This window comes from Pseudophryne corroboree, chromosome 1, assembly GCF_028390025.1.
Source record: "Pseudophryne corroboree isolate aPseCor3 chromosome 1, aPseCor3.hap2, whole genome shotgun sequence".
In the NCBI taxonomy this organism is placed as follows: Eukaryota; Metazoa; Chordata; class Amphibia; order Anura; family Myobatrachidae; genus Pseudophryne; species Pseudophryne corroboree.
Genome location: NC_086444.1, coordinates 465,327,966 through 465,472,144, shown reverse-complemented (window position 1 = coordinate 465,472,144; position 144,179 = coordinate 465,327,966). Strand labels below are relative to the sequence as shown.

The 144,179-nt window shown below is 46.2% G+C and overlaps 1 protein-coding gene and 1 long non-coding RNA gene across 4 annotated transcripts; one reads left to right on the top strand and one right to left on the bottom strand.

Annotated features, from left to right (window-relative positions):
* Positions 1-37,801: 37,801 nt before the first annotated feature.
* On the top strand, positions 37,802-126,306 carry NXNL2 (nucleoredoxin like 2). Of its 3 annotated transcripts, XM_063913707.1 has the most exons (5): positions 37,802-37,900; positions 43,668-43,950; positions 102,676-102,893; positions 103,247-103,747; positions 125,931-126,306. In XM_063913707.1, the coding sequence occupies exons 4-5, from the start codon at positions 103,449-103,451 to the stop codon at positions 126,100-126,102; spliced, it is 471 nt and encodes a 156-aa protein (XP_063769777.1). In that variant the 5' UTR covers positions 37,802-37,900; positions 43,668-43,950; positions 102,676-102,893; positions 103,247-103,448; the 3' UTR covers positions 126,103-126,306. The 3 variants fall into 3 exon arrangements, with proteins under 3 accessions (XP_063769777.1, XP_063769775.1, XP_063769776.1); XM_063913705.1 differs by lacking the exons at positions 37,802-37,900; positions 43,668-43,950; positions 102,676-102,893 and adding an exon at positions 103,058-103,146; XM_063913706.1 differs by lacking the exons at positions 37,802-37,900; positions 43,668-43,950; positions 102,676-102,893 and having other exon boundaries at positions 103,187-103,747.
* On the bottom strand, positions 45,927-103,036 carry LOC134893720 (uncharacterized). Its single transcript, XR_010171709.1, has 3 exons — positions 102,950-103,036; positions 102,325-102,377; positions 45,927-47,532 (listed from the first exon to the last, which is right to left on the bottom strand). It is a non-coding gene; the product is annotated as an uncharacterized LOC134893720 (long non-coding RNA).
* Positions 126,307-144,179: the final 17,873 nt, after the last annotated feature.

Sequence of the window (144,179 nt, the reverse complement as noted above, 5' to 3'; positions counted from 1 at the left end):
GCAAATTTATAGTTTGCAGGAGGGCGCCGAACACCCTAGCACCGGCCCTGAATGAGCCAACAGTCTTTGATTATCTAACTATTCTTTCTAAATTCTAATCAGTCTCATATAGATCAGCCTGTCTACTGCACAGGCATGCAGATTAACACATGACCCATACAAACTCATTTTTTGGGTGTTGATAAAGTTTCATTGTTGTATACTTCAATAACAGTACTGTTCAACAAGCAAATGCCTGAATATGGACAAACAGCAATGGGAGGTTTTTGGTTGGTTTGCTTTTCCAGGTTTGTCATGTCATGCCATGTTTGCGAGTGCAACAAAGGCGTTGTGTGAGCATTTGTTTGTATGCTTAAAAAAAAAAATCCTTGAAATACCAAAAGTAATGTGTGTAATAATGGAACAATATTGTTGTTTGTGTTGTGTCTTTAAAACATGCTTACTTTAACAAGCTCATAATTTTGAATGGTGCGACGTTTGTGTCCCTTAAACACCATGGAACAACACACATAGGTCCTGATGTACTCTGCATGGGGAAGAGCGTAAAAAAGACCTGCGCAGCCTCCGAGGAACCTGGACAACCAGTTTCCTGGACCTGGTTTCTTCAAGGCTGATGTCTGAGTCTCAGGAATACCACGACACACAAAACAACACTACACCATAGTACACCAGCCATTTCTGAGTGTGGGATTTGTAAAATGGGCCTAGGGTCCTTTTATAGGCCTCCTAATTCAGGTGTGATTGATATTGAAGTTGCCACTCATGTAAACACGCCAGGAAAAAGCAGGTCTATTTTTTTTGCTGCTTTTTTTTGCGATTCGCAAAAAAATACGACCGCAATTGAGCATCCCCGGCCATACATCCAAATACGAATGATTAGTAAATTACCGTGTGGTATGAACAAAAAAAATAGTCCCCAAACAGCACATGATGCAAAGAAAAAAAGAGGCGCACCAAGGTCGCTGTGTGACTAAGCTAAGCGACACAAGTGGCCGACACAAACACCTGGCCCATCTAGGAGTGGCACTGCAGTGTCAGACAGGATGGCACTTCAAAAAAATTGTCCCCAAACAGCACATGATGCAAAGAAAAAAAGAGGCGCAATGAGGTAGCTGTGTGACTAAGCTAAGCGACCCAAGTGGCCGACACAAACACCTGGCCCATCTAGGAGTGGCACTGCAGTGTCAGACAGGATGGCACTTCAAAAAAAATAGTCCCCAAACAGCACATGATGCAAAGAAAAAAAAGAGGCGCACCAAGGTCGCTGTGTGACTAAGCTAAGCGACACAAGTGGCCGACACAAACACCTGGCCCATCTAGGAGTGGCACTGCAGTGTCAGGCAGGATGGCACTTCAAAAAAATTGTCCCCAAACAGCACATGATGCAAAGAAAAATGAAAGAAAAAAGAGGTGCAAGATGGAATTGTCCTTGGGCCCTCCCACCCACCCTTATGTTGTATAAACAGGACATGCACACTTTAACGAACCCATCATTTCAGCGACAGGGTCTGCCACACGACTGTGACTGAAATGACTGGTTGGTTTGGGCCCCCACCAAAAAAGAAGCAATCAATCTCTCCTTGCACAAACTGGCTCTACAGAGGCAAGCTGTCCACCTCACCATCATCCTCCGATTCCTCACCCCTTTCACTGTGTACATCCCCCTCCTCACAGATTATTAATTCGTCCCCACTGGAATCCACCATCTCAGATCCCTGTGTACTTTCTGGAGGCAATTGCTGATGAATGTCTCCACGGAGGAATTGATTATAATTCATTTTGATGAACATCATCTTCTCCACATTTTCTGGAAGTAACCTCGTACGCCGATTGCTGACAAGGTGAGCGGCTGCACTAAACACTCTTTCGGAGTACACACTGGAGGGAGGGCAAATTAGGTAGAATAAAGCCAGTTTGTGCAAGGGCCTCCAAATTGCCTCTTTTTCCTGCCAGTATACGTACGGACTGTCTGACGTGCCTACTTGGATGCAGTTACTCATATAATCCTCCACCATTCTTTCAATGGTGACAGAATCATATGCAGTGACAGTAGACGACATGTCAGTAATCGTTGCCAGTTCCTTCAGTCCGGACCAGATGTCAGCACTCGCTCCAGACTGCCCTGCATCACCGCCAGCGGGTGGGCTCGGAATTCTTAGCCTTTTCCTCGCACCCCCAGTTGCGGGAGAATGTGAAGGAGGAGCTGTTGACGGGTCACGTTCCGCTTGACTTGACAATTTTCTCACCAGCAGGTCTTTGAACCTCTGCAGACTTGTGTCTGCCGGAAAGAGAGATACAACGTAGTTTTTAAATCTAGGATCGAGCACGGTGGCCAAAATGTAGTGCTCTGATTTCAACAGATTGACCACCAGTGAATCCTGGTTAAGCGAATTAAGGGCTCCATCCACAAGTCCCACATGCCTAGCGGAATCGCTCTGTTTTAGCTCCTCCTTCAATGTCTCCAGCTTCTTCTGCAAAAGCCTGATGAGGGGAATGACCTGACTCAGGCTGGCAGTGTCTGACTTCACGTGTGGCAAGTTCAAAGGGTTGCAGAACCTTGCACAACGTTGAAATCATTCTCCACTGCGCTTGAGTCAGGTGCATTCCCCCTCCTTTGCCTATATCGTGGGCAGATGTATAGGCTTGAATGGCCTTTTGCTGCTCCTCCATCCTCTGAAGCATATAGAGGGTTGAATTCCACCTCGTTACCACCTCTTGCTTCAAATGATGGCAGGACAGGTTCAGGACTGTTTGGTGGTGCTCCAGTCTTCGGCACGCGGTGGCTGAATGCCGAAAGTGGCCCGCAATTCTTCGGGCCACCGACAGCATCTCTTGCACGCCCCTGTCATTTTTTAAATAATTCTGCACCACCAAATTCAATGTATGTGCAAAACATGGGACGTGCTGGAATTTGCCCAGATGTAATGCACGCACAATATTGGTGGTGTTGTCCGATGTCACAAATCCCCAGGAGAGTCCAATTGGGGTAAGCCATTCTGCGATGATGTTCCTCAGTTTCCGTAAGAGGTTGTCAGCTGTGTGCCTCTTATGGAAAGCGGTGATACAAAGCGTAGCCTGCCTAGGAACGAGTTGGCGTTTGCGAGATGCTGCTACTGGTGCCGCCGCTGCTGTTCTTGCTGCGGGAGGCAATACATCTACCCAGTGGGCTTTCACAGTCATATAGTCCTGAGTCTGCCCTGCTCCACTTGTCCACATGTCCGTGGTTAAGTGGACATTGGGTACAACTGCATTTTTTAGGACACTGGTGACTCTTATTCTAACGTCTGTGTACATTTTCGGTATCGCCTGCCTATAGAAATGGAACCTAGATGGTATTTGGTACCGGGGACACAGTACCTCAATCAAGTCTCTAGTTGCCTTTGAATTAACGGTGGATACCGGAACCACGTTTCTCACCACCCAGGCTGACAAGACCTGAGTTATCCACTTTGCAGCAGGATGACTGCTGTGATATTTCATCTTCCTCGCAAAGGACTGTTGGACAGTCAATTGCTTACTGTAAGTAGTACAAGTGGTCTTCCGACTTCCCCTCTGGGATGACGATCGACTCCCAGCAGCAACAACAGCAGTGCCAGCAGCAGTAGGCGTTACACTCAAGGATGCATCGGAGGTATCCCAGGCAGGAGAGGACTCGTCAGACTTGCCAGTGACATGGCCTGCAGGACTATTGGCTTACCTGTGTAAGGTGGAAATTGACACTGAGGGAGTTGGTGGTGTGGTTTGCAGGAGCTTGGTTACAAGAGGAAGGGATTTAGTGGTCAGTGGACTGCTTCTGCTGTCATCCAAAGTTTTTGAACTTGTCACTGACTTCTGATGAATGCGGACCAGGTGACGTATAAGGGAGGATGTTCCTAGGTGATTAACGTCCTTACCCCTACTTATTACAGCTTGACAAAGACAACACACGGCTTGATACCTGTTGTCCGCATTTGTGTTGAAATAATTCCACACCGAAGAGGTGATTTTTTTTGTATTTTGACCAGGCATATCAATGGCCATATTCGTCCCACGGACAATAGGTGTCTCCCCGGGTGCCTGACTTAAACAAACCACCTCACCATCAGAATCCTCCTTGTCAATTTCCTCCCCAGCGCCAGCAACACCCATATCCTCATCCTGGTGTACTTCAACAGTGACATCTTCAATTTGACTATCAGGAACTGGACTGCGGGTGCTCCTTCCAGCACTTGCAGGGGGCGTGCAAATGGTGGAAGGCGCAAGCTCTTCCCGTCCAGTGTTGGGAAGGTCAGGCATCGCAACCGACACAATTGGACTCTCCTTGGGGATTTGAGATTTAGAAGAACGCACAGTTCTTTGCTGTGCTTTTGCCAGCTTAAGTCTTTTCATTTTTCTAGCGAGAGGATGAGTGCTTCCATCCTCATGTGAATCTGAACCACTAGCCATGAACATAGGCCAGGGCCTCAGCCATTCCTTGCCACTCCGTGTCGTAAATGGCATATTGGCAAGTTTACGCTTCTCATCAGACGCTTTCAATTTTGATTTTTGGGTCATTTTACTGAACTTTTGTTTTTTGGATTTTACATGCTCTCTACTATGACATTGGGCATCGGCCTTGGCAGACGACGTTGATGGCATTTCATCGTCTCAGCCATGACTAGTGGCAGCAGCTTCAGCACGAGGTGGAAGTGGATCTTGATCTTTCCCTATTTTAACCTCCACATTTTTGTTCTCCATTTTTTAATGTGTGGAATTATATGCCAGTATCAATAGCAATGGCCTACTACTATATATACTGCGCACAACTGAAATACACCACAGGTATGGATGGATAGTATACTTGACGACACATAGGTAGGTAGAGCAGTGGCCTTCCGTACCGTACTGCTATATATACTGGTGGTCACTGTCAGCAAACTGCAAAACTAAAATGCACCACAGGTATAGAATCTAGATGGATAGTATACTTGACGACACAGAGGTAGGTAGAGCAGTGGCCTTCCGTACCGTACTGCTATATATACTGGTGGTCACTGTCAGCAAAACTCAGCACTGTACTCCTCCTATATAATACTGCTGGTCCCCAGTCCCCACAATAAAGCAGTGTGAGCACAGATATATGCAGCACACTGAGCACAGATATGGAGTGTTTTTCAGGCAGACAACGTATACTGGTGGTCACTGGTCAGCAAAACTCTGCACTGTACTCCTCCTATATAATATACTGGTGGTCCCCAGTCCCCACAATAAAGCAGTGTGAGCACAGATATATGCAGCACACTGAGCACAGATATGGAGTGTTTTTCAGGCAGACAACGTATACTGGTGGTCACTGTCAGCAAAACTCTGCACTGTACTCCTCCTATATAATACTGCTGATCCCTAGTCCCCACAATAAAGCAGCATGAGCACAGATATATGCAGCACACTGAGCACAGATATGGAGTGTTTTTCAGGCAGACAACGTATACTGGTGGTCACTGTCAGCAAAACTCAGCACTGTACTCCTCCTATATAATACAGCTGCTTCCCAGTCCCCACAATAAAGCAGTGTGAGCACAGATTTATGCGGCACACTGAGCACAGATATGGAGTGTTTTTCAGGCAGACAACTTATACTGGTGGTCACTGTCAGCAAAACTCTGCACTGTACTCCTCCTATATAATACAGCTGCTCCCCAGTCCCCACAATTAAGCAGTGTGAGCACAGATATATGCAGCACACTGAGCACAGATATGGAGTGTTTTTCAGGCAGACAACGTATACTGGTGGACACTGTCAGCAAAACTCTGCACTGTACTCCTCCTATATAATACAGCTGCTCCCCAGTCCCCACAATTAAGCAGTGTGAGCACAGATATATGCAGCACACTGAGCACAGATATGGAGTGTTTTTCAGGCAGACAACGTATACTGGTGGTCACTGTCATCAAAACTCTGCACTGTACTCCTCCTATATAATACAGCTGCTTCCCAGTCCCCACAATAAAGCAGTGTGAGCACAGATTTATGCAGCACACTGAGCACAGATATGGAGTGTTTTTCAGGCAGACAACGTATAATACTGGTGGTCACTGTCAGCAAAACTCTGCACTGTACTCCTCCTATATAATACAGCTGCTCCCCAGTCCCCACAATTAAGCAGTGTGAGCACAGATATATGCAGCACACTGAGCACAGATATGGAGTGTTTTTCAGGCAGACAACGTATACTGGTGGTCACTGTCAGCAAAACTCTGCACTGTACTCCTCCTATATAATACAGCTGCTCCCCAGTCCCCACAATTAAGCAGTGTGAGCACAGATATATGCAGCACACTGAGCACAGATATGGAGTGTTTTTCAGGCAGACAACGTATACTGGTGGTCACTGTCAGCAAAACTCTGCACTGTACTCCTCCTATATAATACAGCTGCTTCCCAGTCCCCACAATTAAGCAGTGTGAGCACAGATATATGCAGCACACTGAGCACAGATATGGAGTGTTTTTCAGGCAGACAACGTATACTGGTGGTCACTGTCAGCAAAACTCTGCACTGTACTCCTCCTATATAATACAGCTGCTCCCCAGTCCCCACAATTAAGCAATAAGCACAAATATTTGCATCAACATTAATAAACGGAGAGGACGCCAGCCACGTCCTCTCCCTAACATTTCCAATGCAAGAGTGAAAATGGCGGCGACGCGCGGCTGCTTATATAGAATCCGAATCTTGCGAGAATCCGACAGCGGGATGATGACGTTCGGGCGCGCTCGGGTTAACCGAGCCATACGGGAGAATCCGAGTATGCCTCGGACCCGTGTAAAATGGGTGAAGTTCGGGGGGGTTCGGTTTCCGAGGAACCGAACCCACTCATCACTAATTTTTAGGCATGTTTTTTGTAAGGTTATTGGTGCGAGTTTTCACCTTGCACCCTATTACATTGGGCAAGTTGTATGTTGAAAATAGAAAAACATCTGGGTGGAGTTTTTCCATTGCATGTTGGGGTATTGCGAGAAACATGCATATTCTCGCATCCTGTTACATTGTGCAAGTTCTGCAAAATGTGCGAGTTTAGCACTAATTAGGCACATTTACAGAACTTGCATGCTACTCTATTTAGCCCAAGGTGTTTTATACTGTATGTCATTAATATAATGGGGCTTATTCTGAGTTGGGAGTGATGCAAATAAATGGAGTAAGGGCCTAATTCAGACCTGATCGCTGTGCTGCAAATTTGCAGAGGTCTGCGATCAGATAGTCGCTGCCCAGACAGAGTGAAAATCCGCCCTGTGCAAGTGTGCGAATGCATGTCTACGCTGTGCGAAAACTTTACCAGACAGTGGACATCTGCAAATCCATTCACAACTCTACATCGAATGCTTTTTCCAGTCTGTGCTGCCTGTGCGCAGCCCAGAACTTACTCCTACAGTGCAATAGAATCAGGCTGTTCGGGTCCAGAGCTGACGTCACATACTCTCCCAGAAAACGCTTGGGCACACCTTCTTTTTTCCTGACACTCCCAGAAAACAGGCAGTTACCACCCCCAAAGTCCGCTTTCTGTCAATCACCTCACGTACGCCTAGCGATTGAAATTTTTGAACCATTCTGTCGCTGTTTGGCATCGCGCCTTCACTTTGCGGTGCATACACATGTGCAGTCATTCGATAATTGGCCACTGTGTGCAGCGATCAGGTCTGAATTCGACCCTAACTTTGCACTTGAACAAAGCATGTTGCAATGCAAAGGGAGCCAATACATTTGATCTTGTATGCAGGGTAAATAGTGACTGCATTTGCATGTAGCCCACAAATACAGGGCAGCTTTATTTTTACACTGCAATTTAGATTTGAGCTAAAAAAAAACGTGGTTTTCCTAAAGTGCAAAGTTACTCCTTTTTTTGCTTTGCTCTCAACTCTAAATCAGCCGAAGTACATACCTTTTACCAGCGGCCGGGATTACAGCTGTCATGATCACAACAGTAGGATCTCAGCCACCAGTATGGCGGCAGCAGGGCGAGCGCTGGAAATCTCCTTTCGGGCTTGATGCACTCGCCACGCAAAAAAAATCTGAGTTACTGCCGGCTATTGGGGCTAGTCGAAAATCCCTGGGGATCAACTAGCCACAGTAATTTACAGCAGCTAATTGTATTCCACACAAAATGTATATTGGGGTAATTCTGAGTTGATCGCAGCAGGAACTTTGTTAGCAGTTGGGCAAAACCATGGGGGTCATTCCGAGTTGTTCGCTCGGTAAATTTCTTCGCATCGCAGCGATTTTCCGCTTAGTGCGCATGCGCAATGTTCGCACTGCGACTGCACCAAGTAAATTTGCTATGCAGTTAGGAATTTTACTCACGGTTTTTTCTTCGTTCTGGTGATCGTAATGTGATTGACAGGAAGTGGGTGTTTCTGGGCGGAAACAGGCCGTTTTATGGGCGTGTGGGAAAAAACGCTACAGTTTCTGGGAAAAACGCGGGAGTGGCTGGAGAAACGGAGGAGTGTCTGGGCGAACGCTGGGTGTGTTTGTGACGTCAAACCAGGAACGACAAGCACTGAACTGATCGCACTGGCAGAGTAAGTCTCGAGCTACTCAGAAACTGCACAGAGATGTCTTATCGCAATATTGCGAATCTTTCGTTCGCAATTTTAAGAAGCTAAGATTCACTCCCAGTAGGCGGCGGCTTAGCGTGTGTAAAGCTGCTAAAAGCAGCTTGCGAGCGAACAACTCGGAATGAGGGCCCAAGTGCACTGCAGGGGAGGCAGATATAACATGTGCAGAGAGAGTTAGATTTGGGTGTGGTGTGTTCAATCTGCAATCTAAATTGCAGTGTAAAAATAAAGCAGCCAGTATTTACCCTGCGCAGAAACAAAATAACCCACCCAAATCTAACTCTCTCTGCACATGTTATATCTGCCTCCCCTGCAGTGGTTTTGCCCAACTGCTAACAAAGATCCTGCTGCGTTCAACTCAGAATTACCCCCATTGTCAATGTAATACAGTTTTCCTATATGTTCCCTTTATAACTAATGTGCTTTGATAATAATAAAAGACAAGAAAAGAAGAATAGCCGATACTGACAATCTACATCTGCACAGAAACTGGAGTAAATAAAACTCAATAAAGGAACCCTGCCAATAAACGTTATTTACAACATATGTTGTTTACATACAGTGATTCAGATAACAGGGTATGTGTTCTGCTTGACAGTATGTAACATCTACCACATGAGAGATTTTGATCCCTTTGTTCCTTACTGCTTATGCTCTACTAGAAAGGTAACTTGACCAGAAAAATAGTATGACAGCTCCCACTTACATTATTGTAATATACAGAGAGCTGAAGACAGTTTAGAAATTGTTACATATGTTTACTAATCTCTTATAAGGAAATATTATTTTCTACTTAATATAAACTCCAGGGGGTAGATTTACTAATACTTCTAACAATGAAAAGTGAAGATGTTGCCCATAGTCGCCAAACAGGTTCTGGCTGTCATTTCTCTATTGCATTCATTCTATAAATAATGACATAATCTGATTCAGTGGCGTAACTAGGGGTCCGCAGCCACTGCGATCGCTTGGAGGCGCACAGGGCTGTGCGGCGCCCTAGCCGCCACCACTGATTCTGTTTTGGGAAGGAGGGACACGGAGGGCACAGCACGTGCCTCTCCTGTGTGTACCTCCTGGGGCTCCGGCGACAGCGGCGTGTCTGTTAAATGAAGTGCCCATTCGTGAGCTCTGATTGGCTCACGAACCGGCACTTCATTTTGATAGACAAGCCGCTGCCGACAGGGACGCAGGAAGGACACACAGGAGAGGCACGTGCTGTGCCCTCCGTGTCCCTCCTTCCCGAAACAGCACAGAGGCGGGAGAGCCCGGGGGTGGGGTGGGGGGGGGGGGGGATGTACCTGTCCACTGGGGGAGCATATTTGGCACTGGCGGGGGGCATACTTGGCACTGGGGAAACATATTTGGCACTTGGGGGAGCATATTTGGCACTGGGGGGGGCATATTTGGCACTGGGGGAACATATTTGGCACTTGGGGGGGCATGTTTGGCACTGGGGGAGCATATTTGGCACTGGGGGGGCATGTTTAGCACTGGGGGGCATATTTGGCACTGGGGGAGCATATTTGGCACTTGGGGGGGCATATTTGGACCTGGGGTAGCATCTTTGGCCCTGGGGGAGCATATTTGGCACTGGAGGGGGGGGGGAGAGCATATTTGGCACTGGGGGCATATGTGTACCTGGCACTTTGGGGGAATATCTGGCACTGGGGGCATATGTGGCACTACTGGGAGCACAGCCCTAGCAACAAGCATTACCCCCTGGTTACAAGCACAAGACCCAGCTCATGAAATCCCTGGCAACAAGCATTACCCCCTAGCAACGAGCATGACACCCAGTGCATGAAACCCCTGGCAGCGAATATTACCACCTGGCAACAAGCTTGAAACCCAGCACATGATACCTCTGGCAACAAGCATAACACCTACCACATGAAACCCCTGGCAACGAGCATGACACCCTGAGCATGGAAACCCCTGGCACCGTGCATGGAACCAAGAGCATGAAACCTCTGGCAACAAGCAGGTAATTTAAAAGTAATTAGAAGCCTTACTGTAGGACTTAATGTGTAATGGGCATTGCTGTGTGTGGCATAATGTATCACGGACATTGCGGTGTGTGTCATAATGTGTCACAGGCATTACAGTGTGTGGCATACTATATCACGGGCATTGTGGTATGTGGTATAATGACTCAGGGGCATTGCAGTGTGTGGCATAATGTATAACGGGCATTGCGGTGTGTGGCATAGGGTATAACGGGCATTGCGGTATGTGTCACAGGCATTATAGTGTGTGGTATACTATATCACAGGCATTGTGGTTTGTGGTATAATGTCTCAGGGTCATTGCAGTGTGTGGCATAATGTATCACGGACATTGCAGTGTGTGGCATAATGTATCACGGACATTGCGGTGTGTGTCATAATGTGTCACAGGCATTGTATGTGCTATAATGTATCAGGGGCATTGCAGTGTGTAGCATAATGAATAACGGGCATTGCGATACCTGTCATAATGTGTCACAGGCATTACGGTGTGTGGAATTATGTGTCGGTAGCATATTGTGTCAATGGCATTATTGTGTGTGGCATAATGTCTAAGGGCCATTGCAGTATGTTGCATAATGTATACTGGGCATTACTATATGGAGGAAAAATGACAAATAATGTAAGGGGCATGAATCAGGATTATTTTTTTTCCTGTGGTGGCCAACGTCTGGGCGTGCAGGTTGCAAAACTGGGGTATAAGGTAGTCTTTTCCTGCAAAACCACGCCCCTTTATGCAAAGCCACGCCCCTTTTCTTCATCGCTTTACTAGTGCCAATTATGGGGGGGGAGCGGCAGAGAATTTTTTGGCTTGTGGGAGAAAAATTTCTAGTTACGCGACTAATCTGATTGGTTGCTATGGGCTATATGTCACCAGAGGGAGGAGCCACGACCGAACAGGGAACCCTAAAAGTACGTTCGCCACCGGGTTACTAAAGGTAATAGTTGGTGGCGTGGATAGTAGAAGAACTATCCAGCTGGCCTGGCTCCTCCCCCTGGTGACATGGCTCCTCCCCCTGATGTCATAGGTCCCTTAGGCCACCTGGATCTAGCATCTACCCACCGCTATCCACAACCCCGCAGTGGCCGGCTGTGACCTCTTCCGTGCAGGCCCCGCCCCCCGTATTTCCGGACTCACGCATGCACTGTCCGGATTTACAGGGAGCTGCTTTAAAAACCGGGAGGGCAGGCAAGGTAAGCGGGGCAGCGGGAGGCTCACTTAAAAATCGTGAGCCTCCCGCTAAATGCACCTACACTGACACTAAACAGGGGTCCATAAACACACATACACTGAAACTATACTACACACACATACGCTGACACTATACAGGGGTCCATACACACACCTACACTGACACTATACAGGGGTACACACACACACACACACACACACACACACACACACACACACTATACAGGGGTCCATACACACACATACACTGACACTATACAGGGGTCCATACACACATATATATTGACACTACACAGGGGGCATTACACACACACATACACTGACACTATACAGGGGCCCTTACACACACATACACTGACACTATACAGGGGTCCTTACACACACATACACTCACAATATACAGGGGTCCTTTATATATGATCATGCATGGGGGGGGGCACATCCAAAGTAATAATGCACTGTTGGGCTGAATAGACTGTCAGCACATGAGAGAATGACTCTCTTACCGGCATTAGCAGCAGGGCTTATCCACAGCACTGGTCCTTCTGCTCTGCCTCCATTGCTGTGATACCAGCCTGACAGGATCCGCATCTTGGCTACGGGCACATAGCTTGGTTGTCACAGGTGCTGGCAAGGGGGGTGCACACTGATCATGTGTGACGGCGAGGGTGTGTGTGCACGCATATCATGCGTGCCGGCAGGGGAGGTGGTGCACACTGAACATGTGTGCTGGCAAGGGGGGGAGGGTTGTGCGTGATGATCATGTGTGCCGGCAGGGGTGTGTGTGTGCACTGATCATGTATGCCAGCGGAGGGGGGGGAGAGGGGTGTGTGCGCTGATCATGTGTGCCGCGGGGGGGTGTTTGTGAAGATCATTTGTGCCCGCAAGGGGGGAGGGGGTGCACGATGATCATCATGTGTGCCGGCAGGAAGGGGGTGTTGCACTGTTATCATGTGCCCTGTGCAGGGCTGGGACGACAAGGGAGTGAGGCCGGGTGTGCTGACAGGGACGGTGTGGAGGCAAGAAGGAGGGGGCACTGGTAGCAGGGGGATGAGGCTATTATTAGGGAGGGATAGGGCTGCAGAGGAGTATGTGATTAGGCATTCCCCTGCTCTAAATGCCAAGGGCAAATGCAGGGGACGCCGTCCATGTCTGGTTCTGGCGGCGACTCCAGCGGCATGATGGGGTAGCGTAGCACTTGTCACAGCTGGCAAGGTTTGAGGATCCGGCAGCTGAGACTTGCCCAAGGAGGTAGTTGTCTGTGGGTGAACAAGACGAGGGGGTTGGATATAGTTCCTTCTCATAGGACAAAGGGCAATGAAGAGCGTAGGCGGGGCTAAGAGTCAGTGGATTGCAGCTCTTGTGGACAGGGATGAGGTAGAGAACTATGGCTGGTGAACGATGACTTAAAGACGTAGTTGTAGACAAGGAACTGCGGGTTGTGGCTTGAAAGACGAGGTTGTAAATGAAGAACTGTCGAACTGTGAATGGTGATTAAAGGCGTGGCTGGAGACAAAGAACTGTGGACTATGATTTGAAAGACGAGGCTGTAGACAATGAACTGTGGAACTGTGAATGGTAGTTGGAGACGTGGCTGGAGACAAGGAACGGTGGACTGTGATTTGAAAGACGAGGCTGGAGATAATGAGCTGCGGACTGTGGATGGTGGTTTCAGAAACGTGGCTGGAGACAAGGATCTGCGGACTGTGGCTAGAAAGACGAGGCAGGGGGCCTGAGGCCGATCGTACCCAGAGAGTCTTACTGGACCGGGTTTTCCAGGAGCGTTTCCACAGGCAACAGTGGGTTAGGAACGGCAGGGCTGCAGCAGCAACTGAGAACCGGCTAAGCAGGATTAGGAGTAACCAGAATACAGCAAGAATCCTGGGAGCACAGGGCTAAAGCACCTACAACAGGGTTGTAACTTGAAGCACTGGCGTCCCTGTCCTAAACCAGCCCCCTTTTATAGGAAGAAGTTTCCCGGGATTGGCTGGAAGGAACAGGAAGCAAGGACTATGCCTCAAACTTGGTCTCCAACATGGCGGCACCCAGTAATGCAGACCTTTTACATACCCACACAGCTCACTGCCCCTGGTCTCCTAGCAACAGCTCAGCAAGAGGGACCCGCTGCAGTGGCGTCCCGCTGCCACGAGCGGACCCCCTCACCGCCGCTACCCTTGGACCCGGAGCAACAGCCCACCTCCGCCGCTGCCCAGCCGCCTGTGAAAGCCAGCGTGCCGGTAAGACCCCGGATGCTGACAATACCCCCCCCCCCCCTTTGCGGGTGGACTCCGGACACCTATAAGGTTTAGCTGGAAATTTGGCATGAAATGTCCGAAGAAGTCTTGGAGCATGGACATCCTCTGCTTCTACCCAAGACCTTTCCTCCGGTCCATATCCTTTCCAATCAAGAAAGTACTGGAGGCGACCATATCGTCTGCGGGTGTCGAGGATCTTGTGAATTTCAAACTCGTCTCCTTGTGCTGATTGGATCTTGGGTGATTTAGGCAAGGCAGCTCTGAATCGATTAAGTACCAATGGTTTTAAGAGAGAAATATGAAAAGCATTAGGGATTCTTAAATGTGGAGGCAACTTCACCTTGTAAGCCACAGGATTTAATACTTTTTCGACTGGGTAGGGCCCAATAAATCTGGGAGCAAACTTTTTAGTAGGGACCTTCAACCTTAGGTTATGTGTGGAAACCCAAACCCGATCTCCCACCTTAAGACTTGGTACAGCTCTTTGCTTAAGATCTGCATATGTCTTATACCTCTTGGATGTCTTAAGCAAGGCCTTGTGAACTTGTCTCCAGGTTTTGGTAAATTGTTGAAGTGCTGATTCTGCAGCAGGTACCTCGAGTGTAGGTAGAAGTTGGAAGTCTTGAACTTTTGGATGATAACCATAATAATGAAAAATGGAGAAGATTTTGTGGCAGAATGATGAAGATTGTTATGGGCAAACTCTGCAAATGGGAGGAAGTCCAGCCAGTTGTCCTGAGAGGAGGACATGAATAAACGCAGAAATGTCTCCAGGTCCTGGTTCACTCTCTCTCTGTTTGACCATCCATTTGGGGATGATATCCTGAGAAGTTCAATTTTATACCGAGAGCAGAACATAGGGGCCTCCAAAACTTGGCCACAAACTGAGGACCTCTATCAGACACGATCTCCTGCGGTAGACCATGGAGTCGGAAGATCTCTGCTATGAATAATTTTGCCAACTGGGATGCCGATGGAAGACCAGCCAGAGGAATGAAGTGTGCCATTTTAGAGAACTGGTCAACTATGACCCACACAGTATTTCGTCCGCCAGATGCAGGTAAATCGGTAATAAAGTCCATAGAAATATGCGTCCATGGTCTTTGCGGCACAGGTAACAGATGAAGTAGCCTGGCTGGAGTACCTTTGGGACTTTTATGCTGGGCACACTTCGGACAAGCAGCCACGAATTCCTGAACGTCAGTCCAGTAGGAGCGCTGAATGAATTTCAACGTTTTATGACCACCCGCATGGCCCATGAAGAGGGAGGAGTGAGCCCATGTAAGGAGTTTCTTGCGTAAATTTGGTGAAATAAATATTTCTCCCAGAGGAGGAAGTGGAGAGGTATTAGTTGCTGAGAAAGAGGTGGTCTCCAAGATGAAGTGTTCCTTTGAATGGTCAGAGGGCTCTTCAGAACTTAGGGAAGCGGATAATGCATCTGCCTTTTTGTTGAGGGAACCTGGTTGGTAACTAAGTTTAAAGATGAAACGAGTAAAGAAGAGTGCCCATCTTGCTTGGCGTGGGTTCAGACATCGAGCTGACTGTAGATACAGGAGGTTTTTGTAATCTGTGGTTACCGAGATTGGATGCTGGGCTCCCTCCAACAAATACCTCCACTCCTCAAAGGCTAACTTGATTGCCAGTAACTCTTGTTCCCCAATAGCGTAATTTTGTTCAGCAGTAGAAATCTTTGCGAGAAGAATGCACAGGGATGGACCTTCTTGTCCTCGAAGAGCTGGGACAATACTGCTCCTACTCCGACAGTGGAGGCATCAACCTCCACCAGGAACGGACGTCTTAGATCGGGTTGTCGAAGGACAGGAGCGGTCATGAAGGCCTCCTTTAAAGATGAAAAGGCTCCCAAAGCTTCTGGAGACCACTTGGCAAGATCTGCTCTTTTCCTAGTTAATGCGGTTATGGGGACTATGACAGAGGAATAATTCTGAATGAATCTTCGGTAGAAGTTAGCGAATCCCAGGAAACGTTGAACCCCCTTAAGGGTAGCTGGAAGCGACCAATCCTGGATCGTCTGGACTTTAGCGGGGTCCATCTGTAACTTCTGCCCCGAGAGGATGTAGCTGAGGAATGGAATCGTGGGTACTTCGAAGGTGCACTTCTCTAACTTACAGAATAATTGATTCCTTCGTAAATGAGTTAGAATCTCTTTGCTTGATCTCGATGGGTCTTGAGATACCTAGAAAAGATGAGGATGTCATCCAAATACACCACCAAGCAGTCATAGAGGAGATCTCTGAAAATTTTGTTAACGAATTCTTGAAAGACAGCTGGGGCGTTACACAGGCCGAAAGGCATCACCAGATATTCGTAATGCCCATCGCGGGTATTAAATGCCGTCTTCCATTCATCACCTGGGCGAATACATATAAGATTGTAGGCCCCTCGTAGGTCCAATTTGGAGAACACCGTAGCTCCTTTAACGCGGTCGAACAGTTCTGGAATTAGGGGCAACGGATATCTGTTCTTAATTGTAATGTCGTTGAGCCCTCTATAGTCAATACAGGGCCTTAGACCCCCATCCTTCTTTTTGACAAAGAAAAACCCCACTCCGGCCAGAGAGGTGGAAGACCTGATGAACCCTTTATCCAAATTTTCCCGGATATACTCCATCATGGCCTGTGTCTCAGGGAGTGAGAGAGGGTAGATTCGGCCTCGGGGAGGAGTCTTGCCTGGTACCAGATCAATGGGACAGTCCCAAGTGCGATGCGGGGGTCAGGTGTCCGCCCCATGCTTACTGAAAACATCTTGAAAGGCCTGGTATTCCACAGGAAGGCTGGAAGGGCTGGAAGCACAGAGGGGTCTTACTGAGGGCAAACAGTTCCGGAAGCAGTTTCGTCCCCAAGAGAGAACGTCCATGGTTTGCCAGTCTATGTGGGGATTGTGTTTTATTAACCATGGAAATCCTAGGATCAGTTTGTGAGAGGCTTTAGGAATTACTAGAAAGGAGATGTTTTCCGAATGAAGAATTCCGACCTTCATCTTGAGAGGAATAGTACGAAAAGATATAATTCCTCAGGAATATGACTTCAATCCACCGCAGTAATTGAAATGGTACAATCCAAGTGGACCATTTGTATTCCAGATTGTTTAACCAGAGCTGAAGTAATGAAGCTTTCGGCGGCTCCGGAATCAAGCAGTGCAGGGATGAGAAGAGAAGAATAAGGGAGCTCCAGGTGAGTTAACAAGACAGACTCTTTCTTGGCAAGTAATTCCGAGAATTCTCCTAGCTTGACCTCTCCGGCACAGGCTAGGAGCGGGCTTTTCCCGGACGCTGACTGCAAGATTTCACAAAATGATCAGAGGCTCCAAAATAAAGGCATAAGTTCCCTTGTCGCCGTCTCTGACGTTCCTCGTTGGAGAGACGGGAACGATTGATTTGCATAGGTTCTTCGGTAGTTTGTGATGATGGTGTTGGCGGAAGAGCGACTTGAGGCTTGGGACGATCTGACCGTGATCTCTCCATACAGTGCTCTCTGTACCACAGGTCTAATTTATTGCATAAAGAAATTAACTTATCCAACTTATCAGGTACATCCTGAGTCGCGAGGTCATCTTTGATTTTTTCGGAGAGACCGCTCCAGAAAGCTGCGATGAGAGCCTCCTCACTCCAGTTCAGTTCTGAGGAGAGAGTACGAAACTGAATCACGTACTGACTGACCGTACGCGTGCCCTGACGCAGGATCTCCAATGAGGCGGCAGAAGTCCTGCCTGGCTCGTCGAAGATTCTTCGAAAGGTGGCCACGAATTCTGAATAGTTAGACAGGATGGGATCCGTCCTCTCCCACAAAGGTGACGCCCATTCCAACGCTTGCCCAGTAAGCAAAGAAATTATGTAGGCTACCTTGGTTCGTGCGGATGGGAAGTTGGCCGACTGTAGTTCAAACTGGATTTCGCACTGGTTATGAAACCCGCGGCATTGTTTTGGATTCCCATTGAACTTACTGGGAGAAGGTAAATGCAACAGTGGAAGTGGTACTGGTACAGGAGGAAGCGGAACCGGGGGTGTTAATGTGGGAGCAGCTGTAAAAACTTGAGAGGCCGTCATGGCAACACAGAGAGAGTCGAGACGTTCGGATATATTCTGCATGAACTGCACTATTTGAGATTGGGTGGCCTCCTGCTTACTCAAGCGAGACCAGATATCTGCAGTTGAATCACCTACTGAGGACTGATCACCCGTCGAATCCATTGGGCCAGTGCTTACTGTCACGGCTGGCAAGGTTTGAGGATCCGGCAGCTGAGACTTGCCCAAGGAGGTAGTTGTCTGTGGGTGAATAAGACGAGGGGGTTGGATATAGTTCCTTCTCATAGGACAAAGGGCAATGAAGAGCGTAGGCGGGGCTAAGAGTCAGTGGATTGTAGCTCTTGTGGACAGGGCTGAGGTAGAGAACTATGGCTGGTGAACGATGACTTAAAGACGTAGTTGTAGACAAGGAACTGCGGGTTGTGGCTTGAAAGACGAGGTTGTAAATGAAGAACTGTCGAACTGTGAATGGTGATTAAAGGCGTGGCTGGAGACAAAGAACTGTGGACTATGATTTGAAAGACGAGGCTGTAGACAATGAACTGTGGAACTGTGAATGGTAGTTGGAGACGTGGCTGGAGACAAGGAACGGTGGACTGTGGTTTGAAAGACGAAGCTGGAGATAATGAGCTGTGGACTGTGGATGGTTGTTTCAGAAACGTGGCTGGAGACAAGGATCTGCGGACTGTGGCTAGAAAGACGAGGCAGGAGGCCCGAGGCCGACCGTACCCAGAGAGTCTTACTGGACCGGTTTTCCAGGAGCGTTTCCACAGGCAGCAGCGGGCTAGGAACGGCAGGGCTGCAGCAGCAATTGAGAACCGGCTAAGCAGGATTAGGAGTAACCAGAATACGGCAAGAACCTGGGAGCACAGAGCTAAAGCACCTACAACAGGGTTGTAACTTGAAGCACTGGCGTCCCTGTCCTAAACCCTGTCCCAACCCCCCTTTTATAGGAAGAAGTTTCCCGGGATTGGCTGGAAGGAACAGGAAGCAAGGACTATGCCTCAAACTTGGTCTCCAACATGGCGGCGCCTAGTAATGCAGACCTTTTACATACCCACACAGCTCACTGCCCCTGGTCTCCTAGCAACAGATCAGCAAGAGGGACCCGCTGCAGTGGCGTCCCGCCGCCACGAGCGGACCCCCTCACCGCCGCTACCACTGCCCTTGGACCCGGCGCAACAGCCCACCTCCGCCGCTGCCCAGCCGCCTGTGAAGCCAGCCCTGTGGCCCCAGCGTGCCGGTAAGACCCCGGACGCTGACAGCACTGACCATATGGACCGGACCAAGTGACGAGGTAGCGCGGGGAAAGGGGTCTTCTATGGTGGTACAAGTGTTAAGTGTTCTCCACTTAATTTACGGGTAGCCAGACTCTGGAACACGTGATTTAAAACATTGTTAGGTACTGCTGCTCAGTTATTTGTGCTCCTGATCATTGGGGCCCCCCTGAAAGTTGGGGCCTGGTACAGGTGTCCCCTTTGTCCCAACCCTGTCACCGGGCCTGACTAAGGGGCCCACTGCAACCCAGGCCAGCAATAAGTTATCCCCTGCCACCCACTCCCACCCCCACAGACCATTATTAGCAAGGTCAGATGAATGTTCCAGTGCAGCCTTCGACACGCGCATGATATGGCTCTTACCCTTGACTGCAGATCTTTTCTGGCTCTTTGCCACTGACTGGTTTGCCACCCCTGCACTACACAGCTCTTCTGAAGCCGCGGCCGCACTGACAAATTTATAATAAAGTATCTTTGGGATAATTTACACCAGGCCTAATTTTTTTTTTATTAATAACAATATTTTTTTTAAAAAAACCTCCATTTACGATGGCGCCATTACTTATGGGCCAGTGCTCTGGACTTGCCCCCCAGGCTAAAAGTTGCCAGCCAGCCCCTGACCCCAACCCCACCAAAAGTAATATATTCCCAACATAGGCATAGGCAAACTAGGCAAATGCCTAGGGCATTTGATATTCCTAGGGGCAAAGCAGGTTCTGCTGATTAAAATGAAATGCGGCATGCCTATATTCTGTGTTTGGCTGCGGCTGTATCTGCATATGAAATGCTATGTTACAGTGTATTCCTGGAAATCACTGTAACGTAGCATTTCATATGCATATACAGTCACAGTTGCACAGAGAATATAGGCATGCCTCATATTATTTTATTCAGCAGAAGCTGCTTGTACATCCTAGCCACATAGTAATGCAAATAAGATGTATTTTCATCAAAAAAGGTGCCCGATGTTAGCAGAGCTGCCAGCTGACTTGCGCCAGGCATCTCCAGCTGCATGGCGTATTAAGGCAAGATGTATGAGGACACATCTGTATTCAAGCAGAGGCAGAGGTGACAGTGTTAGTGGCCATGTGAGTGCTGTGTGAGTGTGGGTTGGTTGTGCAGTAGTGTTCGGCATATGTGTAAGGGGCATTATGTTTGTCATGAGTATAAATGCATTAATAATGTGGGGCATATGAGAAGGGATATTATAGTATGTGTGTCATGTGTATAAGGGCATTAATAATATGTGGCATATGTGTAAGGGACATTATGTGTGTCATCGTGTGTATAAGGGCATTAATAATGTGCAGTGTATGTGTAAGGGACATTATGTGTGTCATTATGTGTATATTTGGGCATTAATAATGTATGGCATAAAGTATGTGTAAGGGACATTAAGTGTAGAAGGGTATTAACAAAGGTTAGCATAATGTGTAAGGCGCATTATGTTTATAAAGACATTAATAATGTGTGTATATGTGTAAGGGGCATAACTGTGTGGTATTATGTGTATTAAGGTATTACTAATGTGTGGCATTATGTGTATAAGGTGCTCTACTGTGTGGCGTAATGTATAGAAAGTACACTACTGTGTGGTCTACTGTGAATAAAGAACAATATGGTGTGGTGTAATGTGAATAACAAGCAATATGGTGCAAGGTAATGTGAATAAGAAGTAATTCAGTGTGATGTATTGTAAATAAGGGGCACTAATGTGAGGTGTAATTGTGATGTGCACAGGACATTTTTCGGGTTTTGTGTTTTGGTTTTGGATTCGGTTCCGCGGCCGTGTATTGGATTCGGACGCGTTTTGGCAAAACCTCCCTGAATTTTTTTTGTCTGATTCGGGTGTGTTTTGGATTCGGGTGTTTTTTTACAAAAACCCCTCAAAAACAGCTTAAATCATAGAATTTGGGGGTCATTTTGATCCCATAGTATTATTAACCTCAATAACCATAATTACCACTAATTTTCAGTCTATTCTGAACACCTCACACCTCACAATATTATTTTTAGTCCTAAAATTTGCACCGAGGTCGCTGGATGACTAAGCTAAGCGACCCAAGTGGCCGACACAAACACCTGGCCCATCTAGGAGTGGCACTGCAGTGTCAGACAGGATGGCACTTCAAAAAAATAGTCCCCAAACAGCACATGATGCAAAGAAAAAAAGAGGTGCACCAAGGTCGCTGGATGGTTAAGCTAAGCGACACAAGTGGCCGACACAAACACCTGGCCCATCTAGGAGTGGGACTGCAGTGTCAGGCAGGATGGCACTTCAAAAAAATAGTCCCCAAACAGCACATGATGCAAAGAAAAATGAAAGAAAAAAGAGGTGCAAGATGGAATTGTCCTTGGGCCCTCCCACCCACCCTTATGTTGTATAAACAGGACATGCACACTTTAACAAACCCATCATTTCAGCGACAGGGTCTGCCACACAACTGTGACTGAAATGACTGGTTGGTTTGGGCCCCCACCAAAAAAGAAGCAATCAATCTCTCCTTGCACAAACTGGCTCTACAGAGGCAAGATGTCCACCTCCTCCTAATCGTCCAATTCCTCGCCCCTTTCACTGTGTACATCCCCCTTCTCACAGATTATTAATTCGTCCCCACTGGAATCCACCATCTCAGGTCCCTGTGTACTTTCTGGAGGCAATTGCTGGTGAATGTCTCCACGGAGGAATTGATTATAATTAATTTTGATGAACATCATCTTCTCCACACTTTCTGGAAGTAACCTCGTACGCCGATTGCTGACAAGGTGAGCGGCTGCACTAAACACTCTTTCGGAGTACACACTGGAGGGTGGGCAACTTAGGTAAAATAAAGCCAGTTTCTGCAAGGGCCTCCAAATTGCCTCTTTTTCCTGCCAGTATACGTACGGACTGTCTGACGTGCCTACTTGGATGCGGTCACTCATATAATTCTCCACCATTCTTTCAATGGTGACAGAATCATATGCAGTGACAGTAGACGACATGTCAGTAATCGTTGGCAGGTCCTTCAGTCCGGACCAGATGTCAGCACTCGCTCCAGACTGCCCTGCATCACCGCCAGCGGGTGCGCTCGGAATTCTTAGCCTTTTCTTCGCACCCCCAGTTGCAGGAGAATGTGAAGGAGGAGATGTTGACGGGTCACGTTCCGCTTGACTTGACAATTTTCTCACCAGCAAATCTTTGAACCTTTGCAGACTTGTGTCTGCCGGAAAGAGAGATACAACGTAGGTTTTAAATCTTGGATCGAGCACGGTGGCCAAAATGTAGTGCTCTGATTTCAACAGATTGACCACCCGTGAATCCTGGTTAAGCGAATTAAGGGCTCCATCCACAAGTCCCACATGCCTAGCGGAATCGCTCTGTTTTAGCTCCTCCTTCAATGTCTCCAGCTTCTTTTGCAAAAGCCTGATGAGGGGAATGACCTGACTCAGGCTGGCAGTGTCTGAACTGACTTCACGTGTGGCAAGTTCAAAGGGTTGCAGAACCTTGCACAACGTTGAAATCATTCTCCACTGCGCTTGAGTCAGGTGCATTCCCCCTCCTTTGCCTATATCGTAGGCAGATGTATAGGCTTGAATGGCCTTTTGCTGCTCCTCCATCCTCTGAAGCATATAGAGGGTTGAATTCCACCTCGTTACCACCTCTTGCTTCAGATGATGGCAGGGCAGGTTCAGGACTGTTTGCTGGTGCTCCAGTCTTCGGCACGCGGTGGGCCACCGACAGCATCTCTTGCACGCCCCTGTCATTTTTTAAATAATTCTGCACCACCAAATTCAATGTATGTGCAAAACATGGGACGTGCTGGAATTTGCCCAGATGTAATGCATGCACAATATTGCTGGCGTTGTCCGATGTCACAAATCCCCAGGAGAGTCCATTTGGGGTAAGCTATTCTGCGATGATGTTCCTCAGTTTCCGTAAGAGGTTGTCAGCTGTGTGCCTCTTCTGGAAAGCGGTGATACAAAGCGTAGCCTGCCTAGGAACGAGTTGGCGTTTGCGAGATGCTGCTACTGGTGCCGCCGCTGCTGTTCTTGCTGCGGGAGGCAATACATCTACCCAGTGGGCTGTCACAGTCATATAGTCCTGAGTCTGCCCTGCTCCACTTTTCCACATGTCCGTGGTTAAGTGGACATTGGGTACAACTGCATTTTTTAGGACACTGGTGACTCTTTTTCTGAGGTCTGTGTACATTTTCGGTATCGCCTGCCTAGAGAAATGGAACCTAGATGGTATTTGGTACCGGGGACACAGTACCTCAATCAAGTCTGTAGTTGCCTGTGAATTAACGGTGGATAACAGAAACACGTTTCTCACCGCCCAGGCTGCCAAGGTCTGAGTTATACGCTTTTCAGCAGGATGACTGCTGTGATATTTCATCTTCCTCGCAAAGGACTGTTGGACAGTCAATTGCTTACTGGAAGTAGTACAAGTGGTCTTCCGACTTCCCCTCTGGGATGACGATCGACTCCCAGCAGCAACAACAGCAGCGCCAGCAGCAGTAGGCGTTACACTGACGGATGCATCGGAGGAATCCCAGGCAGGAGAGGACTCATCAGACTTGACAGTGACATGGCCTGCAGGACTATTGGCTTTCCTGTGTAAGGAGGAAATTGACACTGAGGGAGTTGGTGGTGTGGTTTGCAGGAGCTTGGTTACAAGAGGAAGGGATTTAGTGGTCAGTGGACTGCTTCCGCTGTCATCTAAAGTTTTTGAACTTGTCACTGACTTATGATGAATGCGCTGCAGGTGACGTATAAGGGAGGATGTTCCGAGGTGGTTAACGTCCTTACCCCTACTTATTACAGCTTGACAAAGGCAACACACGGCTTGACACCTGTTGTCCGCATTTGTGTTAAAATAATTCCACACCGAAGAGGTGATTTTTTTTGTAATTTGATCAGGCATGTCAATGGCCATATTCGTCCCATGGACAACAGGTGTCTCCCCGGGTGCCTGACTTAAACAAACCACCTCACCATCAGAATCCTCCTTGTCAATTTCCTCCTCAGCGCCAGCAACACTCATATCCTCATCCTGGTGTACTTCAACAGTGACATCTTCAATTTGACTATCAGGAACTGGACTGCGGGTGCTCCTTCCAGCACTTGCAGGGGGCGTGCAAATGATGGAAGGCGCCACCTCTTCCCGTCCAGTGTTGGGAAGGTCAGGCATCGCAGCCGACACAATTGGACTCTCCTTGGGGATTTGTGATTTAGAAGAACGCACAGTTCTTTGCTGTGCTTTTTCCAGCTTGAGTCTTTTCATTTTTCTAGCGAGAGGATGAGTGCTTCCATCCTCATGTGAAGCTGAACCACTAGCCATGAACATAGGCCAGGGCCTCAGCCGTTCCTTGCCACTCCGTGTCGTAAATGGCATATTGGCAAGTTTACGCTTCTCATCAGACGCTTTCAATTTTGATTTTTGGGTCATTTTACTGAACTTTTGTTTTTTGGATTTTACATGCTCTCTACTATGACATTGGGCATCGGCCTTGGCAGACGACGTTGATGGCATTTCATCGTCTCGGCCATGACTACTGGCAGCAGCTTCAGCACGAGGTGGAAGTGGATCTTGATCTTTCCCTATTTTAACCTCCACATTTTTGTTCTCCATTTTTTAATGTGTGGAATTATATGCCAGTATCAATAGCAATGGCCTACTACTATATATACTGCGCACAACTGAAATGCACCACAGGTATGGATGGATAATATACTTGATGACACAGAGGTAGGTAGAGCAGTGGCCTTCCGTACTGTACTGCTATATATACTGGTGGTCACTGTCAGCAAACTGCAAAACTAAAATGCACCACAGGTATAGAATCTAGATGGATAGTATACTTGACGACACAGAGGTAGGTAGAGCAGTGGCCTACTGTACCGTACTGCTATATATTATATACTGGTTGTCAGCAAACTGTGCAAAACTGAAATGCACCACAGGTATGGATGGATAGTATACTTGACGACACAGAGGTAGGTAGAGCAGTGGCCTACTGTTCCGTACTGCTATATATACTGGTGGTCACTGTCAGCAAACTGCAAAACTAAAATGCACCACAGGTATAGAATCTAGATGGATAGTATACTTGACGACACAGAGGTAGGTAGAGCAGTGGCCTATGTACCGTACTGCTATATATTATATACTGGTGGTCAGCAAACTGTGCAAAACTGAAATGCACCACAGGTATGGATGGATAGTATACTTGACGACACAGAGGTAGGTAGAGCAGTGGCCTACTGTTCCGTACTGCTATATATTATATACTGGTGGTCAGCAAACTGTGCAAAACTGAAATGCACCACAGGTATGGATGGATAGTATACTTGACGATACAGAGGTAGGTAGAGCAGTGGCCTTCTGTACCGTACTCCTATATATTATATACTGGTGGTCAGCAAAATTATGCACTGTACTCCTACTATATAATACAATGCAGCACAGATATGGAGCGTTTTTCAGGCAGAGAACGTATAATACTGGTGGTCACTGGTCAGCAAGACTCTCCACTGTACTCCTTCTATATAATACTGCTGGTCCCCAGTCCCCACAATAAAGCAGTGTGAGCACAGATATATGCAGCACACTGAGCACAGATATGGAGCGTTTTTCAGGCAGACAATGTATACTGGTGGTCACTGGTCAGCAAAACTCTGCACTGTACTCCTCCTATATAATACTGCTGGTCCCCAGTCCCCACAATAAAGCAGTGTGAGCACAGATATATGCAGCACACTGAGCACAGATATAAAGCGTTTTTCAGGCAGACAACGTATAATACTGGTGGTCACTGGTCAGCAAAACTCTGCACTGTACTCCTCCTATATAATACTGCTGGTCCCCAGTCCCCACAATAAAGCAGTGTGAGCACAGATATATGCAGCACACTGAGCACAGATATGGAGCGTTTTTCAGGCAGACAACGTATAATACTGGTGGTCACTGGTCAGCAAAACTCTGCACTGTACTCCTCCTATAATACTGCTGGTCCCCAGAATAAAGATATTTGCACTGCAGCCCCCTGAAACAAAGTGAGAGGACGCCAGCCACGTCCTCTCACTATCATTTCCAATGCACGAGTGAAAAATGGCGGCGACACGCGGCTCCTTTTATATAGAATCCGAATCTCGCGAGAATTAGACAGCGGGATGATGACGTTCGGGCGCGCTCGGGTTAACCGAGCCATACGGGAGAATCCGAGTATGCCTGGGACCCGTGTAAAATGGGTGAAGTTGGGGGGGGGGGGGGTCGGATTCCGAGGAACCGAACCCGCTCATCACTAATATTTATAAGGTAAAGTGGTACTATTGTGTGATGTAACATTAATTAGGGACAGTATTGCATGCTAAAGTGTGAATAAAGTTGCACTACTGTGTGGAGTAATTTGAATTGGGGGTACTATTGTGTGGTCATGCCCCTTCCCAGCAAGAACTCATACTTTTTTGGGCTGTGCACCGAATGTTTGCACTGTTCCTAATAAAAATATGGGGGATAGGAATACCAAAATGAGGACTGCTATGGGTGAGGGGTGATGGTGCTGGGAAAAGGGTGCAGGCTCAGAGGAGGAGCTAGTGGCGGTGCTAGGAGGCACCAGCCCAAATCTTGCCTAGGGCATCATATTGGTTAGGACCAGCTCTGCCTGTTCCTTATCTTAGGGAGGCAGGGCTGACCATGTGTGTGTGCTGGACTGATAGAGGAGTCCTGCCACCTATCAGCGCTGATGATCACAGCTACATACTGCCTCTAATTAATCGACAGCTGTACATTTATTCTTAGTCACTGCTGTCTGTGAATTAAAGGCTGCCCACAACCGGTGTAACTGGCACTGTCACAGTCTGCCTGACCGAGTGCCAAACTGAGGAAAGCACAAGGGGCGGGGGCCCTGTCACAGACAGAGCAGAGGCCACTGTGTTCCTGCCCCCACCAAGGTACATGTCCCCTGTTCTCCACACCACACAGGATATTGTGCTTATATCCCTGTCACCCTCTACCTCTCCCTGTCATCCTCTGTCTCCCTCTCTCACCCTCTGTCTCCCCTTGCCTTCCGTCATCACTCTCTGGCTCCGCCTGCCTTATGTTGTCGTCACCCTCTGCCTCTCTCTGTCACCTACTGCCGTGTGGCATATTGTACACTTGTGTTGGGGAGGGGGGTGTGCAAATTTTTTTTTTGCACAAGTTCCACTGATTCTTCTGACTTCTATTTTCAAAGGTGGCATTTGTACTTCGCATTTCTGTTAATTGCAATGGCAATGCAGGCAAGTGCTATATACTGTATGAAGAGAGATACAAGTGAATTATCATAAAAAGACAAACCCTTTTTGGATGTCTGTGTAGATGAGAACCTAAGGGCTAATGCTGGGTTGGATGGCATTTGCACCTAAATTGCATGCGCAAAATGCTTCTCTAAAAAGAGACACTTTTTACTTAGCTTGCATAGTAAAGCTGAGTATGCCCCTGTACAATCGTTGGGCCGATATTTTGATTTCTGACCCGATCACACCTGACCTGTACGCAACTTCCATCATGTTTTTTCAGAAAAGAAACAGGTCGCATCAGAATCAGAATCAGAATCAGCTTTATTGGCCAGGTGTACTCATGTACACTAGGAATTCTTTGTGGTACAATGCATCGCTAAGCAGCAACATGAAGGAGGAAAAACGTAGCATACATTACAAACATTACACATATGAGTTCATACTGCACATTGCAACTGTACAGTAGACATATTATACATTTAAGACTAAAAACTAAGGCTGCTTGGCAGAACAGCACCGAGGCAGCCATCCGCGGCGCCAACTAGAACTCACACAATGCACATAATACAGAAGATTTAAGTATTACATCAAAAGATAAAACACACAGACAAAGACACAGAAAGCATAATGCATGATTGGTGTAGGCATTTTGGGTAATAACCTCCAGGGGTTGTGTATTCCACCCTCACAAGGCACCAGGTGCGGCAGCCATCTTAGGTGCACTGCGTAGGATTACCCAGGGTGGAATAGTCCACCCCTAGAAGAGAACACAAAATGGGGAGATTGCAGAGTCCTTAAGTTCAGAGTAGAGTTCCAATAAAAACATCAGGTCCACGCATTTTTCATCCCATCCACAAGCGCACCAGATAAGGCAGCGATGTTGGGCGCACTACAAAGGTTACACAGTGGGAGATGAGCCATACAGGGGCCAAATGCATGTATGGGTGAACTGACACGTGTGTAGGAGTATGCTATACCCTGCATGGAAAGATCCAAATGGAGCACACCCCGCCCACGGAGGAACCATCCGAAGCAGCCATGTGGGGCGCACTGCACAGGTTACTGCTGGCAGGGTGTGCAACCAATGGAGGTACTCATTACGGGAATAGCACACAGTGGGGTGGAAGTACCGTGTAAGAAGAAAGAGAAGAGAAAGACACATTTGCAGGAAAACTGTACTAACATTATTTTGTGAAAAAGATAAATGTCCTGGTCTCATGAGAGCAGTGCGGGTGGGTGTGAGAATGTGGGGTGCACACTAATGTCCAATGGAACTGACCCAGCATAGTCTGGTCCTGATGCGCATGTCCCTCAATTCCCTGCTCAGCTTGAGGGGTAGACCCGGGGGCAGTCATGATGTTCTTGGACAGAGAAGTAGTAGGCATTGGTCCTGGTGTTCTCATGGCAGAGGTGAGGAGAGGCCACATAATGTTCCAGATTTCTTTGTTGATGCTGTTCATTGTTTGTTCATCTGTTTTTTTAACTGTTCATTTTCACAATGCTTAGGGGCCCTACTCATTTGACGATGCGCCGCCGAGGTGCCCGACGGCCGAAACGGCCGACGAGCGACCCGGCGGCGGGGGGGCAGTGATGGGGGGAGTGAAGTTTCTTCACTCCCCCCGTCACGCGGCTGCATTGAAGTGCAGGCAAATATGGACGAGATCGTCCATATTGGCCTGCATGCACAGCCGACGGGAGACCAGCGATGAACGAGCGCGGGGCCGCGCATCGTTCATCGCTGGAGTCTCCACACTGAAAGATATGAACGAGTTCTCGTTCATTTATGAACGAGATCATTCATATCTTTCAGAAAATCGACCAGTGTGTACTGTGTAGGGCCTATCAGAGAAAGGAACGCTTTGAGTATTGGAACGCACAGCTGACATGCACAGCTGTGCATGGTTGAAGTTACAGATATACTATGGGAAATTGACCCAACTACAGCTGAGGCAAATGTCCCACTAATCAAAGGTGTTACATTACACAGTGTTTGACTAAACAAACACCAGCCCAGTCAGCCTTAATTAAATATGCGGCACTGACCAAGCTTTGAAACACAGGTATTTTAAATTACAAACAAAAGCATAAATCACAAAACTGTCTAACAAATGATTTGAACATACATTTGGAATAGAGATGATTTGCATAGGTGCAGATAGCAATAGGCAGATTACATGGTGAGATTTGAACATACATTTGGAATAGAAATGATTTGCATAGGTGCAGATAGCAATAGCATCTTGGAGATCCGTTCTAATGTGCAGCTTAATTTTCATCAGATTTGGTGCTGCGATGTTGGACCAAAAGAGAAGTGTGTACATGCTGCCTAGTGTTCCGCCTGACCATTCTGCCAATGCTGCTGCCTTTGTGTCCTTTTATCCAATATTTTAGAGAGATGGTGGACGTGGCTGGGACTTCCGATCTTAAATGAAATCGAAAGTAAAATCTAAGTGTGAATGTACAGGTGTGTGGCATTTTGGGGGGAACATTTAATATATGGAGCCCGGAGGGAGGAGGCAGACAACGGCACAGCAGTGCCGGGAATGTGGCAGCATTGGAGAGAGCAGCAGCGTAAAACAACCCCTGGCAAAGAGCAGGTATAGTGCCAATTTTAAGGGGTATTATCACTAAGTGAGGCATTGTGCAAATGGCTTTACTGTTTGAGGCATAATATGGTGCAAGGGGCATTACTGTGTGGGGCATAATATGGTGCAAGGGCATTACTGTGTGGGGCATAATATGATGCTAGGGGCTTTACTGTTTGTGGCATAATATGTTGTAAGGGGCACTATTGTGTTGGTGAAAGGTAGTAATCTGGCCTTGATTCCACAAAAAAAAGAGCAGAAACAGATAATGAAAAATAAGAATTTACTTACCGATAATTCTATTTCTCATAGTCCGTAGTGGATGCTGGGGACTCCGTAAGGACCATGGGGAATAGCGGCTCCGCAGGAGACTGGGCACATCTAAAGAAAGCTTTAGGACTAACTGGTGTGCACTGGCTCCTCCCCCTATGACCCTCCTCCAAGCCTCAGTTAGGATACTGTGCCCGGACGAGCGTACACAATAAGGAAGGATTTTGAATCCCGGGTAAGACTCATACCAGCCACACCAATCACACCGTATAACTTGTGATCTGAACCCAGTTAACAGTATGATAACAGAGGAGCCTCTGAAAAGATGGCTCCCAACAATAATGGCCCTCATTCCGAGTTGTTCGCTCGCAAGGCGATTTTAGCAGTATTGCACACGCTAAGCCGCCGCCTACTGGGAGTGAATCTTAGCTTCTTAAAATTGCGAACGATGTATTCGCAATATTGCGATTACACACCTCGTAGCAGTTTCAGAGTAGCTTCAGACTTACTCGGCATCTGCGATCAGTTCAGTGCTTGTCGTTCCTGGTTTGACGTCACAAACACACCCAGCGTTCGCCCAGACACTCCTCCGTTTCTCCAGCCACTCCCGCGTTTTTTCCGGAAACGGTAGCGTTTTTATCCACACGCCCATAAAACGCCGTGTTTCCGCCCAGTAACACCCATTTCCTGTCAATCACACTACGATCGCCGGAGCGAAGAAAAAGCCGTGAGTAAAAATCCTATCTTCATAGCAAATTTACTTGGCGCAGTCGCAGTGCGGACATTGCGCATGCGCACTAAGCGGAAAATCGCTGCGATGCGATGAAATTTACCGAGCGAACAACTCGGAATGAGGGCCAATAACCCGATTTTTGTAACAATAACTATGTACAAGTATTGCAGACAATCCGCACTTGGGATGGGCGCCCAGCATCCACTACGGACTATGAGAAATAGAATTATCGGTAAGTAAATTCTTATTTTCTCTAACGTCCTAAGTGGATGCTGGGGACTCCGTAAGGACCATGGGGATTATACCAAAGCTCCCAAACGGGCGGGAGAGTGCGGATGACTCTGCAGCACCGAATGAGAGAACTCCAGGTCCTCCTCAGCCAGGGTATCAAATTTGTAGAATTTAGCAAACGTGTTTGCCCCTGACCAAGTAGCTGCTCGGCAAAGTTGTAAAGCCGAGACCCCTCGGGCAGCCGCCCAAGATGAGCCCACTTTCCTTGTGGAACGGGCTTTTACAGATTTTAGCTGTGGCAGGCCTGCCACAGAATGTGCAAGCTGAATTGTACTACAAATCCAACGAGCAATAGTCTGCTTAGAAGCAGGAGCACCCAGCTTGTTGGGTGCATACAGGATAAACAGCGAGTCAGATTTCCTGACTCCAGCCGTCCTGGAATATTTTCAGGGCCCTGACAACATCCAGCAACTTGGATTCCTCCAAGTCCCTAGTAGCCGCAGGCACCACAATAGGTTGGTTCAGGTGAAAACGCTGGAACCACCTTAGGGAGAAACTGAGGACGAGTCCTCAATTCCGCCCTGTCCGAATGGAAAATCAGATAAGGGCTTTTTAGGATAAAGCCGCCAATTCTGACACGCGCCTGGCCCAGGCCAGGGCCAACAGCATGACCACTTTCCATGTGAGATATTTTAACTCCACAGATTTAAGTGGTTCAAACCAATGTGACTTTTGGAACCCAAACTACATTGAGATCCCAAATTGCCACTGGAGGCACAAAAGGAGGCTGTATATGCAGTACCCCTTTTTCAAACGTCTAAACTTCAGGGACTGAAGCTAGTTCTTTTTTGGAAGAAAATTGACAGGGCCGAAATCTGAACCTTAATGGACCCCAATTTCAGGCCCATAGACACTCCTGTTTGCAGGAAATGTAGGAATCGACCCAGTTGAATTTCCTCCGTCGGGCCTTACTGGCCTCGCACTACGCAACATATTTTCGCCAATTGCGGTGATAATGTTTTTGCGGTTACATCCTTCCTGGCTTTAGATCAGGATATGGATGACTTCATCCGGAATGCCTTTTTTCCTTCAGGATCCGGTGTTCAACCGGCATGCCGTCAAACGCAGCCACGGTAAGTCTTGGAACAGACAGGGTCCTTGCTGGAGCAGGTCCCTTCTTAGAGGTAGAGGCCACGGATCCTCCGTGAGCATCTCTTGAAGTTCCGGTTACCAAGTCCTTCTTGGCCAATCCGGAGCCACGAATATAGTGCTTTCTCCTCTCCATCTTATCAATCTCAGTACCTTGGGTATGAGAGGCAGAGGAGGGAACACATACACTGACTGGTACACCCACGGTGTTACCAGAGCGTCTACAACTATTGCCTGAGGGTCTCTTGACCTGGCGCAATACCTGTCGAGTTTTTTAATCATGTGGACGACTTCTGGGTGAAGTCCCCACTCTCCCGGGTGGAGGTCGTGCTGAGGAAGTCTGCTTCCCAGTTGTCCACTCCCGGAATGAATACTGTTGACAGTGCTATCACATGATTTTCCGCCCAGCGAAAAATCCCTGCAGCTTCTGCCATTGCCCTCCTGCTTCTTGTGCCACCCTGTCTGTTTACGTGGGTGACTGCCATGATGTTGTCCGACTGGATCAACACCGGCTGACCTTGAAGCAGAGGTCTTGCTAAGCTTAGAGGATTGTAAATGGCCCTTAGCTTCAGGATATTTATGTGAAGTGATGTATCCAGGCTTGACCCTAAGCCCTGGATATTCCTTCCCTGTGTGACTGCTCCCCAGCCTCGCAGGCTGGCATCCGTGGTCACCAGGACCCAGTCCTCAATGCCGAATCTGCGGCCCTCTAGAAGATGAGCACTCTGCAACCACCACAGGATGGATACCCTTGTCCTTGGTGACAGGGTTATCCGCTGACGCATCTGAAAATGCGACCCGGACCATTTGTCCAGTAGGTTCCACTGGAAAGTTCTTGCGTGGAATCTAGCGAATGGGATTGCTTCGTAGGAAGCCACCATTTTTACCCAGAACCCTTGTGCATTGATGCACTGAGCCTTGGTTCGGTTTTAGGAGGTTCCTGACTAGCTCGGATAACTCCCTGGCTTTCTCTTCCGGGAGAAACACCTTTTTTCTGGACTGTGTCCAGGAACATCCCTAGGAAACAGAAGACAAGTCGTCGGAACCAGCTGCGATTTTGGAATATTGAGAATCCAATCGTGCTGCCGCAACACTACCTGAGATAGTGCTACACCGACTTCCAACTGTTCCCTGGATCTTACCCTTATCAGGGAATCGTCCAAGTAAGGGATAACTAAAATTTCCTTCCTTCGAAGGGATATCATTTCGGCCATTACCTTGGTAAAGACCCGGGGTGCCGTGGACCATCCCTACGGCAGCGTCTGAACTGATAGTGACAGTTCTGTACCATAACCTGAGGTACCCTTGGTGAGAAGGGTACATTTTGACATGAAGGTAAGCATCCTTGATGTCCCGAGACATCATGTAGTCCCCTTCTTCCAGGTTCGCAATCACTGCTCTGAGTGACTCAATCTTGAATTTGAACCTCTGTATGTAAGTGTTCAAAGATTTTAGATTTTAGATTTAGATTTAGAATCGGTCTCACCGAGCCGTCTGGCTTCGGTACCACAATAGTGTGGAATAATACCCCGTTCCCTGTTGCAGGAGGGGTACCTTGATTATCACCTGCTGGGAATACAGCTTGTGAATGGCTTCCAAAACTGCCTCCCTGTCAGAGGGAGACGTCGGTAAAGCCGACTTTTGGAAACGGCGAGGGGGGACGTCTCGAATTCCAATATGTACCCTTGAGATATTACCTGAAGGATCCAGGGGTCTACTTGCGAGTGAGCCCACTGCGCACTGAAATTCATTGAGAACGGGCCCCCACCGTGCCTGAGCTTGTAAGGCCCTAGCGTCATACTGAGGGCTTGGCAGAGGCGGGAAAGGGTTTCTGTTCCTGGGAACTGGCTATCTCTTCAGCCTTTTTCCTCTCCCTCTGTCACGAGCAGAAAAGAGGAACCTTTTGTCCGCTTGCCAACAAAGGACTGCGCCTGATAATACGGCGTCTTATTTTGAGAGGCGACCTGGGGTACAAACGTGGATTTCCCAGTTGTTGCCGTGGCCACCAGGTCTAAAAGACCGACCCCAAATGTCCCTTTTCAAAGGCAATACTTCCAAATGCCGTTTGGAATCCGCATCACCTGACCATTTTACTGGTAGAATTGGACAACGTACTTATACTTGATGCCAGTCGGCAATTATTCCGCTGTGCATCATGCATATATAGAAATGCATCTTTTAAATGCTCTATAGGCAATAATATACTATCCTTATCTAGGATATCAATATTTCCAGTCAGGGAATCCGACCATGCCAACCCAGCACTGCACCTCCAGGCTGAGGCGATTGCTGGTCGCAGTATAACACCAGTATGTGTGTAAATACCTTTTTGGATACCCTCCTGCTTTCTATCAGCAGGATCCTTAAGGGCGGCCATCTCATGAGAGGGTAGAGCCCTTGTTCTTACAAGCGTGTGAGCGCCTTATCCCCCCTAGGGGGTGTTTCCCAACGCACCCTAACCTCTGGCGGGAAAGGGTATGCAGCCAATACTTTTTAAGAAATTATCAATTGTTATCGGGGGGAAACCCACGCATCATCACACACCTCATTTTATTTCTCAGATTCAGGAAAACTACAGGTAGTTTTTCCCTCACCGAACATAATACCCCTTTTTGGTGGTACTCGTATTATCAGAAATGTATAAAAACATTTGCCATTGTCTCAATCATGTAACGTGTGGCCCTACTGGAAATCACGGTTGTCTCTTCACCGTCGACACAGGAGTCAGTATCCGTGTCGGCGTCTGTATCCTTTAGAGCCCCTGACGGCCTATGAGACGTCTGGACAGGCACAAGCTGAGTAGCCGGCTGTCTCATGTCAACCACTGTTTTTTTATATAGAGCTGACACTGTCACGTAATTTTCAACAGTACATCCACTCAGGTGTCGACCCCCTAGGGGGTGACATCACTGTTACAGACACTCTGCTCCGTCTCCACATCATTTTTCTCCTCATACATGTCGACACAAACGTACCGACACACAGCACACACACAGGGAATGCTCTGATAGAGGACAGGACCCCACTAGCCCTTTGGGGAGACAGAGGGAGAGTATGCCAGCACACACCAGAGCGCTATATATATACAGGGATAACCTTATATAAGTGTTTTTCCCCTTATAGCTGCTGTATGTTTTAATACTGCGCCTAAATAGTGCCCCCCTCTCTTTTTTTAACCCTTTCTGTAGTGCAGGGAAGAGTCAGGGAGCTTCCCTCCAACTGAGCTGTGAGGGAAAATGGCGCCAGTGTGCTGAGGAGATAGGCTCCGCCCCCTTTTCGGCGGCCTTATCTCCCGTTTTTTTGTATATTCTGGCAGGGGTTAAATGCATCCATATAGCCCAGGAGCTATATGTGATGCATTTTTTTTGCCATGTAAGGTATTTCTGTTTTATTGCGTCTCAGGGCGCCCCCCCCAGCGCCCTGCACCCTCAGTGACCGGAGTGTGAAGTGTGCTGAGAGCAATGGCGCACAGCTGCAGTGCTGTGCGCTACCTTATTTGAAGACAGGAACGTCTTCTGCCGCCACTTTCTCCGGACCTCTTTGCTCTTCTGGCTCTGTAAGGGGGCCGGCGGCGCGGCTCCGGGACCCATCCAGGCTGAACCTGTGATCGTCCCTCTGGAGCTAATGTCCAGTAGCCAAGAAGCCCCATCCACTCTGCACGCAGGTGAGTTCGCTTCTTCTCCCCTTAGTCCCTCGATGCAGTGAGCCTGTTGCCAGCAGGTCTCACTGAAAATAACAAACCTAAACTAAAACTTTCACTAAGAAGCTCAGGAGAGCCCCTAGTGTGCACCCTTCTCGTCGGGCACAGAAATCTAACTGAGGCTTGGAGGAGGGTCATAGGGGGAGGAGCCAGTGCACACCAGTTAGTCCTAAAGCTTTCTTTAGATGTGCCCAGTCTCCTGCGGAGCCGCTATTCCCCATGGTCCTTACGGAGTCCCCAGCATCCACTTAGGACGTTAGAGAAATAGGGATTATATAAAGCATGTAATGGTTTAGAGAGCTGCTCTCATATCTTCTACATGGATGATTGGAAAAAAAATAAAACTAGTAGATCTGCAAAATGCTCTGATTCTGTAAATGATCAAAGTACAACAAATAAGTAACAATACACTTACCTGTCTCCGGGAACTGTCGCCGCATTTGCCGCTCCTAATGCTGCCCACATCTCACCCCTTTCCTTATCTCTACTTAATCTGTTACATTATCTTAATATCTTAAAACTGATAATAGCTCAAGCTCCTTATAATGCTGCCGACCCTCCAGTGTCTCAGGTAACAGAGTAAGCAGTAGTGTATTATCTTTGCTATGTCATCTGTGTGTCATAATAGAACTATTATGATGTCATAGCAAAGACATTGACCATTTGCGTTTTCAGGGATAAGCAGGAGCAGAATTGCCTAACTCCCAACTTTGCAGTCCGCAAATGGGGTGACATTTCAACAAAGGTGGACCATATTTTGCAGTTTGAAGACGGCTTACTTTTCCCACATGTCTGAATGTTGTGAGGTACAGAACAGCCATTGTAAGGCCTGGGTAGGAGCTGGCAATGATGCTCTAACCTACCCGGTCCTCAACTCCGCTCTCAAAAGACCAGAGGGGACCTGATGATGCACTGTCCAGTACATGCACTGGCCCTAATCTGTCCTCCACTCTTCTCAAAATTGTGGGAGGAGGCAACATGACATTGCTATTTCCCTTACGCTCAGTTCCAACAGCAGCTTTCACCACAGGGGCCAAGTTAAGTAAATCTACATACCCTAACCCTCACCCTTAATCCTAATACCATAACACAAATACGTTAACCCTCACCCTTAAGCGCCTTGAGTCTTACTGGAGAAAGTGTGCTATAGAATTAAATTTATTATTATTAATCCTAACCGCAACCACTAATACTCTGACCTTAATTGTAAAACTCTAACATTAATGCCATAACCCTTAAACTTAATCCGAACCCTGACCCTAATACTCTAACCAAACCATTAACCCAAACCCCTAATCCAACTCTAACCCTTAACCCTAATAACCACACCCTAAAAGGGCAGACTAGATGTGTGATTCCCCAATATCATAAGGTAACACTGCGCTGTGTCCCTACCATAGCCTATGACCCACAGCTGCAGAGGAACCATAGCTTTGAGGGTTTCAAGCCCCACAATCCCTTGGGGCAAGGGGAGGCAGTGGTTGCCATGGCAGCTTGGATGCCATGAAGAAGGCTGGTCCTGGCTTATGGACAGAGCAGGACAGTGTGGAGTCGTGTGTCTGATGTAGTAAAGTTGCACAGCGTGAGCCTGTGAGCCAATTAATATACTGAGCCCCCTCATGAGGTACATTGATAAGGATTGGAGCTGTAGGGAACTGTGTGGCAAATCTGTAATGTTAGCCCAGGCTGCTGTGACCTGACTGTCAGCGGGAGGAGGGATCTGTTGAGGTGCTGAGAGACAGCTGGCTGCCATTTACTGATAACTCACAGCAGACACAAATACATACCTCCCAACATTTAAGTACCTGAAAGAAGGACATCTTGGCCCGCAGGAGGGACCCAAAAAACGAGACAGCTGGACAGTATGCAAATATGCCATGCTAATTAGAAAGTCTGAGGGAAAGAAGTTGTACTGTATGTAGGTGCGCAGAGCACTGCCGCGAGACTGGGATGTTAGAGGAGTCATCCTGAGAAGCACAGAGCTGAGTAACTGCAGGCTGATGACGTTAATGTGAGACAATATTTCTTTATACACCGACACCTGCTTCTAGTATCAAGCATTAGTAACAGCGCTGCAACAAACGTCACACGTACACATAGAGACCTCAATTAAGCAACTTAAGTTGCCACCATTAAAATGATTTCTATATGTGTCACCTTGGACCTTGCTCATTTAGTTTAACAAACTTTATATTATTTAAAATTGTATTTGAGTGCAGTTTATTGAATATGTTTCTGTTATGTACCAAATTACATTAATGCATGCCTTATAGATAGGAGTGTAGGATTACTACAAAATAATTGGAAACAGTGAGAAGATTTATAGTAGTCTAGTCATTGTAGAAAGTCTATTTGTAAATTAATGTGAATCTCTGGTATTCAAATATTGCCATATAAGAATACTGTGGGCCAAAGGTAATAGAGTGAAGAGTTTCAGAAAGTGAGAGATTTGGTAAGGTCTTGCAGTTTTTTTTTAAAGTGGCAATCATTTACACAGCAAGCTCAACCTGGTTTTGCAGTGTATATCATTGCCACTTTAAAAAAAACTGCAAAACCTTAGCAAATCTCTCATTTTCTGAAACTCTCACTCTATTACATTTGCCCCTGTGTATTTTTGCTGATGCCATCTGTTAAGAATATCTAACAAAGAAAATGACAAATAAACCATTTTAACCAAGGCAAAGTTGCCCACTTAAAGTTAATTCCAGGGATCAGTACATACTAAAAAAAAGTATTATTTTCCAAGAGTCTATGTACTGTGTTTTGAGAAGTGGGAACCCTTGTCCCTCTGCTGCGGTCTCTCCATCATCACCCCACAACCAAGTAACAACAGACCTGTGAGTAGATCCTTCACACAGAACATCCATATTTCTGGGAGTATCTCAGATGGGCCACATGGTTCTTATCTGCCGTCATATTCTATGTTTCTATGTGTCCAGCTTAGCCAAAATAGTATATCTGGAGACAACAGTGATTTATGTCCCTTGTTGTTGTTGGTTGAAAAACTCAAGTGACCAGGTTCTGGGATACAATGGGGGAGATTCAATTGTTTGAAAAGTTGGGTGTCTGTTTTTTTCCTATCTCATAGACAGGAAAAAAACAGACACCCAACCAACTTTTCAAACATTTGAATTCCCCCCACTGTGTTAAATATGGAGAATGACACAGGGCATTTAAAACAAAACCCAACAAGATACACACACAACAATGAAACCATGCAAGTCAGTAACAAGTTATATTCAGTTGCAATAGAAGCAAGGACAAATTAGAATACCCAGCTCTTATCTCAGATGTTTTAAGATCTGTCCCAGATGAAGGTCATTGATTAAGTAGTTTAAATAATGAAGTCCAGTCAATCTCCAGGGTCCAGTCTTGTAACGTTGTCACAAGTTAAAAGCAGAAGCGGGTTTGTGGAAGGCTAGAGGGGCTAATTCAGACTGGATCACTGCAGCGGCCGCGATCGCAGTCTTAATCAATATGTGGAGTGCGCACACGCACCCCAGGATCCCAGTGAGATGCTAAAAGCATCTCTGGGCTGTGATCGCCTCTGCCTGATTGACAGGCAGATGCGGTCGCGGGGCGGGAGGGGGCGTGCCAACGGTGTTAGGACGCCGTTAGTGGGGTGCGGTCTAGACAACAGAGGCATGTCCGGACCATTGGGGGGGATAGGCCACGGCTGCTGCGTGACATCACAGTGCGCAGGAGCTGCGCTGGCAGGGAGCTACTTGCCAGGTACAAAGCATCGCTGCCATGCGATGCTTTTGTACTTATGCAGGGGGGTAGGGCCTGACATACAGAGTGGACTAGCCCTGTGCTGGGCATCCCCCTGCATGTCTGAGAAAATGATCATAGATCAGTGTCCCGCGAGCAGGGGGGGCAGTAGGGGGAGCCTTTGATCACCCGCTGCTCTGCACAGCATCCATTCAGTGAGGACAAGTGAGTCGGAAGCTGCCCAGCTACTCCGGTAGTGCTGGACACGCCCCCAAAATGCCGAAAATGAGTCTGTGCGCGTGACCACGCCCATCCAGCTGATGCCACGCCCCTCACATACAAGCGCACGCCCCTTTTTGGGCCATGTGAGGCTGCGCCCTGCGAAGGTCCCCCTGCCAAGAGGGGGGATGTATGTGTCGTGGATGTCCCTCACAGTCACTTCCAGCCATCGCACCGCTGCTAGGATCTCGCAAGGTGATATCATCATTTCGCGAGTCAATCTCTGCAGCTGGCTCTGGATGGCCTCCTCAGAATCAGCGAGCTCTGGGAGGTGGGCAGGGACTGGGAGGGGCAGGCATGCAGCTGGCTGGGCGTGGCCCATGGTTTTAAGAAGTGGTGCAGCTCAACTGTAAGAATCAGCAGCAGGGCTGTCACCTCGTCGGTAGCTAGTTTGTTAGGCTGCGACACTGTGAGTTGAGAACTGTGAGTGACAGACAGCACTGTGGCTTATAAATTCTATATAAATATTCTATAATACATGCATCCATACATTACCACTAGTGTTAGTATTATATATATACATGCTGTGGCCACACCCACTCTGGGGGGGGGGCCCGGGAAGTTGTTGTACCGGGGCCCAGGATTTCTCTTGGCAGCCCAGTGTTCACATAAGATAATTTGTCTTAGACTTCACAAGTTTCCCCTTTCACCCACTTATGAACACAATGGCCCTCATTCCGAGTTGTTCGCTCGCTAGCTGCTTTTAGCAGCATTGCACACGCTAAGCCACCGCCCTCTGGGAGTGTATCTTAGCATAGCAGAATTGCGAACGAAAGATTAGCAGATTTGCAAATAGAAAATTCTTAGCAGTTTCTGAGTAGCTCCAGACTTACTCAGCCATTGCGATCAGTTCAGTCAGTTTCGTTCCTGGTTTGACGTCACAAACACACCCAGCGTTCGCCCAGACACTCCCCCGTTTCTTCAGACACTCCCACGTTTTTCCCAGAAACGCCAGCATTTTTTAGCACACTCCCATAAAACGGCCAGTTTCCGCCCAGAAACACCCACTTCCTGTCAATCACACTCCGATCACCAGAACGATTAAAAATCCTTGTTATGCCGTGAGTAAAATACCTAACTTTTGAGTAAAATAACTAAGCGCATGCACTCTGCGAACCTTGCGCATGCGCAGTAAGCGACTAATCGCAATATAGCGAAACTCGGCAACGAGCGAACAACTCGGAATGAGGGCCAATACCCCAGCTTACTAGACAGTTTCCATCTGAGATCCTGATAATAGGAACATATTTTTATTATAATCAGCCAGCCTAAAAGCTGTCTATACTCCCACTTACTATGTATTTTGCACTATGTATATGACTGGACAGTATTTTTAATATCAAATATAGTTGACTTTAACATGTAAAAGAATATTAGTCTGTGACACAAAAACAAGATGAAAGTTCTAAGTTAAATTAAATACACATATCTATCGCCTACCCATTAAAAAGTTGAAATGGAAATATGCATTATGCACTGTGCCAAAGTCTAAAGCGCTTGTGCAGGTCTCCGTAAAAATGGGCGCCGCGCCATTTTCTCAGACACCTGTGCCAGCGCTGATGTCTCTGGCACTGTGCCAGAGTCTCTCTAGTGCTCAGAGCACTAACTGTGCTGCCTGCTATGGAGGAGTAGGGGTCCCACACGCGGAGACTGCACATGGGTCCCCTCCTCCATATATACGCCCCTGCTAAGGGCCTAATTCAGACCTGATCGCTAGCAAGCGATTTTTGCACTGCTGCGAACAGATAGTCACCGCCTACAGGGGGAGGGTATTTTAGCTGTGCAAGTGTGTGAACGCATGTGTAGCAGAACTGTACAGACAGATTTTGTGCAGTCTCTGTGCAGCCCAGGACTTACTCAGCTGCTGCGATCACTTCAGCCTGTCCGGGACCGGAACTGACGTCAGGAACGCTCCCTGCAAATGCATGGACACGCCTGCGTTTTTCCAGACACTCACTGAAAACGGTCAGTTGATACCCACAAATGCCTTCTTCCTGTCAATGTCCTTGTGTTCACCCGTGCGAGCGGATCCATCGCACAAACCCATTGCTGAGCGGTTATCCGCTTTGTACCCGTGAGACGTGCATGCGCAGTTTGGACCTGACTGCCTGCTGCGCGAAAACGCACATGAAACGATCAGGTCTGAATTACCCCCTCAGTCACTATGGCTAAGGATGCGTAGGAGTTGTTTGTGTGCATGCACAGTTGCATCCAACTCTAAATGAGACTCATAATCACAAACTACAAGCAAACAATGGTAATGCCTGTTTGCTTAATAATAATGTTAAATTGTAGATGATAAGAGATAAATAACATAATATCTGTGGAAAGAAGAGCTGTACCTTTTTTCTCACTCTGCAATAATAAATTCATAATGCCCAGAGGTGCCATTACATTCCACGTGTGGGATATCTGTCCATATTCTCCAGCCGCTAAATAGACCATAGAGCATCCAATAAAATGCTGGGGCTGGTGTACGTAATATTGCTGATCCTGCTACTGCATCCCAATTAAATGTAATAGAATCAGCATCTAAAAAGATGGTGAGTTTATTGGTTCATTGTTACCGACATGATCATCTTTGTGAATATTAATATACATGTTTATGGCTATCGCTAGGAAAATAAATTAGATTGTTTTTAAGCAAACCACTTCTATTTAATTCTATTTAATTAAGTTGAAATCAGGATCCCGTTGGCCACTTGCTGCTCGCTGAGCACTTCTACAAGCTGACCAATGCACTGTAACCATCCTCATGTGAGGCCAATTTTTTTTTAAAACAACCAGAGGATATAGTCTTCTAGTGACTTTAATTTTCATACAGGAGCTTCAGTTTTTGTTAAACATAAACCTTAGGGGACTACATTCAGAGGAGCATCTAAAACATCTCTAAGGAGGCTTTTCCTGTGTGTGCAAGAAGTCACCTGAAATAAGTTAGCATCTCCGCCAGGAATAGTGGGGGTAATTCCAAGTTGATTGCAGCAGGAATTTTTTTAGCAATTGGGCAAAACCATGTGCACTGCAGGGGGGGCAGATATAACATGTGCAGAGAGAGTTAGATTTGGGTGGGTTATTTTATATCTGTGCAGGGTAAATCCTGGCTGCTTTATTTTTACACTGCAAATAAGATTGCAGATTGAACACACCCCACCCAAATCTAACTCTCTCTGCACATGTTATATCTGCCTCCCCTGCAGTGCACATGGTTTTGCCCAATTGCTATCAAAAATCCTGCTGCGATCAACTTGGAATTACCCCCAGTGTAACCACGGTTTATTAGCAAACACGATGTAGGTCCGAAATTAGTGTTTGCCAGGCACTTGAAGCAGATACAGATAATTAGAATGCACAGATAATTGGAAGATACACTGATAATTGGAATTGTTGTAATTTTATTGCAGACAATCAGAGTACTTGGAATATTGACAATCTATAGCAAACAGTAACAGAGGGGAATGATGAATACTTGCTATGGAATGAGAGCACTGTAGCAGGGTCCTTGCTGAGAAGCCTGGAGCCGGAAGACAAGATAATCTTCAAACAAGAATATGCAGGGTCTGACTAGAATATCTGACTTGATGAACTGGCCCTGAACACACAGTGGATCGGGTATAAAATTAAATTAGCAGCTCCCAGGTGCAACCCACAGCTACTTAACAGTGACGTAATTATCATTTAGTCCAGGTAAGCAAACACAAAGAGTCTGAGGTGTGCCCAAGGCTCCACCAGGAGAGCAATCCCACTGCCAGAAGGTGATAAATTATTTAAATGTATATTTTATGTAGTGTACTATAGGTGTGTGGCTTTCTTCTCACCACTATCACTTTGCTTCCTGGTTTCGACCCGGCGAGTGTCAGTATGGGCATGGATCAAAAGGATTACTCTTCGGAAAAAAATACGGAAGAGTAGCCCATAGGCTACTATGGGCTAATGCCATTTGATAATTGTCATTTGCTACTGGGCTTAGGTTCCGGAATGCTTAATAAATTTCACTATTCATTTTGGCTGCTTTTGCAAAACTGAATTTCCTTTACTTTAATTTTCCTCGATGTGGAGCAACCTCAAACTGCAGGAGAACAGTACAAGGAGAAGGAGAATAAGTCTTCAATGAAATAAACTTAACATCCACTTGCTGATCCACTTTACCATCTGTGCAGTTCCTGGATGGAATCTAAAGATCTGCTGGCAACAATCCATTAAACACTCCAGGAATGAAGTAACAGGAAACATCAAGAGAATTGCCAGAGTTCTGGTGGCCATCCTCAATCAGATGGTGCCTGAAGCCTCAGTGTGCCTGAGCCTGAGGGATCAAAGGGCTTGATTCAGACCCCAGTGCAAAAACAAATCCCGCAAAGTGCCGATGCGTGGTACTGTGCGCATGCGCCGGACCCATACTGCGCATGTGCAGCACAGTCCTATGTCGTTGGATGCAGTGCGATTACAGATATCAACTTATTGACAGTCTGCAACCATTTGGGGACGGGGAGAGAGCGGTGATGAAAGTAGTTTCACTGGATGGAGATTTCCTGGCCTCTTGGACGGAGCTGCGGCGGCCGGCTTGCATGACCCCATGGGTCACTCAGCCAGGATACAAAGAATGTCAACTCATTGGAGAGGGGGTGATTTGGTTACCACTCTGAAAAAAATGTGAAACCAAGTGGATGTATACTTCTAAAACTTTAAAACCACTAGGAATTAATATTGACCTCAAACTAAGGGAGTGATTCAGACCTGATCGCTGGGCTGCATACTTTGCTGTCCTGCGTTCAGATGGTCGCCGCCCCCATGGGGAGTGTAAATTCGCTGTGCAAGTGTGCGATCCCATGTGTACGCCGAGCTGCAAAAATCCGCTGTGTGCAGTCTCTGAGCAGCCCAGGACTTACTCCTACAGTGCGATCAGAACGGGCTGACCAGGGCTGGAGCGGACGGGTGTAGTATAGCTGACCGGCGGTCAGGAGACTGCCGGTCAGCTTACCGACGTGGGGATCCCGGCAGCATACAGACGCCGGGATCCCGGCAGGGGAGGGGAGAGTGCAGCAAGCCCCTTGAGGGCTCGGTGGCGACCTACGGTCGCCACGGGTTCTATTCCCACTCTATGGGTGTCGTGTACACCCACGAGTGGAAATAGTCCCTGTTGGTCGGCATGCCGACCATCGGGATAGTGAGGGGTCAGGATGCTGGAAGAGGTCATGTGACTGTCGGTCACCCGACCACCGGTCACATGAATACCACCTGGAGCTGACATCAGACACCCTCCATGAAAATACTTGGGAACGCCTGCATTTTTCCAGACACTCCAAGTAAACGGTCAGTTGCCACCCACAAATGGCCTCTTCCTGTCAATCACTTTGCGAATGACCGTGCAAATTAAATTTTTACACCATCCTGTCGCTAACTGGCAATGCCATTTGTTGTTGTCCGTCGCACATATGCATGCGCAGTTAGGACCTGATCGTCCGCTGTGCGAAAAAGCACAGCAGTGATCAGGTCTGAATCAGGCCCTAAATGTGTTTCTGTAGATCCATTTTAGAAGGCACTGAATATTATATATTGAAAAATATATATATTTATTTTTTTAATCTCATACTAATTTTTATTTCATTTATCTATCATTTTTATTTAATATACCCTCTTCAATTTTATTATGTAATATCTTTTTTTTAAAATAGAATAATTTTTATTGAACATACAAAATGACATAGATCAACAATGTGTATAGAGACAATCAGGGACACCAATGGACCCATGCCATACAATCAAATGTAAGAAAGTAAACAGCAATATAGAGTGCAGACATCTTAAAAAATAACACTTAACATCTTAAAAAGTATTGAGAACAGTTCCAGCATCAATCAATGAAATACTAATTACAAACACTTTTTTGATAAATCCTAAAATGAATAATGAATTTACATATTACAGTTGTAACAAAAGAAAATAAATGGAAATAAAAAGAAAACAAGGTACAGGAGAGAAACATTCTTCACAGGAAGAGAAGTATTAGAATATACGAGGACATGCACTAAAATTGTAGGAAAGTAGGTTCAGCGAAAACTTGAGAAAAAATTACTTCACAGAAAGGGTAGTGGACAATTGGAATAGCCTCCCAGCAGAGGTGGTAGAGGCTAAGACAGTAGAGCAATTTAGACATGCATGGGATAGACATAAGGATATCTTTATGAAGAAATAAGGATCGAATAGGGTTTGATGTAACAATGGGGCTAATTCAGACCTGATCGCTGCTGTGCGTATTTGCACAGCAGCGATCAGGTCTAATACGCACAGCAGCGATCAGGTCTGAAGTGCGCCAGCGCCACAGTGCATCGGTGCATGACAGACAGCCGACGGCTGTCGTAGCCCAGCAATCCCCTCTGCCTGAGTGACAGGCAGAGGCGGTCGCTGGGTGGGAGGGGCGGGCCCTGCCGCTTAGGGGGCACGGTCTGGGCAACGCATGCATGCCCGGACCATTGGGGGGGCGGGCCGCGGCGACTGCGTGATGTCACATGCAGCAGCTGTCATCCGGGCAGCGATGAGTAGCTCCCTGCCAGCGCGCAGGAGCTGCACTGGCTGGGAGCTACTCCTACAGTACAAAAGCATCGCCGCTGTGCGATGCTTTTGTGCTTCTACGACGAGGTAGGGCTTGAGATGTGGGCAGGCTAGCCCTGTGCTGGGCGTCCCCCAGCACGTCAGGGAAGCTGATCGTAGATGTGCTAAATTTAGCACATCTACAATCAGGTCTGAATCATCCCCAATATGGTTAAAAAAGGGTCAGACTAGATGGACCAAGTGGTTCTTATCTGTCGTCAATTCTATGTTTCTTTGTTACTAGCAAAGTGATGAGCATTTCAAGATTAGTAGATCTGTATTTGCTGAAAATGATCTGCAAATCACTGAAACCTATCTGTAATATATATGCGCAGATTGGTGGACTGAGGAATCTTTAAACTGGGGAAAAAAATCCCAGTCTGTGATTTGCTTTTTTCGTCATTGCTGATATATGGGGGCCTTTAAGTGCACAATTTATCTATAGGCCCCTATACACCTAAGGACTGGTTGCCCAATCCTCTGATCAGATTGGAATTGCCATCTGTGATCGCCTATCTATTGGAGGATCAGAGAAATTCTCAGTGACCGGCAAATCTGTGAAATCCAACGACATCGGCATCTGGGGATTGCTGAATTGCGACAATCCGTTGCTGGTGTAAGGTATATTTTGGCTTCTCTTTATCCAAGGCTCATATGCTTCCTCAAGAAATAGATATTGCTCTAAAAATAAATTAAAAAGTTATCATCATCTTGAAAGAACATTTTACCAAAATAATACTAATATATTTTAATGGAATAAGGGAGAAACTGAGCTGTAGCAATAATCTGCAGTATAAATATAATGAAAGCTATTTCACACAATTTATTCAGAGCAAATCGAAATTATTCAGAAATAATGCTTTGTTATGTAATATAACATTAACATTTAGTACTTCATTCCTCATGAAAGCTATACTCTACTATAGCTATTAAAATAATACCAAAAAGTAATACTAAACATGATTAACTTTTCATTTAATATTCACTTTTTATTTTAAGAAAAGTAAAAGATGATACCATATAACATGTCGTTCCTCCCAACTGTCCCGATTTTTGTGGGACAGTCCCGTTTTTTTGGGCACTGTCCTGCTGTCCCACCCTATAAACTATAAAAGGCATATTGATGAAAAGGGTGGCCCAAAAATTCTACTATACATGACTCTGAAGCAAGTTTTAATGTTTCCACTATGAATATTTACAGCGGCAATCTGGCAATAGGTAATGTAGAACATTTTTAGACAAGCATTATGAAATCTATGTATGTATGGGCATCACCAGCAAACATATCCATATGAATACTAGGAAATGTGTAGTGCATTCACATATCATGAAGGTAGACAATGACCCTCTCTGCTGTGGTCTATGCAGGTCAGAATGCAAACTCTTACACATAAGCAATGTGTCATTTTAATGGATCAAATATGTCTACAGCTGTGCTCCCTAAGCTCTAGGGATAGGAATCAAATTATGTTTTATCTGAACCATTGATTGATTGATTCCAATGGTTAAAACTGCATAAGGGAGGACCCCCACAATCGCAAGTTTTTTTTCTGATGTGCTAATCATTTATTGGGGGGTGGGGGCAGACAGGCTCATTTGATTGGCTCCCGAGTCCGACAGCTAAGTCTCTATGTACAGGAGATATGTGCACCTTCAGATTAACCAGTGGTGCAGAGAGAGGGGGGAGTGGGTACTGATTAGGGGGGACCAGGCTAGTTGGCCGAGCTTGGTGGAGGCCCCCTTCTTACCTGTCCACCTTTAGCACTGCAGCCTCATTTCCTGCTGTGGGTCCAGGGAGACTGCTGCCACTTCCCTGTATCTGTCACTGTTTGAGGGACGCACAGCGCCCCCCTGTGCAGGTCTGCGCTGCTGTGCAGCACATAAACAAGTTTTTTCAAAGTTTATTTAAAGGGTACATGGCCATACATCTGTGATTAGACCACACTCCCTGCATTACTGGGGCCTAGACATGGTCTACGGCCATGAGTTTTAATCCCAATTGATTTAAAATAGATAATCATCAGCATACCAATCTCACATACCACAGTCAGACACAGTGCATGAGCTATTTGGGCTTGCATAGGAAGCATTGTAATACTATATGAACCTAGTTATAAATGTTAGTTTAAACCATTGCATACAAGCAGATCTATTTAATATGTAGTTGCACAATACATGAATTTAGATCTGCTTTATAGCAATGATTTAAACCAATGGTTCTTGAACATGCTTAGGCACCCTGGGTGCAGCAAAGCTCTTGCAGGGTGCCTCGGGTTCATGGTCCAGGACCAAATCAAATTATTTATGGTCAAAGTGATAAATAAAACCAGTGCTAGTGGCTGCCAATCATAAAACATGTGGACAATCAGAAGCACAACTCTGTACACCACCTCATAACTGAAGCTATAGACATACCTCCCAAGATGAACTATTACAGTAGGGACAAAATGCTTTTTTTCATTCACTTCTCTCTTACTATATGATTGCCTTCAACTGTGTTGAACTACTTCATTGATAAGAAAGGTGTTACTTTCAACACAGGTGATGGCAATTATAAATTAAGAAAGAAGTCCAGGAACAGAGCATTTTGTGCCTCCTGGGATGGTTCATGTGGGGAGGTACTGTAGGTAAGGATGAAAGATAGGCACATTTTACTTTACTTTATATATTTTTTCCATATTTATCAATTAAAAACTTTTATACTAGGGGTACCGGGAAACAAATGCTGATACTCTAGGGCACCATGATTCAAGAAAGTTTGGGAACCACTAGTTTAAACTTATGATTACAATTACTTAACATTATCAGGATCCTATACAGCAACAGACAGCTACAGTATATGAGAAGCTTCAGACTGAGGAACATGAGGTTAGGAGTTAGATTCCTGTGTATGATATGCTGATATTGAACGTTTTTAATATAAGAGGAAATAGCTGAATGACAAGGTGCACACAAATCATACTCTTATTAGGGATGCAGTTACAATACCCATAGTTGGGATCCCGGACGTCACACTGACGATACCGAAATCCCGACTAGCGGTGCAATACCGCCGCCGGAATCCAGGCGCCACAGGCTGTTCTTCCTTTATAGGTGTCCACAACACTCATAGAGGGGGAATATAACCTGTGGCGAGCACAGCGGGCCACTGTGCCGGCAGCGTGGCGAGCACAGCTAGCCCGCAAGGCGCTTTCTGGTGCTCGCCTCGCTGCCGGCATACCGGTGGCCGGGAATCCGCTGTCGGTATACCGACACCCGGGATCTGGACGCTGGTTTTTCATACTGATTCTTATTAATAGCTCACAAATAAAGGCTATGAATATGGTATAGGAGGTTTGGTGTTCAGATACCTTGTTTGGAATGTTAATTAGCTAGTTTACATCAAATAAGTAGAAACATTGGTTAACATCGGAAAGCATTTATGTTCCCAAACCAATGTTTAGGACTAAAGAATGTTTGTTGACCAGTGTTAAAAACACCAGTACTACCGATGTTTTCTTTTGATGCTCCATCCCTAATATGTCTGTGAGATGCTTTATAGTACTGCAGTTTTACATTGTCTTTTATTTTGTATACCGTGTTTATTTCATATATTATAAATGAGGTTAATATTAGAGATGAGCGCCTGAAATTTTTCGGGTTTTGTGTTTTGGTTTTGGGTTCGGTTCCGCGGCCGTGTTTTGGGTTCGAACGCGTTTTGGCAAAACCTCACCGAATTTTTTTTGTCGGATTCCGGTGTGTTTTGGATTCGGGTGTTTTTTTCAAAAAACACTAAAAAACAGCTTAAATCATAGAATTTGGGGGTCATTTTGATCCCAAAGTATTATTAACCTCAAAAACCATAATTTACACTCATTTTCAGTCTATTCTGAATACCTCACACCTCACAATATTATTTTTAGTCCTAAAATTTGCACCGAGGTCGCTGTGTGAGTAAGATAAGCGACCCTAGTGGCCGACACAAACACCGGGCCCATCTAGGAGTGGCACTGCAGTGTCACGCAGGATGTCCCTTCCAAAAAACCCTCCCCAAACAGCACATGACGCAAAGAAAAAAAGAGGCGCAATGAGGTAGCTGTGTGAGTAAGATTAGCGACCCTAGTGGCCGACACAAACACCGGGCCCATCTAGGAGTGGCACTGCAGTGTCACGCAGGATGGCCCTTCCAAAAAACCCTCCCCAAACAGCACATGACGCAAAGAAAAAAAGAGGCGCAATGAGGTAGCTGTGTGAGTAAGATTAGCGACCCTAGTGGCCGACACAAACACCGGGCCCATCTAGGAGTGGCACTGCAGTGTCACGCAGGATGTCCCTTCCAAAAAACCCTCCCCAAACAGCACATGACGCAAAGAAAAAAAGAGGCGCAATGAGGTAGCTGTGTGAGTAAGATTAGCGACCCTAGTGGCCGACACAAACACCGGGCCCATCTAGGAGTGGCACTGCAGTGTCACGCAGGATGTCCCTTCCAAAAAACCCTCCCCAAACAGCACATGACGCAAAGAAAAAAAGAGGCGCAATGAGGTAGCTGACTGTGTGAGTAAGATTAGCGACCCTAGTGGCCGACACAAACACCGGGCCCATCTAGGAGTGGCACTGCAGTGTCACGCAGGATGTCCCTTCCAAAAAACCCTCCCCAATCAGCACATGATGCAAAGAAAAAGAAAAGAAAAAAGAGGTGCAAGATGGAATTGTCCTTGGGCCCTCCCACCCACCCTTATGTTGTATAAACAAAACAGGACATGCACACTTTAACCAACCCATCATTTCAGTGACAGGGTCTGCCACACGACTGTGACTGATATGACGGGTTGGTTTGGACCCCCCCCAAAAAAGAAGCAATTAATCTCTCCTTGCACAAACTGGCTCTACAGAGGCAAGATGTCCACCTCATCTTCACCCTCCGATATATCACCGTGTACATCCCCCTCCTCACAGATTATCAATTCGTCCCCACTGGAATCCACCATCTCAGCTCCCTGTGTACTTTGTGGAGGCAATTGCTGCTGGTCAATGTCTCCGCGGAGGAATTGATTATAATTCATTTTAATGAACATCATCTTCTCCACATTTTCTGGATGTAACCTCGTACGCCGATTGCTGACAAGGTGAGCGGCGGCACTAAACACTCTTTCGGAGTACACACTTGTGGGAGGGCAACTTAGGTAGAATAAAGCCAGTTTGTGCAAGGGCCTCCAAATTGCCTCTTTTTCCTGCCAGTATAAGTACGGACTGTGTGACGTGCCTACTTGGATGCGGTCACTCATATAATCCTCCACCATTCTATCAATGTTGAGAGAATCATATGCAGTGACAGTAGACGACATGTCCGTAATCGTTGTCAGGTCCTTCAGTCCGGACCAGATGTCAGCATCAGCAGTCGCTCCAGACTGCCCTGCATCACCGCCAGCGGGTGGGCTCGGAATTCTGAGCCTTTTCCTCGCACCCCCAGTTGCGGGAGAATGTGAAGGAGGAGATGTTGACAGGTCGCGTTCCGCTTGACTTGACAATTTTGTCACCAGCAGGTCTTTCAACCCCAGCAGACTTGTGTCTGCCGGAAAGAGAGATCCAAGGTAGGCTTTAAATCTAGGATCGAGCACGGTGGCCAAAATGTAGTGCTCTGATTTCAACAGATTGACCACCCGTGAATCCTTGTTAAGCGAATTAAGGGCTGCATCCACAAGTCCCACATGCCTAGCGGAATCGCTCCCTTTTAGCTCCTTCTTCAATGCCTCCAGCTTCTTCTGCAAAAGCCTGATGAGGGGAATGACCTGACTCAGGCTGGCAGTGTCTGAACTGACTTCACGTGTGGCAAGTTCAAAGGGCATCAGAACCTTGCACAACGTTGAAATCATTCTCCACTGCACTTGAGACAGGTGCATTCCACCTCCTATATCGTGCTCAATTGTATAGGCTTGAATGGCCTTTTGCTGCTCCTCCAACCTCTGAAGCATATAGAGGGTTGAATTCCACCTCGTTACCACTTCTTGCTTCAGATGATGGCAGGGCAGGTTCAGTAGTTTTTGGTGGTGCTCCAGTCTTCTGTACGTGGTGCCTGTACGCCGAAAGTGTCCCGCAATTCTTCTGGCCACCGACAGCATCTCTTGCACGCCCCTGTCGTTTTTTAAAAAATTCTGCACCACCAAATTCAAGGTATGTGCAAAACATGGGACGTGCTGGAATTTGCCCATATTTAATGCACACACAATATTTCTGGCGTTGTCCGATGCCACAAATCCACAGGAGAGTCCAATTGGGGTAAGCCATTCCGCGATGATCTTCCTCAGTTGCCGTAAGAGGTTTTCAGCTGTGTGCGTATTCTGGAAAGCGGTGATACAAAGCGTAGCCTGCCTAGGAAAGAGTTGGCGTTTGCGAGATGCTGCTACTGGTGCCGCCGCTGCTGTTCTTGCGGCGGGAGCCCATACATCTACCCAGTGGGCTGTCACAGTCATATAGTCCTGACCCTGCCCTGCTCCACTTGTCCACATGTCCGTGGTTAAGTGGACATTGGGTACAACTGCATTTTTTAGGACACTGGTGAGTCTTTTTCTGACGTCCGTGTACATTCTCGGTATCGCCTGCCTAGAGAAGTGGAACCTAGATGGTATTTGGTAACGGGGGCACACTGCCTCAATAAATTGTCTAGTTCCCTGTGAACTAACGGCGGATACCGGACGCACGTCTAACACCAACATAGTTGTCAAGGCCTCAGTTATCCGCTTTGCAGTAGGATGACTGCTGTGATATTTCATCTTCCTCGCAAAGGACTGTTGAACAGTCAATTGCTTACTGGAAGTAGTACAAGTGGGCTTACGACTTCCCCTCTGGGATGACCATCGACTCCCAGCGGCAACAACAGCAGCGCCAGCAGCAGTAGGCGTTACACGCAAGGATGCATCGGAGGAATCCCAGGCAGGAGAGGACTCGTCAGAATTGCCAGTGACATGGCCTGCAGGACTATTGGCATTCCTGGGGAAGGAGGAAATTGACACTGAGGGAGTTGGTGGGGTGGTTTGCGTGAGCTTGGTTACAAGAGGAAGGGATTTACTGGTCAGTGGACTGCTTCCGCTGTCACCCAAAGTTTTTGAACTTGTCACTGACTTATTATGAATGCGCTGCAGGTGACGTATAAGGGAGGATGTTCCGAGGTGGTTAACGTCCTTACCCCTACTTATTACAGCTTGACAAAGGGAACACACGGCTTGACACCTGTTGTCCGCATTTCTGGTGAAATACCTCCACACCGAAGAGCTGATTTTTTTGGTATTTTCACCTGGCATGTCAACGGCCATATTCCTCCCACGGACAACAGGTGTCTCCCCGGGTGCCTGACTTAAACAAACCACCTCACCATCAGAATCCTCCTGGTCAATTTCCTCCCCAGCGCCAGCAACACCCATATCCTCCTCATCCTGGTGTACTTCAACACTGACATCTTCAATCTGACTATCAGGAACTGGACTGCGGGTGCTCCTTCCAGCACTTGCAGGGGGCGTGCAAATGGTGGAAGGCGCATGCTCTTCACGTCCAGTGTTGGGAAGGTCAGGCATCGCAACCGACACAATTGGACTCTCCTTGTGGATTTGGGATTTCGAAGAATGCACAGTTCTTTGCTGTGCTGCTTTTGCCAGCTTGAGTCTTTTCATTTTTCTAGCGAGAGGCTGAGTGCTTCCATCCTCATGTGAAGCTGAACCACTAGCCATGAACATAGGCCAGGGCCTCAGCCGTTCCTTGCCACTCCGTGTGGTAAATGGCATATTGGCAAGTTTACGCTTCTCCTCCGACAATTTTATTTTAGGTTTTGGAGTCCTTTTTTTTCTGATATTTGGTGTTTTGGATTTGACATGCTCTGTACTATGACATTGGGCATCGGCCTTGGCAGACGACGTTGCTGGCATTTCATCGTCTCGGCCATGACTAGTGGCAGCAGCTTCAGCACGAGGTGGAAGTGGATCTTGATCTTTCCCTAATTTTGGAACCTCAACATTTTTGTTCTCCATATTTTAATAGGCACAACTAAAAGGCACCTCAGGTAAACAATGGAGATGGATACTAGTATACAATTATGGACTGCCTGCCGACTGCAGACACAGAGGTAGCCACAGCCGTGAACTACCGTACTGTACTGTGTCTGCAGCTAATATAGACTGGTTGATAAAGAGAAGATGTTTATGTAACTATGTATGTATAAAGAAGACTGAAAAAAATCCACGGTTAGGTGGTATACAATTATGGACGGACTGCCTGCCGAGTGCAGACACAGAGGTAGCCACAGCCGTGAACTACCGTACTGTACTGTGTCTGCAGCTAATATAGACTGGTTGATAAAGAGAAGATGTCTATGTAACTATGTATGTATAAAGAAGAATGAAAAAAAACCACGGTTAGGTGGTATACAATTATGGACGGACTGCCTGCCGAGTGCAGACACAGAGGTAGCCACAGCCGTGAACTACCGTACTGTACTGTGTCTGCAGCTAATATAGACTGGTTGATAAAGAGAAGATGTCTATGTAACTATGTATGTATAAAGAAGAATGAAAAAAATCCACGGTTAGGTGGTATTACAATTATGGACGGACTGCCTGCCGAGTGCAGAGACACAGAGGTAGCCACAGCCGTGAACTACCGTACTGTGTCTGCTGCGACTGGATGATAAATGATATAAAAAATATATATATATCACTACTGCAGCCGGACAGGTATATATTATATATTATATAATGACGGACCTGCTGGACACTGTCTGTCAGCAGAATGAGTTTTATTTTTATAGAATAAAAAAAAAAAAAACACACAAGTGAAGTCACACGACGAGTGTTTAACTTTTTCAGGCAATCACAATATAAGTATACTACTAACTATACTGGTGGTCAGTGTGGTCAGGTCACTGGTCAGTCACACTGGCAGTGGCACTCCTGCAGCAAAAGTGTGCACTGTTTAATTTTAATATAATATGTACTCCTGGCTCCTGCTATAACCTATAACTGGCACTGCAGTAGTGCTCCCCAGTCTCCCCCACAATTATAAGCTGTGTGAGCTGAGCAGTCAGACAGATATATAATATATATAGATGATGCAGCACACTGGCCTGAGCCTGAGCAGTGCACACAGATATGGTATGTGACTGACTGAGTCACTGTGTGTATCGCTTTTTTCAGGCAGAGAACGGATATATTAAATAAACTGCACTGTGTGTCTGGTGGTCACTCACTATATAATATATTATGTACTCCTGGCTCCTGCTATAACCTATAACTGGCACTGCAGTAGTGCTCCCCAGTCTCCCCCACAATTATAAGCTGTGTGAGCTGAGCAGTCAGACAGATATATATAATATTATATATAGATAATAGATGATGCAGCACACTGGCCTGAGCCTGAGCAGTGCACACAGATATGGTATGTGACTGACTGAGTCACTGTGTGTATCGCTTTTTTCAGGCAGAGAACGGATATATTAAATAAACTGCACTGTGTGTCTGGTGGTCACTCACTATATAATATATTATGTACTCCTGGCTCCTGCTATAACCTATAACTGGCACTGCAGTAGTGCTCCCCAGTCTCCCCCACAATTATAAGCTGTGTGAGCTGAGCAGTCAGACAGATATATATAATATTATATATAGATAATAGATGATGCAGCACACTGGCCTGAGCCTGAGCAGTGCACACAGATATGGTATGTGACTGACTGAGTCACTGTGTGTATCGCTTTTTTCAGGCAGAGAACGGATATATTAAATAAACTGCACTGTGTGTCTGGTGGTCACTCACTATATAATATATTATGTACTCCTGGCTCCTGCTATAACCTATAACTGGCACTGCAGTAGTGCTCCCCAGTCTCCCCCACAATTATAAGCTGTGTGAGCTGAGCAGTCAGACAGATATATATAATATTATATATAGATAATAGATGATGCAGCACACTGGCCTGAGCCTGAGCAGTGCACACAGATATGGTATGTGACTGAGTCACTGTGTGCTGTGTATCGCTTTTTTCAGGCAGAGAACGGATTATAAAGTAAACTGCACTGTCCTCACTAGTAAACTCTCTCCACTCAGTCTCTACACTTCTACAGTAACAGTACTCCTCCTAGTCAGCTCCAGTAAATCTCTCTCAGTCTCTTATAATCTAAATGGAGAGGACGCCAGCCACGTCCTCTCCCTATCAATCTCAATGCACGTGTGAAAATGGCGGCGACGCGCGGCTCCTTATATAGAATCCGAGTCTCGCGATAGAATCCGAGCCTCGCGAGAATCCGACAGCGTCATGATGACGTTCGGGCGCGCTCGGGTTAACCGAGCAAGGCGGGAAGATCCGAGTCGCTCGGACCCGTGAAAAAAAACATGAAGTTCTGGCGGGTTCGGATTCAGAGAAACCGAACCCGCTCATCTCTAGTTAATATATCTACTCAGTAAACTAGAAGTATTTTTGCTTATTTCCTAATTGTAATATAGGTAGTACTATATTGCCTGTTGAAGTAGACATGTTGTCACTGGCTTTGCACACCTCTGAGTGGTATTCCCCTGTTGCTGGTTCCCAGAATAGGAGTGGTAAATGCTCATGTTTCATGTAATTGCTTTTACTTTAATTTAACTCTATTCTTCTGCAAATTGATGCTGGAAAATTACTGGACTATTCAAACCCTTGAACTTGACAGTGATGCATTTTCCTTTGGCAATTAAAGAAATTCCTATGGGGGCTCCTTTCTTTAAATAGTATTGTCTAGAAACAAGCTGTTTACTCCTTCAGCAGAGTGGGTTAAGGGGAGCTAGCTGTATATTTTACCTGGTGTTACAGTGGAGGGATACAGGTATATACAGTATTACTGACCAGCAATTCAGTTTACTCTTATACTCAGTTTATTTCATTAACTATGTTGCTTTAGTCACATGATTTTTACATTATATTGATTGAGATAGATAAACCATTTAGTTAAACCCTGTTTTCTAAATTCCATTAGCAATTTCATAAATGTACTGTATTTAAGTTAATACAAAGGTAAGCAAAGATTTCAGAAACCTTTGGATGTCAAATATTAATTTGATTTTGTCATCCATTATGCACTTGATTATATAGTTTATATGAATAGATACAATTTGGGAGTAGTCTACTAAATATAGAAATCATTATCATTTTGGCTAAGGGTTTTTCTATAATGCCATTTTTTCTGGATTGTTATATCTTGTTTCCTCTATGCAAACGTGCATGCAGGGGGCGAGGGAGGATGAGGAGGGTTCTAAGTACCTAGAAACCCCTCCTACCCGGACGGAGCTCCAGTGAGCTACCACTCATGAAGCCACAGAGACAGGTGGCTGAATCTACTGTAGGGGGAGCTGCAGTTGCAGCACGCAGCTCTTCCCATGCAGTTCTTTCCTACGGTGTTTTTGAGAGCTGTGCGATCCACACATTCTCTTCCTCCATCCTGATCCGCAGGTAAGGCGGCTCCCGCACTATGTATGGTGCATGCAGGGGTGCCAGGGGCCCAGGGCAGGTTGCTGGTGTGTTTGAGTGGGGGAGAGGGATATCTATTATAATTGATTGCAGCAGTTTATATTTGCAAGGGGAGGCAGTCACTCCCCTCTCTCCCTGCGTGATATGAAGGGGGGACACGATCGCGCCCACTGCCATTAGGTGGTGCTCATCAGCCCCCATGTCCGCACCCCCCCACACAAATACTACATTACTTTCAAATTTACTAGCGCAGGGGGCTGGCCACATCTCTCTGCATTGGCCACACCTCCTCCCATTGCCTGTACCTGACACTAGAGATGAGCGGGTTCGGTTCCTCGGAATCCGAACCCGCCCGAACTTCATGTTTTTTTACACGGGTCCGAGCGACTCGGATCTTCCCGCCTTGCTCGGTTAACCCGAGCGCGCCCGAACGTCATCATCCCGGTGTCGGATTCTCGCGAGGCTCGGATTCTATCGCGAGACTCGGATTCTATATAAGGAGCCGCGCGTCGCCGCCATTTTCACACGTGCATTGAGATTGATAGGGAGAGGACGTGGCTGGCGTCCTCTCCGTTTATAGAGAAGAGAGTGAGACTAGAGTAGAGAGAGACACAGTATTTACTTTAGTAATTTTGGGGAGCATTAGGAGGAGTACTACTACTTGCTGAAGTGATAGTGTGACTGTATATCTGACTTGTGGGGGAGACAGTGGGGAGCAGTTAGAGTCTGAGAGCAGGAGTACATATTTTAACGTACAGTGCACACTTTTGCTGCCAGAGTGCCACACTGCCATTGTGACCACACTGACCACCAGTATATATATTGTGATTGTCTGCTTAGGAGTACTACTTGCAAGTTGCTGATAGTGTGACCAGTGACCTGACCACCAGTTTAATTAATCACCACCAGTTTAATATATATATATATATATATAATTGTATATAATATATATATAATTGTATACCACCTACCCGTGTTTTTTTTTTTCTTTCTTCTTGATACATACTACTATAGTAGCTTACTGTAGCAGTCTGCGGTGCTGCTGAGCTGACAGTGTCCAGCAAGTCCGTCATCAGTCATTACATAATAAATATATATACCTGTCCGGCTGCAGTACTAGTGATATTATATATATATATATATATATATATATATTAATTTCATCTCATTATCATCCAGTCTATATTAGCAGCAGACACAGTACGGTAGTCCACGGCTGTAGCTACCTCTGTGTCGGCAGTCGCTGGTCCATCCATAATTGTATACCACCTACCCGTGTTTTTTTTTTTTCCTTTCTTCTTGATACATACTACTATAGTAGCTTACTGTAGCAGTCTGCGGTGCTGCTGAGCTGACAGTGTCCAGCAGGTCCGTCATCAGTCATTACATAATAAATATATATACCTGTCCGGCTGCAGTACTAGTGATATTATATATATATATATTAATTTCATCTCATTATCATCCAGTCTATATTAGCAGCAGACACAGTACGGTAGTCCACGGCTGTAGCTACCTCTGTGTCGGCAGTCGCTGGTCCATCCATAATTGTATACCACCTACCCGTGTTTTTTTTTTTCCTTTCTTCTTGATACATACTACTATAGTAGCTTACTGTAGCAGTCTGCGGTGCTGCTGAGCTGACAGTGTCCAGCAGGTCCGTCATCAGTCATTACATAATAAATATATATACCTGTCCGGCTGCAGTACTAGTGATATTATATATATATATATTAATTTCATCTCATTATCATCCAGTCTATATTAGCAGCAGACACAGTACGGTAGTCCACGGCTGTAGCTACCTCTGTGTCGGCAGTCGCTGGTCCATCCATAATTGTATACCACCTACCCGTGTTTTTTTTTTTTTTTTTTCTTCTTGATACATACTACTATAGTAGCTTACTGTAGCAGTCTGCGGTGCTGCTGAGCTGACAGTGTCCAGCAGGTCCGTCATCAGTCATTACATAATAAATATATATACCTGTCCGGCTGCAGTACTAGTGATATTATATATATATATATTAATTTCATCTCATTATCATCCAGTCTATATTAGCAGCAGACACAGTACGGTAGTCCACGGCTGTAGCTACCTCTGTGTCGGCAGTCGCTGGTCCATCCATAATTGTATACCACCTACCCGTGGTTTTTTTTTTCTTTCTTCTTGATACATACTACTATAGTAGCTTACTGTAGCAGTCTGCGGTGCTGCTGAGCTGACAGTGTCCAGCAGGTCCGTCATCAGTCATTACATAATAAATATATATACCTGTCCGGCTGCAGTACTAGTGATATTATATATATATATATATATATATATATATATATTAATTTCATCTCATTATCATCCAGTCTATATTAGCAGCAGACACAGTACGGTAGTCCACGGCTGTAGCTACCTCTGTGTCGGCAGTCGCTGGTCCATCCATAAGTATACTAGTATCCATCCATCTCCATTGTTTACCTGAGGTGCCTTTTAGTTGTGCCTATTAAAATATGGAGAACAAAAATGTTGAGGTTCCAAAATTAGGGAAAGATCAAGATCCACTTCCACCTCGTGCTGAAGCTGCTGCCACTAGTCATGGCCGAGACGATGAAATGCCAGCAACGTCGTCTGCCAAGGCCGATGCCCAATGTCATAGTACAGAGCATGTAAAATCCAAAACACCAAATATCAGTAAAAAAAGGACTCCAAAATCTAAAATAAAATTGTCGGAGGAGAAGCGTAAACTTGCCAATATGCCATTTACCACACGGAGTGGCAAGGAACGGCTGAGGCCCTGGCCTATGTTCATGGCTAGTGGTTCAGCTTCACATGAGGATGGAAGCACTCAGCCTCTCGCTAGAAAAATGAAAAGACTCAAGCTGGCAAAAGCACCGCAAAGAACTGTGCGTTCTTCGAAATCCCAAATCCACAAGGAGAGTCCAATTGTGTCGGTTGCGATGCCTGACCTTCCCAACACTGGACGTGAAGAGCATGCGCCTTCCACCATTTGCACGCCCCCTGCAAGTGCTGGAAGGAGCACCCGCAGTCCAGTTCCTGATAGTCAGATTGAAGATGTCAGTGTTGAAGTACACCAGGATGAGGAGGATATGGGTGTTGCTGGCGCTGGGGAGGAAATTGACAAGGAGGATTCTGATGGTGAGGTGGTTTGTTTAAGTCAGGCACCCGGGGAGACACCTGTTGTCCGTGGGAGGAATAGGGCCGTTGACATGCCTGGTGAAAATACCAAAAAAATCAGCTCTTCGGTGTGGAAGTATTTCACCAGAAATGCGGACAACATTTGTCAAGCCGTGTGTTGCCTTTGTCAAGCTGTAATAAGTAGGGGTAAGGACGTTAACCACCTCGGAACATCCTCCCTTATACGTCACCTGCAGCGCATTCATAATAAGTCAGTGACAAGTTCAAAAACTTTGGGCGACAGCGGAAGCAGTCCACTGACCAGTAAATCCCTTCCTCTTGTAACCAAGCTCACGCAAACCACCCCACCAACTCCCTCAGTGTCAATTTCCTCCTTCCCCAGGAATGCCAATAGTCCTGCAGGCCATGTCACTGGCAATTCTGACGAGTCCTCTCCTGCCTGGGATTCCTCCGATGCATCCTTGCGTGTAACGCCTACTGCTGCTGGCGCTGCTGTTGTTGCTGCTGGGAGTCGATGGTCATCCCAGAGGGGAAGTCGTAAGCCCACTTTTACTACTTCCACCAAGCAATTGACTGTCCAACAGTCCTTTGCGAGGAAGATGAAATATCACAGAAGTCATCCTGCTGCAAAGCGGATAACTGAGGCCTTGACAACTATGTTGGTGTTAGACGTGCGTCCGGTATCCGCCGTTAGTTCACAGGGAACTAGACAATTTCTTGAGGTAGTGTGCCCCCGTTACCAAATACCATCTAGGTTCCACTTCTCTAGGCAGGCGATACCGAGAATGTACACGGACGTCAGAAAAAGACTCACCAGTGTCCTAAAAAATGCAGTTGTACCCAATGTCCACTTAACCACGGACATGTGGACAAGTGGAGCAGGGCAGGGTCAGGACTATATGACTGTGACAGCCCACTGGGTAGATGTATGGACTCCCGCCGCAAGAACAGCAGCGGCGGCACCAGTAGCAGCATCTCGCAAACGCCAACTCTTTACTAGGCAGGCTACGCTTTGTATCACCGGTTTCCAGAATACGCACACACCTCTTACGGCAACTGAGGAAGATCATCGCGGAATGGCTTACCCCAATTGGACTCTCCTGTGGATTTGTGGCATCGGACAACGCCAGCAATATTGTGTGTGCATTAAATATGGGCAAATTCCAGCACGTCCCATGTTTTGCACATACCTTGAATTTGGTGGTGCAGAATTTTTTAAAAAACGACAGGGGCGTGCAAGAGATGCTGTCGGTGGCCAGAAGAGTTGTGGGACACTTTCGGCGTACAGGCACCACGTACAGAAGACTGGAGCACCACCAAAAACGCCTGAACCTGCCCTGCCATCATCTGAAGCAAGAAGTGGTAACGAGGTGGAATTCAACCCTATATATGCTTCAGAGGTTGGAGGAGCAGCAAAAGGCCATTCAAGCCTATACAATTGAGCACGATATAGGAGGTGGAATGTACCTGTCTCAAGCGCAGTGGAGAATGATTTCAACGTTGTGCAAGGTTCTGCAACCTTTTGAACTTGCCACACGTGAAGTCAGTTCAGACACTGCCAGCCTGAGTCAGGTCATTCCCCTCATCAGGCTTTTGCAGAAGAAGCTGGAGGCATTGAAGGAGGAGCTGAAAGGGAGCGATTCCGCTAGGCATGTGGGACTTGTGGATGGAGCCCTTAATTCGCTTAACAAGGATTCACGGGTGGTCAATCTGTTGAAATCAGAGCACTACATTTTGGCCACCGTGCTCGATCCTAGATTTAAAACCTACCTTGGATCTCTCTTTCCGGCAGACACAAGTCTGCTGGGGTTCAAAGACCTGCTGGTGACAAAATTGTCAAGTCAAGCGGAACGCGACCTGTCAACATCTCCTCCTTCACATTCTCCCGCAACTGGGGGTGCGAGGAAAAGGCTCAGAATTCCGAGCCCACCCGCTGGCGGTGATGCAGGGCAGTCTGGAGCGACTGCTGATGCTGACATCTGGTCTGGACTGAAGGACCTGACAACGATTACGGACATGTCGTCTACTGTCACTGCATATGATTCTCTCCCCATTGAAAGAATGGTGGAGGATTATATGAGTGACCGCATCCAAGTAGTCCGTACTTATACTGGCAGGAAAAAGAGGAAATTTGGAGGCCCTTGCACAAACTGGCTTTATTCTACCTAAGTTGCCCTCCCACAAGTGTGTACTCCGAAAGAGTGTTTAGTGCCGCCGCTCACCTTGTCAGCAATCGGCGTACGAGGTTACTTCCAGAAAATGTGGAGAAGATGATGTTCATTAAAATGAATTATAATCAATTCCTCCGTTGAGACATTGACCAGCAGCAATTGCCTCCACAAAGTACACAGGGAGCTGAGATGGTGGATTCCAGTGGGGACGAATTGATAATCTGTGAGGAGCGGGATGTACACGGTGATATATCGGAGGATGATGATGAGGTGGACAGCTTGCCTCTGTAGAGCAAGTTTGTGCAAGGAGAGATTAATTGCTTCTTTTTTGGTGGGGGTCCAAACCAACCCGTCATTTCAGTCACAGTCGTGTGGCAGACCCTGTCACTGAAATGATGGGTTGGTTAAAGTGTGCATGTCCTGTTTATACAACATAAGGGTGGGTGGGAGGGCCCAAGGACAATTCCATCTTGCACCTCTTTTTTCTTTCATTTTTATTTGCGTCATGTGCTGTTTGGGGAGTGTTTTTTGGAAGGGCCATCCTGCGTGACACTGCAGTGCCACTCCTAGATGGGCCAGGTGTTTGTGTCGGCCACTAGGGTCGCTTATCTTACTCACACAGCTACCTCATTGCACCTCTTTTTTTCTTTGCGTCATGTGCTGTTTGGGGAGTGTTTTTTGGAAGGGCCATCCTGCGTGACACTGCAGTGCCACTCCTAGATGGGCCAGGTGTTTGTGTCGGCCACTAGGGTCGCTTAGCTTACTCACACAGCTACCTCATTGCGCCTCTTTTTTTCTTATTTGCGTCATGTGCTGTTTGCGGAGTGTTTTTTGGAAGGGCCATCCTGCGTGACACTGCAGTGCCACTCCTAGATGGGCCAGGTGTTTGTGTCGGCCACTAGGGTCGCTTAGCTTACTCACACAGCTACCTCATTGCGCCTCTTTTTTTCTTTGCGTCATGTGCTGTTTGGGGAGTGTTTTTTGGAAGGGCCATCCTGCGTGACACTGCAGTGCCACTCCTAGATGGGCCAGGTGTTTGTGTCGGCCACTAGGGTCGCTTAGCTTACTCACACAGCTACCTCATTGCGCCTCTTTTTTTCTTCTTTGCGTCATGTGCTGTTTGGGGAGTGTTTTTTGGAAGGGCCATCCTGCGTGACACTGCAGTGCCACTCCTAGATGGGCCAGGTGTTTGTGCCGGCCACTAGGGTCGCTTAGCTTACTCACACAGCTACCTCATTGCGCCTCTTTTTTTCTTCTTTGCGTCATGTGCTGTTTGGGGAGTGTTTTTTGGAAGGGCCATCCTGCGTGACACTGCAGTGCCACTCCTAGAAGGGCCAGGTGTTTGTGTCGGCCACTAGGGTCGCTTAGCTTACTCACACAGCTACCTCATTGCGCCTCTTTTTTTCTTCTTTGCGTCATGTGCTGTTTGGGGAGTGTTTTTTGGAAGGGCCATCCTGCGTGACACTGCAGTGCCACTCCTAGATGGGCCAGGTGTTTGTGTCGGCCACTAGGGTCGCTTATCTTACTCACACAGCTACTGTTATGAACCACAGGTAGTGGTTCATTCCTATTTTATGTTTATTTAGTTGTCTTGCATGCCAGGATTTCCCATTGCTCTGTTTTGGATTACTCTTGTCTGCTGCCGCTGGTGAGTCTGTGCAATTGCAGCTTGTTCCCATGTGTTCAGCCTCATCTGGCTGCTGATTGCATCTTGTCAGCTTAGTCGTGCAGCAGGCCAGCTGCTAGAGATAATTAATTAGGCCTCTCTGATATATGCTGGCTCACTGCAGTTAGCAGATGCTGATGATATTCCTTGGTTTGCAGTCTGCTTTAAGTTTGAGCTGGTTCCTGTCAGTCCCTGTGTGGATTCCTGTGTCAGTCCCTGTGTCTGATCCCGTGTCCTACCCTGAGTTCCAGTGGATTCTGCCTGTCCTCCAGTTCTGAAAGTCGGTGTCGGCAGCTTCCTGTTTGCCTATGTCAGTTGCAGAAAGTATCCAGTCCTGCTCAAGCCGGTTGTTCCTGTCCTCAGTGGTCCTGTACTCAGAGATTTGTCATCTTTTCCTGGAGTCTGACTGAGCACCTTTAACATCCTGTGGTGTTCGTGAGTCACGGCGCAGCCGTGTGTTGCGGCTTGTCCGCTTACTGTTTATTATTTAGTATATTTGTGTCCTGGAGCTTTTGCGGAGGATTCCGCTCTCCCTGATCCACTCTGGTATCCAGCGGTGCTGGATAGGAGTAACGGATCAGTGGATCTTTGGTTGTCCTTTTCCCTGGCGGCTAGTCCGCACATACCTTTTGATTTAGTTAGTTAGCTTGTAACCCCTGGCCTGGTTGCTTAGTCAGAGGGCCCCTTGTTATCACCCTGTCTCGGATTTCCCTTTGTCTCCCATTAAGACCTGAGGGGGCATCGGGGTTGGGCAGACATAATCCGCCCTTCGAACGCGGCTGCCATGGGCTCAAGCAACCATAGTCTCGCAGGGGATTTCTGATAACACGGGCGAGACAACGGAGTTAGGGCGCCAGGGGTTACTAGGCTTTCCTGCTCCCACAACCAGCATATCTTCCCAGTACTCTGACCTCAGCCATACGATCTCCGCTGGTCTGGAGTACGGGAATCATAACATTATCATCAGCCATACCACAAAAAAGAAATAAAATTTTTTTTTTTCTTTTTTGGCCCAGTCCAGTGTCTAGTTTAGAATCCAGTCCGGTGTTTAGAATCCAATCCAGTCCGGTGTTTAGAATCCAATCCAGTCCGGTGTTTAGAATCCAATCCAGTCCGGTGTTTAGAATCCAATCCAGTCCGGTGTTTAGAATCCAGTCCGGTGTTTAGAATCCAGTCCGGTGTTTAGAATCCAGTCCGGTGTTTAAAAAAAAAAAAAAAAAAGTCTTGTTTTGTTTAGCAAAATTTAGTCTTGCCTTGTCTTGCCTTGCCTTGTCTTGCCTTGCCTTGTCTTGCCTTGTCTTGCCTTGCCTTGTCTTGCCTTGCCTTGTCTTGCCTTGCCTTGTCTTGCCTTGTCTTGTCTTGTCTAGTTTTAAATCCTCCTATGTCTACTATGCAAGCCCTGCAGGCATCTCTCGCAGCCCTGAACTCTGTATTCAGTGCTTTGAGACCAGAGCGACTAGAAGTTTTGCAGCAATCCCTAAAGCAACTGCAAAACCTTCTGACTAAAATCTTGCTTATTTTGCCAGAAGTCGTTGAGAGTACATCTATCTCTAAAGAGACTCTTGTTCACAGTATGGTGACAAGAGAATCCTCTGGTTTAATTGAAGAGAAAAAATTTAAAAGTTTTCTGCGGCCCAGGCTCTCAGAAGAGGAGCGTCTGCGTCGCAGAAACTTAAACTTATGCCTATATTGTGGGGGTTTAGGCCATTATCTGCAGACCTGTGAGTTGCGCAAGCCAAAGTGTGGTGACGAGTCTTGCCCTCTGGCCAAGTTGAGTCATGATACAAGACCTACTCCTGTCTCTACTGTGGCAGAGGTACTTGTCACACAACCCACACAAAAAAGCTCTCTGTCCTATAATTGGGGTCCTTGGGCAAGGGAGCCCCATTATAGATTCAGGAATCAAAAGAGAATGTTTCTCTCCTCTCTTGAGGTTCCTGTGGAAGCGGAGTTGCAAGTCCCTGGAGTGGTGCCCGTAGCCCAGGGTCCTGGAGTGGTGCCCGTAGCCCAGGGTCCTGGAGTGGTGCCCGTAGCCCAGGGTCCTGGAGTGGTGCCCGTAGCCCAGGGTCCTGGAGTGGTACCCGATGCCCAGAGTGCTGGAGCGGTACCCGATGCCCAGAGTGCTGGAGCGGTACCCGATGCCCAGAGTGCTGGAGCGGTACCCGATGCCCAGAGTGCTGGAGCGGTACCCGATGCCCAGAGTGCTGGAGCGGTACCCGATGCCCAGAGTGCTGGAGCGGTACCCGATGCCCAAGCTTATAGAGGGACATCAAATATTGTAGCTCAGGTTTCCATACCAGATGGGGTCTCAGAAGCTGTTACCCCAGGTAGGGATTTGAAAAGCGCAATCCCAGAAAGGGTATCTAAAACCATAGTTCTTGAAGGGAACTCGAGAAGCAAAACCCCAGAAGGGATCTTTGAAGTAATATCCCCAAGTGGGGTCTCGAGAGACGCAGCCCCAAAGAAGGGTCTAGAAGTCGCTTCCCCAGGAAAGAACTTAAGAAGCATAGCATTAGTGGAGGATCTGAACGTTATTGCTTCAGCAAAAGTCCCGGAAGTCATAGTCCCGGGAGAACTTTCGATAATTATCGACTCAGAGAGGGAGGCCGATGGCCCGATCCCAGTCAGGGAGGCCAACGGCCCGGTCCCAGTAAAAGAATCCGAGGTGCTGACCCCAGCGGGGTTCCCGGAGGCCACTGCCCCAGCGGGGTTCCCGGAGGCCACTGCCCCGGGTGGGGTTCAGAAAGTCACTGCCCCGGGTGGGGTTCAGAAAGTCACTGCCCCGGGTGGGGTTCAGAAAGTCACTGCCCCGGGTGGGGTTCAGAAAATCTCAGCCCCGGGTGGGGTTCAGAGAGTCTCAGCCCCGGGTAGGGTTCAGAGAGTCTCAGCCTCGAGTAAGGTCAATAGTGACCAGGTCCTAGCAAAGCACTCCAGTCAGTCAGATGAGAAGGAAACAGATCCTGACTCTGATATCTCAACATCCATAATCTTTGATGGGGACTTAGCCCAATTTCTGGCGCTTTACAAACACTATTACATTATTATGTTGTCTAGACCATTTCTGGGCATCACTCCAGAGAACATTGTGCTCTATCTTATTTATTCTTTTAAAGGAGAGCCTTTTGAGTGGGCGACCAGCCTAATGAAAGCTGAAGATCCCATTCTTCAGGATCCCCCAGCATTCAGTGATGCAATTATTAAAAGATATGGTTCCAAAGAAATTGGTTCAGGTTCCTCTAAGTCACCCGTCTTGTCTGCTGAGATTCCACCAAATACTGTAAACTCGGCACAAGAGTCCCAGCCCGTTTTGACTGCAGGATGTGCTTTTCTGACTTCTTCTTCTTCTAATAATAGTACTTTGCCAGAAAGTTCAGCTCCCAAGGGTAAGAAACCTGTCTCTGATTTTAACGCAGCCTTGTTGGGTGGTACCATCAGTTCAGACAATGTTTGGGGAATTACCTTGGTCAGACCTAAAGAGCTTTGTAAAAAGAAGAAGAAGAAAAAGAAATAATTTTTTGACTCTTGCCTTGATTAAAAAAAAAAAAAAAAAAGATTTTTTTTCCCTTGTCTTGTGTCCAGTGGCCACCATCAAGGGGAGGGCACTGTTACAAGCTGTGGTTGCAGCTTGTTTCTGTTTTCGTGTCTGTTAGACCAATGTGTCAGGGTTTTTTTTTTGTATCCCTTGTTCTGGATAGTCTGAATTTTGGGGTCTTTTGACCCCTCCTCAAGGGGGGGGTACTGTTATGAGCCACGGCTGTGGCTCATTCCTGTTTTGCAGTTTTGTTCTGTATTTCATGTTATACTTTTGTTTATGTTCCCCGTGGGTGTCATGGGGTGCTCGGAGCTCACCCTTAAGGAGGGGATACTGTTATGAACCACAGGTAGTGGTTCATTCCTATTTTATGTTTATTTAGTTGTCTTGCATGCCAGGATTTCCCATTGCTCTGTTTTGGATTACTCTTGTCTGCTGCCGCTGGTGAGTCTGTGCAATTGCAGCTTGTTCCCATGTGTTCAGCCTCATCTGGCTGCTGATTGCATCTTGTCAGCTTAGTCGTGCAGCAGGCCAGCTGCTAGAGATAATTAATTAGGCCTCTCTGATATATGCTGGCTCACTGCAGTTAGCAGATGCTGATGATATTCCTTGGTTTGCAGTCTGCTTTAAGTTTGAGCTGGTTCCTGTCAGTCCCTGTGTGGATTCCTGTGTCAGTCCCTGTGTCTGATCCCGTGTCCTACCCTGAGTTCCAGTGGATTCTGCCTGTCCTCCAGTTCTGAAAGTCGGTGTCGGCAGCTTCCTGTTTGCCTATGTCAGTTGCAGAAAGTATCCAGTCCTGCTCAAGCCGGTTGTTCCTGTCCTCAGTGGTCCTGTACTCAGAGATTTGTCATCTTTTCCTGGAGTCTGACTGAGCACCTTTAACATCCTGTGGTGTTCGTGAGTCACGGCGCAGCCGTGTGTTGCGGCTTGTCCGCTTACTGTTTATTATTTAGTATATTTGTGTCCTGGAGCTTTTGCGGAGGATTCCGCTCTCCCTGATCCACTCTGGTATCCAGCGGTGCTGGATAGGAGTAACGGATCAGTGGATCTTTGGTTGTCCTTTTCCCTGGCGGCTAGTCCGCACATACCTTTTGATTTAGTTAGTTAGCTTGTAACCCCTGGCCTGGTTGCTTAGTCAGAGGGCCCCTTGTTATCACCCTGTCTCGGATTTCCCTTTGTCTCCCATTAAGACCTGAGGGGGCATCGGGGTTGGGCAGACATAATCCGCCCTTCGAACGCGGCTGCCATGGGCTCAAGCAACCATAGTCTCGCAGGGGATTTCTGATAACACGGGCGAGACAACGGAGTTAGGGCGCCAGGGGTTACTAGGCTTTCCTGCTCCCACAACCAGCATATCTTCCCAGTACTCTGACCTCAGCCATACGATCTCCGCTGGTCTGGAGTACGGGAATCATAACAGCTACCTCATTGCGCCTCTTTTTTTCTTTGCGTCATGTGCTGTTTGGGGAATGTTTTTTGGAAGGGCCATCCTGCGTGACACTGCAGTGCCACTCCTAGATGGGCCAGGTGTTTGTGTCGGCCACTAGGGTCGCTTATCTTACTCACACAGCTACCTCATTGCGCCTCTTTTTTTCTTTGCGTCATGTGCTGTTTGGGGAGTGTTTTTTGGAAGGGCCATCCTGCGTGACACTGCAGTGCCACTCCTAGATGGGCCAGGTGTTTGTGTCGGCCACTAGGGTCGCTTATCTTACTCACACAGCTACCTCATTGCGCCTCTTTTTTTCTTTGCGTCATGTGCTGTTTGGGGAGTGTTTTTTGGAAGGGCCATCCTGCGTGACACTGCAGTGACACTCCTAGATGGGCCAGGTGTTTGTGTCGGCCACTAGGGTCGCTTATCTTACTCACACAGCTACCTCATTGCGCCTCTTTTTTTCTTTGCGTCATGTGGTGTTTGGGAAGTGTTTTTTGGAAGGGCCATCCTGCGTGACACTGCAGTGCCACTCCTAGATGGGCCAGGTGTTTGTGTCGGCCACTAGGGTCGCTTATCTTACTCACACAGCTACCTCATTGCGCCTCTTTTTTTCTTTGCGTCATGTGCTGTTTGGGGAGTGTTTTTTGGATGGGCCATCCTGCGTGACACTGCAGTGCCACTCCTAGATGGGCCAGGTGTTTGTGTCGGCCACTAGGGTCGCTTAGCTTAGTCATCCAGCGACCTCGGTGCAAATTTTAGGACTAAAAATAATATTGTGAGGTGTGAGGTATTCAGAATAGACTGAAAATGAGTGGAAATTATGGTTTTTGAGGTTAATAATACTTTGGGATCAAAATGACCCCCAAATTCTATGATTTAAGCTGTTTTTTAGTGTTTTTTTAAAAAAACACCCGAATCCAAAACACACCCGAATCCGACGAAAAAAATTCGGTGAGGTTTTGCCAAAACGCGGTCGAACCCAAAACACGGCCGCGGAACCAAACCCAAAACCAAAACACAAAACCCGAAAAATTTCAAGTGCACATCTCTACCTGACACAGCTCTCGACACCCCTGGGTAGGTATGTATGTATATTATGTATATGTCTATATATATATATATATATATATATATATATATATATATATATATATATATATATATATAGTATATAGTGCTTTCGGAAAGTATTCACAGTGCTTCACTTTTTCCACATTTTGTTATGTTACTGCCTTATTCCAAAATGGAATAAATTCATTTTTTCCCTCAAAATTCTACACACAATACCCCATAATGACAACGTGAAAAATTATTTTTTATTTAGATTTTTGCAAATTTATTAAAAATAAAAAACTAATAAATCACATGTACATAAGTATTCACAACCTTTGCTCAATACTTTGTTGATGCACCTGTGGCAGCAATTACAGCCTCAAATCTTTTTTAATATGATGCCACAAGCTTGGCACACCTATCTTTGGGCAGTTTCGCCCATTCCTCTTTGCAGCACCTCTCAAACTCCATCAGCTTGGATGGGAAGCGTTGGTGCACAGCCAGGTTAAGATCTCTCCAGAGATGTTAAATTGGATTCAAGTCTGGGCTCCAGCTGGGCCACTCAAGGGCATTCACAGAGTTGTGCTGAAGCCACTCCTTTGATATCTTGGCTGTGTGCTTAGGGTCGTTGCCCTGCTGAAAAATGAACCGTCACCCCACTCTGAGGTCAAGAGCGCTCTGAAGCAGGTTTTCATCCAGGATGTCTCTGTCCATTGCTGCATTCATCTTTCCCTCTATCCTGACTATTCTCACAGTTCCTGCTGCAGAAAAACAACTTACCAGCATGATGCTGCCACCACCATGCTTCACTGTAGGGATGGTATTGACCTGGTGATGAGTGGTGCCTGGTTTCCTCCAAACATGACGCCTGGCATTCATGCCAAAGAGTTCAATCTTTGTCTCATCAGACCAGAGAATTTTGGTTCTCATGGTCTGAGAGTCCTTCAGGTGCATTTTGGCAAACTCCAGGTGGGCTGCCATGTGCTTTTTACTAAGGAGTGGCACATATTATAAACATATATCTTATATACCAGATACTCAGTAAAAAGGTAACTTATCTCACCGCATGCTTATTCATCTACATACATTAAGATTTAGCTGATAATTTATGCCAATGGGCATAACAGTATTGAGTGTATCCACCTCGTTTTGCAACGTAATAGCTTGAATGGCCTATTCCCTCTTCGTATAGATTCTGGCACTTGATCTATCCAGTGGCGGAACTAGCGAGCGGTGGGCCCATGTGCGACAAAATGCTTTGGGCCCCCCCCCCATCTAAGTCCACCGCCTCACCTCTGGAGAGGATCTGGTGAGGGGGACCTGCTCAGGGCCAGGGAAATGGATACCTAGCAACAGTGCTGTAATTAGTCATTTTAGTGCTGTGTGCAAGAAACGGCATCGGAGCCCCGCTCCTCTATGTAAAACAGGGGCAGTGCGCGCCGCAGGCGCGCCAAAAATAGGGGCGTGGCTTCGTGGGGAAGGGGTGTGGCCACAAAATAATACCAATTCATATAACGGTGCACAGTAGTCTCTATTATTCAAATTACGCTGCACGGTACTACCACTACACCAGGTAGAGACCCTTTTACACATTATGGCAGACAGCTTCCCCTTTTTAACACATTACGGCAGACAGCATCCCCCTTTTTACACATTACGGCAGACAGTGTCCCCTTTTTACAAATTACGGCAGACAGCGTCCCCTTTTTACACATTACGGCAGACAGCGTCCCATTTTTTGCACATTACGGCAGACAACGTCCCATTTATTACACATTACGGCAGACAGCGTCCCATTTATTACACATTACGGCAGACAGCGTCCCATTTATTACACATTACGGCAGACAGCGTCCCATTTTTTGCACATTACGGCAGACAACGTCCCATTTATTACACATTACGGCAGACAGCGTCCCATTTTTTGCACATTACGGCAGACAGCGTCCCATTTATTACACATTACGGCAGACAGCGTCCCATTTTTTGCACATTACGGCAGACAGCGTCCCATTTTTTGCACATTACGGCAGACAGCGTCCCATTTATTACACATTACGGCAGACAGCGTCCCATTTTTTGCACATTACGGCAGACAGCGTCCCATTTTTTGCACATTACGGCAGACAGCGTCCCATTTCTCTAACGTCCTAAGTGGATGCTGGGGACTCCGTAAGGACCATGGGGAATAGCGGCTCCGCAGGAGACTGGGCACATCTAAAGAAAGCTTTAGGACTAACTGGTGTGCACTGGCTCCTCCCCCTATGACCCTCCTCCAAGCCTCAGTTAGATTTCTGTGCCCGACGAGAAGGGTGCACACTAGGGGCTCTCCTGAGCTTCTTAGTGAAAGCTTTAGTTTAGGTTTGTTATTTTCAGTGAGACCTGCTGGCAACAGGCTCACTGCATCGAGGGACTAAGGGGAGAAGAAGCGAACTCACCTGCGTGCAGAGTGGATTGGGCTTCTTGGCTACTGGACATTAGCTCCAGAGGGACGATCACAGGTTCAGCCTGGATGGGTCCCGGAGCCGCGCCGCCGGCCCCCTTACAGAGCCAGAAGAGCGAAGAGGTCCGGAAAAATCGGCGGCAGAAGACGTTCCTGTCTTCAATAAGGTAGCACACAGCACTGCAGCTGTGCGCCATTGCTCTCAGCACACTTCATACTCCGGTCACTGAGGGTGCAGGGCGCTGGGGGGGGGGGGGCGCCCTAAGACGCAATAAAACACGATAAAAATACCTTACATGGCAAAAAATGCATCACATATAGCTCCTGGGCTATATGGATGCATTTAACCCCTGCCAGAATATACAGAAAAACGGGTGATAAGGCCGCCGAAAAGGGGGCGGAGCCTATCTCCTCAGCACACTGGCGCCATTTTCCCTCACAGCTCAGTTGGAGGGAAGCTCCCTGGCTCTTCCCTGCACTACAGAAAGGGTTAAAAAAAAAGAGGGGGGCACTAATTAGGCGCAGTATTAAAACATACAGCAGCTATAAGGGGAAAAACACTTATATAAGGTTATCCCTGTATATATATATATAGCGCTCTGGTGTGTGCTGGCATACTCTCCCTCTGTCTCCCCAAAGGGCTAGTGGGGTCCTGTCCTCTATCAGAGCATTCCCTGTGTGTGTGCTGTGTGTCGGTACGTTTGTGTCGACATGTTTGAGGAGAAAAATGATGTGGAGACGGAGCAGAGTGTCTGTAACAGTGATGTCACCACCTAGGGGGTCGACACCTGAGTGGATGTACTGTTGAACATTACGTGACAGTGTCAGCTCTGTATAAAAAAACAGTGGTTGACATGAGACAGCCGGCTACTCAGCTTGTGCCTGTCCAGACGTCTCATAGGCCGTCAGGGGCTCTAAAGCGCCCGTTACCTCAGATGGCAGATACAGACGCCGACACGGATACTGACTCCTGTGTCGACGGTGAAGAGACAACCGTGATTTCCAGTAGGGCCACACGTTACATGATTGAGACAATGGAAAATGTTTTATACATTTCTGATAATACGAGTACCACCAAAAAGGGGTATTATGTTCGGTGAGGGAAAAACTACCTGTAGTTTTCCTGAATCTGAAAAATAAAATGAGGTGTGTGATGATACGTGGGTTTCCCCCCGATAACAATTGATAATTTCTTAAAAAGTATTGGCTGTATACCCTTTCCCGCCAGAGGTTAGGGTGCGTTGGGAAACACCCCCTAGGGGGGATAAGGCGCTCACACGCTTGTAAGAACAAGGGCTCTACCTTCTCATGAGATGGCCGCCCTTAAGGGTATCCAAAAATGTATTCACACACATACTGGTGTTATACTGCGACCAGCAATCGCCTCAGCCTGGAGGTGCAGTGCTGGGTTGGCATGGTCGGATTCCCTGACTGGAAATATTGATATCCTAGATAAGGATAGTATATTATTGCCTATAGAGCATTTAAAAGATGCATTTCTATATATGCATGATGCACAGCGGAATATTTGCCGACTGGCATCAAGTATAAGTGCGTTGTCCAATTCTACCAGTAAAATGGTCAGGTGATGCGGATTCCAAACGGCATTTGGAAGTATTGCCTTTAAAAGGGGACATTTGGGGTCGGTCTTTTAGACCTGGTGGCCACGGCAACAACTGGGAAATCCACGTTTGTACCCCAGGTCGCCTCTCAAAATAAGACGCCGTATTATCAGGCGCAGTCCTTTGTTGGCAAGCGGACAAAAGGTTCCTCTTTTCTGCTCGTGACAGAGGGAGAGGAAAAAGGCTGAAGAGATTACCCAGTTCCCAGGAACAGAAATCCTTTTCCGCCTCTGCAAAAGCCCTCAGTATGACGCTAGGGCCTTACAAACTCAGGCACGGTGGGGGCCCGTTCTCAATGAATTTCAGTGCGCAGTGGGCTCACTCGCAAGTAGACCCCTGGATCCTTCAGGTAATATCTCAAGGGTACATATTGAAATTCGAGACGTCTCCCCCTCGCCGTTTCCAAAAGTCGGCTTTACCGACGTCTCCATCTGACAGGGAGGCAGTTTTGGAAGCCATTCACCCAGCAGGTGATAATCAAGGTACCCCTCCTGCAACAGGGAACGGGGTATTATTCCACACTATTGTGGTACCGAAGCCAGACGGCCCGGTGAAACCGATTCTAAATCTAAAATCTAAAATCTTTGAACACTTACATACAGAGGTTCAAATTCAAGATTGAGTCACTCAGAGCAGTGATTGCGAACCTGGAAGAAGGGGACTACATGATGTCTTGGGACATCAAGGATGCTTACCTTCATGTCAAAGTTTACCCTTCTCACCAAGGGTACCTCAGGTTATGGTACAGAACTGTCACTATCAGTTCAGACGCTGCCGTAGGGATGGTCCACGGCACCCCGGGTCTTTACCAAGGTAATGGCCGAAATGATATCCCTTCGAAGGAAGGGAATTTTAGTTATCCCTTACTTGGACGATTCCCTGATAAGGGTAAGATCCAGGGAACAGTTGGAAGTCGGTGTAGCACTATCTCAGGTAGTGTTGCGGCAGCACGATTGGATTCTCAATATTCCAAAATCGCAGCTGGTTCCGACGACTTGTCTTCTGTTTTCTAGGGATGTTCCTGGACACAGTCCAGAAAAAAAAAAAAAAAAAAAGGTGTTTCTCCCGGAAGAGAAAACCAGGGAGTTATCCGAGCTAGTCAGGAACCTCCTAAAACCGAACCAAGTCTCAGTGCATCAATGCACAAGGGTTCTGGGTAAAAATTGTGGCTTCCTACGAAGCAATCCCATTCGTTAGATTCCACGCAAGAACTTTCCAGTGGAACCTACTGGACAAATGGTCCGGGTCGCATTTTCAGATGCATCAGCGGATAACCCTGTCACCAAGGACAAGGGTATCCATCATGTGGTGGTTGCAGAGTGCTCATCTTCTAGAGGGCCGCAGATTCGGCATTCAGGACTGGGTCCTGGTGACCACGGATGCCAGCCTGCGAGGCTGGGGAGCAGTCACACAGGGAAGGAATATCCAGGGCTTAGGGTCAAGCCTGGATACATCACTTCACATAAATATCCTGAAGTTAAGGGCCATTTACAATGCTCTAAGCTTAGCAAGACCTCTGCTTCAAGGTCAGCCGGTGTTGATCCAGTTGGACAACATCATGGCAGTCACCCACGTAAACAGACAGGGTGGCACAAGAAGCAGGAGGGCAATGGCAGAAGCTGCAGGGATTCTTAGCTGGGCGGAAAATCATGTGATAGCACTGTCAACAGTATTCATTCCGGGAGTGGACAACTGGGAAGCAGACTTCCTCAGCACGACCTCCACCCGGGAGAGTGGGGACTTCACCCAGAAGTCGTCCACATGATTAAAAAACTCGACAGGTATTGCGCCAGGTCAAGAGACCCTCAGGCAATAGTTGTAGACGCTCTGGTAACACCGTGGGTGTACCAGTCAGTGTATGTGTTCCCTCCTCTGCCTCTCATACCCAAGGTACTGAGATTGATAAGATGGAGAGGAGAAAGCACTATATTCGTGGCTCCGGATTGGCCAAGAAGGACTTGGTAACCGGAACTTCAAGAGATGCTCACGGAGGATCCGTGGCCTCTACCTCTAAGAAGGGACCAGCTCCAGCAAGGACCCTGTCTGTTCCAAGACTTACCGCGGCTGCGTTTGATGGCATGGCGGGTGAACGCCGGATCCTGAAGGAAAAAAGGCTTTCCGGATGAAGTCATCCCTATCCTGATCAAAGCCAGGAAGGATGTAACCGCAAAAACATTATCACCGCAATTGGCGAAAATATGTTGCGTGGTGCGAGGCCAGTAAGGCCCGACGGAGGAAATTCAACTGGGTCGATTCCTACATTTCCTGCAAACAGGAGTGTCTATGGGCCTGAAATTGGGGTCCATTAAGGTTCAAATTTGCGGCCCTGTCAATTTTCTTCCAAAAAGAACTAGCTTCAGTCCCTGAAGTTCAGACGTTTGTAAAAGGGGTACTGCATATACAGCCTCCTTTTGTGCCTCCAGTGGCACTTTGGGATCTCAATGTAGTTTTGGGTTCCAAAAGTCACATTGGTTTGAACCACTTAAATCTGTGGAGTTAAAATATCTCACATGGAAAGTGGTCATGCTGTTGGCCCTGGCCTGGGCCAGGCGCGTGTCAGAATTGGCGGCTTTATCCTGAAAAAGCCCTTATCTGATTTTCCATTCGGACAGGGCGGAATTGAGGACTCGTCCTCAGTTTCTCCCCAAGGTGGTTTCAGCGTCTCACCTGAACCAACCTATTGGTGGTGCCTGCGGCTACTAGGGACTTGGAGGCCTCCAAGTTGCTAGACATTGTCAGTGCCCTGAAAATATATGTTTCCAGGACGGCTGGAGTCAGGAAATCTGACTCGCTGTTTATCCTGTGTGCACCCAACAAGCTGGGTGCTCCTGCTTCTAAGCAGACTATTGCTCGTTGGATTTGTAGTACAATTCAGCTTGCACATTCTGTGGCAGGCCTGCCACAACCAAAAATCTGTAAATGCCCACTCCACAAGGAAGATGGGCTCATCTTGGGCGGCTGCCCGAGGGGTCTCGGCTTTACAACTTTGCCGAGCAGCTACTTGGTCAGGAGCAAATACGTTTGTAAAATTCTACAAAATTAATATCCTGGCTGAGGAGGACCTGGAGTTCTCTCATTTGGTGCTGCAGAGTCATCCGCACTCTCCCGCCCGTTTGGGAGCTTTGGTATAATCCCCATGGTCCTTACGGAGTCCCCAGCATCCACTTAGGACGTTAGAGAAAATAAGAATTTACTTACCGATAATTCTATTTCTCATAGTCCGTAGTGGATGCTGGGCGCCCATCCCAAGTGCGGATTGTCTGCAATACTTGTACATAGTTATTGTTACAAAAATCGGGTTATTATTGTTGTGAGCCATCTTTCAGAGGCTCCTCTGTTATCATACTGTTAACTGGGTTCAGATCACAGGTTATACGGTGTGATTGGTGTGGCTGGTATGAGTCTTACCCGGGATTCAAAATCCTTCCTTATTGTGTACGCTCGTCCGGGCACAGTATCCTAACTGAGGCTTGGAGGAGGGTCATTTGGGGAGGAGCCAGTGCACACCAGTTAGTCCTAAAGCTTTCTTTAGATGTGCCCAGTCTCCTGCGGAGCCGCTATTCCCCATGGTCCTTACGGAGTCCCCAGCATCCACTACGGACTATGAGAAATAGAATTATCGGTAAGTAAATTCTTATTTTTTAGCACATTACGGCAGACAGCGTCCCATTTATTACACATTACGGCAGACAGCGTCCCATTTTTTGCACATTACGTCAGACAACGTCCCATTTATTACACATTACGGCAGACAGCGTCCCATTTTTTGCCCATTACGGCAGACAGCGTCCCACTTTTTGCACATTACGGCAGACAAAGTCCCCTTTTTACACATTACGGCAGACAGCGTCCCATTTTTTGCACATTACGGCAGACAACGTCCCATTTATTACACATTACGGCAGACAGCGTCCCATTTTTTGCACATTACGGCAGACAGCGTCCCATTTTTTGCACATTACGGCAGACAGCGTCCCATTTTTTACACATTACGGCAGACAGCGTCCCATTTTTTGCACATTACGGCAGACAGCGTCCCATTTTTTGCACATTACGGCAGACAGCGTCCCATTTTTTTGCACATTACGGCAGACAGCGTCCCATTTATTACACATTACAGCAGACAGCGTCCCATTTTTTGCACATTACAGAAGACAACGTCCCATTTATTACACATTACGGCAGACAGCGTCCCATTTTTTGCACATTACGGCAGACAACGTTCCATTTATTACACATTACGGCAAACAGGATAGATAGACAGACAGACAGAATAGGTATACTTACCGTTTCCGCTGGCTCAGGCTCCTCGGTTGTGTCTATGTTGCCTTCGTGCAAAAGACCTGGACGTACGCAACCCAGGCTCCTCTTGCAGCTTCTGGCAGGGGAGAAGAAGGAGAAGGGGGGGTGGAGGAGGGAGCCGCAGCAGCGCTGTGTCATTGGTAGAAGTGCTGCTGCTGCTGGCCCTCTCCTTTACCATAGGCTGCCCTCCGCCGCTGTGAATGCTGGGATGCGATGCGCATCCCAGCATTCACAGCGTCGGAGGGCAGCCTATGGTAAAGGAGAGGGCCAGCAGCAGCAGCGCTTCTACCAATGACACAGCGCTGCTGCGGCTCCCTCCTCCACCCCCCCTCCTCCTCCTCACCCTCCGTTGCCGGTGCGCATCCTCTCCTCGGCGGCGGCACACAGCGGCATCCAGGCGGCATGTAATGAGTCAGTTTGACTCATTACATGCCGCTCTGGCTTTGGGCCCCTTGACAGAGACGGGCCCCAGTGCAAGGCACTGCCTGCACTGGCGCTAGTTCCGCCTCTGGATCTATCATACTGTAATGATAGTAGAGAGGGGATGTTGCAGTGACGTGCGGTGGGGTGAGGCAGGTGAGGCAGAGCCTTTCCTGTCATACTTACGTTTAAACCAGAATTTTAATTGAATAAAGTATATGAAAAATACTAATAATTTGTTTCAAATATCTTCTTTGCGTTATTCTAATAATTTTTATAGCCCAAACTCTGGAGTGAAAAGTCTACGGCAGGTGAGGCAGTGCCTCACCTACTTATCTTTTCATCACATCTCTGATTAAAACTCACCAAATTTCCAGGAGTTTATACTGCAGAACTTGTGTATAATGCCCAGATGTACCCTTTGGCTTATATATTGCATGGAAAGCTAGCCAGTACCTCCTGAGCCATTTAGCTCACCGCATGTCCCTGGGATGTTGCATATTTAAAAAATGCTGTGCCACCAGCTAGTCACTCTTTCCGGCTTACATGCGGCTCTGATTGCCAACCTGTGAGCCAAGAGCTGTCATATGGGTTTCACGCTGTCTGTGGCTGTGGTAAATGGGCAACGACTCCTGCAGAAGTTTTTGTATCATCATGAGAAGCAGAAGAAGACGCCTCACTGACAACCACTAATAAAGGCCAAGCCTGAGTCTTTCCTTGTCAATTTGTGTGGTAAATGGCATATTGCCAATTTTATCTTTCTCTGTAGCTAACTTTATTTTTGATTTTTTTTGTCTTTGCCTCTGTAAAATTATGTTGTTTCTTTGGTTTTACATGCCCTGACTTAAGCCACCTATGCCCTTGGGCATTGGCCTTAGTAGATACACCACCATTATGTGCTTCCTGCTCTACTCTCAATTGTTTGTCCTCCATATCTATCTACAAACACGAAGGAAGTGGGGTACATTACACACCACAATTTTTACAAACAATTTACCACCTACGGTGTCACAATACGTGTATGAATCAGAATTAATAATCAAACACTGTGGTTTAATTTCACCAACAATGTCGCACAATACATGCATGAGATGAGTATGAAAATATATTACTGTGGTACCACCTTCACCCACAGTGTCGCACAATACGTGTATGAGTCAGGAATAGTAATCAAGCATTGTGGTTTCATTTCACCAACAGTGTCGCACAATACGTGTATGAGTCAGGAATAGTAATCAAGCATTGTGGTTTCATTTCACCAACAGTGTCGCACAATACGTGTATGAGTACGAAATAATAATATAATGAGGTCTGACCGGCAGTGTCACAGTACTTATGAAAATAAAATAAAAATTGTATACTAAACTGGGGTACAGCACAAACCAAAATATATATTTTTTATACATATTTTAGGCATTTTAGCTTTTATTATTTTAATTATACACTGGGGTGGAGACCCTGGATGGACAGACAGATCACCCCTAGGTGAACAGATCACCCCTTGTCAGATACACCAGACGACAGACAGAGCACGGTTGGACTGATACTGATAGGAGTTGGACACAGCCGCCCCTGGGTGTATACTGGGTTTTAAACACTGGGGTAGAGCCCCTGGATGTATATGGACAGGTCACCCCGTCCCCTTGTCAGATACACCACCAGACGACAGACAGAGCACCCCTGGACTGATACTGAGGACACAGTAGGACACACCAGCCCCCGGATGTACACACAGTATACTGGGTTTTAACACTGGGGCAGAGCCCCTGGATATTTATGCTTGGTATTTTTTTAATTTGGTTTATGTTATTAAACAATTGAACTAGAGATGTGCACCGGACATTTTTCGGGTTTTGTGTTTTGGTTTTGGATTTGGTTCCGTGGCGGTGTTTTGGATTCGGACGCATTTTGGCAAAACCTCCCTGAAAATTTTTTGTCGGATTCGGGTGTGTTTTGGATTCAGGTGTTTTTTCCCAAAAACCCTTCAAAAACAGCTTAAATCATAGAATTTGGGGGTAATTTTGATCCTATAGTATTATTAACCTCAATAACCAGAATTTCCACTCATTTCCAGTCTATTCTGAACACCACACACCTCACAATACTATTTTTAGTCCTAAAATTTTCACCGGGGTCGCTGGATGGCTAAGCTAAGCGACCCAAGAGGGCGGCACAAACACCTGGCCCATCTAGGAGTGGCACTGCAGTGTCAGACAGGATGGCACTTAAAAAACTTGGCCCCAAACAGCACATGATGCAAAGAAAAGAGAAAAAGAGGTGCACTGTGGTCGCTGGACGGCTAAGCTAAGCGACACAAACACCTCAATATCACAGGAATTATTCGTTCTAATCAATGGTATTATTGGTCCAAATCACTGGATGAAAATGGCAAAATCACTGGAATTATTTTTACTAATGAATGGTATTATTGGTTCAAATCACTGGAAGAAAATGACAAAATCACTGGAATTATTCGTTCTAACTTCTAATCATTGGTATTATTGGTCCAAATCACTGGAAGAAAATGACAAAATCACTGGAATTATTCGTTCTAACTTCTAATCAATGGTATTATTGGTCCAAATCACTGGAAGAAAATGACAAAATCACTGGAATTATTCGTTCTAATCAATGGTATTATTGGTCCAAATCACTGGAAGAAAATGACAAAATCACTGGAATTATTCGTTCTAATCAATGGTATTATTGGTCCAAATCACTGGAAGAAAATGACAAAATCACAGGAATTATTCGTTCTAATCAATGGTATTATTGGTCCAAATCACTGGAAGAAAATGGAATGGATGGACACTTGCAGTGACACAGAGCTGCAAGATACAGCAATGGCCTACTGTACAACTATATACTGTTAGTCACCAAAATGCAGCACTGTAATACTAGAAGCTATAGAAAAGTATATATATTATTGTATATATCAGTACAGACAGCATTGTAACTGTGACCCATGTGTCCTGACAAGCAGTGTAGAAGCTATAGAAAAGTATATATATTATTACTGTATATCAGTACAGAGCAGTGTAACTGTGACCCATGTGTCCTAACAAGCAGTATAGAAGCTATAGAAAAGTATATATATTACTGTATATCAGTAGTTGTACAGAGCGGTGTAACTGTGACACGTGTGTCCTGACAAGCAGTATAGAAGCTATAGAAAATGATTTAAAATTATTGTATATATCAGTACAGAGCGGTGTAACTGTGACACATGTGTGTCCTGACAAGCAGTATAGAAGCTATAGAAAAGTATATATATTACTGTATACAGTGGCGGAACTAGCGAGCGGTGGGCCCATGTGCGACAAAATGCTTTGCCCCCCCCATCCCATCCAAGTCCACCCCCTCACCCCTGGAGAGGATCTGGTGAGGGGGACCTGCTCAGGGCCAGAGAAATGGATACCTAGCAACAGTGCCGTAACTAGACATTTTAGCACTGTGTGCAAGAAATGGTATCGGAGCCCCCCCTACTCCATGCAAAACAGGTGCAGTGCGCGCCGAAGACGCGCACAAAAAATAGGGGCATGGCTTCGTGGGGAAGGGGTGTGGCCACAAAATAATACCAATTCATATAACGGTGCACAGTAGTCTCCATTATTAAAATTACTCCGCACGGTAGAACCACTACACTAGGTAGAGCCCCTTTTACACCTTACGGCAGACAGATTCCCCTTTTTACACATTACGGCAGACAGCGTCAACCTTTTACATATTACGGCAGACAGCGTCAACCTTTTACACATTATGGCAGACAGCGTCTCCTTTTCATTACGGCAGACAGCGTCCCCTTTTTACACATTACGGCAGACAGCGTCCCATTTTTACACATTACGGCAGACAGCGTCCCATTTTTACACATTACGGCAGATAGTGTCCCATTTTTAAACATTACAACAGACAGCGTCCCCATTTTTACACATTACGGCAGACAGTGTCCCCATTTTTACACATTACGGCAGACAGCGTCCCCATTTTTACACATTACGTCAGACAGCGTCCCATTTTTACAAGGCAAGAGATGCAAACTCAATATAAAAATAAATAAATAAAAGAAATAAATAAATATATATATATAACTATTAGAGATGAGCGGGTTCGGTTCCTCGGAATCCGAACCCGCCCGAATTTCATGTTTTTTTTACACGGGTCCGAGCGACTCGGATCTTCCCGCCTTGCTCGGTTAACCCGAGCGCGCCCGAACGTCATCATGACGCTGTCGGATTCTCGCGAGGCTCGGATTCTATCGCGAGACTCGGATTCTATATAAGGAGCCGCGCGTCGCCGCCATTTTCACACGTGCATTGAGATTGATAGGGAGAGGACGTGGCTGGCGTCCTCTCCATTTAGATTAGAAGAGAGAGAGTGAGATTGAGACAGAGACACTTGATTTACTGGAGCTTAGGAGTACTAGAAAGTGCAGAGTTTACTAGTGACTGACCACTGACCAGTGACCACCAGTGCAGTTTTATTTAATATAATCCGTTCTCTGCCTGAAAAAAACGATACACAGTGACTCAGTCACATACCATATCTGTGCTCAGCCCAGTGTGCTGCATCATCTATGTATAATATCTGACTGTGCTCACACAGCTTAATTGTGGGGGAGACTGGGGAGCAGTTATAGGTTATAGCAGGAGCCAGTAGTACATACATATTATTAAAATTAAACAGTGCACACTTTTGCTGCAGGCAGGAGTGCCACTGCCAGTGTGACTGACCAGTGACCTGACCACACTGACCACCAGTATAGTATACTATATTGTGATTGCCTGAAAAAGTTAAACACTCGTCGTGTGACTTGTGTGGTGTTTTTTTTTTTATTCTATAAAAAACTCATTCTGCTGACAGACAGTGTCCAGCAGGTCCGTCATTATATAATATATACCTGTCCGGCTGCAGTAGTGATATATATATATTTTTTATATCATTATTTATCATCCAGTCGCAGCAGACACAGTACGGTAGTTCACGGCTGTAGCTACCTCTGTGTCGGCACTCGGCAGTCCATCCATAATTGTATACCACCTACCCGTGGTTTTTTTTTTCTTTCTTCTTTATACATACTACATCTCATTATCATCCAGTCTATATTAGCAGCAGACACAGTACAGTACGGTAGTCCACGGCTGTAGCTACCTCTGTGTCGGCACTCGGCAGTCCGTCCATAATTGTATACCACCTACCCGTGTTTTTTTTTTCTTTCTTCTTTATACATACTACATCTCATTATCATCCAGTCTATATTAGCAGCAGACACAGTACAGTACGGTAGTCCACGGCTGTAGCTACCTCTGCGTCGGCACTCGGCAGTCCATCCATAATTGTATACCACCTACCCGTGGTTTTTTTTTCTTTCTTCTTTATACATACTACATCTCATTATCATCCAGTCTATATTAGCAGCAGACACAGTACAGTACGGTAGTCCACGGCTGTAGCTACCTCTGTGTCGGCACTCGGCAGTCCATCCATAATTGTATACCACCTACCCGTGGTTTTTTTTTCTTTCTTCTTTATACATACATACTACATCTCATTATCAACCAGTCTATATTAGCAGCAGACACAGTACAGTACGGTAGTCCATGGCTGTAGCTACCTCTGTGTCGGCACTCGGCAGTCCGTCCATAATTGTATACCATCTACCCGTGTTTTTTTTTTTCTTTCTTCTTTATACATACATACTACATCTCATTATCATCCAGTCTATATTAGCAGCAGACACAGTACAGTACGGTAGTCCACGGCTGTAGCTACCTCTGTGTCGGCACTCGGCAGTCCATCCATAATTGTATACCACCTACCCGTGGTTTTTTTTTTCTTTCTTCTTTATACATACTACATCTCATTATCATCCAGTCTATATTAGCAGCAGACACAGTACAGTACGGTAGTCCACGGCTGTAGCTACCTCTGTGTCGGCACTCGGCAGTCCATCCATAATTGTATACCACCTACCCGTGGGTTTTTTTTCTTTCTTCTTTATACATACATACTACATCTCATTATCAACCAGTCTATATTAGCAGCAGACACAGTACAGTACGGTAGTCCACGGCTGTAGCTACCTCTGTGTCGGCACTCGGCAGTCCATCCATAATTGTATACCACCTACCCGTGGTTTTTTTTTCTTTCTTCTTTATACATACTACATCTCATTATCATCCAGTCTATATTAGCAGCAGACACAGTACAGTACGGTAGTCCACGGCTGTAGCTACCTCTGTGTCGGCACTCGGCAGTCCATCCATAATTGTATACCACCTACCCGTGGTTTTTTTTTCTTTCTTCTTTATACATACATACTACATCTCATTATCAACCAGTCTATATTAGCAGCAGACACAGTACAGTACGGAAGTCCACGGCTGTAGCTACCTCTGTGTCGGCACTCGGCAGTCCATCCATAATTGTATACCACCTACCCGTGGTTTTTTTTTCTTTCTTCTTTATACATACATACTACATCTCATTATCAACCAGTCTATATTAGCAGCAGACACAGTACAGTACGGTAGTCCACGGCTGTAGCTACCTCTGTGTCGGCACTCGGCAGTCCGTCCATAATTGTATACCACCTACCCGTGGTTTTTTTTTCTTTCTTCTTTATACATACATACTACATCTCATTATCATCCAGTCTATATTAGCAGCAGACACAGTACAGTACGGTAGTCCACGGCTGTAGCTACCTCTGTGTCGGCACTCGGCAGTCCATTCATAATTGTATACTAGTATCCATCCATCTCCATTGTTTACCTGAGGTGCCTTTTAGTTGTGCCTATTAAAATATGGAGAACAAAAATGTTGAGGTTCCAAAATTAGGGAAAGATCAAGATCCACTTCCACCTCGTGCTGAAGCTGCTGCCACTAGTCATGGCCGAGACGATGAAATGCCAGCAACGTCGTCTGCCAAGGCCGATGCCCAATGTCATAGTACAGAGCATGTCAAATCCAAAACACCAAATATCAGTAAAAAAAGGACTCCAAAACCTAAAATAAAATTGTCGGAGGAGAAGCGTAAACTTGCCAATATGCCATTTACCACACGGAGTGGCAAGGAACGGCTGAGGCCCTGGCCTATGTTCATGGCTAGTGGTTCAGCTTCACATGAGGATGGAGGCACTCAGCCTCTCGCTAGAAAAATGAAAAGACTCAAGCTGGCAAAAGCAGTAGCACCGCAAAGAACTGTGCGTTCTTCGAAATCCCAAATCCACAAGGAGAGTCCAATTGTGTCGGTTGCGATGCCTGACCTTCCCAACACTGGACGTGAAGAGCATGCGCCTTCCACCATTTTCACGCCCCCTGCAAGTGCTGGAAGGAGCACCCGCAGTCCAGTTCCTGATAGTCAGATTGAAGATGTCAGTGTTGAAGTACACCAGGATGAGGAGGATATGGGTGTTGCTGGCGCTGGGGAGGAAATTGACCAGGAGGATTCTGATGGTGAGGTGGTTTGTTTAAGTCAGGCACCCGGGGAGACAATCAGCTCTTCGGTGTGGAACTATTTCAACAGAAATGCGGACAACAGGTGTCAAGCCGTGTGTTCCCTTTGTCAAGCTGTAATAAGTAGGGGTAAGGACGTTAACCACCTCGGAACATCCTCCCTTATACGTCACCTGCAGCGCATTCATAATAAGTCAGTGACAAGTTCAAAAACTTTGGGTGACAGCGGAAGCAGTCCACTGACCAGTAAATCCCTTCCTCTTGTAACCAAGCTCACGCAAACCACCCCACCAACTCCCTCAGTGTCAATTTCCTCCTTCCCCAGGAATGCCAATAGTCCTGCAGGCCATGTCACTGGCAATTCTGACGAGTCCTCTCCTGCCTGGGATTCCTCCGATGCATCCTTGCGTGTAACGCCTACTGCTGCTGGCGCTGCTGTTGTTGCTGCTGGGAGTCGATGGTCATCCCAGAGGGGAAGTCGTAAGCCCACTTGTACTACTTCCAGTAAGCAATTGACTGTTCAACAGTCCTTTGCGAGGAAGATGAAATATCACAGCAGTCATCCTGCTGCAAAGCGGATAACTGAGGCCTTGACAACTATGTTGGTGTTAGACGTGCGTCCGGTATCCGCCGTTAGTTCACAGGGAACTAGACAATTTCTTGAGGTAGTGTGCCCCCGTTACCAAATACCATCTAGGTTCCACTTCTCTAGGCAGGCGATACCGAAAATGTACACAGACCTCAGAAAAAGACTCACCAGTGTCCTAAAAAATGCAGCTGTACCCAATGTCCACTTAACCACGGACATGTGGACAAGTGGAGCAGGGCAGGGTCAGGACTATATGACTGTGACAGCCCACTGGGTAGATGTATGGACTCCCGCCGCAAGAACAGCAGCGGCGGCACCAGTAGCAGCATCTCGCAAACGCCAACTCTTTCCTAGGCAGGCTACGCTTTGTATCACCGCTTTCCAGAATACGCACACAGCTAAAAAACCTCTTACGGCAACTGAGGAAGATCATCGCGGAATGGCTTACCCCAATTGGACTCTCCTGTGGATTTGTGGCATCGGACAACACCAGCAATATTGTGTGTGCATTAAATATGGGCAAATTCCAGCACGTCCCATGTTTTGCACATACCTTGAATTTGGTGGTGCAGAATTTTTTAAAAAACGACAGGGGCGTGCAAGAGATGCTGTCGGTGGCCAGAAGAATTGCGGGACACTTTCGGCGTACAGGCACCACGTACAGAAGACTGGAGCACCACCAAAAACTACTGAACCTGCCCTGCCATCATCTGAAGCAAGAAGTGGTAACGAGGTGGAATTCAACCCTCTATATGCTTCAGAGGTTGGAGGAGCAGCAAAAGGCCATTCAAGCCTATACAATTGAGCACGATATAGGAGGTGGAATGCACCTGTCTCAAGCGCAGTGGAGAATGATTTCAACGTTGTGCAAGGTTCTGATGCCCTTTGAACTTGCCACACGTGAAGTCAGTTCAGACACTGCCAGCCTGAGTCAGGTCATTCCCCTCATCAGGCTTTTGCAGAAGAAGCTGGAGACATTGAAGGAGGAGCTAACACGGAGCGATTCCGCTAGGCATGTGGGACTTGTGGATGGAGCCCTTAATTCGCTTAACAAGGATTCACGGGTGGTCAATCTGTTGAAATCAGAGCACTACATTTTGGCCACCGTGCTCGATCCTAGATTTAAAGCCTACCTTGGATCTCTCTTTCCGGCAGACACAAGTCTGCTGGGGTTGAAAGACCTGCTGGTGAGAAAATTGTCAAGTCAAGCGGAACGCGACCTGTCAACATCTCCTCCTTCACATTCTCCCGCAACTGGGGGTGCGAGGAAAAGGCTCAGAATTCCGAGCCCACCCGCTGGCGGTGATGCAGGGCAGTCTGGAGCGACTGCTGATGCTGACATCTGGTCCGGACTGAAGGACCTGACAACGATTACGGACATGTCGTCTACTGTCACTGCATATGATTCTCTCAACATTGAAAGAATGGTGGAGGATTATATGAGTGACCGCATCCAAGTAGGCACGTCACACAGTCCGTACTTATACTGGCAGGAAAAAGAGGCAATTTGGAGGCCCTTGCACAAACTGGCTTTATTCTACCTAAGTTGCCCTCCCACAAGTGTGTACTCCGAAAGAGTGTTTAGTGCCGCCGCTCACCTTGTCAGCAATCGGCGTACGAGGTTACATCCAGAAAATGTGGAGAAGATGATGTTCATTAAAATGAATTATAATCAATTCCTCCGCGGAGACATTGACCAGCAGCAATTGCCTCCACAAAGTACACAGGGAGCTGAGATGGTGGATTCCAGTGGGGACGAATTGATAATCTGTGAGGAGGGGGATGTACACGGTGATATATCGGAGGATGATGATGAGGTGGACATCTTGCCTCTGTAGAGCCAGTTTGTGCAAGGAGAGATTAATTGCTTCTTTTTGGGGGGGGGTCCAAACCAACCCGTCATATCAGTCACAGTCGTGTGGCAGACCCTGTCACTGAAATGATGGGTTGGTTAAAGTGTGCATGTCCTGTTTATACAACATAAGGGTGGGTGGGAGGGCCCAAGGACAATTCCATCTTGCACCTCTTTTTTCTTTTATTTTTCTTTGCGTCATGTGCTGTTTGGGGAGGGTTTTTTGGAAGGGCCATCCTGCGTGACACTGCAGTGCCACTCCTAGATGGGCCCGGTGTTTGTGTCGGCCACTAGGGTCGCTTATCTTACTCACACAGTCAGCTACCTCATTGCGCCTCTTTTTTTCTTTGCGTCATGTGCTGTTTGGGGAGGGTTTTTTGGAAGGGCCATCCTGCGTGACACTGCAGTGCCACTCCTAGATGGGCCCGGTGTTTGTGTCGGCCACTAGGGTCGCTTATCTTACTCACACAGTCAGCTACCTCATTGCGCCTCTTTTTTTCTTTGCGTCATGTGCTGTTTGGGGAGGGTTTTTTGGAAGGGCCATCCTGCGTGACACTGCAGTGCCACTCCTAGATGGGCCCGGTGTTTGTGTCGGCCACTAGGGTCGCTTATCTTACTCACACAGTCAGCTACCTCATTGCGCCTCTTTTTTTCTTTGCGTCATGTGCTGTTTGGGGAGGGTTTTTTGGAAGGGCCATCCTGCGTGACACTGCAGTGCCACTCCTAGATGGGCCCGGTGTTTGTGTCGGCCACTAGGGTCGCTTATCTTACTCACACAGTCAGCTACCTCATTGCGCCTCTTTTTTTCTTTGCGTCATGTGCTGTTTGGGGAGGGTTTTTTGGAAGGGACATCCTGCGTGACACTGCAGTGCCACTCCTAGATGGGCCGGGTGTTTGTGTCGGCCACTAGGGTCGCTTATCTTACTCACACAGTCAGCTACCTCATTGCGCCTCTTTTTTTCTTTGCGTCATGTGCTGTTTGGGGAGGGTTTTTTGGAAGGGACATCCTGCGTGACACTGCAGTGCCACTCCTAGATGGGCCCGGTGTTTGTGTCGGCCACTAGGGTCGCTTATCTTACTCACACAGTCAGCTACCTCATTGCGCCTCTTTTTTTCTTTGTGTCATGTGCTGTTTGGGGAGGGTTTTTTGGAAGGGACATCCTGCGTGACACTGCAGTGCCACTCCTAGATGGGCCCGGTGTTTGTGTCGGCCACTAGGGTCGCTTATCTTACTCACACAGTCAGCTACCTCATTGCGCCTCTTTTTTTCTTTGCGTCATGTGCTGTTTGGGGAGGGTTTTTTGGAAGGGCCATCCTGCGTGACACTGCAGTGCCACTCCTAGATGGGCCCGGTGTTTGTGTCGGCCACTAGGGTCGCTTATCTTACTCACACAGTCAGCTACCTCATTGCGCCTCTTTTTTTCTTTGCGTCATGTGCTGTTTGGGGAGGGTTTTTTGGAAGGGCCATCCTGCGTGACACTGCAGTGCCACTCCTAGATGGGCCCGGTGTTTGTGTCGGCCACTAGGGTCGCTTATCTTACTCACACAGTCAGCTACCTCATTGCGCCTCTTTTTTTCTTTGCGTCATGTGCTGTTTGGGGAGGGTTTTTTGGAAGGGCCATCCTGCGTGACACTGCAGTGCCACTCCTAGATGGGCCCGGTGTTTGTGTCGGCCACTAGGGTCGCTTATCTTACTCACACAGTCAGCTACCTCATTGCGCCTCTTTTTTTCTTTGCGTCATGTGCTGTTTGGGGAGGGTTTTTTGGAAGGGCCATCCTGCGTGACACTGCAGTGCCACTCCTAGATGGGCCCGGTGTTTGTGTCGGCCACTAGGGTCGCTTATCTTACTCACACAGTCAGCTACCTCATTGCGCCTCTTTTTTTCTTTGCGTCATGTGCTGTTTGGGGAGGGTTTTTTGGAAGGGCCATCCTGCGTGACACTGCAGTGCCACTCCTAGATGGGCCCGGTGTTTGTGTCGGCCACTAGGGTCGCTTATCTTACTCACACAGTCAGCTACCTCATTGCGCCTCTTTTTTTCTTTGCGTCATGTGCTGTTTGGGGAGGGTTTTTTGGAAGGGACATCCTGCGTGACACTGCAGTGCCACTCCTAGATGGGCCCGGTGTTTGTGTCGGCCACTAGGGTCGCTTATCTTACTCACACAGTCAGCTACCTCATTGCGCCTCTTTTTTTCTTTGCGTCATGTGCTGTTTAGGGAGGGTTTTTTGGAAGGGCCATCCTGCGTGACACTGCAGTGCCACTCCTAGATGGGCCCGGTGTTTGTGTCGGCCACTAGGGTCGCTTATCTTACTCACACAGTCAGCTACCTCATTGCGCCTCTTTTTTTCTTTGCGTCATGTGCTGTTTGGGGAGGGTTTTTTGGAAGGGCCATCCTGCGTGACACTGCAGTGCCACTCCTAGATGGGCCCGGTGTTTGTGTCGGCCACTAGGGTCGCTTATCTTACTCACACAGTCAGCTACCTCATTGCGCCTCTTTTTTTCTTTGCGTCATGTGCTGTTTGGGGAGGGTTTTTTGGAAGGGCCATCCTGCGTGACACTGCAGTGCCACTCCTAGATGGGCCCGGTGTTTGTGTCGGCCACTAGGGTCGCTTATCTTACTCACACAGTCAGCTACCTCATTGCGCCTCTTTTTTTCTTTGCGTCATGTGCTGTTTGGGGAGGGTTTTTTGGAAGGGACATCCTGCGTGACACTGCAGTGCCACTCCTAGATGGGCCCGGTGTTTGTGTCGGCCACTAGGGTCGCTTATCTTACTCACACAGTCAGCTACCTTATTGCGCCTCTTTTTTTCTTTGCGTCATGTGCTGTTTGGGGAGGGTTTTTTGGAAGGGCCATCCTGCGTGACACTGCAGTGCCACTCCTAGATGGGCCCGGTGTTTGTGTCGGCCACTAGGGTCGCTTATCTTACTCACACAGTCAGCTACCTCATTGCGCCTCTTTTTTTCTTTGCGTCATGTGCTGTTTGGGGAGGGTTTTTTGGAAGGGCCATCCTGCGTGACACTGCAGTGCCACTCCTAGATGGGCCCGGTGTTTGTGTCGGCCACTAGGGTCGCTTATCTTACTCACACAGTCAGCTACCTCATTGCGCCTCTTTTTTTCTTTGCGTCATGTGCTGTTTGGGGAGGGTTTTTTGGAAGGGACATCCTGCGTGACACTGCAGTGCCACTCCTAGATGGGCCCGGTGTTTGTGTCGGCCACTAGGGTCGCTTATCTTACTCACACAGTCAGCTACCTCATTGCGCCTCTTTTTTTCTTTGCGTCATGTGCTGTTTGGGGAGGGTTTTTTGGAAGGGCCATCCTGCGTGACACTGCAGTGCCACTCCTAGATGGGCCCGGTGTTTGTGTCGGCCACTAGGGTCGCTTATCTTACTCACACAGTCAGCTACCTCATTGCGCCTCTTTTTTTCTTTGCGTCATGTGCTGTTTGGGGAGGGTTTTTTGGAAGGGACATCCTGCGTGACACTGCAGTGCCACTCCTAGATGGGCCCGGTGTTTGTGTCGGCCACTAGGGTCGCTAATCTTACTCACACAGCTACCTCATTGCGCCTCTTTTTTTCTTTGCATCATGTGCTGTTTGGGGAGGGTTTTTTGGAAGGGACATCCTGCGTGACACTGCAGTGCCACTCCTAGATGGGCCCGGTGTTTGTGTCGGCCACTAGGGTCGCTTATCTTACTCACACAGCGACCTCGGTGCAAATTTTAGGACTAAAAATAATATTGTGAGGTGTGAGGTATTCAGAATAGACTGAAAATGAGTGGAAATTATGGTTTTTGAGGTTAATAATACTTTGGGATCAAAATGACCCCCAAATTCTATGATTTAAGCTGTTTTTTAGGGTTTTTTGAAAAAAACACCCGAATCCAAAATACACCCGAATCCGACAAAAAAAATTCGGTGAGGTTTTGCCAAAACGCGGTCGAACCCAAAACACGGCCGCGGAACCGAACCCAAAACCAAAACACAAAACCCGAAAAATTTCAGGCGCTCATCTCTAATAACTATACATATGCAACACAATTAAAGACATTTAAAAATAAGATTTTACTCACCGGTAAATCTATTTCTCGTAGTCCGTAGTGGATGCTGGGAACTCCCTAAGGACCATGGGGAATAGACGGGCTCCGCAGGAGACTGGGCACTCTAAAAGAAAGATTAGGTACTATCTGGTGTGCACTGGCTCCTCCCTCTATGCCCCTCCTCCAGACCTCAGTTAGGATACTGTGCCCGGAAGAGCTGACACAATAAGGAAGGATTTTGAATCCCGGGTAAGACTCATACCAGCCACACCAATCACACCGTATAACTCGTGATACTATACCCAGTTAACAGTATGAAATATAACTGAGCCTCTCAACAGATGGCTCAACAATAACCCTTTAGTTAGGCAATAACTATATACAAGTATTGCAGACAATCCGCACTTGGGATGGGCGCCCAGCATCCACTACGGACTACGAGAAATAGATTTACCGGTGAGTAAAATCTTATTTTCTCTGACGTCCTAGTGGATGCTGGGAACTCCGTAAGGACCATGGGGATTATACCAAAGCTCCCAAACAGGCGGGAGAGTGCGGATGACTCTGCAGCACCGAATGAGAGAACTCAAGGTCCTCCTCAGCCAGGGTATCAAATTTGTAGAATTTAGCAAACGTGTTTGCCCCTGACCAAGTTGCAGCTCGGCAAAGTTGTAAAGCCGAGACCCCTCGGGCAGCCGCCCAAGATGAGCCCACTTTCCTTGTGGAATGGGCTTTTACTGATTTAGGATGCGTCAATCCAGCCGCAGAATGCGCCAGCTGAATTGTGCTACAAATCCAGCGAGCAATAGTCTGCTCAGAAGCAGGAGCACCTAGTTTGTTGGGTGCCTACAGGATAAAAAGCGAGTCAGTTTTCCTGACTCCAGCCGTCCTGGAAACATAAATTTTCAAGGCCCTGACTACGTCCAGTAACTTGGAATCTTCCAAGCCCCTAGTAGCCGCAGGCACTACAATAGGTTGGTTCAAGTGAAAAGCTGATACCACCTGAGGGAGAAACTGGGGACGAATCCTCAATTCTGCCCTATCCATATGGAAAATCAGATAAGGGCTTTTACATGACAAAGCCGCCAATTCTGACACATGCCTGGCCGAAGCCAAGGCCAATAACATGACCACTTTTTTCCACGTGAGATATTTCAGATCCACAGTTTTAAGTGGCTCAAACCAATGTGATTTCAGGAAACTCAACACCACGTTGAGATCCCAAGGTGCCAAAGGAGGCACAAAAGGGGCTGAATATGTAGCACTCCCTTTACAAATGTCTAAACTTCAGGCAGTGAAGCCAGTTCTTTCTGGAAGAAAATCAACAGAGCCGAAATCTGGACCTTAATGGAACCCAATTTTTAGGCCCATAGTCACTCCCGACTGTAGGAAGTGCAGAAAACGACCCAGCTGAAATTCCTCTGTAGGGGCCTTCCTGGCCTCACACCACGCAACATATTTTCGCCAAATACGGTGATAATGGTTTGCGGTTACTTCTTTCCTGGCTTTTATCAGCGTAGGAATGACTTCCTCCGGAATGCCCTTTTCCTTTAGGATCCGGAATTCAACCGCCATGCCGTCAAACGCAGCCGCGGGAAGTCTTGGAACAGACAGGGCCCCTGCTGTAACAGATCCTGTCTGAGCGGTAGAGGCCATGGGACCTCTGATATCATTTCTTGAAGTTCTGGGTACCAAGCTCTTCTTGGCCAATCCGGAACCACGAGTATCGTTCTTACTCCTCGCCTTCTTATTATTCTCAGTACCTTTGGTATGAGAGGCAGAGGAGGGAACACATAAACCGACTGGTACACCCACGGTGTCACTAGAGCGTCCACAGCTATCGCCTGAGGGTCCCTTGACCTGGCGCAATATCTCTTTAGCTTTTTGTTGAGACGGGACGCCATCATGTCCACCTGTGGCCTTTCCCAACGGTTTACCAACAGTTTGAAGACTTCTGGATGAAGTCCCCACTCTCCCGGGTGTAGGTCGTGTCTGCTGAGGAAGTCTGCTTCCCAGTTGTCCACTCCCGGAATGAACACTGCTGACAGTGCTAAGACGTGATTTTCCGCCCATCGGAGAATCCTTGTGGCTTCTGCCACGCCATCCTGCTTCTTGTGCCGCCCTGTCGGTTTACATGGGCGACTGCCGTGATGTTGTCTGATTGGATCAGTACCGGCTGGTTTTAAAGCAGAGGTCTTGCCTGACTTAGGGCATTGTAAATGGCCCTCAGTTCCAGAATATTTATGTGTATGGACGACTCCTGACTTGACCAAAGTCCTTGGAAATTTCTTTTTTTCCTTGTGTGACTGCCCCCCAGCCTCGAAGGCTGGCATCCGTGATCACCAGGACCCAGTCCTGTATGCCGAATCTGCGGCCCTCTAGAAGATGAGCACTCTGCAGCCACCACAGCAGAGACACCCTGGTCCTTGGAGACAGGGTTATCAGCCGATGCATCTGAAGATGCGATCCCGTCCAAGAGGTCCCACTGAAAAGTTCTTGCATGGAACCTGCCGAATGGTACTGCTTCGTAGGAAGCTACAATTTTTTCCAGGACTCGCATGCAGTGATGCACCGACACCTGTTTTGGTTTCAGGAGGCCTCTGACTAGAGATGACAGCTCCTTGGCTTTCTCCTGCGGGAGAAACACTTTTTTCTGTTCTGTGTCCAGAACCATCCCCAGGAACAGTAGATGCGTCGTAGGAACCAGCTGCGACTTTGGAATATTCAGAATCCAGCCGTGCTGTTGTAGCACTTCCCGAGATAGTGCTACTCTGACAAACAACTGCTCCCTGGACCTCGCCTTTATAAGGAGATTGTCCAAGTACTGGATAATTCTTTCGGCCATTACCTTGGTAAATACCCTCGGTGCCGGGGACAGACCAACGGCAACGTCTGGAATTGGTAATGACAATTCTGTACCACAATTTTGAGGTACTCCTGGTGAGGAGGGTAAATAGGGACATGCAGGTAAGCATCCTTGATGTCCAGTGATACCCTGAAATTCTCCAGGCTTGCAATAATCGCCCTGAGCAATTCCATTTTGAACTTGAACCTTCGTATATAAGTGTTCAAGGATTTCAATTTTAGAATGGGTCTCACCGAACCGTCTGGTTTCGGTACCACAACATTTTTGGAATAGTAACCCCGGCCTTGTTGAAGGAGGGGTACCTTGATTTCACCTGCTGGAAGTACAGCTTGTGAATTGCCGCTAGTACTAACTCCCTATATCCGAGGGCAGCAGGCAAGGCTGATGTGAGGTAACGGCGAGGGGGAGTCGCCTCGAACTCCAGCTTGTATCCCTGTGATACTACTTGCAGAACCCAGTGATTCACCTGTGGGCAAGCCCACTGGTCCCTGAAGTTCCCGAGACGCGCCCCCACCGCACTTGTCTGTGGAGCCCCAGCGTCATGCTGTGGACTCAGAGGAAGCGGGGGAAGATTTTTGATCCTGGGAACTGGCTGTCTGTGCAGCTTTTTCCTTCTTCCCTTGTGCAGAAAGGAAGCGCCTTTGGCCCCCTTGCTTTTCTGAAGCCGAAAGGACTGTACCCGATAATACAGTGCTTTCTTAGGGTGTGAGGAAACCTGAGGTAGAAATTTTTCTTCCCAGCTGTTGCTGTGGATACAAGGTCCCAGAGACCATCCCCAAACAATTCCTCACCCTTATAAGGCATAATCTCCATGTGCCTTTTAAAGTCACATCACCTGTCCACTGCCGGGTCTCTAATACCCTCCTGGCAGAATGGACCTTGCATTAATTCTGGACGCCAGCCGGCAAATATCCCTCTGTGCATCCCTCATATATAAGACTACGTCTTTAATATGCTCTATGTTAGCACCATATTCTCTGTCTAGGGTATTAATATTATCTGACAGGGTATCAGACCCTGCTGCAGCAGCACTATTCATGCTGAGGCAATTGCAGGTCTCAGTATAATACCTGAGTGTGTATATACAGACTTCAGGATAGCCTCCTGCTTTTTATCAGCAGGCTCCTTCAAAGTGGCCGTATCCTAAGACGGCAGTGCCACCTTTTATGACAAACGTGTGAGCGCCTTATCCACCCTAGGGGACATCTCCCAACGTGACCTATCCTCTGGCGGGAAAGGGTACGCCAGCAGTAATTTTTTGAAATTACCAGTTTCTTATCGGGGGAACCCACGCTTCTTCACACACTTCATTCACTCATCTGAGGGGGGAACAAAACACCGGCTGCTTTTTCTCCCCAAACATAAAACCCCTTTTATGTGGTACTTGGGTTCATGTCAGAAATGTGTAACACAATTTTTATTGCCGAGATCATGCAACGGATGGTCCTAGTGGATTGTGTATATGTCTCAACCTCGTCGACACTGGAGTCAGACTCCGTGTCGACATCTGTGTCTGCCATCTGAGGTAACGGGCGTTTTTTGAGCCCCTGATGGCCTTTGAGACGCCTGGGCAGGCGCGGGCTGAGAAGCCGGCGGTCCCACAGCTGTTACGTCATCCAGCCTTTTATGTAAGGAGTTGACACTGTCGGTTAATACCTCCCACCTATCCATCCACTCTGGTGTTGGCCCCACAGGGGGCGACATCCCATTTATCGGCATCTGCTCCGCCTCCACATAAGCCTCCTCATCAAACATGTCGACACAGCCGTACCGACACACCGCACACACACAGGGAATGCTCTGACTGAGGACAGGACCCCACACAGTCCTTTGGGGAGACAGAGAGAGAGTATGCCAGCACACACCAGAGCGCTATATAATGTAGGGATAAACACTATCACTGAGTGAATTTTCCCCAATAGCTGCTTGTATAAACAATATTGCGCCTAAATTTAGTGCCTCCCCTCTCTTTTTAACGCTTTGAGCCTGAAAACTACAGGGGAGAGCCTGGGGAGCTGTCTTCCAGCTACACTGTGAAGAGAAAATGGCGCCAGTGTGCAGAGGGAGATAGCTCCGCCCCTTTTTCGCGGACTTTTCTCCCGCTTTTTTATGGATTCTGGCAGGGGTAATTATCACATATATAGCCTCTGGGGCTATATATTGTGATTATTTTGCCAGCCAAGGTGTTTTTATTGCTGCTCAGGGCGCCCCCCCCCAGCGCCCTGCACCCTCAGTGACCGAAGTGTGAAGTGTGTATGAGGAGCAATGGCGCACAGCTGCAGTGCTGTGCGCTACCTTGGTGAAGACTGAAGTCTTCTGCCGCCGATTTTCCGGACCATCTTCATGCTTCTGGCTCTGTAAGGGGGACGGCGGCGCGGCTCCGGGAACGAACACCAAGGACGGGTCCTGCGGTCGAACCCTCTGGAGCTAATGGTGTCCAGTAGCCTAAGAAGCCCAAGCTAGCTGCAAGCAGGTAGGTTCGCTTCTTCTCCCCTTAGTCCCTCGTTGCAGTGAGCCTGTTGCCAGCAGGTCTCACTGTAAAATAAAAAACCTAACATATACTTTCTTTCTAGGAGCTCAGGAGAGCCCCTAGTGTGCATCCAGCTCGGCCGGGCACAGAAATCTAACTGAGGTCTGGAGGAGGGGCATAGAGGGAGGAGCCAGTGCACACCAGATAGTACCTAATCTTTCTTTTAGAGTGCCCAGTCTCCTGCGGAGCCCGTCTATTCCCCATGGTCCTTACGGAGTTCCCAGCATCCACTAGGACGTCAGAGAAATAACGAATTCCTACCAGGGGCTGTTGCTGCACATAGGGAATGACCAGCAGCTCCTGCAGCACCAGCATTTTATTACAATGCAGGAGGACGTGTGGAGGAGGAGGCGCTGGAAAGAGGAGGAGATAGGAGAGCGTTCCCTCCTTTCAGAAGCAGCCAGTGAGACCAGTAGGGTTTGTATGAGGGAGGGACGGCCCCTCCTCCCTCTCCGGCCGGGACCCCACCTCCCCCTTCAGCCGAGCTGCCGCAGGCGCTGACTGTGATAACACAGGCGGCGGGCGGCAGCGTAGCTGGTGCCCCTGGTCTATGTGTGACACGGGCGGCGGGCGGGAGTGTAGCTCGCGGCCGCGGCGGCATGATACAATGAGTCATTGTGACTCATTGTAATGCCGGCGGCTGTGGGCCCCTTGACTGCGGCGGGGCCCCAGTGCAATGCACTGGCTGCACTGCCAGTAGTTCCGCCCCTGACTGTATATCAGTAGTAGTACAGAGCGGTGTAACTGTGACACATGTGTGTCCTGACAAGCAGTATAGAAGCTATAGAAAAGTATATATATTACTGTATATATCAGTACAGAGCAGTGTAACTGTGACACATGTGTCCTGACAAGCAGTATAGAGGCTATAGAAAAGTATATATATTATTGTATATCAGTAGTAGTACAGGGCGGTGTAACTGTGACACATGTGTGTCCTGACAAGCAGTATAGAAGCTATAGAAAAGTATATATATTACTGTATAAATCAGTATAGAGCAGTGTAACTGTGACACATGTGTCCTGACAAGCAGTATAGAGGCTATAGAAAAGTATATATATTACTGTATATCAGTACAGAGCGGTGTAACTGTGACCCATGTGTATCCTGACAAGCAGTATAGAAGCTATAGAAAAGTATATATATTATTGTATATATCAGTACAGCGCAGTGTAACTGTGACCATGTGTCCTGACAAGCAGTATAGAAGCTAGAGAAAAGTATAGATTATATTCTGGTGTTCCCCAGTCCCCACAATGCAGCACACTGATCAGATATTTGAAGCACACTGAGCACAGATATGGAGCGTTTTCAAGCAGAGAACGTAGATATTTTCAGCACACTGAGCACAGATTATTTGCAGCACACTGAGCACAGATATTTTTAGCACACTTTGCACAGATTACGGAGCTTTTCAGGGAGAGAACGCAGCCACGTCCTCTCCGTTTAATCTCCAAAGCACGAGTGAAAATGGCAGCGACGCGCGGCTCCTTATATAGAATACGAATCTCACGAGAATCCGACAGCGGAATGATGACGTTCAGGCGAGTTCTGGTTAACCGAGCAAGGCGGGAAGATCCGAGGCTGCCTCGGAACCGTGTAAAATGGGAGAAGTTCGGGGGGGTTCGGATCCCGAGGAACCGAACCCGCTCATCTCTAAATTGAACCCATTTTCTCAATGGTCATTCATCCTTCTTGATTGTAGCACAAGCCTATCACAGTTAGGAACTAATTAAGAAGACAAAGAATTTGCCTGTTTGCTTACTCTGTTAATGGCAAGCACAGCATTTTGATAGAGATTTCAAATTCAACAAAATATTGTCTGTGTAAATCTCCATTACAAATATTACCTATAGCATACATAAGTAGCACATCTATTTTCTTTCTGTTCCGTAAAATTCTTCAATTTACATTGGGCTGCAAAAGGAACAAGTACAAGTGCTCGTGTGTTCTGAAAGTGGCAGTTCAAATTTCTCTACATATTTTTATCAGTACGTGCCCTTATATGCCATCATCACTCCGTGTGAGAAGCCATCATATTTCACATACAGTGGTTAACAGCCACTTGCAGTTATCGGGGTTAAATGGAGAAACGGAATATTCAGGGCATAAGTACCTTTGAGTTTGCTGTGGTGATGGCTGGCATATTTGGGAACTTTATGTTTCTGCTGCTAAAAGACAGTGCATGTCATTTTTGTAAAGACATGGGGCCTGATTCAAACCTGATTGCTCCTCTGCAAATTTGCAAAAGTCTGCGATCAGATAGTCGTAGAGAGTGAAAACCCACCCCGTGCAAGTGTGCAAATGCATGTTTACGTTGGCCCTCATTCCGAGTTGATCGGTCGCAAGGCGAATTTAGCAGAGTTACACACGCTAAGCCGCCGCCTACTGGGAGTGAATCTTAGCTTCTTAAAATTGCGACCGATGTATTCGCAATATTGCGATTACTAACTACTTAGCAGTTTCAGAGTAGCTCCAGACTTACTCTGCCTGTGCGATCATTTCAGTGCTTGTCGTTCCTGGTTGACGTCACAAACACACCCAGCGTTCGCCCAGGCACTCCCACCGTTTCTCCGGCCACTCCTGCGTTTTTTCCGGAAACGGTAGCGTTTTCAGCCACACGCCCCTGAAACGCCGTGTTTCCGCCCAGTAACACCCATTTCCTGTCAATCACATTACGATCGCCGGAGCGAAGAAAAAGCCGTGAGTAAAAATACTTTCTTCATAGTAAAGTTACTTGGCGCAGTCGCAGTGCGAACTTTGCGCATGCGTACTAAGCGGATTTTCACTGCGATGCGATGAAAAAGAACGAGCGAACAACTCGGAATGAGGGCCGTTGTACGAAAACTTCGCCAGACAGCGGACATCTGCAAATCTGTTCGCAACTCACTCACCTTCGAATGATTTTTCCACTCTGTGCAGCCTGTGCGTAGCCCAGAACTTACTCCTACAGTGTGAAAGAAACAGGATGATCAGGTCTGGTGCTGACGTCACACAGCCGCCCTGAAAACTATTGGGAACGCCTGCGTTTTCCCTGACACTCCCAGAAAACGGCCAGTTACCACCCACAAATGCCCGCTTCCTATCAATCACCTTGCGTATGCCTAGCGATCAAAATTTTTGTGCCATTGTGGGTAAATAATGTTTCTTCAATTTCTAAATGACCATAGATACCAGTGCAGATAATTTCATGCAGAACTCTGAGCAATGTCACTGTCATAAACTTTCTCTACTGTTTCCATTAGGTGGCAGCAGACTGCAAGATTGGAAGAGACTTGTGACTGAAATAATCCTGCATGAGTAAGGAGGAGTCTGGTGCAATATGAGCTCCCAGAGACAATTTTACAGCTACAGTACAAGGACAAGAACAGAGTTATCAATAAAACTGATCTATAAAAAACGTCTTAGGTCCAGTGAATATTGAGAACTTCCCTTTATGCTACCAGAGGCTAAGTACCAAAATGTTAGCTAAATTCACAATATTGCTTTTTTTCATTTCTTAAAACAAGAGCTCCATACCTGCCAACATGACCCTCTCCAGGAGGGACACAATGCTCTGCTACTGGACTTCCCTCTTAATGTATGATTTCATCACCTGTGGTGACACACTTTTCTTCCACATTAACCTTTTCAACACAGGTGCTGGCAATCATAAATTAAGAGGAAAGTGCAGAAGCAGAGCATTGTGTCTCTTCTGGAGAGGCTCATGTTGGGAGGTATGGAGCTCTGTCTTTCAAAGACAGTTTGTTGGTATGTGCAGATACAATGCCATGCAATAATTAGCTAATGCCTTATGTCTACACTTTTTCTATACAGTGGCCAGCAGTGTACCGCCTGAAGAACAGACGGCAGAAAACACTGAGCTACAGAGAGCTATGTGGGAATAGGATTAAATGGAATTAGAAGACATGAGTATTTATAAATCACTCTCTGAGCTTTAGGAATCACTACGTACTTATAAATAAGGAGCAGAAAAGGACAAGTTGCACTCCATTGTGTTCCTATACATCTAATTAGAATGGATATATTTGCTGGACATGTTCTGGTTAACAAGGAGGGGGAGACAGTGGACCCCGAGGAGGCTTTGCAGAACAAAATAGTTGGTTTGTATTTTTCAGCTGGTTGGTGTCCGCCCTGCAGAGACTTCACCCCTGTGCTGTGTGACTTTTACACTGAGCTGGTGGAAGAAGCAGACCAGCCTGCACAGTTTGAAATTGTATTCATCTCTTCAGATAAAAGTGCAGATGACATGGTGGATTATATGCATGACATGCATGGAGACTGGCTGGCTTTACCCTGGCATGATGCATACAAGCAGTAAGTCGCTTAATATTGCCTGTTACGATTTTATTTATTTGTGTATGTAATTTATTTCTCAGACAGTGTGATTCCGCATTACTGTTGAGATTAATTCAGTTTAGGTGGTAAAGAGGCAAGAATGTTTTAAAAAGCCTAAGAATAAATTGGCATATTTGTTATTGTGGGGGTATTTATCAAAGCATGAAGAGAGATAAAATTGTGAGAAAGGATCTGATTGGTTGGTACTAACTGTCATTATTCAAACACAGCCTGTAATGTAAGGCAGAAGCTGATTGGCACAGCATGCGCACAGTGGGGGTCATTCCGAGTTGATCGCACGCTGCAACTTTTTGCAGCCCGTGCGATCATATAGTCGCCACCTATGGGGGAGTGTATTTTAGCTGTGCAAGTGTGCAAACGCTTGTGCAGGGGAGCGGTACAAAAACATTTTGTGCAGTTTCTGAGTAACTCTGAACTTACACAGCCACTGCGATCACTTCAGCCTGTCCAGTCCCGGAATTGACGTCAGACACCCGCCCTACAAACGCCTGGACACGCCTGCGTTTTCCTCTCCACTCCCAGAAAACGGTCAGTTGCCACCCTGAAACGCCTTCCTGCTGTAAGTCACCTTGCGATTGCCGATGCGATAAAAATCTTCGTTAGAACTTTCGCAGCCTGGCGTTCCCCATCGCTGGGCAGCGATGCACCAGCGCATTGCGGCCGCAGCGCATGCGCATTCCAGACCCGATCACACGGCTGCAGTGTCCAATCGGGTCAGAATGATCCCCAGTGTCTATTCACCGCTGCTCTGCTAAGTATGTACAAGGTCGACATGGTCAAACAGTTGACATGGAAAAAGGTTGACATAAGTTCTTTTATGTTTTTTGGTGTCATTTACACGTTACTATTCCCAATCGTTGTCCGCGTGGATGGTAAAGTATTAAAAAGTTGAAAAAAATGGAAAGAATTGTAAAAAATTCATGTCAAACATATGCTGTGTCGACCATTGCCATGTCGACATTGAGTGGTCGACTTATCATCCGGTTACATTTAGATTCAAGAGGGGAAATGTTGATTGAAATATGGTAATAATATTTGCAATTGTTTAATGGTTTAGAGATGACAGATGGAAGAAAAATAACATTTCCTATGTCAAACATACTGATGAGTCCCAGCTGTAGATCCCATTGTTGGAGGGATTCTCAGACGGATCATGGATTACAAGTGTTTATTTTACTTATGCTTATAGCAGTAAGAACTTAGAGGCAAGTTTATAGCATTCTATGACTTGTCCGGTCAGAAGCAAGCCTTCATCTTTAGGGATATATATTAAGTAGCAAACAAAGCAAATATGTCTTCTTTCATTACAAGAGTTTAGCAATTAATTGATTAATAAATACTTCTATTCAAGGGTTATTATTGGCAGCTTCACATTATTAAATCATGCAGATGTAGCAGCCTTCTTCTTAGAGATAAGAAAGCAGCTTTCCCTGTCTACCCCATACACACAGCTGGTGTATGCTGCACTCTAGCTGACCTTGTTTCTTAGTGAAAGGAGTGTGACAATCTGCAGGACAGTGCAGAGCATTACTTTATATCCCTAGGTTAACTCTTTCATCCATTAACTCAACTCCATTAATATCAATGTCCATTATATGTTTGCTTTAGATATTTTTTCATGATTTAATAAAATTGTGATGCTAAGTAATAACACGTTTGCCTATAATCAGTGACATCACATAAGTAAGCATTATGAACGCTCACATATTCGTAAAGAATAGCCAACAGCATTATGAAGATAGTAATAATATGCAAACATAAATGCAATAGCTGATTTCAAAATGCTGTACTTGAAAGTAGATATAAGGGGATTTGGGGCCTGATTCAGTGACACGGGCAATGCCGATGGTCACCCAGTTGAGCGTTTTTTTTGTCTTTGTTTTTTGCTGCTGCTCCTGTACAAAAATCCCTAAAACTCCTGTTTGACACAGAGTGCACACACACAGGCACTGTTGCTGTAAAGACGCATGATATTAGGAATGTATTGGAAAAGTGCTGGGTGCTCATGGGCGGTGACTGGGAGGTTTAGCACATGCACTGCATACACAGACATTCAGCCGCTCACACAGGAGGCCATATTTGGACAGAGAAACTGCATCTGCCACAGGGCTGGATCTAGCCCTTGTGGCGCCCCTGCCGAAAAAATAGGGGAGTGGCTTCATGAAGGGGCATGGTCAGTTATGCCCCCAGTAGAGTTGTTGTGCCCCCAGTAGTATTGCCCCCAGTAGCGTGCCCCCTAGTTTGTGCCCTCCGTATTGTCTCCAGTAGAGTTGTGCCGCTTACAAAAAAAAATACTTACAATTCCCGCTCCTGATTCCTGACCGCTGCTGTCCTCCGTGTACGGCCGCCGGCGCCGCTCCTCTGATCTGTGGGAGAGACATCATGAAGTCTCTCCCATAGCACCGCATAGACACTAGAGGTCAATCATGACCTCCTAGTGTCTATATACCACTCCCACAATGCAGTGCGGTGCGCAATGACTTCATCACGCACCACACAATCAGCAACGCACAGCACTGGGGGGCACCACCAGTAGCGGATCTTGCCACGGCGGCGGCACCCTCCGGATGGTGGCGCCGCCCTTCGGAAGGCAACATCCCGGGCAAAAATCCTATGTACCCGTAGCAAGATCCGCTACTGGCTGGTCCACCCTTGGGTGTCTAAAGAAGCAACAATCAGTACTTCAGAGCCTATGGATGCTGGCAATGGGCATTTCACTCCGTGCACATTTGGATGCATGGATGTACACCAGGGAAGGGCTTTGTAACAGTCCATGCACAAAGTCCCTGCTAATAGACTCAGCCATGGCTGCGTCTCCATCTATCTCTGAATCAGGCCCTTGATGTAACAAAAAAAGTTATGTGATCTGTATAGAGGGTCAGGAGTCCTGTATAGAGGCTGAGTCAGGCTGAGCACGCCAAGTGTTTTCACATGCAGTAATTCTAGAAAAAAGTGAATATACTGTAATATTATGAAGAGTGATGTTTACAAATAATGTGTTGGATATTCCCCAAATAGAGCCATTTTCGGGGGATACCTTCAAATATTAAGTCTCTCCCAAACGTACCAGGGACAGACAGCAGCAGATATATCCATATCTGTCACGGTCCTTCCATTTCTGACAGCATCCGCAGCTCCCCGGCAGTGGCCGGTGCACATGTGTGCTCAGCAGCACACGCATGCCCAGGAGTCCCGATACAGGAGAAGTGACCACTGATGTGGGCACTTCACTCAGAGCGCATCGCAGCCCCAGTCCCTACATATTGATACATTTGGCCAGTATTTAATTTCTTATTGCAGCGAATAGCGGCTATAAGAAATTAAAATCATCGGGTCTAAAATCCGGTAATTGATAAATATACTCCTTGTGAGCTGAGATATTTTTTAGTTAGGGACATAAAAAGATACAGAAGTTTTTAGTTTTTATTATGTGAAGATCATTCATGAAGCATACTTGCCTACTCTCCCGGAATGGCCGGGAGTCTCCTGCAAATTGTGTGGCAGCTTGGTGGAAACCTCAGTTATTCCTGCAGCCGCCCACCGAGGGAGGAGAAGCCCCCCACTTTGCAATGCCGGTAATGTGGATGTTGCATAGCGGGGGCGCAATGATGCGTTGTCTCCACGCCCCTTGACCGCCCCCTTTTTACGTGCTCCGCCCCATGGTGAGCTGGCCTGGTCGCTCCCTCCCGGAGGGAACAGCCAGATAGTTGGCAAGTATGTCATGAAGCACAACAAATACTCTGTGCAAATTCAGCTTCAGCTTCAGCCATGCATCTCAGTGCACCTAGATTTCCACCAATGGGGCTAATTCAGACCTGATCGCTGCTGTGCATTTTTGCACAGCAGCGATCAGGACTGAACTGCGCATGCGCCGACACCGCAGTGCGCTGGTGCATACCAGGCAGCCGGCGGCTGTCTTAACCTTGCGATCGACAGGCAGAGGCGGTCGCCGGGAGGGCCGGAGGCGTTTCCCACTGTGTAGGGGACGCGGTCGGGGCAATGCAGGCTTGCCCGGACTGATGGGGGCGGTCTGCGACAGCTGCGTAATGTCACACATAGCCTCTGCGACCCAGGCAGCGACGAGTAGCTCCCTGCCAGCGCACAGGAGCTGCGCTGGGGGCTACTCTACCAGTACAAAAGCATCGCCGCTGTGCGATGCTTTTGTACTTGTGCAGGGGGGGTCGGGCCTGATATGCGGGTTGGACTAGCCCAGTGCTGGGTGTCCCCCCGCATGTCTGAAGACTGATCGTAGATGTGCACATCTACGATCAGGTCTGAATTAGGCACAATGTGCCTAGGTTGTCCTAGGAGCAGGTGGAGGAGTTAAGCAAAGTGAAGGCGTTTGTGCAAAGTACAGGCATGTAGGTGCAGCTATTTTTGTGGAGCAACACAGAAATTAGATTTCCTTTTGCAAAAGGACTTTATTGAAATGATTTGAGTTTGTGGAGAGAGTACAGTTTTAGGGATGTCCGTTATTGTGTAGAGGGATTCACAACAGAAGAGGATTTGAATTATATCCCAGCTCGGAGGTCGCTCTGGGCCTGATTTATGTTTGTACACAATGGCTGACTGCTCATGTACCACGACGATCACAGTGCACATGCGCAAAGGTGCTGCTATGATCTCACTCGCAATGAGGATTTCATGGAAAAGTGATTGACAAGAAGTGACTGTTTGGAGATGTTAAGCTGGAGTTTACGGGTAGTGGTTGGGGAATCCCAGTTGTGTCATGGCTGTTTTCGGTGAGTGTATCTGGTGACAGTTGCAAGCTTGTGCATGCAAAAACACGGCAACTGAGTCATTACTAATGTGTCCAGTCTGCGTAGCCATATGCCAACCCAATGGCCCTCGTTTTTGTGTATAGGAGGAGAAAGCGTATGCAATTGTGAATGAGTTTGTGATGGCGCTGGTGGGCGTCTCTCTTCATTTTTGGGCAGTAGCTTTAGTTGCATTAGCAGCTCCGTAGCCTAGAAAATCACAATTACATTCGCATACAAACACGGCCCTCTATCCGGTCAACTACCAAACTTTTAATGTATTTAGCAACCAAGCAGGTTTCTAGGCACACACAAAGAAACAAACAAACATGTTCACACACAAGACTGTAATAAATCTTACAATGTTGACATTCAGGCCTAATTCAGATGCAGTCGCAAAGCAGCTATTGTATGCAAGAGGTCACTTATCTTATTGTGCCTATGTCTCAGTCGCAATGTGCACACGCAGTGATTGAATTGCGATGGTAGTCGCAACAGGGGAATTAATCACAAAGTGAGTGACAGGAAGACAGCGTTTTGGGGTGGTAATGCGGAGTGGTCAGATAAACGCAGGTTTGTCATGGCCTTTCAGATAGAATTTTCTGGGCGTGCATAAAGAAAAAGCAGTTGTGATCTTATTTGCTACTGGAGAGCCCTCTGCATCCTAGTAGAGCTGCTCAGCCTGCGCACCTACAGAGGCACTCAAATTCTGCAACATGACCCAAATTACAATGATGGTACCAATGTATCAGCAGTAGTACGCTGTCGGATGGAAAAAATCATTAGCAGTAGGCGCCCCTATGCTCAGGTTAGTTGCTGCCCATATTAGAATATAATCGAAATTGCAAACGGCAAAATATAGCAACAGCAATCGCAAGAACAACTAGCAGGTATCAGAGATATCTGCTGCGGTCCCTAGAGATGAGTGGGTTCGGTTCCTCGGAATCCGAACCCCCCCCGAACTTCAGCCTTTTTACACGGGTCCGAGGCAGACTCGGATCTTCCCGCCTTGCTCGGTTAACCCGAGCGCGCCCGAACGTCATCATCCCGCTGTCGGATTCTCGCGAGGCTCGTATTCTATCGCGAGACTCGGATTCTATATAAGGAGCCGCGCGTCGCCGCCATTTTCACACGTGCATTGAGATTGATAGGGAGAGGACGTGGCTGGCGTCCTCTCCGTTTAGATAGAGAGTGAGACACTTGATTTACTAGTAATTTAATTTTAGTAATTTTGGGGAGCATTAGGACTGGAGTACTCAGAGAGTGCAGAGTTTTGCTGATAGTTATACTAGTGACCACCAGTTTTATTTATTATTTAAAATCCGTTCTCTGCCTGAAAAAAAACGATACACAGTCACATACCATATCTGTGCTCAGCCTCAGTGTGCTGCATGACTGATAATATCATCTATGTATATCTGACTGTGCTGAGTGCTCACTGCTCACACAGCTTAATTGTGGGGGAGACTGGGGAGCAGTTATAGCAGGAGTACATAACAGTGCACACTTTTGCTGCCAGTGTGACTAACCAGTGACCACCAGTATATTGTCTGCCTGAAAAAGTTAAACACTTGTGTGGTGTTTTTTTTTTTTTATTCTATAAACGCATTCTGCTGACAGACAGTGTCCAGCAGGTCCGTCATTCATTATATTATAATATATACCTGCAGTAGTGATATATATATATATATATATATATATATTTTTTTATATCATTATCATCCAGTCTATACTAGCAGACGCAGTACGGTAGTCCACGGCTGTAGCTACCTCTGTGTCGGCAGTCGCTCGTCCATAATTGTATACCTACCTGTGGTGGTTTTTTTTTTCCGATCTTCTTCATACTAGTAGTTTAGGAGTCTGCTGACAGTGTCCAGCAGGTCCGTCATTATATAATATATACCTGTCCTGCAGTAGTGATAGATATATATATATTTTTTATATCATTATCATCCAGTCTATACTAGCAGACGCAGTACGGTAGTCCACGGCTGTAGCTACCTCTGTGTCGGCAGTCACTCGTCATCCATAAGTATACTAGTATCCATCCATCTCCATTGTTTACCTGAGGTGCCTTTTAGTTGTGCCTATTAAAATATGGAGAACAAAAATGTTGAGGTTCCAAAAATAGGGAAAGATCAAGATCGACTTCCACCTCGTGCTGAAGCTGCTGCCACTAGTCATGGCCGAGACGATGAAATGCCATCAACGTCGTCTGCCAAGGCCGATGCCCAATGTCATAGTACAGAGCATGTAAAATCCAAAACACCAAATATCAGTAAAAAAAGGACTCAAAAATCTAAAATAAAATCGTCGGAGGAGAAGCGTAAACTTGCCAATATGCCATTTACCACACGGAGTGGCAAGGAACGGCTGAGGCCCTGGCCTATGTTCATGGCTAGTGGTTCAGCTTCACATGAGGATGGAAGCACTCAGCCTCTCGCTAGAAAAATGAAAAGACTTAAGCTGGCAAAAGCACAGCAAAGAACTGTGCGTTCTTCGAAATCACAAATCCACAAGGAGAGTTCAATTGTGTCGGTTGCGATGCCTGACCTTCCCAACACTGGACGTGAAGAGCATGCGCCTTCCACCATTTGCACGCCCCCTGCAAGTGCTGGAAGGAGCACCCGCAGTCCAGTTCCTGATAGTCAGATTGAAGATGTCAGTGTTGAAGTACACCAGGATGAGGAGGATATGGGTGTTGCTGGCGCTGGGGAGGAAATTGACCAGGAGGATTCTGATGGTGAGGTGGTTTGTTTAAGTCAGGCACCCGGGGAGACACCTGTTGTCCGTGGGAGGAATATGGCCATTGACATGCCTGGTGAAAATACCAAAAAAATCAGCTCTTCGGTGTGGAAGTATTTCAACAGAAATGCGGACAACATTTGTCAAGCCGTGTGTTGCCTTTGTCAAGCTGTAATAAGTAGGGGTAAGGACGTTAACCACCTCGGAACATCCTCCCTTATACGTCACCTGCAGCGTATTCATCATAAGTCAGTGACAAGTTCAAAAACTTTGGGCGACAGCGGAAGCAGTCCACTGACCAGTAAATCCCTTCCTCTTGTAACCAAGCTCACGCAAACCACCCCAACAACTCCCTCAGTGTCAATTTCCTCCTTCCCCAGGAATGCCAATAGTCCTGCAGGCCATGTCACTGGCAATTCTGACGAGTCCTCTCCTGCCTGGGATTCCTCCGATGCATAATTGCGTGTAACGCCTACTGCTGCTGGCGCTGCTGTTGTTGCTGCTGGGAGTCGATGGTCATCCCAGAGGGGAAGTCGTAAGACCACTTTTACTACTTCCACCAAGCAATTGACTGTCCAACAGTCCTTTGCGAGGAAGATGAAATATCACAGCAGTCATCCTGCTGCAAAGCGGATAACTGAGGCCTTGGCATCCTGGGCGGTGAGAAACGTGGTTCCGGTATCCATCATTACTGCAGAGCCAACTATAGACTTGTTTGAGGTACTGTGTCCCCGGTACCAAATACCATCTAGGTTCCATTTCTCTAGGCAGGCGATACCGAAAATGTACACAGACCTCAGAAAAAGACTCACCAGTGTCCTAAAAAATGCAGTTGTACCCAATGTCCACTTAACCACGGACATGTGGACAAGTGGAGCAGGGCAGACTCAGGACTATATGACTGTGACAGCCCACTGGGTAGATGTATGGACTCCCGCCGCAAGAACAGCAGCGGCGGCACCAGTAGCAGCATCTCGCAAACGCCAACTCTTTCCTAGGCAGGCTACGCTTTGTATCACCGCTTTCCAGAATACGCACACAGCTAAAAACCTCTTACGGCAACTGAGGAAGATCATCGCAGAATGGCTGACCCCAATTGGACTCTCCTGTGGATTTGTGGCATCGGACAATGCCAGCAATATTGTGTGTGCATTAAATATGGGCAAATTCCAGCACGTCCCATGTTTTGCACATACCTTGAATTTGGTGGTGCAGAATTATTTAAAAAACGAGAGGGGCGTGCAAGAGATGCTGTCGGTGGCCAGAAGAATTGCGGCACACTTTCGGCGTACAGGCACCACGTACAGAAGACTGGAGCTCCACCAAAAACGCCTGAACCTGCCCTGCCATCATCTGAAGCAAGAAGTGGTAACGAGGTGGAATTCAACCCTCTATATGCTTCAGAGGTTGGAGGAGCAGCAAAAGGCCATTCAAGCCTATACAACTGAGCACGATATAGGAGGTGGAATGCACCTGTCTCAAGCGCAGTGGAGAATGATTTCAACGTTGTGCAAGGTTCTGCAACCTTTTGAACTTGCCACACGTGAAGTCAGTTCAGACACTGCCAGCCTGAGTCAGGTCATTCCCCTCATCAGGCTTTTGCAGAAGAAGCTGGAGACATTGAAGGAGGAGCTAACACAGAGCGATTCCGCTAGGCATGTGGGACTTGTGGATGGAGCCCTTAATTCGCTTAACAAGGATTCACGGGTGGTCAATCTGTTGAAATCAGAGCACTACATTTAGGCCACCGTGCTCGATCCTAGATTTAAAACCTACCTTGGATCTCTCTTTCCGGCAGACACAAGTCTGCAGGGGTTCAAAGAACTGCTGGTGAGAAAATTGTCAAGTCAAGCGGAACGCGACCTGTCAACATCTCCTCCTTCACATTCTCCCGCAACTGGGGGTGCGAGGAAAAGGCTCAGAATTCCGAGCCCACCCGCTGGCGGTGATGCAGGGCAGTCTGGAGCGACTGCTGATGCTGACATCTGGTCCAGACTGAAGGACCTGCCAACGATTTCGGACATGTCGTCTACTGTCACTGCATATGATTCTCTCCCCATTGAAAGAATGGTGGAGGATTATATGAGTGACCGCATCCAAGTAGGCATGTCAGACAGTCCGTACTTATACTGGCAGGAAAAAGAGGCAATTTGGAGGCCCTTGCACAAACTGGCTTTATTCTACCTAAGTTGCCCTCCCACAAGTGTGTACTCCGAAAGAGTGTTTAGTGCCGCCGCTCACCTTGTCAGCAATCGGCGTTCGAGGTTACATCCAGAAAATGTGGAGAAGATGATGTTCATTAAAATGAATTATAATCAATTCCTCCGTGGAGACATTCACCAGCAGCAATTGCCTCCACAAAGTACACAGGGAGCTGAGATGGTGGATTCCAGTGGGGGCGAATTGATAATCTGTGAGGAGGGGGATGTACACGGTGATATATCGGAGGATGATGATGAGGTGGACATCTTGCCTCTGTAGAGCCAGTTTGTGCAAGGAGAGATTAATTGCTTCTTTTTTGGTGGGGGTCCAAACAAACCCGTCATTTCAGTCACAGTCGTGTGGCAGACCCTGTCACTGAAATGATGGGTTGGTTAAAGTGTGCATGTCCTGTTTATACAACATAAGGGTGGGTGGGAGGGCCCAAGGACAATTCCATCTTGCACCTCTTTTTTCTTTCATTTTTCTTTGCGTCATGTGCTGTTTGGGGAGTGTTTTTTGGAAGGGCCAGCCTGCGTGACACTGCAGTGCCACTCCTAGATGGGCCAGGTGTTTGTGTCGGCCACTAGGGTCGCTTAGCTTACTCACACAGCTACCTCATTGCGCCTCTTTTTTTCTTTGCGTCATGTGCTGTTTGGGGAGTATTTTTTGGAAGGGCCATCCTGCCTGACACTGCAGTGCCACTCCTAGATGGACCAGGTGTTTGTGTCGGCCACTAGGGTCGCTTAGCTTACTCACACAGCTACCTCATTGCGCCTCTTTTTTTCTTTGCGTCATGTGCTGTTTGGGGAGTATTTTTTGGAAGGGCCATCCTGCCTGACACTGCAGTGCCACTCCTAGATGGGCCAGGTGTTTGTGTCGGCCACTTGGGTCGCTGAGCTTAGTCATCCAGCGACCTCGGTGCAATTTTTAGGACTAAAAATAATATTGTGAGGTGTTCAGAATAGACTGAAAATGAGTGGAAATTATGGTTATTGAGGTTAATAATACTTTGGGATCAAAATGACCCCCAAATTCTATGATTTAAGCTGTTTTTTAGGGTTTTTTGAAAAAAACACCCGAATCCAAAACACACCCGAATCCGACAAAAAAAATTCGGTGAGGTTTTGCCAAAACGCGTTCGAACCCAAAACACGGCCGCGGAACCGAACCCAAAACCAAAACACAAAACCCGAAAAATTTCCGGTGCACATCTCTAGCGGTCCCCCTGTGATACATTCAGGGGATGCTAAATACTTGCGGAATATCATTAAATATTTGCGGCTTAATCCCCCAAACACCTGTTTTCAGGGATTAAGCCGCAAATATTCAATGATAAATGGGTCTCTAAGTCTGCACAAATTACTTCTTAGTGGAACTTAATTATTTTTAATAATTTTAAAATTGTCCCTATCTTACATTTCATGCTAGCTCTTCCTGTCAGTTTTTACCAGAGACTGCCATAATGTATATAAATTAGAGATGAGTGGTTCGGATTTTAGGAGATCTCAGCCCACCCAAACTTCTGGATACCGAGTAAATCCAAGCCCTGGTGGGTTTTCCCAACAGACTCATCTTCCAAATCAAGGCAAAACTTCATCCTCCCGGAGTCAGATTCTCATGGGTTTTGGATTCTATATAAGGACCCCGCAGCGGTGACTCTGTTTAATTTCACACCAGTCACACTGCTATGTACTGCATGTACTGCGCTGTGCTCTGCTGTGTCTAAGGGCCTAATTCAGATCTGATCGTAGATGTGCTAAAATTAGCACATCTACGATCAGTTTCACAGACATGTGGGGGTACGCCCAGCACAGGGCTAGTCCACCCCGCATCTTGGGCTCTGCCCCCTCCCCCGCACAGGTACAAAGGAAGCATCGCACGGCGGTGATGCTTTTGTACTCGACGAGTAGCTCCCTGCCGGTGCAGTATCTGCGTGCTGGCAGGTCGCAACTCATCGTGTCCCAGGTCGCAAAAGATGCGTGTGACGTTACGCAGCCACCGTGGTCAACCCCCTTAATGGACTGGACACACCTCAGTTGTCCGGACCACGCCCACCAATGGCATTCTAACGCCGATGGCGTGCCTCGCGACCGCCTCTGCTTGTCAATTAGGTAGAGATGATCGCAACCCTGAGATGCTGATAGCATCTGACTGGGCTCCCGGGGTGCGCGCGCGCAGTGCGGCTGCTGAGCGGGTTCACGCCACAAAGTAATTCAGACTGAGATCGCTGCAGCAATGCAGTCTGAATTACCCCCTAAGTGCTGTGCCCATCCAAAAGCTGTGCTGTCACTGTGCCCATCCCCAAGCTGTGTTGTCACTGTGCCCATCCCCAAGCTGTGCTGTGTCCATCAAGTTACTGTGCTGTGTCCAGTCCCCTTAGTCTAATTATTTCTGTTGCACAGTGATGCGTTCACATATAAGCTTGGTGACTCCCCACAGTGTCAGTTGCAAAAAAAGTTTTAAAAAAGTTAATAAAAAGTAAAAAAAAAAAACCCATTAAACTTCTTTTTTCTTTTTGAAGTTTGTACAACTTGTGTGCGCTGTACTGCAGTGCATTTATTCATGTACAAATAAAAGCCATTTGAATCCCTGCAGTGTGAGTTGAGCTTAAAATTTATCAAAATTAAAAATATATATTCTACTAGAGATGAGCGGGTTCGGTTTCTCTGAATCCGAACCCGCACGAACTTCATGTTTTTTTTCACGGGTCCGAGCGACTCGGATCTTCCCGCCTTGCTCGGTTAACCCGAGCGCGCCCGAACGTCATCATGACGCTGTCGGATTCTCGCGAGACTCGGATTCTATATAAGGAGCCGCGCGTCGCCGCCATTTTCACACGTGCATTGAGATTGATAGGGAGAGGACGTGGCTGGCGTCCTCTCCATTTAGATTAGAAGAGAGAGAGAGAGAGATTGACCTGATTTACTGGAGCTTAGGAGTACTGTAGAACTGTAGAGAGTGCAGAGTTTACTAGTGACTGACCACAGTGACCACCAGACAGTGCAGTTTTATTTAATATATCCGTTCTCTGCCTGAAAAAAACGATACACAGTGACTCAGTCACATACCATATCTGTGTGCACTGCTCAGCCCAGTGTGCTGCATCATCTATGTATATATCTGACTGTGCTCAGCTCACACATCTTATAATTGTGGGGGAGACTGGGGAGCACTGCAGTGCCAGTTATAGGTTATAGCAGGAGCCAGGAGTACATATTATTATTAAAATTAAACAGTGCACACTTTTGCTGCAGGAGTGCCACTGCCAGTGTGACTGACCAGTGACCACCTGACCACACTGACCACCAGTATAGTTAGTAGTATAGTATACTATATTGTGATTGCCTGAAAAAGTTAAACACTCGTCGTGTGACTTCACTTGTGTGGTGTTTTTTTTTTTATTCTATAAAAAACTCATTCTGCTGACAGACAGTGTCCAGCAGGTCCGTCATTATATAATATATACCTGTCCGGCTGCAGTAGTGATATATATATATTTTTTATATCATTATTTATCATCCAGTCGCAGCAGACACAGTACGGTAGTTCACGGCTGTAGCTACCTCTGTGTCGGCACTCGGCAGTCCGTCCATAATTGTATACCACCTACCCGTGGTTTTTTTTTCTTTCTTCTTTATACATACATACTACTACTACATCTCTTTATCAACCAGTCTATATTAGCAGCAGACACAGTACAGTACGGTAGTCCACGGCTGTAGCTACCTCTGTGTCGGCACTGGGCAGTCCGTCCATAATTGTATACCACCTACCCGTGGTTTTTTTTTCTTTCTTCTTTATACATACATACTACTACTACATCTCTTTATCAACCAGTCTATATTAGCAGCAGACACAGTACAGTACGGTAGTCCACGGCTGTAGCTACCTCTGTGTCGGCACTCTGCAGTCCGTCCATAATTGTATACCACCTACCTGTGGTTTTTTTTTTCTTTCTTCTTTATACATACATACTACTACTACATCTCTTTATCAACCAGTCTATATTAGCAGCAGACACAGTACAGTATGGTAGTCCACGGCTGTAGCTACCTCTGTGTCGGCACTCGGCAGTCCATCCATAATTGTATACTATTATCCATCCATCTCCATTGTTTACCTGAGGTGCCTTTTAGTTGTGCCTATTAAAATATGGAGAACAAAAATGTTGAGGTTCCAAAATTAGGGAAAGATCAAGATCCACTTCCACCTCGTGCTGAAGCTGCTGCCACTAGTCATGGCCGAGACGATGAAATGCCAGCAACGTCGTCTGCCAAGGCCGATGCCCAATGTCATAGTACAGAGCATGTCAAATCCAAAACACCAAATATCAGTAAAAAAAGGACTCCAAAACCTAAAATAAAATTGTCGGAGGAGAAGCGTAAACTTGCCAATATGCCATTTACCACACGGAGTGGCAAGGAACGGCTGAGGCCCTGGCCTATGTTCATGGCTAGTGGTTCAGCTTCACATGAGGATGGAGGCACTCAGCCTCTCGCTAGAAAAATGAAAAGACTCAAGCTGGCAAAAGCAGTAGCACCGCAAAGAACTGTGCGTTCTTCGAAATCCCAAATCCACAAGGAGAGTCCAATTGTGTCGGTTGCGATGCCTGACCTTCCCAACACTGGACGTGAAGAGCATGCGCCTTCCACCATTTGCACGCCCCCTGCAAGTGCTGGAAGGAGCACCCGCAGTCCAGTTCCTGATAGTCAGATTGAAGATGTCAGTGTTGAAGTACACCAGGATGAGGAGGATATGGGTGTTGCTGGCGCTGGGGAGGAAATTGACCAGGAGGATTCTGATGGGGAGGTGGTTTGTTTAAGTCAGGAACCCGGGGAGACACCTGTTGTCCGTGGGAGGAATAGGGCTGTTGACATGCCTGGTGAAAATACCAAAAAAATCAGCTCTTCGGTGTGGAAGTATTTCACCAGAAATGCGGACAACAGGTGTCAAGCCGTGTGTTCCCTTTGTCTAGCTGTAATAAGTAGGGGTAAGGACGTTAACCACCTCGGAACATCCTCCCTTATACGTCACCTGCAGCGCATTCATAATAAGTCAGTGACAAGTTCAAAAACTTGGGCCGACAGCGGAAGCAGTCCACTGACCAGTAAATCCCTTCCTCTTGTAACCAAGCTCACGCAAACCACCCCACCAACTCCCTCAGTGTCAATTTCCTCCTTCCCCAGGAATGCCAATAGTCCTGCAGGCCATGTCACTGGCAATTCTGACGAGTCCTCTCCTGCCTGGGATTCCTCCGATGCATCCTTGCGTGTAACGCCTACTGCTGCTGGCGCTGCTGTTGTTGCTGCTGGGAGTCGATGGTCATCCCAGAGGGGAAGTCGTAAGCCCACTTGTACTACTTCCAGTAAGCAATTGACTGTCCAACAGTCCTTTGCGAGGAAGATGAAATATCACAGCAGTCATCCTGCTGCAAAGCGGATAACTGAGGCCTTGACAACTATGTTGGTGTTAGACGTGCGTCCGGTATCCGCCGTTAGTTCACAGGGAACTAGACAATTTATTGAGGCAGTGTGCCCCCGTTACCAAATACCATCTAGGTTCCACTTCTGTAGGCAGGCGATACCGAGAATGTACACGGACGTCAGAAAAAGACTCACCAGTGTCCTAAAAAATGCAGTTGTACCCAATGTCCACTTAACCACGGACATGTGGACAAGTGGAGCAGGGCAGGGTCAGGACTATATGACTGTGACAGCCCACTGGGTAGATGTATGGACTCCCGCCGCAAGAACAGCAGCGGCGGCACCAGTAGCAGCATCTCGCAAACGCCAACTCTTTCCTAGGCAGGCTACGCTTTGTATCACCGCTTTCCAGAATACGCACACAGCTGAAAACCTCTTACGGCAACTGAGGAAGATCATCGCAGAATGGCTTACCCCAATTGGACTCTCCTGTGGATTTGTGGCATCGGACAACGCCAGCAATATTGTGTGTGCATTAAATATGGGCAAATTCCAGCACGTCCCATGTTTTGCACATACCTTGAATTTGGTGGTGCAGAATTTTTTAAAAAAACGACAGGGGCGTGCAAGAGATGCTGTCGGTGGCCAGAAGAATTGCGGGACACTTTCGGCGTACAGGCACCACGTACAGAAGACTGGAGCACCACCAAAAACTACTGAACCTGCCCTGCCATCATCTGAAGCAAGAAGTGGTAACGAGGTGGAATTCAACCCTCTATATGCTTCAGAGGTTGGAGGAGCAGCAAAAGGCCATTCAAGCCTATACAATTGAGCACGATATAGGAGGTGGAATGCACCTGTCTCAAGTGCAGTGGAGAATGATTTCAACGTTGTGCAAGGTTCTGATGCCCTTTGAACTTGCCACACGTGAAGTCAGTTCAGACACTGCCAGCCTGAGTCAGGTCATTCCCCTCATCAGGCTTTTGCAGAAGAAGCTGGAGGCATTGAAGAAGGAGCTAAAAGGGAGCGATTCCGCTAGGCATGTGGGACTTGTGGATGCAGCCCTTAATTCGCTTAACAAGGATTCACGGGTGGTCAATCTGTTGAAATCAGAGCACTACATTTTGGCCACCGTGCTCGATCCTAGATTTAAAACCTACCTTGGATCTCTCTTTCCGGCAGACACAAGTCTGCTGGGGTGCAAAGACCTGCTGGTGACAAAATTGTCAAGTCAAGCGGAACGCGACCTGTCAACATCTCCTCCTTCACATTCTCCCGCAACTGGGGGTGCGAGGAAAAGGCTCAGAATTCCGAGCCCACCCGCTGGCGGTGATGCAGGGCAGTCTGGAGCGACTGCTGATGCTGACATCTGGTCCGGACTGAAGGACCTGACAACGATTACGGACATGTCGTCTACTGTCACTGCATATGATTCTCTCAACATTGAAAGAATGGTGGAGGATTATATGAGTGACCGCATCCAAGTAGGCACGTCACACAGTCCGTACTTATACTGGCAGGAAAAAGAGGCAATTTGGAGGCCCTTGCACAAACTGGCTTTATTCTACCTAAGTTGCCCTCCCACAAGTGTGTACTCCGAAAGAGTGTTTAGTGCCGCCGCTCACCTTGTCAGCAATCGGCGTACGAGGTTACATCCAGAAAATGTGGAGAAGATGATGTTCATTAAAATGAATTATAATCAATTCCTCCGCGGAGACATTGACCAGCAGCAATTGCCTCCACAAAGTACACAGGGAGCTGAGATGGTGGATTCCAGTGGGGACGAATTGATAATCTGTGAGGAGGGGGATGTACACGGTGATATATCGGAGGATGATGATGAGGTGGACATCTTGCCTCTGTAGAGCCAGTTTGTGCAAGGAGAGATTAATTGCTTCTTTTTTGGTGGGGGTCCAAACCAACCCGTCATATCAGTCACAGTCGTGTGGCAGACCCTGTCACTGAAATGATGGGTTGGTTAAAGTGTGCATGTCCTGTTTATACAACATAAGGGTGGGTGGGAGGGCCCAAGGACAATTCCATCTTGCACCTCTTTTTTCTTTTATTTTTCTTTGCGTCATGTGCTGTTTGGGGAGTGTTTTTTTGGAAGGGACATCCTGCGTGACACTGCAGTGCCACTCCTAGATGGGCCCGGTGTTTGTGTCGGCCACTAGGGTCGCTAATCTTACTCACACAGCTACCTCATTGCGCCTCTTTTTTTCTTTGCGTCATGTGCTGTTTGGGGAGGGTTTTTTGGAAGGGACATCCTGCGTGACACTGCAGTGCCACTCCTAGATGGGCCAGGTGTTTGTGTCGGGCACTTGGGTCGCTGAGCTTAGTCACACAGCTACCTCATTGCACCTCTTTTTTTCTTTGCGTCATGTGCTGTTTGGGGAGTGTTTTTTGGAAGGGCCATCCTGCGTGACACTGCAGTGCCACTCCTAGATGGGCCAGGTGTTTGTGTCGGCCACTAGGGTCGCTTAGCTTAGTCATCCAGCGACCTCGGTGCAAATTTTAGGACTAAAAATAATATTGTGAGGTATTCAGAATAGACTGAAAATGAGTGGAAATTATGGTTTTTGAGGTTAATAATAATATGGGATCAAAATGACCCCCAAATTCTATGATTTAAGCTGTTTTTTAGGGTTTTTTGAAAAAAACACCCGAATCCAAAACACACCCGAATCCCACAAAAAAAATTCGGTGAGGTTTTGCCAAAACGCGGTCGAACCCAAAACTCGGCCGCGGAACCGAACCCAAAACCAAAACACAAAACCCGAAAAATTTCAGGCGCTCATCTCTAGATTCTACTGTTCTGTGCGCTTTACCCCAGTACGACTTTGTTCACTTTTATAGAAAAAACCTGTGAATCCCCACAGTGTGAGCTGAGCTGTGAAATGTAAAAAAATATATATATATTGTTCTGTTTGCGCTGTACCCCAGTGCAAGTTTGTTCACATATATATATATATATATATAAAAGCCCTTTGAAACCCCACAGTGTGAACGCAGCTGGCATCTTGGCACTGTAGAGCTGTTAGTTTAGCTGCCTTAAGCCTATTGGTAGTTTGTTTTCTGGGGGCCCAAACAAATCAAGCGCTTCAGCCACAAGTGTCAGTCCCTGTTGCTGAAGTGCTTGGTTTGTTAAACTGTGCATGTCCTTTTTAATATCCAGCATAAGGGTAAGTGGGAGGGCAAATCAAAACCAGCGAGGCAATTTTGACAAAACCAAAACCATATGACAAATTAGAACCAAAACCATAAAAACAAAAAATGGTCCAGCACATATCTCTAATATAAATAATGGTATGTTTACATATTTCATATTACATTATTTTTTCTGGCAGATGATTGTTAAATATGATCAATATCTCCATTAAATTTTGCATATTGGGGCAGAGGGCGCTGAATTGATCAGCTAGATAAAATGGTCACTGTAGAACTGCATGTGGAAATGAGTACTCCCTAAGCTACACAGGGAACATTTATCAGAGTATGTAAAATATAGGAGACAATCTATTCAGTACTGTATATTGGGCCTGATTCAGATATGGTTGGAGTAGCTATCACTATTACACAGAAGCAGCAGCGTTAGCACTAACATGGTAGTGCAGCTGGAGGAGTCTGATATAAGTAGACGCCACCTGCTTGTATTAGTGATCTAAGTTGTGTCCTAGGAAGCAGCATCTGAGCACCTGCGACACCATTGGCTGGCTGCATGACCAATGGGGTTGTGTAAACCGGCCTCCACAGATACAACAAAGAAGCCAGGAAATCTCCATCCTCTGATGCAGATCCTGGCCTCCCCCCTCCCCCACAGCAGCGGCGACATGCCTCCGTTTTGGAAAATGGAGGCTGTTGCTGCCCCCTCCGCGCCCCTAAATGCCCAAATGGCTGCAGACTGTCAATCACTGATAGTCTGCTGCCGATCTTTTGGGCGACGTTGCAGACCAGTACTGCATATGCTCAGTACGGGTCCAGCACATGCGCAAAGTACCGAACATCAGTACTTTGCTGCATGTGCCTCTACTCCGTCCACATCTGACTTAGGCCCATTATAAGAATAGTAAATCCAGTACTGTGCAGTATAAAAGTATGTAAAGTCATCAGGGTCTTCTATGGTCACAGCCCACAGCCTGAGGTACTGTAAATTGTTATAACCTTAAAATAAAAAAGCACCTATTACTTTATGTCTTGCAGTATTGATCAACATTGTATTTAACTAAAACTTCAAATAATATATACTTTTTTACTCTGTGTAGTTTTATGTCTCAGTATGTTATTCTATGCTGTTATTGTATTTATCATTCTATATGATCTGCTTTGTTGAAAAACTCTTCTTATTTCAATAAAGATAAAAATATTTGAGTTGAAAAAAAAACACCCTTCAAATAATCAAGGTAACGCATTGGGAGGAAAAAAAATCACAACAGATAAGTAGGAAAAATTATATACAAAGCAAGAAGGGAAAGCTGTCTTGATATTTGTTTATGTCTGTACTGAAAGTTCTAGGTGCATTTTACCAAAGATGGGAAACACTGTTCTTGCCAAATGCTGACTGTTTGTTTGTAAGAGGAAAAAACCCTCACAGCGACTGTATTCTTGCTAAATTAATCAGAAATCTGAATGTGGAAAAAAAAGAATTGTGCTCTGTAAAAGGACTCCAGTGAGGATAGCTGGGCTTTGAGGTTTCCTGATTGGGTTGTTTGACTGTGGTTAAAATGATGGTCTTACCAAAATTGAAACGGTGGGCTGGCTTGTTTCACACTATACCTTATTAAGTCCCCAAACACCATCTAGCTTAGGTAGTTTTAAACTGTGTCGAACTAGCTGACCAGGGATCCGCTTCCGGTCCATTTATGCCAGGACAACATTTAGAGGCACTTTGTTCTCAGCACTCACACCTGCATTCACCTGCGATGCAGGTAGCAGATGTAAAGAGCCGGGTGCTTCTAAACATTGTTCCGGCATAAATGGTCCGGAGGTGGTTACCCTGTCAGCCAGTCCGACGCAGGTTTTGACTTACATTTGGAAGGGCAAAAATATCTAACTCGGTCCAAATTTCAAGGTGGGCTGGCGGTTCCTAATCTATTTGCATATTACTTTGCCTGATTAATGTCTCAAATCAGTGAATAGGTGCAACCACTCAGCTTTAAAACCCTGGGTTGATCTGGAATGGGCCCTGATACCACAATTTACATTATCCAAGTTATTTTGGACTTCTAAACAATTCACTCCCTTAATGCCTGATACCCCCAATGCAATTTTTGACTCAATTAAGATGTGGGATGATACCTTAATGCCATGTCTCACATACACAGAACTTCTCCTTAGTAGCCATTTCATTCTTAGAATAATTCCTGTATTGTACAATAGCTGTATTACTTGTGTTGCTGATATTCTTTATGCCAACTCTGTGCTCCCATTCACTCAACTTCAGGCCCAATTTAATTTACTTCCTGGCGAAATGTTTAAATTGTGTGCATGAGCCACTGGGTCTCTACTATATGTAAAGTGACTGGCTACCTGGGTGTTCCCCATTTGTCATTCTATCTAAAATATCAAAATTAAATTCCGGGTTTCATACTCGACCCAGCAATGGGAAATTATTAATCTCACGGTTATCTAAATGTTTCAATTACTTAGAGATGCAATTTAAAATTTAATCCATATACTATATTTTACATTAAGTAAATTTCATAAAATGTGGCCCTCCCAGTCTAAGTTTTTGTCTGGGGAATTGGAAATTTTGATCTTCTCACATAAAATGATTTGTAAAATTGAATATGCTTCTCAAATAGAAACCCTAGGGCTCTGATTTTGCCTATCACGTTGACCATATATAATTTGATTTTAGTCCCAGACCACCAGTCCTGCAAGTGTTCTGCGGCACCCCAGGGAGCAATAGCACTTAGTTTGGGAACCAGTGGTATAGATGATTGACACTCTGGATTGGTTCTATTTGGCTGTGGATATTGTCAATGGGATTTTTTATTATCTCCATCCCTATCTTTCCCTGTCATGTTTTCTATAACCCTTTAATGTTTCCTATTAAAAAAATAATAAAAAATCAATTTCATATTGATGAAAATAAAGCATCCCAGGGAGTATATTTACAAATATTAAAATTTGTGTAGGATTTTCAAACCACAACTCATTTAATGCCGTTCTCAACCAAAACTGCAATAGGTATTATTTGGGGGTAGATAAGTCAAACCGCAAGTAAAGTGTAGTGTTTGAAAATAATTATTGGGCTCTTTTAATATAAAAAATTTATTAGTTCCCATTTAGGATTATATATAATTATTATGAATGTCCTTTTAGAATTATGAATAATAATCAATTCTCTTTAGTATGATAAAGGAATCCTTTCTATGTCTGCATTATTAATTATTATTGCACTGTACATTTTTCTGTACTGTAATGTTCCTAAAAAATACTTAATAGAAATCTTCTTCTTTTCTTTAAGATAACTAATCTGTCTGTTCGCTAAACAACCACAGCCACAGTAAACCACGGACAATGTATAAATCCACCATTCCTCATCATATCATATTTCTAAACCGCTCTTAGAGAATGTTTTATAAGATACCTTTTTAAAATGCATACTGTACTTGTAGTTTTGAATAATCTTGGTCAGGACAACCCTGCTTTCCTCTATTACCATGACAGCACCTTTTTTATGTTGAATAGTATTAGGGATACGTGAAACTAGAGAGGAAGAGGGCATTTTGCAGTGATGCAAGTTGCAATGATACAGTATTTGAGTTATGCTTTTGCTTCATAATTCCAAAATGTACATGAAAACTAATTTCCTGGAATGTATAGTCTATAGGGGGTGACACAAGTGGGGAGGGAACAGTTCTTAATTAGCAACAGACTTAAATTTTGGGAAAATGAAAATGTACTTTTGCAACTGGCAGACCAGCTCTATAATGGGCTCCTTTCTTTTGGTACCTTGGGCAGTCTCCAATGTTATGTTTCATTAGTTTTAACTATATTTCTGTTTTGCAGTGAGCTGAAGAACAAGTACAAGATTACATCTGTACCTAAACTGGTGATTGTGAAACAAAATGGAGAGGTGATTACAGACAAAGGGAGAAAACAGATAAGAGAAAGAGGACTATCCTGCTTCCAGACATGGCTTGAAGTAGCAGATGTATTTCAGAACTTTACCAGCAAATAGAAAATTCTGCTAGTTATTTTTTATTATATTTCTAATTTTCTAGTTTAAAACAAAGTTCTAACTAAGTCCAGAAATTATTTGATAGGCCTTATATAGTACCTATTTTCTTATACTTTTGTCTATGTAGTATGTTCGATATTCAAAACTATTCACAACTTATTAATTTTGCTTGAAACATTTGCACTGCTAAATGCACTTTGTAATAAGAATGCATTTTCTAATTTCATTGTAAATTTATACTTACAATATCCTAGAAATGTATATTTGCTGTTAATATAACTTTAATATTGCATAAGAAAACTATCTTGTGTGGATTTATTTAAGTGTCTAATACGTAATATGCTAAAGATTAAGATGCACAATCAATCAAGTATATTATTATTATTATTATTATTATTATTATTATTATTTTATTTATGTGCTGGAGTTCATAGGGCGAACCCGTCTGGAGCCCCCGCTTTTCTGAGCATGGCAGGGGCCGAAACCCCAGCTGTGGTGAAAGTTCCAGCACTGGTGAACAAGTGACACTTTACTACCATGGGAACATAAACACACACACACACCAGGGTTAATGGAGTCAGAAGCCAATGAATCGATCAGTATCTTTAAACCATTGTAGGAAAACCAGCTGAACGAAGGAAAAAACATAAAAACTCCATGCAAATAGCACTTTGATCAGAATCCAACCCAAGGCCTCGGTACTATAAAACAGGTATGCATCTCCTCTTTCTCTCCTGACACCCTCAGCAAGTCTCGGCTTGAGAAACTGAAAGAAAGTTGGTTTTATTGACAAGAAGAATATATATAAAAAATTGATCTGGATCAATATATTTATTCAGGAGCAGCTGCAAGACACTATAAAAGTAGAAAATTTGTCTGATTTCTAAAACTCCCTAGGGGGACTTTAAGAAGGGTAGTAAATGTATACCACAAAACATGTTGTTTTTGCATAGGACCACCTGAAAGGTTCACCCAGTACATATCAAGGTAAATACGTACCATCCACTCTTTTTGGAGATGCTTCCACAACCCCCAGATTATGGACCCATCTATAACGGGTGCAGGGTGTGCATTGTGCATGGACCCCTGGATTCAGGAGGGCCCAATGGTGACGGTGCAATTTTCCTAAAGATCATCACCTACTCAATAGACTATGGCACAGTGCCAGAGTCTACTTGATGACTGCATCTGCAAGAGATGGGGGGGGGGGGGGGCACATATGCTGCACACAGACCCCCTCCTCTAATAAAATGCCCCTGGTTGTGAGACACATTGGGGTAAATTTACTTAGGAGGGAGGTTCTTTTTTTTTTTTTTTAAATTAGAACTGGTGATGTTGCTCATAGCAACCAATCAGATTCTACTTAACATTTATCTTGCTAGATAATAAATAGAATCTGGTTGCTATGGGCAACATCACCAGTTCTAAAATAAACCCTCCCATCTTAGTAAATTTACCCCACTGTATGCTGCTTCCGCTGTTCATGGTTTCACTCTATTGGACAAAACGCCTCTCAGTTACTTGTTTACTTGTAGGTTGTAGCAATAGTTCGAGATGACAACAATGTATCAGAGCTAGTAATATAGCAGGTTAGTGATAGCTCATGTAGGTATGTAGTCACTATGTCAACATTTAATATGTCAACACGATAATGTACAGAATGGCCCCCGAAAAGGAAACGTGATCTTGTGGGCGTGGTCTCATACCCCGCCACTTAATTTATCACTTTGGGGGCATGCCTTGCACTCCCAGAGATGCTGAGATGCCACAAGAAACTCTACCCGCCCTGTGTAGACGTTGTGCACATGCAAAGAGCAGTGGTGTATGCAGAGCAGCAGTGTGTGCTCCCCATAACTCTCTCCACACACACACACCCTGGGACACTGTGGTCTGCGTGTGGGACAATGGGACAGTTCTAGAAAGTTGGGAGTTTGCAGAGAGTCACACACAGACATGTAGAGTCAAAGACAGTCATGCCCAGAGTCACATAGAGTCACACCAAGAGTCACAAACAGACTTACACAGAGCCAGACAGACACAACCAGAGTCATACAGAAATGCTCAGTCACACACAGTCACACCTGAGGTGTTCTAGTTATTGGTATTACTAACAGTAATTTTCTGAAATCTCCTTCAGTGAAGCAGTAGCTGGTTTGTGCACATGACCTAATCATAGATTCCCTGCAAACATTTTTGGTTCTTTCTTTCATTAGTAACAATCTACAGAGATAGTGTTAGGATGGAGTACATCCAGAAGGCATATTTCAGAAATGCTATGTGAAACCGTATGTCCTTCCAGTAGGCTGCAAAGCAGCGGAGCCCAAAGTGAACACTGTGAAAACCCATTAAATATCACGCAACATGTTCCCCACTAATTTAACCAATTAATTGGCCACAAACCTCTATTTGGACAGTTTTTTTTGCCTAGCCAGTGAAGCACATGCTTGCATGTATATGCTGTGCACATGACATATAGCTTTGTTGGTGACATTGCAAATGGTATTGAAGGGGAAAGTATGCCTTTTTGCAGATGATACAAAGATATGCAACAGGGTAGACACACCAGGAGGGGTAAAACAAATGAGTGATGACCTAGCTAGGCTTGAAAAATGGTCAAGAACATGGCAACTACAGTTTAATGCTAAAAAATGCAAAATCATGCACTTGGGTATCAAAAACCCAAAGGCTAAATATAGTATCAATGGTACTATAATGGAAACTACTGAGGAGGAAAGGGATTTAGGAGTCACTATTTCTAGTGACTTAAAGGCAGGAAAGCAATGCAACAAAGTAAAGAGGAAGATGCTTGGTAGCATAGGGAGAGGAATAAGTAGCAGGAAAAAAGAAGTAATAATGCCACTCTATAGGTGATTGGTACGGCCTCATCTGGAATACTGTGTCCAGTTCTGGAGACCATATCTCCAGAAGGATATAAATACATTAGAGAGTGTACAAAGAAGGGCAACTAAAATGGTGCATGGTCTACATCAAAACTTACCCGGAAAGGCTAAAAGATCTTAACATGTATAGTATGGAGGAGAGAAGGGAAAGGGGAAACATGATGGAAACTTTCAAATATACCAAAGGTTTTAACAAAGTTCAGGAGGGAAACATTCTTCAAAGGAAGAGAAGTATTAGAACTCGAGGACATACACTGAAACTGGAGGGAGGCAGGTTCAGGGGAAATTTAAGGGACAATGATTTCACAGAAAGGGTAGTGGATAAGTGGAATAGCCTCCCATCAGAGGTGGTAGAGGCTAAGACTGTAGAGCAATTTAAACATGCTTGGGATAGGCATATGAATATCCTTACAAAGAATTAAGGTTCAAAAAGGGTTGAGATTACCTAAAGGATAAAAAAAAGGGGGCAGACTAGATGGGCCAAGTGGTTCTTATCTACCGTCAAATTCTATGTTTCTATGTCCCAATTATGTGCAATTTGCATTGCCACCATATGTTGGACAATTTTCAACATGATGCTTCTTTTTTATAGTCCAACTATATGTTTGTGTTCTGTGCATGATATTTTTATACACTACATGCGTTTTCATTTTATAGTTCAAATTAATTCTCTTAAATGAAACTATCACTAGAATTTCACGCATTATTCCTATATTATGATGCTTTTGACTTTGGCTGTTGCCATAAACTTACACAGCAAAAAGGACAGATATCCTGTGTTTAGTTATCTGTCTGAAGACTATTACCCCTCTTACACTGAGCTTTTGACCTGTGTTATTGTCGATTAACCCAATGGTCCAAAAAAAACCAAAGAACTCAGGTCCAGTGACCCGGGAATCCAACTCGGCTTGCAGGGTTGGTCCCAAGATGGTAAAAGAGCAGTGTACACGGGTGGGTTCCGTTTATAGCATGGGGAATTCCGGATTTCCTGTCCCTTGGAAATTATGTAATCTCCAATTGCCAGCAGAAGAGTTCCACTGCACACAGGTGCAGAGTGAACAGTGCTGACCCCGGAATAACCCAGGTTGGTGCCACGGTGTGAAAGGGGTCTGACCTGGTTTGGAACTGTTTTAGACCTGGGATTGTGGTCTGAAAGGGGTATAACTCAGCTCGTTTACAAGTCCGTTAACCTGCCCACACACTTTTTGTTGTTGCTGATTCTGAGTCAGCCTGTTTAGTCACCTGCTGTCTAGTTGTACTAGCTTGTGTACACCTTGTAGGGACATCCAATCTCTCCTTTGCATTAGGTTTCATGCCCCATTAGTCAGTGCAAGTAGCTAGCAGCAAATTAGGAGCCCAAAAAGAAAATCACACCACAAATCTTTTCACAAATTATACCATTATCTCCCAATTCTTCTTCTTATAATTACTAGTTATTTGTATAGCGCACACATATTCCGCAGCGCTTTTCAGAGAATATTTGCCCATTCCCATCAGTCCCTGCCCCAGTGGAGCTTACAGTCTAAATTCCCTACCACATGTACACACATACACATTCACTAGGGTTAATTTTGTTGGGAGCCAATTAACCTACCAGTATATTTTTGGATTGTGGGAGGAAACCGGAATACCCGGAGGAAACCCGCACAAGTATGGGGAGAATATACAAACCCCACACGGTTAGGGCCATGGTAGGAATGGAACCCATGACCTCAGTGCTGTGAGGCAGTAATGCTAACCATTACACCATCCGTGCTGCCCCAGTAATAATAATAATAATAATAATTAATAATAGACTAGAGCCAGTACAGTAGAACCTGCTGCAGCTCATCTCAGGTCAAAACCAGAGAGAAAAAGAGAAAGTTTGGTAACAAACTGGTAGTACAACAATGTCATTATGATATAAGTTAGAGTTGAGAGCAAAGACCAAAAATCTTTTTTGGGAGCACTCATTTGATATTAATTAAAGACTATAAAGTACATATACAAAGTGTCAGTAGGATAAGATGTATACAATTGTTTTAAAACTTAACCTTTATTAATAGTTCCCTGGTGTAAAAAACAAAATGAATTTATTTGATTACATTTCTTAAATTATAAGCGTATTTCTTGTTAATCAATAAAAACTTGATTGCCTGTTTAGCAAATAAGGTTCAAGAAAACGAATGTTTGGTGAAAATCTAAGTTTTAGATTGTAGGAGTGAGAGTAATCCAATAATAACATAATGGTTAGGGGGCTACAGGAATCCAAAATCTGTGACAATAATAAGTAATATGGAGATACTAAAGGCCAGGGAGAGGGCCAAAAGTTAACAGATCAAAAATGGTGATCTCCTAAATGAAATGCCCACAGTACCCGTTATTCCCAGGAGGTCTCCCATCCAAGTACTGACCATGCCTTTCCTGCGTAGCTTCAGGAGATCTGACAAGATCGGGCGTATTCAGGACAGTATGGCCATGGGCAGGTCTTTAAGGAGGATGCCCTGATGAAGCCTAATCAGTGAAATGGCCATAGGCTCTGTGCTACTGATGCCAGATGTCTGAAATTTATATGTAACCAATTAGTCTGTTTACTATAAATGAATATTGTTACCAATAGTCTGATAAGAAACCCGAGCGTGCAGCACGGGGAGTGGGTTTTGTAATAGCAGTGGCTCATTGTACTTACAAACACCAGCTAAATACACAGGCAGTGGTGCAAGTCAGCGTGATTGTAAGCATATAGACACTGCAGACAGAGCCTGTATGGTAGGGCATAGTCAACCCATTACGTGGGTGTAAAAAAAAGTACATTACCCCTCCAACCACCGGAATAAGCAGAACCCAGCCCAATATAGCGTACCTATAACAATTAATAAACACACACAGTAACAGACCAGAAAAAGTAACACTGTATGGAAACCATATCCTAGTTGTAAGATTGAGAGTGGCTATAGAATTATCATCTAGGGTACGTGGATAATTTCAATCACTCTAATAATCTAAGTTGTACTAGATACTGGGATATTAGTAGTGTGATTTCTTAACATAACAGTTATTATGTGACTATGTAACATTGCAGATAGTATTACAGGGTTTTGTATGAAATACCGACAATCAAAATCCCAATGGTCAAAATCCCGTTAACAATTGACCACTGGTCAAAATGTCTACAAGGTCAAAATACCAACATTTAAAATGTCAACAGCTCAAAAAGTTGACTCAAGGTTTTCATTTTTTGGGGGGTATATGTCGACATAGGTTGACATGTACACGGTATAAGTGTACTGCATCCCCTCACTGTGCACTATTATATTCCCCCTCCAGGTCCACTGGGACTGTAAAGTCTGTTTCAATGAAAAAATCATGAAAAAATCATGTCGACTTTTTCACCTGTTGACATTTTAAATGTCGGTATTTTGACCTTGTCAGTATTTTAAATGTTGGTATTTTGACCATGTCAGGATTTTGACCGTCGGTAAATGGTTGTCTGCATTTTGATTGTAGGTAAATTGACCACATCCCATATTGCAGTCTAAAGTGAATGGAACACAAAACTAATAATTGCAATAAGTGTTTATCCACTGAGGAAGCCGCCGATGATCGCAGACAGGCGGAGAAACACGTTTTATTATTATCCTGCGGACATCAGGAGAGATCTGCACACATCCAATACATGCTGTGAAACCGGATCCAAACCTCCAGATATGACCCAATAAAGGAATTTGCTACCAGGGCCGGGAGTGATCGGACCAGTGTTCTCCATAATTATAGGAAGGATGGATGTGGTAATATTGACTTTTTAAACTATTAAACATGGCCATGTTTTAATCACAGTGATTGGCGCCCGCCATTTTAAGAGTTATATCCATAACTGACTGTTGAGAACTTTGACATATAAAAGGATTGAAGAGACACTTTGAGCACAATTGTGTTTAATAGATCGCTGTCTATGGAGTAAGACTCTTACTGGCTAAGCACAGATTTTATGATATGGTGCTTTAAATGTGAACCCTGAAGTGCATCAGAGATACAAGTTATTTTTTTATGAAGCGGGCAACAGTATCTTTTTTAGATGTGAATGTTTAGTTAGGATATAAGTTGCAATAAATGTGTTATTATTAGTGATGAGCGGGTTCGGTTTCTCGGAAACCGAACCCCCCCCGAACTTCACCCTTTTTACACGGGTCCGAGCCATACTCGGATTCTCCCGTATGGCTCGGTTAACCCGAGCGCGACCGAACGTCATCATCCCGCTGTCGGATTCTTGCAAGATTCGGATTCTATATAAGCAGCCGCGCGTCGCCGCCATTTTCACTCGTGCATTGGAAATGTTAGGGAGAGGACGTGGCTGGCGTCCTCTCCGTTATTGTTGAACTTGATTGTGCATTATTGCTTAATTGTGGGGAGGGCTGGGGAGCAGCTGTATAATATAGGAGGAGTACAGTGCAGAGTTTTGCTGATCAGTGACCACCAGTTTTATTCGTTCTCTGCCTGAAAAAAACGCTCCATATCTGTGCTCAGTGTGCTGCATATATCTGTGCTCACACTGCTTAATTGTGGGGACTGGGGAGCAGCTGTATTATATAGCAGGAGTACAGTGCAGAGTTTTGCTGACAGTGACCACCAGTATACGTTGTCTGCCTGAAAAACACTCCATATCTGTGCTCAGTGTGCTGCTTTATTGTGGGGACTGGGGACCACCAGTATAATATTATATAAGAGGAGTACAGTGCAGAGTTTTGCTGACCAGTGACCACCAGTATATAATATATAGCATTACGGTACAGTAGGCCACTGCTGTACCTACCTCTGTGTCGTCATTAAGTATACTATCCATCTACATTCTATACCTGTGGTGCATTTCAGTTGTGCAGTTTGCTGACACAGTGACCACCAGTATATATAGCAGTACGGTACGGAAGGCCACTGCTGTACCTACCTCTGTGTTGTCATTAAGTATACTATCCATCTACATTCTATACCTGTGGTGCATTTTAGTTTTGCAGTTTGCTGACACAGTGACCACCAGTATACTATATATAGCAGTACGGTACGGAAGGCCACTGCTGTACCTACCTCTGTGTCGTCATTAAGTATACTATCCATCTACATTCTATACCTGTGGTGCATTTTAGTTTTGCAGTTTGCTGACACAGTGACCACCAGTATACTATATATAGCAGTACGGTACGGAAGGCCACTGCTGTACCTACCTCTGTGTCGTCATTAAGTATACTATCCATCTACATTCTATACCTGTGGTGCATTTTAGTTTTGCAGTTTGCTGACACAGTGACCACCAGTATACTATATATAGCAGTACGGTACGGAAGGCCACTGCTGTACCTACCTCTGTGTCGTCATTAAGTATACTATCCATCTACATTCTATACCTGTGGTGCATTTTAGTTTTGCAGTTTGCTGACACAGTGACCACCAGTATACTATATATAGCAGTACGGTACGGAAGGCCACTGCTGTACCTACCTCTGTGTCGTCATTAAATATACTATCCATCTACATTCTATACCCGTGGTGCATTTTAGTTTTGCAGTTTGCTGACACAGTGACCACCAGTATACTATATATAGCAGTACGGTACGGAAGGCCACTGCTGTACCTACCTCTATGTCGTCATTAAGTATACTATCCATCTACATTGTATACCTGTGGTGCATTTTAGTTTTGCAGTTTGCTGACACAGTGACCACCAGTATACTATATATAGCAGTACGGTACGGAAGGCCACTGCTGTACCTACCTCTGTGTCGTCATTAAGTATACTATCCATCTACATTCTATACCTGTGGTGCATTTTAGTTTTGCAGTTTGCTGACACAGTGACCACCAGTATACTATATATAGCAGTACGGTACGGAAGGCCACTGCTGTACCTACCTCTGTGTCGTCATTAAGTATACTATCCATCTACATTCTATACCTGTGGTGCATTTTAGTTTTGCAGTTTGCTGACACAGTGACCACCAGTATACTATTTATAGCAGTACGGTACGGAAGGCCACATCTGTACCTACCTCTGTGTCATCATTAAGTATACTATCCATCTAGATTCTATACCTGTGGTGCATTTTAGTTTTGCAGTTTGCTGACACAGTGACCACCAGTATATATAGCAGTACGGTACGGAAGGTCACTGCTCTACCTACCTCTGTGTCATCAAGTATACTATCCATCCATACCTGTGGTGCATTTCAGTTGTGTGCAGTATATATAGTAGTTGGCCATTGGTATTGATACTGGCATATAATTCCACACATTAAAAAATGGAGAACAAAAATGTGGAGGTTAAAATAGGGAAAGATCAAGATCCACTTCCACCTCGTGCTGAAGCTGCTGCCACTAGTCATGGCCGAGACGATGAAATGCCATCAACGTCGTCTGCCAAGGCCGATGCCCAATGTCATAGTAGAGAGCATGTAAAATCCAAAAAACAAAAGTTCAGTAAAATGACCCAAAAATCAAAACTGAAAGCATCTGATGAGAAGCGTAAACTTGCCAATATGCCATTTACGACACGGAGTGGCAAGGAACGGCTGAGGCCCTGGCCTATGTTCATGGCTAGTGGTTCAGATTCACATGAGGATGGAAGCACTCATCCTCTCGCTAGAAAAATGAAAAGACTTAAGCTGGCAAAAGCACAGCAAAGAACTGTGCGTTCTTCTAAATCACAAATCCCCAAGGAGAGTCCAATTGTGTCGGTTGCGATGCCTGACCTTCCCATCACTGGACGGGAAGAGCTTGTGCCTTCCACCATTTGCACGCCCCTTGCAAGTGCTGGAAGGAGCACCCGCAGTCCAGTTCCTGATAGTCAAATTGAAGATGTCACTGTTGAAGTACACCAGGATGAGGATATGGGTGTTGCTGGCGCTGGGGAGGAAATTGACAAGGAGGATTCTGATGGTGAGGTGGTTTGTTTAAGTCAGGCACCCGGGGAGACACCTGTTGTCTGTGAGACGAATATGGCCATTGACATGCCTGGTCAAAATACAAAAAAAATCAGCTCTTCGGTGTGGAATTATTTCAACAGAAATGCGGACAACAGGTGTCAAGCCGTGTGTTGCCTTTGTCAAGCTGTAATAAGTAGGGGTAAGGACGTTAACCACCTCGGAACATCCTCCCTTATACGTCACCTGCAGCGCATTCATCATGTCAGTGACAAGTTCAAAAACTTTGGGTGACAGCGGAAGCAGTCCACTGACCACTAAATCCCTTCCTCTTGTAACCAAGCTCCTGCAAACCACACCACCAACTCCCTCGGTGTCAATTTCCTCCTTACCCAGGAAAGCCAATAGTCCTGCAGGCCATGTCACTGGCAAGTCTGACGAGTCCTCTCCTGCCTGGGATTCCTCCGATGCATCCTTGAGTGTAACGCCTACTGCTGCTGGCGCTGCTGTTGTAGCTGCTGGGAGTCGATCGTCATCCCAGAGGGGAAGTCGGAAGACCACTTGTACTACTTCCAGTAAGCAATTGACTGTCCAACAGTCCTTTGCGAGGAAGATGAAATATCACAGCAGTCATCCTGATGCAAAGCAGATAACTCAGGCCTTGGCAGCCTGGGCGGTGAGAAACGTGGTTCCGGTATCCACCGTTAATTCAGAGGCAACTAGAGACTTGATTGAGGTACTGTGTCCCCGGTACCAAATACCATCTAGGTTCCATTTCTCTAGGCAGGCGATACCGAAAATGTACACAGACCTCAGAAAAAGAGTCACCAGTGTCCTAAAAAATGCAGTTGTACCCAATGTCCACTTAACCATGGACATGTGGACAAGTGGAGCAGGGCAGACTCAGGACTATATGACTGTGACAGCCCACTGGGTAGATGTATTGCCTCCCGCAGCAAGAACAGCAGCGGCGGCACAAGTAGCAGCATCTCGCAAATGCCAACTCGTTCCTAGGCAGGCTACGCTTTGTATCACCGCTTTCCAGAAGAGGCACACAGCTTACAATCTCTTACGGAAACTGAGGAAGATCATCGCAGAATGGCTTACCCCAATTGGACTCTCCTGGGGATTTGTGACATCGGACAACGCCAGCAATATTGTGCGTGCATTACATCTGGGCAAATTCCAGCACGTCCCATGTTTTGCACATACATTGGTGGTGCAGAATTATTTAAAAAACGACAGGGGCGTGCAAGAGATGCTGTCGGTGGCCCGAAGAATTGCGGGCCACTTTCGGCATTCAGCCACCGCGTACAGAAGACTGGAGCACCACCAAACAGTCCTGAACCTGCCCTGCCATCATCTGAAGCAAGAGGTGGTAACGAGGTGGAATTCAACCCTCTATATGCTTCAGAGGATGGAAGAGCAGCAAAAGGCCATTCAAGCCTATACATCTGGCCACGATATAGGCAAAGGAGGGGGAATGCACCTGACTCAAGCGCAGTGGAGAATGATTTCAACGTTGTGCAAGGTTCTGCAACCCTTTGAACTTGCCACACGTGAAGTCAGTTCAGACACTGCCAGCCTGAGTCAGGTCATTCCCCTCATCAGGCTTTTGCAGAAGAAGCTGGAGACATTGAAGGAGGAGCTAAAACAGAGCGATTCCGCTAGGCATGTGGGACTTGTGGATGGAGCCCTTAATTCGCTTAACCAGGATTCACGGGTGGTCAATCTGTTGAAATCAGAGCACTACATTTTGGCCACCGTGCTCGACCCTAGATTTAAAACCTACGTTGTATCTCTCTTTCCGGCAGACACAAGTCTGCAGAGGTTCAAAGACCTGCTGATGAGAAAATTGTCAAGTCAAGCGGAACGTGACCCGTCAACATCTCCTCCTTCACATTCTCCCGCAACTGGGGGTGCGAGGAAAAGGCTAAGAATTCCGAGCCCACCCGTTGGCGGTGATGCAGGGCAGTCTGGAGCGAGTGCTGACATCTGGTCCGGACTGAAGGACCTGCCAACGATTACTGACATGTCGTCTACTGTCACTTCATATGATTCTCTCACCATTGAAATAATGGTGGAGGATTATATGAGTGATCGCATCCAAGTAGGCACGTCAGACAGTCCGTACGTATACTGGCAGGAAAAAGAGGCAATTTGGAGGCCCTTGCACAAACTGGCTTTATTCTACCTAAGTTGCCCTCCCTCCAGTGTGTACTCCGAAAGAGTGTTTAGTGCAGCCGCTCACCTTGTCAGCAATCGGCGTACGAGGTTACTTCCAGAAAATGTGGAGAAGATGATGTTCATCAAAATGAATTATAATCAATTCCTCCGTGGAGACATTCACCAGCAGCAACCTCCACAAAGTACACAGGGACCTGAGATGGTGGATTCCAGTGGGGACGAATTAATAATCTGTGAGGAGGGGGATGTACACAGTGAAAGGGGTGAGGAATCGGAGGATGATGATGAGGTGGACATCTTGCCTCTGTAGAGCCAGTTTGTGCAAGGAGAGATTGAATGCTTCTTTTTTTGGTGGGGGCCCAAACCAACCAGTCATTTCAGTCACAGTCGTGTGGCAGACCCTGTCGCTGAAATGATGGGTTCGTTAAAGTGTGCATGTCCTGTTTATACAACATAAGGGTGGGTGGGAGGGCCCAAGGACAATTCCATATTGCACCTCTTTTTTCTTTAATTTTTCTTTGCATCATGTGCTGTTTGGGGACAATTTTTTTGAAGTGCCATCCTGCCTGACACTGCAGTGCCACTCCTAGATGGGCCAGGTGTTTGTGTCGGCCACTTGTGTCGCTTAGCTTAGTCACACAGCGACCTTGGTGCGCCTCTTTTTTTCTTTGCATCATGTGCTGTTTGGGGACTGTTTTTTTGAAGTGCCATCCTGCCTGACACTGCAGTGCCACTCCTAGATGGGCCAGGTGTTTGTGTCGGCCACTTGTGTCGCTTAGCTTAGCCATCCAGCGACCTCGGTGCAAATTTTAAGACTAAAAATAATATTGTGAGGTGTGAGGTGTTCAGAATAGACTGGAAATGAGTGTAAATTATGGTTATTGAGGTTAATAATACTATGGGATCAAAATGACCCCCAAATTCTATGATTTAAGCTGTTTTTTAGGGTTTTTTGTAAAAAACACCTGAATCCAAAACACACCCGTATCCGACAAAAAAATTTCGGTGAGGTTTTCCCAAAACGCGTCCGTATCCAAAACACGGCCGCGGAACCGAATCCAAAACCAAAACACAAAACCCGAAAAATGTCCGGTGCACATCACTAGTTATTATTCGTCCAGGCTCAGCAGAGGCTGTTAATATAACTGAACCATTTGATCTAAATTGATCTCTGGAGCTTGGAGGAATAAAATGAGAGTGTATGTTTTCTATAACCATTATTGCATATGACGTGCTAACAATTTAACAGAGTTTATATGTGAAACTATTGAGATCCTTACTTTAGGACGTTATAGAAAGAAATATTAAATAATAAAAAAGCTTTTTAAAGACACGGTTTGCCAGCGCTTTCTTTTGTTTTTTTGTCTTGGGATATTAGTAGTGTGATTTCTTAACGTAACAGTTATTATGTGACTATGTAACGTTGCAGATAGTATTACAGGGTTTTGTATGAAATACCGACAATCAAAATCCCAATGGTCAAAATCCCGTTAACAATTGACCACTTGTCAAAATATCTACAAGGTCAAAATACTGACAAGGTCAAAATACCAATATTTAAAATGTCGACATCTCAAAAAGTTGACTCAAGTTTTTCATTTTTTGGGGGGTATATGTCGACATAGATTGACATGTACACGGTATAAGTGTACCGCGTCCCCTCGCTGTGCACTATTATATTCCCCCTCCAGGTCCACTGGGACTGTAAAGTCTGTTTCAATGAAAAAATCATGTCAACTTTTTCACCTCTTGACATTTTAAATGTTGGTATTTTGACCTTGTCAGTATTTTAAATGTTGGTATTTTGACCATGTCAGGATTTTGACCATTGGTAAATGGTTGTCGGCATTTTGATTGTAGGTAAATTGACCACATCCCATATTGCAGTCTAAAGTGAATGGAACACAAAACTAATAATTGCAATAAGTGTTTATCCATCAAGAATATAAAATGACACATAACTTTAGTGAATAAAGCATAACAAGCTAATCAGAAAGAAATAAAGGCGATTGTGTCAGTAGAAATTGGATGTTTTTATTACAGGTTTTCAACTTATATTTTTTTTCTTTTTTCACCATCCCTTATTTTATACTTCACCGCTTATGAATATTAGATATTTTTATGCATATTATTAAAGTATAAAAAACTTTTAAATTAATTGTTTCAGTCCCAGTGCACCATGGGTAACTACTTACCTTTTTTTCTTCAGTTTAAGCTATATGTCCATATTAAGTAGTGGGTAGCACCTCGTGATAATAATGTGGCTGACATAGTTTGGCCTATACTGCGCAAAGTGAGAGAGGACCAATATAAAAATAACTGAGACATTTATCTAGAACTGGTGCGGTATTCACCCTTGTATTAGTGTATATTAGTCGAACTGTAGTTTAATCTACAAAATATTTGGGAGCACTGTCAACAAGTTACTGTTCTATAATTGACTTTAATAGTCTCAATATTGTTTTTTTCATACATCCTTAATATCATTTACGTTGTGGTTGGTGCGGACCCACACTTTTTTTTTTATAATATCCGGATCATACTGATGTTATCCTGTTTCTGAAGGTTTCCGTGATGTATTTGTTCCACTTAGAGTGTGGAAGAAAATAATTTGTTACGTGTGTTCAGTGTTATGTATGTCAATAACCAAGGCAGTACTGTAATTATATCTCCAGAGAGCTGCCAGCTCAGTGCAATTAAGTTATTTGCATTTTGTTAGTCAAACAGAACACAGAGCAAAATAAATACTAAGAGTGAAATTGTCAAATCCATCCATTGTCTCGGGCAATACTGAAGTCTGGCTCTGCTGCTCTATCATTATGACTTGGAAATAGACGCTAAGAAGATACTTTCCACATACAGAGATATGATTGTATACATCTCTAGACAAACGATCCTTCTGTTTTACACACTGGGAAAATAGATCTTGACACATTAGAAACAAAATCACATATTGTATATTAAGAAAGAATCAAAACACTAAGCTTATTCCCCATTATCCAATCTCCTTTTATTACTGTTCCTATTTGCAAAGTGCAACAGAATTATCTGGAGCTATAAAAATGAATGTTATAAATAATATTACCAACAAATAACATGAAATAAATAAAATATTTGTTGACAGGTGTACAGTAGTAATTGTCATGTACTGGATTAATTAAACTTCAGTCTCAGCAGGCCAGGTAACTCTCAATATTGTTTTGCTTCTATTCCCACTTGTGTAACCTAAACCCTGTTATTAAATCATTATGATATCAGATTTCTGAGTTCCCCAACTTTAACAAATAATATGCATGAAAGCTCTAGAGTGTTCCACATACATATTCCTAGAACTACCAGGATTAGAAACAAACAATGAAGCATCAGCAAATTCTACACCCACAGTCTGATCATGAAAAACAATCCTCAAACTTGCTCTCGCAGATTTTGGAACTGTAGCTCTTGGGTGCTTACTGTAGACCTGTTATATAGCAGATATTATACAGACAGTTCTCGAGGACCTAAAATTTCAGGTGCCTGAGCGAAAACCAACATAAGTTCCGGGCTCCAAGAGCTGTTAGGAAAATCTATAAATGCTCATACTGAGCAGTCATCTTTCAGCATTGTCAGAGGAACCTCAGAAAACACTCTGATGAAGCTGGCAATAGAAACCACAGTGACAGTGAAGAGCAGCAGAAGCAGCAGCTATCTATTCTGGAAAATCACAAAACTAAGCTTCAGAAGGGACCAGAGAATCCAGAGACTTAAGCTGGCCAACTTTCCTCCAACCATCCACCTGACCATCTGTCCGACTTTTTCGTCATACCAGTCAACTTCTGTCCAACCAGCAATGTCACAGAAGAAGGTGCACAGTGTCTACCTACTTCTAAAAAAAAATTATATTTTTTTTAATTATTAAAAAACAATTTCATGTCTAGTTATTTATATCAATAAAACTGGACTTTTTTTCCTTCCGTCGGCATGTATTTATTTATTACAGTTACATTTTTTTTTTATAGTGAACTACAGGTCCATGTATGGTCGGCTACCAATGTAAGCAGTCACTTGGAGAACTACAAGTACAAGTTTGTCATGGTACCGGTTTTCCTAGTGTTACAAGCCAACGATGCTGCTCATTTTACTGCCGAGTCCCGGTTGTTGTTAAGCAAACGAGACACCACATAATCCAGGTGTGAGGCCCGATGATCTCGCTGATTGCTAGACAACCACAACCCCCGGGGTCAGCAGGGGAGTCTGGGGCTCTGGTTACCTGACACTGTTGGCTATGTGCAGAACTATAGCTGCAGGTAATAATTCAGTTAAGCAACCTTTCCACTCTGGCTGCTCTTATTGGTGCTCCTTTTTGTTAAACGGCAGTCAGTCTTACACCACTCTCCCGGTTATTGCTTGTACTTCCGTATAAGTTGCTGGTCTCTGTTCTGGATTCCTGAACCCAAGTGTATTTCCTGCAAATGCCCTGCCATGTTTGTGCCTTCGGAGACTCTAGTTGCGATTTGATCTCTGCTCCTGCCTTTTGTTACAGTGTGTACCAACTATTCACTGTACCACCTGTAAGCAAATAATACCTTGCTTCACTTTGACCATCAATGTTGCCTTCCATTGTGCCTTACCATGCCTGCTATTGGGACGGCTACCAGCTTAGGCTGCAAAGTAACTCCCTCAGTGCCGCTCACCAATCACCTATTCCGTTCTGCACCATCTCACTCCAGCATTTTATCTAGTGCTCTCCAGTCAATTCCATAAGCCCCACCTGCATGATGTTTAAGACCTGGCAGCATCAAAAGTACCATTGTTTAAATGAACACACTAAGGGAACAGTGGGCGGCTGTTATAAGCAGAAGACCCTCACTCACGGCTCTAGGGGTCTCATACAATTGTGCTGTTGTTACATAACACCTATGTGAGTGTATCTTTGAAAGATGAGCAGGAATCTTCAATGTTTTTGTTTGAACTTCCTAAGAAAGAGACTCCTACCACTGATTGACAGTGGAGAAACTGTTTATGCTACTACACATCTGAACAAAGTGCAGCTGGGCCTCCAGCCTACTCTGTCATTACTCAAACCTACAGAAATGTCAGCTGGGTACACAGCACTCCCGTAAACATGTACATTAAGTCAAGTCACTCCTATCGATCTAGTGTAGCATGTGCAGTGTCCCCACTGTCATTCAGCAGCAGGAGGTGGGTCTGCATTCTCGGCTTGGGGACTTCTTGATTATTGAGCTGGTGGCTGGGCAGTGTGCTTAAATGCATGCTGGTAGTTGTGAATGAATGTACATTGATTTAGGGCGCTGACTGTTTACTTTTGGTATACTGCATGTGGATGGTGGTTGCTGCTAAGCTGGTGGTCTTCATCCCTCCACCGCAATGGTCATCGCCACTCCCTCTTCACCCCCAAATGACATCAGACTGTCAATTGCTGACAGTGATTTGAAATGAATCGGCGGCAATAGCCTACCATTCCCAGGAAAGTTCTCATCTATTTCTTGGTGGAGGGTCTTGGCCAGGATTGAATTGCCTCCACTTTTCACAGTTGAGGCTTCACTTGTCCATTGCCAATCACATATCCTAAATAATTGGCCTCTGAAAGTCTAATGGTACACTTGGCTGGATTAGCCGTAAACCTGTGATGTCTTAAACTGTTTAGCCCTTGGACTCTGGGCAAGTGTTATTCCCAACTTTCTGTATATACAACAATGTCATCTAGATAAGCTACTGTATAGTGTACCCCTGGTGTGGTCTCAACAGCCAATCCATTGTCAAAGTCAGAAAAATATCACTATGCACACTGCCATATTTGCACCTCATACATGTCCGCGCTGCGCATGCGAGCGCTCTCCCGTGCGTGCGCATACCCGCTGTTACGTGCACCCGCAGGCGCACTGTATGCGTATTTACGGTAGAGTTTCTGTGTGCCCAGCGTGCGACTCAATCGTTACATAATTCAACCATATAATGTATTTTATAAGTTAATATTCCCCTGAGTCCAACAGGTATCAGTGGGTCTCAAATGGCTCTTTGACCTTAGAGATCCCCCAAACAATAGTTTGCATGTTGTGAGGGCTTCACATGGTGTTATGCATAGGTAAGCACGGGAATAGTA

Excerpts from the sequence above, each read along its gene's own strand:
- NXNL2 (XM_063913707.1), top strand. The coding sequence starts at position 103,449 with ATGGATATATTTGCTGGACATGTTCTGGTTAACAAGGAGGGGGAGACA. Across the intron at positions 103,748-125,930 it reads TGGCATGATGCATACAAGCA|TGAGCTGAAGAACAAGTACA; the intron begins GTAAGTCGCTTA and ends TCTGTTTTGCAG.